Source organism: Anabrus simplex, chromosome 8 (genome assembly GCF_040414725.1).
Source record: "Anabrus simplex isolate iqAnaSimp1 chromosome 8, ASM4041472v1, whole genome shotgun sequence".
Lineage (NCBI taxonomy): Eukaryota > Metazoa > Arthropoda > Insecta > Orthoptera > Tettigoniidae > Anabrus > Anabrus simplex.
In genome coordinates this window covers 142,456,238-142,600,416 of record NC_090272.1, presented here as the reverse complement: position 1 = coordinate 142,600,416, position 144,179 = coordinate 142,456,238, and positions in this window count along the sequence as shown.

Here is a 144,179-nt window from a genome sequence, read left to right as displayed (position 1 = left end):
GGAAATCACCCAGAACAAATCGAGCTGCTTTTCTTCGGAGTTTTTCCAGTTTTTGAAACAAGTAATCCTGGTGAGTGTTCCATACACTGGAAACATCCCCAAAAGGAACTTTCACCCCATCAGCGCAGTAATTAAAACTGAGAGGACTTTTCCTATTTGTGAAACTCACAACCTGACTTTTAACCCAGTTTATCATCATACCATTGCCCACCGTCCATCTCACAACACTATCGAGGTCACCCTGCACAATCTTGTAACTTATTTATTACTCTGTACAGAATAACATCATCTGCAAACAGCATTATCTCTGATTCCACTTCTTTACACATATCGTTGATATATATAAGGAAATATAAAGGTCCAATAATACTGCCTTGAGGAATTCCCCTCTTAATTATTATGGGTCAGATAAAGCTTCACTTACTCTAATTCTCTGAGTTCTATTTTCTAGAAACAGAGCCACCCATTCAGTCACTCTTTTTTCCAATCCAATAGCACTCATTTTTGCCAGTAGTCTTCCATGATCTACCCGATAAGTAATTAGAGAATACGCTGAATGTGCCTATCGATTTATGAGTTGTAATTGTTTTACATGCAATATTGACAAAAGTAGTGAGCTTACATTACAAGAAAGCATCTCAGTTTCTGAAGTTCTGGCTGAAGTGCTTTGTTTACCGCACTAGGAAAGGAAGAACAATGCTGAATGTACATTATTATGTTTAATGAAATTAACTGAGAGAATAAATAATAACTAGAGGACCCGTCCTGCTCCGCAGCATTCGTTATAATTAGGTCAGATAACTCGTCTTGACATACCTGTCGTAATCATATAGTTTTGCCTTCCCTTTCAATGGTTTCTTGAACATTTCATAAGAAGCGCGTTATGTTATGCTATGCCGCAGTTCGTAGTAAGAATTCATCCATTCTGTCGTCATTATGCCGTCTGTTTGGTAAAAATCTATACCCTACAGTTTTTGATATAAAGCTTGGTACTGTGTTGTAGAAGGCAATGGTAGTTTTTATCGCAGTTCTTCTGTATAGCGTTTTTTTATCCAGGCAGAAAACTTTTGTAAGATATATGGCCGTCATTTTTCTAGTGTAGCTAGGTTATCCTTCGATAGATGTTCCCAGATAATGTCGAAGGCATATATCAGGATGGAGTCTGTTTGTACGTAGACTTTTTCTATTAGCATGATCTAAGTTATTAGAAACGCTGTGCCATCTGTTGAATATATCTGGAAGATTGGAAAGTCTATAAAATCAAAGAGTATCTAGCAGAGAATAAATAGTATTCTTCCGAGATCAGAGGAAGTGTATACCCTTTGGCTTGACAGGTAGTAATCAAAAATGGCTGCATGCAATGGCATTCCCAAGGATGAAAATCACACATATCGGAATATTAATGAAAGTGTTAGTCACTTACCAACCTGCTATGTACAGAATGTATTGCGGGTCAGAGTAAGCTTTCGCCTGCAATTATTGGAGTGATCATTTAATGATTTGATTTTATGACTACTCAAGGTTAGCTGAACTTACATATATATCAATGTCTCCTGATTCACTGGCGGGAAATTCTGAAGAGAATAAAATAAAAATGGAGCAAATCGGTCCAGTAGAACGCACGGGCGGATTTGCCAAAGCTAGTTTTAGTAAACTCTTTTAATATATAGATGTTATTGCTTTTACGACCTTCTAACTACTTTTACGCTTTTCGAGTACACCGAGTTGCCGGAATTTTGTCCCGCAGGAGATTTTTAACATGCTGGTAGATCTACCGACACGATGCTGACGTATTTGAGCACCTTCAATTAACATCGGATTGAGCCGGAATTGAACCCACCAACTTAAGCTCAGGAGGCCAACGCTCTGCCGCCTAAGCTACCTTGGCCGGCATGTTAAAGAGATTACCGTACGTTTTTCTATATATCTGATATGATGCATTTATCCAATTGTTTTTTAAGAAAATGACAGGTAAACTATTTTTTAAGCTATATATGAAGTACAAGTGTAAAAAGTTATAACCCACATAGTCGCATAAAGGACGTAAAGAGAGCGGTTATGTTAAAACAATTTCAGTATAGTGATATTATATATGTTATTATGATTTGATAATAATCATGAATACTAACACTAATACTTTTTATTTTATTTCATAGCATGTAAATACGAAGTAGATAAAACCAACATTCAAAACCACATTGTAAACACAGCTACTAGCCATCTGGAAAATGTATCTGTTCACTATTTTCTGATGAACTTCCATCAAGATAAACACACCGGTAATAGACAATGCATTAGTAAATGACACTTTCACACTAAAATATGAAAAATAAGGTTTTTGCGCGAAGTGTACAGTTGAACCGAGCGCGGCAGTGTAGATCGCACTCTCTAGGATCCGAAGTACGAACTAGCGCTGCCGCCAAGCCAAACAGGAAGTCTTAAGGATTTGTTTAAGGAAGTGAGTGTTAATTTAGTCTGTAAATTCTAAGTACTTGTAGTCAATATAACTAAAATCGTAACGATAGTGTGTCTGTACATTGATTATTTTGGCAAAATTTTCATTCAGTTATCCGTTGCAGGTGTAATATTGACCATCTGCATATTTTTTAGCTTCTGTTTGTCTGTTTGTCTGAGTTATTATAACTTGAAAACTACTGGATATATTTCTACCAAACTTCATATTTAGAATCCACATGTCCATGGGTAGGTTTCAGGGCCAATATTGTTTCTAAATCATTGAATTGACTGGGGGTTTATACGAAACAGACACCTTGATTTTGCACTCCCATAAAATATACACAACCAAACTTAATGGAAATCTACGTGCCTTAATGGAAGTCAATTTTTAAAACTTTTTAATGTGTATCATTTAGATACGACGATTAATAAGGGAGATATCATAAACGGACTTTTTAAACTCTAAGTTCGACTGGACTTAACCTAAAAGTGGATGCATGTAAAGCATATTTCTTATAACTGCAAAACTACTAGAAATATTTTTACCAAACTTCATGTTTACCATCCCCCTCTCCAAAGTTAGCTTTTAAGGTCCATCGCATTTCAAATACCCGGAGTGGACTGGGGGTTTATAGGAAACCGGAATTTACTCTCCCACAAAATATACCAGACAAATCAGTGGCGTATACTGAGGGCTACCAAGGCCATCAGCGCAACCTTAACCTCAGATGAGAACGATGAAAATTTAAAGCATATTATTCCATTTACAAAACTTGAACGCAATGAAAAAACGTCGCTCGTATTTCTGAGAGTAAGGCATCGAGGAAAGATCTTGCAGCCCAGGCACCGCGTCCCTCTCCCTTCGCCCTCCCTCCCCGGCTTGCATCTGAATGCCCCATAGGTGCGGAACGGGGGAGCGGGGATAGGTATGCTAGGGTTCGGTCTGTCAGATTGCCACTGCTAAACGAAGGAGAGATAGCTTAAATAATCGAAGTTCTCCGGAAGTTTCCGAATTGACACATGCGTTCCTCATCGTATATACTTCCTCACCTCCTACTTCTGACTTAGTTATACAGATAATAGAGTGCTGGTATTTCACTCCCGTTTACTTCTACTTCACTGTAGAAAGACACTGAAGGGATACTGTTGTAGGAGTAATGTAGTTTTCTTTTCATAGGCAGATCTGCTAAAATTAAATGCAATCTTTCAGTTTAGTGTTCTCTTTGGTTGGAGAGAACTGGACCCGTGATCATGGGTCGGACTCCACCACTAATCTACCGAGGAAGCTAATAAACCAGTGAACAATGGTTACGACTTCTGGTAATGCTGTAAAATTCAAAGTTTTAATTTAATAATAATAATAATAATAATAATAATAATAATAATAATAATAATAATAATAATAATAATAATAATAATAATGGTGCATGGCATCTATGTAGGCTTGGTAGTGACCTAATGAGGATGAAATGAATGGCGAAGACGTAATACACACCCAGTACCCAAGCCAGGGGAATTAAGAGTGCGAGGGGGTTGATTCTGAGAATTGACCAGGCCCATCAGACCAAAGGCAAGCACTCTATCCACTTCGCCACAAATCCCGACTTTTATTTGCCATAAGACCTATCTGTGTCGGTGCGACGTAAAGCCACTAGCAAATAAAAAAACCATCAGTGGTTTTCAGCGACGTAAGATTGGGAATGAACAAGGATTGGTAAGATAGCGTCCGTTGCCATTTGTAGGAAAACCTCTCTGATGGTCTGATTTAATTGTTCTCCAACGGATTTTGCTCATCTGTACGAACATAAAGAGAATAAATTTATCGGTAATTGAAATGCTGTTTTTAATTATGACATATTTCAAAGCAAAGGAATGATAACATTCACGATAGCTTGTCAGCCAAATCTGGATAGCCATTTCGTTTGACAGAGCACGCTACTACGTCGTATCAGCCAAATTCGTGTGAGATGCCTGTTAAGTAGCTTTTCAGTGTTATTGATAACAACGGTGTGTCTTAACTGCCATACATTTCTTCTTAACGATGATAAACGAGGTGTCAGGCCATTACGTACTTGTTCAATGAACTGGTCATTACAACGTGCTGTCTGTCTGAACCAGCGGGGCCACGCCCTGCGTGTCATTTATGGAGTATTATCGGTTAATAACCAACAGCTGTTCCTAGTTTGTGAGCTGACATTTTAAAAACAAGTTGTTATGGAGTGATATCGTTCGCAGCGATCACAACTTGCTTTGTTCTTTCAATCTCAATGTTGTTACCGTCAGAGCCAACCCGAAAAAGGGTTGAACAATGCTTCCGCCCACGCCGCCAAGTTTTTAGGGGCAGCAATATCTTACATCGTGAATAATAAACACATGGTATGCAATGGATAGATTAAATTTGACAATGGTGCTTTTATATCGATGAAGACATGAGGAAATATGACGGGAATTGCAATGAGCCTTGCGGGTGACATGCAATATGGATCTGACAACACTGCCCACCCCTGCATAATGAGTAACGGCTTCTGTTGGCTTATTCATGTTGTACCTGTCGTGTGTACGCGTGTGCTAACGCGTTACGGTTGTGGAGCTGAGCTCTGCATTCGCGAGACTTGCGGGTTCGAAACCCACTGTCAGCTGTCCTGAGAATGGTTTTCTGGGCCTTACCATTTCCACTTCCAGGCAAATGTCGGGACAGTTCCTATTCATAGGCTACCTCCGATTTCTTCCACCTCCTTTACGAATTTTATTCATTATCATTCATTTCATCGTCATTGGCTCCTCAACTAGGTTGGCGTTAGGAAGGGCATCCGACCGTGGAAATATGTCATATAAATTCATTTCACCTCATCCTCGAACTCGTATCAAGGAACGGATCTTCGTGCATACATTCCTCTTTTAGCTGTCCCCGTGGATTGGTGGTAGAGCGTCGGCTATCCAATTCCAAGTTTTTATTTTTATTTTTAGAATTGGCTTTACGTCGCACCGACACAGATAGGTCTTACGGTGACAATGGCATAGGAAAGCTTATAAATGGGAAGGAAGCGGTCGTGGCCTTCATTAAGGTACAGCCCTAGCATTTGTCCGATGTGATAATGGGAAACCACGGAAAACCATATCCAGGGCTGCCGACAGTGGGGCTCGAACCCACCATCTCTCGGATGCAAGCTCACAGCTGCGCGACTCTAACGGCACGGCCAACTCGCCCGGTGATCCTAAGATTGCAGATTGGAACCTGGCAGAGGTATTCGAGTGTTTGAAAGACGAAATCAAGTCTATTCGACACTCCATGTCGTACGGTGTCACCATATTAAAGTTTAACCAATAAAATTAGTTATCTTGAGCCATAATTCGCTCAAAAGATGTCCAATTTACTGTCATTTCACCTCATCCCCGATTCAATTCATCAAGCAGCCTGGGTGGCAACAAATAAAAATATCTGTCCACGTTAGCTGTAACCATTATTATTATTATTATTATTATTATTATTATTATTATTATTATTACATAAGAGGGCATAACGACGAACTACAAACCAACGTGGAGATTACAGATACCATCCGGAAAAGAAGAATGACCGTTTATGGGCATGTGACATGAACGCACGGAAAAGACTGACCAACCGCATTATTACCCTCTTTCAGCAGAAGAAAACCAAGGAGTCTTGGCTCATTGAGATGGATAGAGACCTTGAAGAAATGGGAATCACACGTAATTACATCCAGGAACGTGTCCCACTCAAGAAGAAACTTCAGGCGTTCCAGGATTTCCGAGAAAAGCCAACATTAAAATCGGGATAGGCATGGACACCCCAACCCCATGGCACTACATCCCTTGAATGGCCTTGGCCTACCAAGCAACCGCTGCTCAGCCCGAAGGCCTGAAGATTACTAGGTGTCGTGTGGTCAGCACGACAAATCCCCTCGGCCGTTAGTCTTGGCTTTCTAGACCGGAGCCGCTATCTCACCGTCAGATAGCACATTAATTCTAATCACGTAGGCTGAGTGGACCTCGAACCAGCGCTCAGGTCCAGGTAAAAATCCCTGACCTGGTCGGGAATCGTACCCGGGGCCTCGGTGTAAGAGGCAAGCACGCTACCCCTACACCACGGGGTCCAGGGAATTACGACACCGAGAACGCATGCGGAAGTACTGGGCAGACATCAAAGCCAGAAGTAGTCAGTTGAAATTATGTGGTCCGAAGTTGGCCGATACGACATGAATGTATTATTTGTATTATTCGTATTATTATTATTATTATTATTATTATTATTAGTATTATTATTATTCCTGAGCGTGCACGATCACCTGGCATGTTGATCATGCCGAAATATTTCGCGCCGTTGGCGGGTCCGATCGCGGGTCAGTCCGGTGGTATTTGAAGGTGCTCAAATACGCCAGCTTCGTGACGGAGGATTTACTGGCACGTAAAATAATTCCTGAGGGACAAATGTTTGGTACTTCGATGTCTCTTAAAGCCATAAAATTAGTTAATGGGAAGTAAAAGCCAATAACATTAAACAGCTCATACCAGATATTTCTGGGGTCTGTGAAGCCACCCAGGCTCGTTTTGGTTTTGGCCGAATGCCGCTCCTGCCGCCACTTGAGTTTTGAGACTAAACTCTTAACCCATCATGGGCCGGGATTCGAACCTCAGTCCTCAGGATGGGAAACCAGCAGCTAATCCACTAAGCTAATCACGCTTCCCTGCGCGTCTTTGAAGATGAATACTAATGCTGAAGATGGCACAAATGCCCAGCCACCGAGCCAGCGTAATTAACTAATAAAAGTTAAAATCCCAGACCCAGCCTGGAATAGAACCTCTGAACCTTGGACCACACGCCACCATGCTAACCATCTGGCCATAGAACTGGACCTTCAGAAAGCTGAAAGAGCTTACATTTCTAAGAAGCTTTCCGATCGCTTTGATGTCATAATTACGACCGGGAATTAGGCCACATCGCTAAGAGCTTGCCTTTGGAATATGGTTGGTTTGAATCCCACTGCCGGTAGCCCTGAACATGGTTTTCCGTGGTTTCCCGGCCCATTTTCACACCAGTCAGATGTTAAGGCTGTGCTTTAATAAAGGCCACAGTGGCTACCTTCCCAGTCCTCGCCTTTTCCTGTACCATCTCCGTTTTACGTTTCTCCCCTTATTCCTAGCAAATAATGTTATGGTACTGGACCCCTCATTTACCGCTACAGATGGACAGCGTCGTCTCCCTTTTAATAATATGGATAAGACGCAGTGCTGTGCAAGTTATAGAACGTTTAAAACGCTACTCAATGAGAGAAATACCTCGTGAGCAGGGTGACTTTGAGAACAGCGAAGAAATATGTGAGCAAATCCTCAGTATCAACACAGCTGACCGAGAAACTCAGAGAATTTAATGCTCGCCTTGTAGTTTCTTTCCTAGACTCCAACAAGGCGTTTGATGGTGTTAGATGTAAAGAACTTCGGAATGTGCTGGATGTGGTCCTGCTTACCTGACTGAACACACTAGAAAGCTATATAGGCCTACTGATAGCAAGAGAATTGTTACATCCGTTAACACAACATCAAATACCGAAGGAATTGCTATGGGGTTTGCGTCACGTAGCTGTAAGTTTGGATTTGGGAGACAGTGGCTTCGAACCCCACAGTCGACAACCCCGAAGATGGATTTCTGTGGTTTCCCATTTCCACAACATGTACATTCTGGGTTTGTTCCTTAATGAAGACCACGGTCGCGTCCTTGGCAGTCTAACAGAAGGTCGTTCGAGATCTCTGGGGATGATGTTATGAAAAGCCATGTCTCCACCTACGATCATGCTCAACTGGAAAGCCAGCATTCTCAGCTTTAGCCGGACAACGTAGTTTCCATTGCAGCAGACATTTTCGTAGAGCTAACATGTCTATCTTATCCCGCTCCTCCTGACAGGCTTTCCAAAGGAGGTTGATAGTGCGTGGACATCTATTTCCTACGGCTATTTTTAGGAGTCCAAATGCACAGAAGTCCATGGGTGACCCGTCGGGTGCCTTCACCGGAATGTCAGTAAAAGGAATTGCATTTATTGCAGTTCCCATCTCCATTCTCTCTAAGAACAGACGAGTCAAAGGGAAGTGTGGCTGGATGCTTTATTTTGATTTTTCGCCTTCCCTTACAGTGCTGGGATATCTATGTTGTAAATGGATATTAAAATCTCTTGCTGATAGCATGTACAGTTCACCTTCACATTATTAGCGGCACGGCGAATGGTTAATCATGAAATCCCTTCGGAAACTTTCCTGGTATTCGTTATACAATGTTTGATGTTTTGTTTTGAGTATAGGGCTGTAGTAAATAGAGCGGGGTTTGTCACAGTCACTAAGGTAAACATTTGCTTCGTTTAATGTCATCATATTGTTTCATCTATCCCCTGTCAGATAATCCTCATACAGCTCTCTTGCGTTAGTGCGAAGTTCCGAAATGTGACGAGGCAATAGCTTGTGAATTCGGCGCTTATGCCGCTTTTCTTGTTGCAGGTTCTCGTTGATTATGGTGTTAACTGTTGAAACATACATCCCCAACTTACGTGCGATAGTCCGTTGGTGGGGGGTGGGGGCAGAATTACCACCTGAGACAAGGACCTTCACTTTCATCACCACTTGTGGTGTTCGGCTGGTGTCTGGTCGTGGATTTGCCTGCTTTTTCCCTCCGGAATTAAACCCAGTCAGCCTTTGCCTTTTTTTTATTCAATAGAGCACTAATCCGTTCTTTGAAATAAAGAAATCACGCTTCTCGCACAGTCCTTGGATTGCAGAATAGCTGTATTTAGCAGTAAGGGTCATCGGCATCGTTGCAGCTAATATCACGAATCTCTACACACACGTTCTCAGTACTGACGTGAATCATCACTCCCCGTTTTGACGTGCTCAAGTAGATAACAGAGCCGCCAGCGGCCTTGAGACTTATCACCAGAGATCTCGAACGACCTTCTGTAGTCCTTCATTATCACATCCTTACCTTAAGATCTATTGTGTCTGTACGTCTTAAAAGAAATAGTAAAAAATAAATGAAAGAATGTTCTCTCAGTGTCGGTTTGACGTAAAATTCCAACTACAATGGATGCAGCAAGATGGAGCTACAACCGATACCGCGGTGGAGTCATCCACCTGCAACAACAGTTTGGATATCGCCGAAATTCTCCTGGAACTCCATTCCTGTACCCTTCCTGTTTGCCGGTTCTCATGCCGACATATGAGACGAGTTGAAAGAATCGCCTTCAACACATATGGCCCACGTACAATAATATTGATGAATTACGCGAGCAGAGTGGCTGCGCGTGTTAACACGCTACGGCTAGGAGCCAAGCTCTGTATTTGGGAGACCGTGGGTTTGAACCCCACCGTTGTTTATCCTGAGAATGGTTTCCTATCGTTTCCAATTTTCACTTGCAGGCAAATGCTGGTACAGTTCCTATTCTTAGGACACAGCCGATTTCTTCCCCCTCATTACCTAATTTGATTCACAATAATTCATTTTATCTTCATTAGCTCCTCAACTGAGGTTGGTGTCAGGAAGTACATCCGGACGTTAAAAATATGCCATATACATTCATGTTACTTCATCCCTATCCCCGTATCAAGAAATAGGACTATGGGCCAAACACACAAGAAGATACCATTAGTTTGTGTAATCTTACAGCAAGAAACCTTTGCTCATCAACATGTTCAGAAACGTTATGAACAAAGTGTGGCTTGTGATGGTGATCGTACCAACGACATTACGAAACATTTCAGTGTCATTTGTTTTGCCGCATACGGTACAAGCTTATAGACAAAAATCTGAAGGATTTTTTTACATTTGTAAACAAAATAAATTTGACATCATATAATGAGCAAGCAACAGCCCCGCGGTCTAGGGGTAGCGTGTTTGCCTCTCAGCTGGAAGCACCGGGTTTGATTCCCGGCCAGGTAAGGAATTTTTGCTTGAATCCGAGGTCCACTAGACTCCGGATTTGCAGGCAGTAATAGGTCAGTATGAAAAGTAGTTCGGTTGTTAGGAAGTGTCGTCTACCGCGTTCTTCCGTTGGGTAGCAAGAGTGACACAAATTCTAGGGGTTCTTATGGGCAGCACCCCTAATGTTAATGCAAAGCTCATAACATGACCGTTGTGTAGCAAGAGTAACATAAACTCTAGGGGTTCTGATGGGCAGTACCCCTGAAGTTTATGTAACATGACCGTTGTGTAGGGTAGACTTTAATTGTTACTGACTTCAATAAGTTTGCATACTAATTCATTACTGGCTAAAACTTCGGACTCTAGTGATTACAGTTGAGGAGATGTGTGATAGTGAGGTAGTGACCCCGATCCACAAAACCATGTGTAATGGCCGAGACGATTCGTCGAACCTCGTCCTGCAGGCTTTCGGACTGAATAGCGGTCACTTAAAAGCCCAAGGTCCATAATGTCTGTAGCGTCATGGGGTTCGTTTTATAGTGAACAAACACGACATAATTGGCAGGAAGAAACATGCAATTGATTGTATATAGGATATTAAGTTAGTAATGTCATTATGTATATATAAGTATGTAGTATTGCATTTTTAAAAGGAGCATGCTACAAATAAACGATTAAAATACATATGTAGGTATGTACATAGGTAGGTTCTGTCTCCCGCCTGATGTCTTCAGTTCTGCCCAGAATTTGGCAGCCTTTCACATCTCTTCCTACACGATTCTTCTCCAAGTCTTCCTTGTTCTTCCCCTTCGTCTTGCGTCATGAGGTTTCCATCTGACCGAGCGCCTAGGCCGCGCAGTTAGGGGCGTGCAGCTAGGAGTTGAAGGGCCCTGAAGAGGGTTCTCCGTGGTTTCGGAATTTCACATCAAGCAGTTGCTGCGGCTGTGCCTTAATTGAGATTCTTATGCTCCAGCAGCCAATTTTCTTTAGTATTTTCATGCCAAGAATCGTGTTTTTATCAGGCATGTTTCCGTAATGATGTTTTTTTCGGGGATGGCAGTTATTAGCCCTCAGTCCCCATAGTACAATGGAGGGGCTGCCTCCTCTAGGCGCCTATGCCCATTTTCAGGTTGCTTCACGGTTTGATATTCATTGCTACTCCCTGTGATGAATGGTGGTGCTTCATTTAACGTCCCATTAGGATTCAACCAGACGTAGAAACATATCTTGTATGAGTTCATGTGGTTGTAGTTTTGCGGGAGAATGATATTTCATTTTACTAGGTTATGAGCGTTTCCGTAGCTTTTTAATTCTTTTTCCTCAATTATTTCGTTGAGTGAATTTGTAATTTACTTGGGTTTAATTATCCAGCTTATGCACGGTGAGTGTAGAGATGCCCGACCATGTAATAACAGATAAAACAACTTGGGCCTTCTGTGGAACTATGCTGAACGCTGAAGCGTACAATTGGAATCGAGAATTCATACACCAATAATGAGCTCCGGACAGCACACTGTGAATGTTTATTTAATAACAAATTAGTTCTATGAAGTGCTCTTGTCGAATGATGGAACAAAATTGAATCGTTCGGAGCTAAAAGTCAAAATGTTCAATTGTCAATGTTAAAACAACATATACGACATTAGGTATCAAAGTAAGGTGGAAATTAGGGCCTGGTGATATTTACTGAGGTTATTATTATTATTTCGTATGGCAAAACAAGGATACATTAAAAATACATATAAATACATATTTCTTAAATAAGTATGTAGTTTACAAGTCAGCATTCAAAACATAATGTCCAGATTATTCAGCCAGTCCACTGCTTCTGTACAGGCACTATGCAATTCTTGAACAGATCCATTGAATCTTCTTTTTGGGCAGTCCATAACAACGTGCTGGATGGTCCGAGGTGCATTATCACAGTCGCAGAATGAGTCTTCAGATTTCCCCCACTTATGAAGCCAGAATTTACACCTTCCATGGTTTGTCCTGATTCTGTTTAGAGATGTCCATTCCCTTCTCGGTAAGTTGAAACCAGGAGGAGCTCTACAAGGATGGTGGATTAAAGCCAGGTGGTCAGGATTTGAAGAGGTCCATTCTTCGTGCCAGATCTCATCAGCATCAAAATGTGTTTCCAGGAGCTTCTCGCCTAACTTCCATGATGGGTTTCTGGACTTTAATCTCTTCGGTTTCTGAGGATTGCAGTACTGATGTAAGGGCAGTTGAGGATTACTGCGAAATTTCTGCCATTCTCTTACAAGAGCCAGTTCTCTTTGTATGTGAGGGGGATGGATGTTGGAAAAACGGGTAACCATTTTAGGGGTGTCGATTTGATGGTGCCTGATATTGTCCTCATGGTATCATTCAGTTGTGTATCAACTTTTGAAGTATATACACTGTTAAGCCACACAGGGCAGCAGTATTCTGCAACTGGATAGATCAAGGCAAGAGCTGATGTTCGTAGTACTGTCGCGTTTGCTCCCCATTATTCTTTTACTGAGGTGACTTTTATAAACAGTATATCGTAATTGTCCCTCAAAATACCATTATGTGACAATGTAGAGGGAATAAGCACTTAGAACGAAAATTCGTTGATATAGTTCGTATAGTACTAAACCTTAAATGACAGAACCTTTCTGGTCAGAGTTTTAAGCTGAAATATTATCACTTAGCAGTTACAGTTCCTGGCATTAAACCTGACCGGTTAAAAATTCCGAAGAAAGGAGCATACTATCATATAAATTTCTTGACCACTTAATTAATTGCCAGTAACAGGTTTCACTTGTATCGCTACAAAGTGCACCAAACACTGCTTGTCACTTTCCTAACATAACAGAACTACGCAAGTTTATTAGCAAAGTGCACGTTGGATACATGTACATTAAAGAGAAAATATTTTCTTAAAAAATTCCATGTTGTGGGGCTAGGTATTCAAAACTTTCACAATGATTTTTTTCTTGCTAGAGGAGGCTTAGATTTTGTAACTGTTCATAGGAGAATAGAATTCACAGTTCTTCTCATATGAGTCACAGTACTCGGTAAGTTCGTATAGGTCACTGTTGTCCCACGTTGGTGTAATAACATTAGCCTGCGAGAAATTACGCAACCTGAAGTATACAGAGGAAATAGAAGTGTGGTCTTCCATATATATGCAAGCAAATATATATTGGAGGAATGAATACTTATGTTTCTGCCGGTGGGAAACCACTAATCACATTAGCGGAAAGATGAAAGTCTTTAATACACTAAGCACAAATCACTGGCTGGATATATTGACTGAAATGCAAATTTATTTGGTAATGAAAGACTCCGGTATATAATGAAAGATAGAAGCATGTAACTGTGCGGGTTTTTTTTGTTACTAGTTGCTTTACGCCGCACCGACACAGATAGGTCTTACGGCGACGATGGGACAGGAAAGGTCTAGGAGTGGGAAGGAAGCTGCCGTGGCCTTAATTAAGGTACAGCCCCAGCATTTGCCTGGTGTGAAAATGGGAAATCACGGAAAACCATTTTCAGGGCTGCCGACAGTGGGGTTCGAACATACTATCTCCCGAATACTGGATACTGACGCTTCGAATTGGAATTTTGCTTGTTGTGAGAGGTGACACTTTTTCAGCCCAGTTCCGGAATGTTTATGGTTTAAGATTATCAAGAAATGTTCAGACATAGCCCTCAAGGGCTTCATGTGCGATGGGATTCTTTGCCTTTTTTATGATCTAATACCGGTACTTAACATCAGTGGCGTGTACTGAACCCCATCTACCCAGCGCTGCTGGAGTAAATAACTTTGTATTAACATTTTCTTATTATTCATGAGAACGCTTTCTATAATGTTTAAAAAACTGCGAACATCTAAGCCGAGCCAAGTACAGGTGCCTCGACAATCCGCTCGCACTACTGCAGTTCAGCCTCTCCAGCGAGCTGGGTTTCCTTGCCGGCGCGAAAGAGAACTACCCCAGCGAAATTTAAGTCGCTTGAATGACGCATGCACTTGAAGCTTCCTTGTCCTGGGAGCGGGGTGGGGCTGCGGGCCTTCTCCCGATAGCAATTTACGGCGATAGGCCAGCTAGCTTAGGTAAGGCATGTTAATTTTAATACTTGACACTCGAAGTGTTCAGCGCCACACGCTAGAGGCTACAAGCAAAACATCAAAATGTTAACCGTACAGCCACTTGCTAATAAAAATAGAGCCAGTTTATGAAATCAATTGTAATACAGAAGAATAAATTTTATTGTTTTATTTCGGAATGTATAAAGTTTTTTCGAGCAATTCATTGATGGTACGTGTAGAATAATTTTTCCGATAGCCACAGAAAAATATTTATAGGTTGCCTAGTATGAACATGAGTTAAGCGCGGTGTAAAAGAATTACGTATTTGGTTGTCTGCGGTGGTGGTATATAGTGAACTTTTGCAGTGTTCCTCTCGGATTATAGGTGAAGGTTTCGCGCGTTCTGTGGCATTCTTAATTAATATAACGTGTGTTATACATCGTGACGAATATTTTCCCTCGCTTGTCGTTGATGTGCGTACACTCAGTAAGCGAGTGAAACTATATAACTTCGGCGACGGTAAAATACCAGTTAAATTTTGCTGGTTCAGTATAGCTTAGGCTTTTTAAGTTAAAAAAATAGTCCCAGTGTATTTTTATGAAAACCAAGGCTGTACTAACAGGAAAAGTCACCGCTTGAATGTGTAAGTAGATTGTTCAAAATATGCTATAGATTAAGTTATGATGGTGTCGTCACTGCCGTGAATATCAATTTGGAAATATGTGCGAGGGTGTGGTTGAAACTATTCTTTAAGAGCTTTCTCACTTTCTCAGGTAGACCTTTCCACGAAAAATGCAGCCTTATAAAAACATTTTAGCAGCTGGGGTAACGAATGCGTTCACCGCACGCCACTGCTCAATATTGTATTACTCTCAGCCATTCTGTGTGAAAAATCACGTATTTAACAAGTGATTGGATACCTGTAAAAGTATTACTTAAAACCCCTAGTCTGGCACCTGAAAATGGCTGAAATAAAACTACTGATTAACAAAAATAGAAATGATAACAGGAGGGAGAGATCTAAAATATTGAACACTCCTGAAAGTATCTGATTCGGAACAAAACAATAATCGATTTGGGCCAGGAATGAGAGGATATGGAAGAATTGAAGTCCAATGTATAACTTCCATATTTACAATCTGCTTTATTTCAAACCAACAAAATTGATCTAAAACTTCGTGCTGTATGTGGCAGCAAAGCAGTCACTGTGATTGTTGTGTGTGTCCTCCGCATCACAAGCTATGCGCCTACAAGCTCCGCAACCCGCCGTAGCACCGAAGTTTCTAGCAGCTACGAGGTGTCTTCACTGCGCCTGGCACGCTCACCGATGACGTCAGCCAGCGATATATAAGGAGCTTCGTTCCAAGCCTCTCCAGGACTACCCCAATGTTCGACGACCAGAACACACCGCAAGTCAGACACGGAGGCATTCCTCTTAAAAACGTGTTTTGAACAGGTGGACAAACTGCTGGCCGTGAGGTCTCACCTCTGAACATTGCCTCATTATCCTGATCTCCGTAGCCACGTCGAGCCCCGAGTATAGCATTCTGCAACTCCCTTTAGTCCTCACCAGTGCTCCGACGTCCACCTTAGCCTTCTGCTATTTGAATAAATTAATGCAAGTTCCTTGCAAGTATAAACCTAGTACCAGCATTCTGCCTCTCTCTACAAGTTACGCTTGTAATTTCACAGAAGATAGTTTTCGACTATCAGGACAATTTATTAGTGAAACAGACTATCTCCTCAAGATAGAACTAAGTGTATATAGAACTCTCGTATTGTATAATTGCACATATGCAACAGACATTCAATTTAAGATTAACTGCGTGCATTCAAACAAGTTTCAAGAAGAATTCAGTTTTATTTCTTATATATATATTGTAGTCCGCCTCTGTGGTGTAGTGGTTAGCGTGATTAGCTGCCACCCCCGGAGGTCCGGGTTCAATTCCCGGCTCTGCCACGAAAATTTGAAAAGTGGTACGAGGGCTGGAACGGGGTCCACTCAGCCTCGGGAGGTCAACTGAGTAGAGGTGGGTTCGATTCCCACCTCAGCCATCCTGGAAGTGGTTTTCCGTGGTTTCCCACTTCTCCTCCAGGCGAATGCCGGGATGGTACCTCACATAAGGCCACGGCCGCTTCCTTCCCTCTTCCTTGTCTATCCCTTCCAATCTTCCCATCCCTCCACAAGGCCCCTGTTCAACATAGCAGGTGAGGCCGCCTGGGCGAGGTACTGGTCATTCTCCCCAGTTGTATCCCCCTACCAAGAGTCTGAAGCTCCAGGACACTGCCATTGAGGCGGTAGAGGTGGGATCCCTCGCTGAGTCCGAGGGAAAAGCCGAACCTGGAGGATAAACAGATGATGATGATGATGATGATATATATATTGTATCAAATCACTGAAGCAATAAACTTTATGTTGTGTCACTGTATACCAAGTCTTTGTATACAACAGTGATTTTCCTAAGAGACCCTCAAATTGAAGTTTCTTCCAATGTTCTGGATGGTCTGAAACCCGGTGTCTCAGTCACTCTGGGATGAGGAAGCTTTCCCCTCATTTTCACAAGCTACCAAGGCGGACGCAGTGCCAAGTTTACTTCCTGCTACACACAACATATTAAAAATCTGGAATAATATCACCAGTGATGTTTGAGGATAATTCTGTACATAACCTGGCAAGGCAGACGCACAAACGTCAATGCACTTGAAGAAACACAGACTACCACTATAGGAACCACGGTTTTGTATGTCAGCTACGATGGATAGGGCATGTAATACGCATGCCCTATTATTGCATTCCCAAGCAAGTGTTTTACTCTGAGTTAGCAGTGGGTAAACGTTATTTGTGAGGTCAGAGTAAGAGAATAAAGATGTAATTAAGGCGAATATGAAGATTTGTCACATTGATGTTTACAGCTGGGAGACCTTAGCCTTCAACCGTTCATCCTGGAGATCATTAGTTGATCCCGGCACAGTAATTTTTGAGGAAAACCGTAGGCGAATAGCGAACGATGAGAGGCAACGTAGAAAAGAAAAAGAGTGAAATAGGAGAACAGTGGCTGCTCCACCCGGGACTGTCTTCCATCTCTGGGACAAATTGTTTATCTCTTTTTTTTTTTTTTTTTTTTTTGCTAGTTGTTTTACGTCGCACCGACACAGATAGGTCTTACGGCGACGATGGGACAGGAAAGGGCTAGGAGTGGTAAGGAAGCGGCCGTGGCCTTAATTAAGGTACAACCCCAGAATTTGCCTGGTGTGAAAATGGGAAACCACGGAAAACCATTTTCAGGGCTGCCGACAGCAGGGTTCGAACCTACTATCTCCCGAATACTGGATACTGGCCGCACTTAAGCGACTGCAGCTATCGAGCTCGGTGTGCCTCTTGTATTGAGCTGTACAGTCACCTACGGACTCACAAATGAAGAGGAGTTCTGTTTGGAAGACCAACCTACTCGTTCTCGAGTGTTTTGCTATTGTTGTATTGTAGTCCACGATATTTGGTGTCTAATAATAATAATAATAATAATCGTATGTCCTCAGCTACCGTGTGCAGACATTTCAATTTGACGCCATCTGGCTGTCTGCTCGTCAATTTCGACGTTCCGTTTTACTCTAGGCCCCCACTAGATGGCAGACCGAGTAAACCGAAACTCTCTTGGGCGTCTATGGCTGAGATTTAATTAATTTTGTCGGGTAAACACCAAATGTGCCACCAGAGATCTTTTACATGCCGACATCGTACGACATGGAGTGTCTAATGGACTTTTTTCCGCCCTTCAAAAATCCGACTACCTCTGTCGGGTTTTAACCCGCTATCTTGGGATCCGGAGGCCGACACTCTACCGCTGATCCACAGAGGCAGCTATTTGGTGTCTGAACTGGGTATACAGTTTTCTTATGTGTTTTATAAAACAGTTTCATTTTCCAGATTTAACCAACTTCTATTCGCTTTGAAAGGATTCTGCTACTAAGAGGCTAAAAGTCGGTATTTACACCGATGCAAAATTTACGCATTTAAGGCGAGTTTAATAATATTTTTGAGTCTGTAGTATTGAACATGTCTGAAGAGTATAAAGAAAGTGGCTTATAAATCAAATAGATTTCAAAGTCTACGTACGTAAATGTTCCTTGTTTTGGGAAGCAGATAGGCTTTTGTTTCGAATCAGAGACTCCGCGATATATGTTGAAAGGCTTGAACGTGAAAATATTGAATCGCACACTCTCTGGACATAAAATACGTACGTAAGCTTCAGGATGGAAACAAGCTATCACGGGCTGAATTACTGCACGGGAAAATAATTTCAGAGCTGCTACAGCGAACACAAAAGATCCATTGGGTGAATAGCATAGCTCTTGCAATGATTAGTCCAGATTATTCTCGGAACAAGTTTTCCCAGAAGCAACACCATATAGTGGCGAATGAGTATTAAACAACAGTAGATGAAAATGAAATCCATAACATTTGTACGCACTGTCCAAGATGAAAGTTGGCTTTCTACTATAATAAACTGATTTGTGGAGCATTTTTCTCCGGAGTTAATTCTAAGGGTCCACCTCTGTGGTGTAGTGGTTAGCGTGATTAGCTACCACCCCCGTAGGCCCGCGTCGATTCCCGACTCTGCCACGAAATTTGAAAATTGGTACGAGGGCTGGATCGGGGTCCACTCTGCCTCGGGAGGTCAGCTGAGTAGACGTGGGTTCGATTCCCATCTGAGCCATCCTTAAAATGGTTTTCCGTGGTTTCCCACTTCTCCTCCAGGCAAATGCCGGGATGGTACCTAACATAAGGCCACGGCCGCTTCCTTCCCTCTTCCTTGCCTGCCCCTTCCAATCTTTCCATCCTCCCACAATACCCCTGTTCAGCATAGCAGGTGAGGCCGCCTGGGCGAGGTACTGGTCATTCACCAAAGTTGTATCCCCGAACCCAGAGTCTGAAGCTTCAGAACATTGCCCTTGAGGCGGTAGAGGTGGGATCCCTCGCTGAGTCCGAGGGAAAAACCGAACCTGAAGCGTAAACACACTAAGAAGAAGAAGTAAATTCTAAGGTAAAGGTAAGGGTGTATTCTGCCCGAAGGCGGGTCCGAACCTCCGCAGAGGTGTGTGGAGTTTACGTACGGTAGCCATGCCATTTCCTTTGTGCTACTTCATTCCCTTACCCGCCACCAACAGTGCGTGGCAACCCATCCAAAACTTGACCACGCCCAATGTTGCTTAACTTCGGAGATATCACGGTATCCAGTATTTCAACACGGCTACGGCCTTTGGCAAGTAAATTCTAATTATATAATAATATTATTTTCTCATAACTCATAACACTATAACGCATTACGCAGAATTCAATATTCGCTTTAACGGTGAATGAATGATCTCGATGAAGTGCTAGCAGTTGCTTCTAGACAGTCATCCTCATGAACTAACACGTAATGGCATGTGTGGCCTCCGGAAAGGCCTGGTGTAGGTCTTTCGAGTTGACGCCGTATAGGACGGGGCCCTACCTACGATGAATTCTAATGATGAATACAGCACAAACACCCGCACCCTAAGCCAGAAGAAGTAACTGATGAAAGTTAACATCCCCATCCCAGCCGGGAATCGAACCCGGCCCCTCTTGGACCAAAGGACAGCACACTAACCTTCGAGCCGGACAACTAACACTTGGAAGAGACGCATTGCTGTGGCTCGTACCTGCAATACCGAAAACATGGTGCATTTGTACGACGTGGCCCTATTATGGTAGTTGAGAAGGAAGATTATTTGAGAAACAGGGCGAGATTTTATGTGTATTTCATACTGGTGTTCTTGTACTTCCGTCTTTCTTTCTGTACGAAGGTGGGATTGCGGGTGCGAACTGTGTCTTGCATCTGGACTTGGCTCTGTTTGATGGACGGATGCCCTTCCTGAAACCAACCGTATGTGAAGGGCATATATTCACCATTGCTTTCTTCTGTGGATGTTGGTTGCATGATGTGTTGTGTGTACATGAAGATATGTGTATGAAAAAAGCACTTAATCTCCAAGCAAGAGGAATTCACTAGATTTGGCAAAGAAAAAAAAAAGAAAACCTTCATAAACGGGAGTTGGACATGTAACCCCCTGAATCGAAGGCCACTACAACGAGCCTTCAGATAAGGAGCCGAAGTCTTCCATACCGCTCTAGAACACCAGAGATCTCTCCCCCCCCCCCCGGCACTTAACGCCCTTGAAAGAGCTTTGGCCTGTCCAGCAACCGCTGCTCAGCTCGAAGGCCTGCAGATTACGAGGGGCCGTGTGGTCAGCACGACACATCCTCTTGGCCGTTATTCTGGGATTTCGAGACCGGGGCCGCCATCTCACCGTCAGATAGCTCCTCAATTCTAATCACGTAGGCTGAGTGGACCTCGAACCAGCCCTCAGGTCGAGAGAAAAATCCCTGATCTGACAGGGAATCGAACCCGGAGCCTCCGAGCGAGAGACCAGCACGCTACCCCTACACCATGGGCCGGCCCACAGTTTTCTACATCAGACGAAATTCTTCTACTTCATATTCATATGCGTTCATCGTGTTCGTAGTGTACGAGCGTTAAAGTGTTGGTCGTGCTGAAATATAATATCGACCCTGTTCTGCCAAAACGGCGAATGTTACAATGCTCTTCCTATCCATTATTTCCCTTAAGACTGGTCACGCCTTCCAGCCACATATTGATATTCGGTCCATCAGAACAATTTTCGTTGAGTTTATTTTCCTATGTGCATGTGTAAAGGAAAATGAACCTTACTGTACCATACTGAAGGAATGTATGTTTGCATGACAGTTACCCACTCCTAGAGTGTGATGTATTTAAGGTTCATTTTCCTTTACACATGCGCATAGGAAAATGAACTCAACGAAAACTGTTCTGATGGACCGAATATCAATATGTGGCTGGAAGGCGTGACCAGTCTTAAGGGAAATAATGGATAGGAAGAGCATTGTAACTTTCGCCGTTTTGGCAGAACAGGGACGAATGAAAAGAATAATTGTATATCTCGCGCCATTTTAATTTTACCAGCTGCTGAGTTTACCCAACCAGATTACTTCGCGGGCGAATTCAAATGGGCTTTGAGAGGCGGTGTTACTAAATCTGCACGTGGCCTAAGACCACTGCTCCTCATAAGGTTCGAACCAGAACCAATCCTAATAAGCCTCGAAGCCGTCCTACAATAGCCTTCATGTGCTACAATTGTCTACAGCTGTACCATTCAGCTGCTGAATGTAAAAATGACATCCGCTGCGAGAGATGTGGTAATCACTACCATCACCACCACCACTACCACCACACTGTGTGCACGATGCCAAGGGACTAGGCGAAGTGGGCGAATTGTCTCGGCAGTCACGCAGCTACGTATTCTGGCTACCATCACCGGAAGAGTTGGCCGTGCTGTTAGGGGCGCGGAGCTGGAAGCTTGCATGCGGGAGATAGTGGGTTCGAACCCCACTGTCCCCAGGTTGGCGATGCACTGCACTCTTTTTAGCTTTTCGTCACCTACCGAACACTGGGCCCCCATGCCATTTCTGTTGACCATCTAATAAATTTAGATTTTAATATTTTTTTCATGCTGCAGGAAATGTTAAGGGTGTCTTCCCATCTGCGTCAGAGTCGCTTCAAATTGTTCCTTCGAAAACAGTAAATTAGTTAGTGGGACGTAAAGCAAATAACATTATCATTAATTGTTCCTAGCACTGTAATATCGTCAGCGAATCGTAACATAATTATTTTTTTAATATTACTTCATATTTTTATTTCATACTTTGTCGAACTTCATATGTTTACGTTCTTCAAAATAAGGTGGGAATTGGAACTTTGAGCTGATATAGTTAATTACGGCAATCAACTTCATCCAAATTCATCCAACTTCATCTATTTTGCCTGGCTGAGTGGCTCAGATGGTTGAGGCGCTGGCCTCCTGACCCCAACTTGGCAGGTTCGAACCTGGCTCAGTCCGTTGGTATATGAAGGTGTTAAAATACGTCAGCCTCGTGTCGGTAGATTTACTGGCACGTAAAAAATCCTGCGGGACTAAATTCCGGCACCTCGGCGTCTCCGAAAACCGTACAAGTAGTTAGTGGGACGTAAATCAATTAAAGCTTTTGTGATATCTGAAGCCACCTTTTTTCAGTTTCGACTCAGTTAATTTGTAAATGTTAGGTTCTTAAGTCTGCCGAAACTTATTTTGGATAAATAAATCTATAAACACCTTGTTTCGTTTTCAAAAATAATTCCTTACCACATTTTTTTTTCAGGTAATTTATTCAAAATTAGTTTCGGAAGACTGAAGAAACTGAAAGTTCTCTATTAATGCGGTTACCATCCAAGGTGTCCGACTCGTTGGCTGAACGGTCAGCGTACTGGCCTTCGGTTCAGAGGGTCCCGGGTTCGATTCCCGGCCGGGTCGGGGATTTTAACCTTAATTGGTTAACTCCAATGGCACGGGAGCTGGGTGTATGTGTTGTCTTCATCATCATTTCATCCTCATCACGACGCGCAGGTTGCCTAAGGGAGCCAAATAGAAAGACCTGCACCTGGCGAGCCGAACCCGTCCTGGGATATCCCAGCACTAAAAGCCATATGACATTTCATTTCACCATCCAAGGTTGGTTTTTCCCGCGGACGCAGCGAGGGATACCACATCTACCGCCTGAAGCGCAGTGTCCTGGAGCGTGACACTTTAGGTCGGGCGATACTACTGGGAAAGAGGACCAGTATCTCGCCCAGGCTGCCACACCTGTTATGCTGAACAGGGGCCTTGTGGGGGATGGGAAGATTGGAAGAGATAGAGAAGAGGGAAGGAAGCGGCCGTGGCCTTATGTACCATTCTGGCATTTGCCTGAAAAGATTTATGAACCACGGAAGCCCACTTCCAGGATGGCTGAGGTTGGAATCAAAAACCCCCTCTACTCATTTGAGCTCCTGAGGTTCAGTGGACCCCGTTCCAGCCGTTGTACCACTTTCCATAATTTTGTGGCAGAGCCCGAAATCGAACGGGGCCTCGGGGTGGCAACTAATCACATTAACGACTACACCACAGAGGCGGACGAACCTAACAGTTCCAAAACATACCATCAGGAATATTGTTCAATGCATGCAGAAAATTTAGTTATTTACTTACCAGATGGCCCTACACTGCGTCATGTGGGCGACCCAATACAACTGTCAACTGACTCTTGAATGACATGTTAATATTATTTAATTACAAATAAAGATGTTATTTATAGTATGAAATAATAATCACGTTTCTATGGCTTCAGTATGTTGCTATTTCTTGATGAATTTGTGCATCTGTTTTTTTGGCACACTCCATAGCAAAATGTAGCTTCTACCTAAATCTCACTCTCATTTATAGCTGCGACCGTATGGTATATACCGATGTGTGGATGATGGTGGGTAATGGATGTTACGAAAACTGCTACTGATAGCGCTGAAATAACACTTTCTGGCCCAGTGAGGAAACCAATGTCAAACTACTTCATTCCGCAACTTGCCTAGTACACCTTGTGGTTTCTCTATAACAGCGTAAAATTTATTAGTCCTATTTAAGGATTCAACCAGCAGCAGCGCTGATGACCTAACAGACAGACGTTACAAGGGTTGAAAGTGAAGCTTTACGTATAAAATGAGATACTGCTCGGCCGGAATTTCGATGAAACACTACTGCTCGTGTAACGTTAATATTAGGCATGATAGAAAATATTCCGTTTGAGGGCGCTGCTACAGCGGGCATGCAACGTAGCGCGACTCCGATTCGTGTACATAAGCACGAACAGGTAGGCAAAAGGTTTAGTGTGGCAGTCGTGTATTGCCGAGGTGCGTGCGTCAAATGCGGCCACGTGAACTGGGCGACGGTATTACCAAATGCGTCCAAACAGGACCAACGTACTGTTATTCTGTTCTTGACTGCAGAGGGACAAACATCGGTGGACATCCATCGGTCAATGAAGACTGTGTATAGGGCAGCATGTCTTTCGAAAACCACCATTGTGTAATAGTACACCAAGTTCCGTGTGGGTCGCGTTTCGACAAAAGACGCCGGTCGATCCCGAAGGTCAGCCTCATCCATTACGGACAACAACAAGCGGGCGGTGGATGAGGCCTATAGTCCTGATCTCTCCCCATGCGATTATCACGCCTTTGGTACATTGAAAATGGGCTTGAAGTGTCGACGCTTCCTGTTGGATGAGGATGTGCAACAGGCAGTTACGAACGTGTTTCACCGCACGGGGATCTTCAACCTGGTGCGTCGGTGGGACGAGTACCTCAGTGCTCAGTGTGATTTTGCCTGATTGGCATCCTGATTCAGGACTGTACGGCCGTTGAACGGAAACTTTCTGGTCGCCTCTTATAATTACCGTTCATTAGGGTTCTTGTTGACTCCTCTTGGAAGATTACGTTGTATAGGAACTTGGTTACTGGTTTTAACCTCTTTTCTTGTTGATTTGTCTTTCCATATTTTGATACTGGTTGTCCATTTTGTTAGGAATATTTCTTCCTTTTAAATCCAGGAGATGGTTGGATTAGGTCTGTGTCCTACATGACTACAGTTCCTGAATTACAAGAATATAAAAACAGTACGCAGATTGACATGCTAATGAAGAAGATGCAGATGAAGAAGGAAATAGTCATATAAATCAGTTACTGCTGATACGCAGTTTTATGGAAGTTATACAAATAAAAATGGAATATCTTGGTCTAAAAATCCCCGTATAATCAACCGCCAACTTCATAATAAGTGCTCAGTCCGGTGATATTTGTAGGTGCTCAAATATGTCAGCCTCGTGTCGGTAGATTTACTGGCACGTAAAAGAACTCCTGCAGGACAAAATTCCGGCACCTCGGCGTTTCCGAAAACCGTAAAAGTTGTTAGTGGACGTAAATCAAGTAGCATTATTATTATTATCATAATAAGTGCATAAGTGCATTACTCATAATTCAGATTATACAAATAAAATGTAGACAATGGAATGAATATATTCTGCAGCTTCGATGTGTGAAAATATTTACTAGAAAAGGAAATTATATTACAAGTGATAAGCGTTAACAGCTTCATTTCAAGTAATAATAATACCGTATTGACTATAATCAATTAGTGAATATTCAAGATAAACTTAAATATTATATCTAAGTGGTCCGCCTATTCAATACAATATATAATTTATTATATTTAGTACATGTTTCGTCCCCTAAGCGACATCATCAGCTAATAATAAATTAACATTAATATATCAGAAATACAAAATAGATATTATTAAAATTGGAAAGACACATTAAAATATTGATATATGGTTACGACATTTAAAATAAGATCTTCCAAATTTTGTTAAGATTGTAAGTCATATGATAGATGATATTCTTGGAAAATACCAGTTTTGCTTTATAAAATCTTAAATGATCAATTGTTGTAAATAGCACACTTGATTTATATCTCTTGATGAAAGATTTGTTAAAACTTTAATATGCATTCCTTAGATAGTATAATATATTGAATGCTTCAGAATTTAAAGAATTTATTTCACGACGGCGTTAATATCCCCGAACCAGTAGGCAATCGAACCAGGAAACTTCGGAACTGAAAGTCTCGACACTGACCACACACCCGAAGAGCCAGAATTAAGAAAGGAAATGAAAGTATTTAATTCAGGGTTTTCATGCCCTGTGGGATGAAATGTTCACATCATTGCGAACGATGGATCAAGTTAATAAGAGATATATCTCATTTTATTATGCTTCAGATTTTTGAGATGCATTTTAACGTATGATGTTGAGATCTTAATTTTGCATAAAATTAAATGTCAGAAGGCTGATGCTACCTTCAGTGAGTGTATGCGAAGTAATCAGAAGCAGGGAGCCATCAAAGAAAACACTGCGTACTGAAAGGCACACTGTGAGGAGAAATATCATAACTTCGGGGTTGAATGCAATTAAATTAGACCTCGGGGCGAGTGCGGTTGAATTCTTCCTCCATGGAGAAGAGATGGAGATTTGACTGCGCAGTTAGAAAGAGTTTCCATTATTCCTGGAGTTATGTGGTCATGTATAATTCTTGGCGAATTCATCTTCTTCTAAAAAAAAAATCATCTGAACGTAGGATGGACTAGCATTTAAAATAAATGGCAAGTAACCTTTCTCAAATGAGAGAAACTTACTTTCAGAAATTAAAATAAAAATTCTCTAAATGGTTAAGCTAGTTAGTGTTCCATATCCCAGTGTCACTGTCTTCTCGGACTGGTTTTCCATTTTGTACCCATGTTCGTACACAAATGTACTGCTACAGTGGAAAACATGACTACCACACAGATTATTAGGACTGACTTTCAAAACAAACAAACAAACAAACAAACAAACAAACAAACAAACAAAAACAATCAAACGAAACAGCAAACAAACAAACAGAGTAAATAAGATTAATGGCTATGACTATGACTATGGTGTTGCGCCGTCTTCTGATTATATATGTGATTGTTAGCCACGCGGCAAGGCGATTTTACGCAGCACTACTGCATCACCTGATGACGTCATACTGAGGTCAAAATCTCGTTGTTAGATGCAATGGTATTGAACAGTGTAGTCGCACACGTTGTTTTGAAATTATTTCAATCGGAAAACTTTCATGTAACATCACCGGCCCCAGTACGGTTTGGAAACTATTCCACGCCCACTCATAAACCATTAAAGATATCGAAAATATCTTGTAACTTTTAGTAATGTTACCGAGAGGTTCATTATCGAGTGCAGTCCTTTTCTGCAGTGTCACAGAAATAATACTTTTTACTTTGCTGTTTCAGTGGAGCTGTACTATTTTCTATACTTAGCATTAGATCATCGACATTGTATATTTAGGGGTGTGATTATTTTCCAAAGCAATGCACGTGATCCTCAAATCACACACCTTCTCAGTAGGCACTCTCATGGCATTATTCAAGCTTAAGAGTTGCTACGTACGGTATTCAGGTTATCTCATATAAACTATGACCCAACGCACGGTGTTTGTACTCTGCGCTACGGCAGCTGCCTCAGCCGAACTTATGTCGCGCGCGGCCGCCCTGCTCTAAGCGTGTATAAAATCTTATATGAAGTTTCCAGTTCGCTAGACAAAACATACAAGTTCCATTTAAGAAATATAACTTTGTAACCTTAGCCGTGTTGAAACATCGGATCCCGTGAGATCTCCGAAGTTAAGCAACATTGGGCGTGGTCAAGATTTGGATGGGTTGGCGCGCGCTGTTGGCGAGGGATAAGGGAATGGAGGAGCGGAAAGGAACTGGCCACCCTACCGCACGTAAACTCCGGCTCGGGCACACCTCTGAGGAGGTTCGGACTTGCCTTCGGGCAGAATACACCCTTACCTTACCTTGTATTGAAAATGATAGTTGTTTAATTTTCTGGATTGTGCATTCCTTCCCCTTGTGTGAGCTCTTGACACGAGTCCATTCCTGCGCAACTAGATTTCTCACATTTTGTTTAATTTCGAAAATATCAGAGGTTGCAGAGTTAGTCGGTGCATCCTGCTATAATAGTAAACATCATATAATAATAACTCAATAAGAAAGTGTAAGGAAAAACAAATAGAGGCTGGTTGAATGTTAGAACAACCGAAAGACAAAGCTTAAATAATACCACCGTGATAACAATGTAGGATTTCAAACCTTTAAAATTGCCCTAAACATAGATAGGCGACGGCTTCTAATGGGCAGTATTATTATTCTGACATGTAATATTAACGATTGTCCCCCTTAATACATAACTTTAACCTTGTTTGTCTATTCATGTCATGTCATTTCTGGTACTGTATAAATACAACTTTGGTTTAATTTCTAACATTCAATGTCATTGCGTAATTTTCAAGTTTAAAATCACACACTGTTATCGTGGTGTGTTTACATGCACATTAGAGTTAATGCCTGGCTGTCAGAGGAAGGTGAAGGGTCATTGTATGACAACAGGCTTGGTATTCAAACGTCGCGCGTGTGCCTTCACTGGCTACCTATTGATTTATTCAAATAGGGCAGTCAGACTAGCGCCTGATGCCTGCCAGGTCGAATACGTGCAGGCTGCTTGCAAGGTCAAGAACTATGCGCGCGCCTCCCATACTGCAGCTTAAGTATCGGAGAGTAAAAAGTCCCTTCGACGGTCGTAGTTTATATAAGAGACCCTGTACAGTGACCTTTCACTAAAACCGGGCAACCTGCCTCCCCTTATCGCTTACTCTCGCTAGACTGCCAAGCAGAATCTCGTGGGGAATCTGCGTACTTATCAGGATTAAGTAACCTCACGAGCAAGAACAGGCCATACTCCAATAATTCCGATAGTTCTCCAATCTCAATACTGGATGCCACTCGCTAACCTACAGTAGTTCACTACACGTTACACTGAACCACGCTTTCACCAATGCCCCGCCACAAACACATAGTAAGGGATAATTTACTGGATTCGAGCTACAAATTAGTGGCCAAGATTATAAAGGGGAAAGAAGAAGTAAAATGCGAACATTCTGTGAAAAATTTCTGGTGCACATTGTAAGTAATTTCTAAAATACATAACACTTGTCTATTTTCGAAGGTATGAGATTTAGAAAAGTGAAACCAAGTCTGTTATCACTAATTGTATTGTATCTCTACTGAGTCGACTTGGCATGCTCTCCACTAATTTCCGGATGTAATCGGGAGATATCTTCTGCCAATCTTCTTCAAGTCAATTTTTCAGTTATTCTCTAGATGTAATTGTTGTTTTCCTTATTTCTTTATCCAGTTTGTCCCAAAGATTCTCAATCCCATTCAAGTCTGGTGATTGAGGGGGAGGATGAAGCACCATTGCACAATTAAAAAATAACCACATCCTTACATTCCAGGCCATATGCGTTGGGTCGTTATCTTGATAAAACTTAATATGTTCACCAATACCCATCTTTTCGGCACTCTTTTTCATATTGTCCCTCAGTATTTTAAGGTATTGAAAGTGGTCCATTTTACCCTCAATAAAAACCAATTCACCAACTCCATTCGCCGACATGCACCCCCACACCATTACATGTCCACTACCATGCTTCACAGTTGCTTTCAGATATTTCTCTTGAAGCTCAGTATTAGGACACCGCCAAACTGTTATCCTCCCATCAGATTGAAATATGTTAAATTTGCTCTCATCAGCAAATATAACGTCATTCCACCACTCATTGTCTTCTTTAACATGCTCTTTGGCAATCGGCATTCTCTTTCTTCGATTTACGGCAACTGACTTTTGTCCGAATAATTTTGGTGAAGCACGTTAACGTCCAAGCCCTTCATTAATCAAGTAAATCGAGGTAACTTTCCCGGCCGCCATCTCACCGTCAGTTAGCTCTTCAATTGTAATCACATAGGCTCATTGGACCTCGAACCAGCCCTCAGATCCAGGTAAAAATCCGTGCCCTGGCCGGGAATCAAACCGGGGGCCTCGGGGTAAGAGGTCTGCATGCTACCCGTACACCGCGGGGCCTGCTGTACAAGCGATACTACTGATCGAAAATACATATTGTGGCATGGTTATCGGTCGCAATTAAAATTATATTTCTTATTGCGTAGTTTACTTTCAGGAGTTTTAATAATATTGGTCCACCCGTTTTACCTACAGATTTTCCAGTTCCTCACTGAAAGTGTAAGTACCCTCGGCTTTATGTTCAAAATGTGCCTTTAACACATACGAAAGACAAATGAATCGGCATTTGCAAAATTGTGATAAGTGACATTTTTTCAAAACTGATATTATTACCGCAATAAACAGGGTGCGTTCATAACCTGTGTAAAATCGGGACATGTAACGCGTTTCTTTATGTGTTGAACAGGAGGTAGAGTTAGTATGAGAGGTGAAAAAAAGGTGACATGAGCAGCACGAATCTCGTTTATAAACAGTTTAATTTGGCAGCCGTGTGTTTCACACGGTCAAGATGGCGAGACTGTGTATCCAGCTGTTACTCATGAGTGATAAATGGCCCTGCAGTGATGTCATTATATATATTTTCGTTAATCTATCTTATTATATTTATGTGGATTAGTTATCAACAATGTCTTCTTCTGAGCCTGAATCTATAGTGAGTGGTAAATAACGTAATCATAATAATGCTGAAACGTAGAAAATGTTGATGATGATGATGGTGATGCTTGTTGTTTAAAGGGACCTGACATCTAAGTTCACAGGCCCACGTACACAAGGGACATTATTAAGAAGGGTAAAGTGAATGAACAAGAGCATGTGAACTCGAATTGTAATGTTATACCTGAAAAACCTACTGGTGATGATTGTAAATGTAAGTTCCGTAGTTTTTCTCAATTTTAGGATGTTGATTTCTTGGATATAATCAAGCAGTTTACTAACTATGATAGCAAAGACATGTTACTCACTGATTGTGTCAAGATGTATTGTTTGTAGGAGAACGCAACTAGACAGTAGCAGAGAAGAAGGCATTGCCGCGAAAAGAAAGAATAAATCTTATGCAACCTGCGGCAACAGTGTTTTTCTCTTCACTTTGCCCCATGTATGGGCAACAAATTTAATGCAACCTATTGGTGGCCTCGTAGTCCTAATTCTTACCAAGGTCCAGGTTGGACTGATAAAAATATAGGTATCACCATGGCGCTGTACTTCCTCATACTTCACCTCAAGTTGTAGTACTAATTTAATATGATGTTGCCCGTGCAATATTTCCACTTACATGTTGTTAATTAACTATGCGAAATCGGGGATGGATATACCAATCAAACGCGGTGGTTGCATGTCCATATTAAGTCAATATCTCAGGGTAAAAAACATCTATATATATTCAACAATACTATTTACCTTCGCAAGTTCCGTTGAAGAGGGTGTATAGTTCAATGTGTTACTCATTTACTCCGAAATCCTACCGTAGAATTAATATAAGCCTTTAAATATCATGATTCCGAAATATCAGCCTAAATGTATCCTTACAACTAATCTTCCTATCTCTACCTTTGAAAATAAACGCTAGAATAAACTTAAAACTAATTTATTAGCATGCCAATATTATAATTAACAAAATAATGATCATCTTTGGTAATAGAGGAAAGTAAACTAAAAAAAATCACATATTATTTTTCTTGACAACTAAAGTTGACGAATTGACATAATTAAAATTGGGCAGGTATCTTTAATTCATCTGGGCAATTATTATTTTGTTGCGTGACCACACTTCATCATTTTATTTCAATATGGGGACAACTAGGATTTACTCTTTATTAAAGGAGGGAGTGGTCTTTCTTTCCTTTAGGTCTCTTTGCAGTACTCTTTGGAATTGGTTTGGGAATTTGCGTATTGACTTGTTTATGGCATGAGATAAGTAACTCTTTCCAATGATGGCTTCAAAATGCCATTTTAAGTATCTAAAAGAAATTAATCCTAACCATAAATATAAATTCCAACATCTTATATATATTAAAAATGTGTGCCAAAAAATAAAATTAAATATCTTCATTTACGAATGCCATCGCCATGTTCTTCAACCGTCATGACCTGTCAGAATCGTACCGACCGATTAATTATTATGTGTATATTCAATTAAAATTACTTCTTCTACTGCCTACTAATTTTACCATTTTCAGGTTAACGCGTGCTCCACTGCTATATATTCATTATATGAGACGAATATATTACTAGGCGACTATATCTCTATTCTATATGCACTTCAAATACATGTAAATTACGATCCATCTATCTCCATATTCCATATAAGTTCGACCAATAGACCATTTAATCTCACTGCTACACTTAATATATTCACGTATCTAGGCCTTAATTTCACTGCTTGCCTCATTTTCAATCGCAACATAACTGTAGCTAAGAATAAATTCGCACCTATTTCCATCAATCATTTACTTACACAATACCTATTCAACATCTCAAATCTCCAACAACATATTATCATTTATGCATTTAATTACTGCGATTCCTCCGCATACAACAATATCTCTACTCAGATTCCACGTAATGTCTACCACGTCGCAGTAAAAACATTCCTTTTACTTAAATATCTACTCAAAACACCGCAAGCTGCTACTGTTTATTTCAACTCATCGTAAATGTAGACGATATTGGCCTAGTTATTCAATCTGGTCATTGGGTAGCCTAGGTTTATTGTTATTATACTGCACTTCACTATCTTAGCCTTGCCTAGTTTAATATATGACGTTCTCGTAAGCATATAGGTTCAAAAACATCAATTCTCTTCCCGATACTGCTCACATTAACCTCATATCAAACTTATGAGCACGGCAGTATATTACTACACATGAATAATACGTATCTGTGGTTATTTTCTCCGGCATATGCCTTAGAATTTTCACAATGGCACAAACAGGTCATATCTTTGGCATTTCAGCATTCCTACAATTATACTACACCAAATGAAATACTTTATAGTTAAATTTACTAGAACGTTACTTATCTCTGGCCATGTTATGTCCGACTCTGCTTTCTTCTTCCTCGTCACGGCTTCTCGGAACGCTTAGCCTTGCACTGGATCACGTCATGCTGGATCTCTAGGTCTTCAGGCTTGAGCTTACGATGATCTGGTCAGCCTCCCTCCATCGCTTTAGGCTAGCTCCATTTCGTGTCCAATTTCCATGCAACGAAAAGACAATATTAAATTGATAGAATACATCTTAATTTTCAGTATATAAAGCTTTTCCAAGTACTTTCTCTAATTGTATATATATTTCTTTTCCTCTAAAGATACTGCTCAGATTCAATTTTATTTTCATAAACTGGCTCTTCCTTGGTCTTTTTTATGTTGTCTGAATAATGTTCTTTAAATCTTATCAATGGGCAATACGTATAATTTGATGAAAATTTGGCCGTTTATTAAGTCAGTGTAGGCCTTATTTACGAATGCCGTATCCCAACACCTCTTCTTCCGTACAGTATTTGAAATCTATTATGCGTGTTTCCCTGCCGTTTTTATGTATTTTCCAGTGGTTTGTTTCTGGATTCTTCCTTCGTATGGCTCCTATTATGGTTATATTGATTATGTCAGCTAATCTTCTGGTCAAGTAATCGCAATTCACAGTCCGTTTTACGACGAAAACTCTTCTTGCCAAAGTAGATAATAATAGACCGTTTTTCAATTTTTTTTACGTATAATGATTCATTTCTCATAGAGTTTCCTTTCCATCTCGCCAGGCACTGCCTCCTAATTGCGGTCAACTTGTCACAAAAAGTTATTCCGTGCATTCTTAACGCTTGAAGCTGATCTGCGCCATTTTTCTTCCGATGTATATTCATGTAAACTGACGTCAATCGTAACGTAATGGTACACTTACGTCTATATTCTATATTCAAATTCGTAAAGGATCTAATAAAATAGGATTTATTGGGCTACCTCAACCTTTTGCTGATGCAGTTAAGTTATTTTCTACGGAAGGAACATCCCCAATTGTATCGAATTATTTGATATATTATTTTCCTCCAATTTTTAGCTTGTTTTTAGCTCTGTTGTGAAGGTAAGAGGGCATAGCATGAAAGTATGTAAAAAAAGCATTTGTAGCTATATTTGGAATAACCCGTAAAAGGGTAGACAGAAATTGTTTTCTTTTATCTGAAGGTAAATCATCAAATAACCCGGGGGAAAACAGTCGAGTGTGCTATTGCCGGTTCTTTGAGTAAGAAAATACAAGACTTTGTGGCTGAGCTGGATGTGAAAGAATCTCACTACGCAGGGAAAGAAAAAAATATTTGGATGCTAGATTAAATGTTAAAATACTATTTAGCACATTCAGGTCACAAAATCCTGATATTACGGAGTCATTTGACGTCTTTTCCAAGTATTACAATGAAAACTTTGGATGTGATTTTGGAAGATCACAAGTGTTTGTGTGTGTGTGTGTGACTTGTGAGGAATTAGGCCAAAAATTACGGAACACCTGCGTAAGTGATGCCAGTAAACGACCAATTGCAGCAGACTTAATGATCCATAGGCGTCGGCAAAAGAAATTTACAACGCAATGAAAGCTATCGAAGAAAAATTACCTGTTAAAGAAGCTGATTTCACAAGGAAGCATCTATTTGTATCTTTTGACTACATGCAAAACATGCCTCCCCAAACATACCGTCAGTTGAGGGTGTTCATATTTTTCATCCATAACTTCAACACTAACAAAGCAGAGTTATGTGTGTACTTCCAATTGGATATGCTCTTTCCTCCTGGACTGCATTATAAGACATAGAACTGAAGATACTGAAAAATATTTTCATGTATATTGATGGCTGTGGAGGCCAAATTAAAACCACACAGTGGTGAGATTGCTATTGGCCCTTACTGAACTACAAAGGCTCAAGACCATCACTCAGCATTTCCCTATCCGCGGACATTCCTTTTCTTACCGTGTGATAGAGACTTTGGACAGATTAAGCGATTGGTTAGACGAGTGGACAGGATCTACACAGTAGAATAGTATTGTGAGCTAATGCTCAGACCATCAAATTTTGACCGGTTTTCTGTAGTACGATTTTCTAGGGCGAGTATAACAAATTTTTCATTATGGTGGTCCAAATATTATAAGCGAAATTGTCTGTCAGGTGAAGATATCCCAAGAAGCCAAACAATGCCATTCCAAATAAGTAAATTCAACCAACTGTTTTATGATACCAGTATGAAGGGAAAGGTTATTACACTGTTTTTCATTAATGGCTTGATATCACATATATTTACATTAACATTTCGTGCTATATCCATCATTCTACCTACAGAAGAAGTTTACAGTCAGATAATTCGAATTGAAAAGAAGAAATTGACAGACATTACAAAGGTAATGAAATACTGTCCAGAGATGGGCTTCTATAAGGAACTCTTACAGTGGGCTACAACATTAAAAGAGGACAATGATCAGGATGTTGAAGTAGATGTAAATGGGTAATGCACAAGATCAAAGATGTTTGAAATCAAACGGTGTTTATGCAAATATGTTAAATATGTGTTTCATTAATGTTTTATTCTGATGTAATAGTAATAATGCCACTATTGCTGTTTACTTTGATATTCTTGGTGTATTGCATATACATTTGATTTTTTAAATGTGTTTACAATATTTTAATGAAATGCATAATACATTTATGTTCAGAAAAATGAAAATTTGCGTAAGGGTGATATATATTTTTATGCCAGAATTTCTGCTGAAATGAAAATCTAGTCACATGACATTATAAGGAATGTATATGATAATTAAATAAAGTTGATTCCATTCTTTCTTTCTTTCTTTCTTTCTTTCTTTCTTTCTTTCTTTCTTAATCTGTTTACCCTCAGGGGTTGGTTTTTACCTCGGACTGAGCCAGGAATTCCACCTCTACCGCCTCAAGGGCAGTGTCCTGGAGTTGAGACATTGGGTCGGGGGATACAACTGGGGAGAATGACCAGTACCTCGCCCAGGCGGCCTCACCTGCTATGCTGAACAGGGGCCTTGTGGGGGGATGGGAAGATTGGAAGGGATAGACAGGGAAGAGGGAAGGAAGCGGCCGTGGCCTTAAGTTAGGTACCATCACGGCATTTGCCTGGAGGAGAATTGTGAAACCACGGAAAACCACTTCGAGGATGGCTGAGGTTGGAATCGAACCCACCTCTACTAATTTGACCTCCCGAGGCTGAGTGGACGCCGTTCCAGCCCTCGTACCACCTTTCAAATTTCGTGGCAGAGCCGGGAATCGAACCCGGGCCTCCGGAGATGGCAGCTAATCACACTAACCAATACACCACACAGGCGGACCCATTCTTTATTTGAAACGTCAAAATAGATATTCAGTTTCTTGTGTTTCATGTAATGTGACATGTCATCTTTTTGCATAATGCCGATTCGATTTTCCTCCAGATCGTTAAAATTAGGAAGGAAACCCATGTGAGCATTTATATAGGAAAGGCTGTTTGGGTAATATATTGAAGGTTGCTCTTTACTGAACTCGGGCAAGGCATATACCAGTCGTTAGCCGTTCGTTAAAGAAACGTAACATCCTGTAATGTTTGCTAAGTTTAAATTTGTGTGTAATGATTTTCATGGCATTTTTCTTTTTATTTCTTTCTTGCGAACCGTCAGAAATTAGGTCCACGCCAATACCACTTCACTTCCTTCTTATCATCCCTTCTTCCTTCCTCTTTCTCCACAGTGCCTTCATTCTTTCAGAATGCTGCACTCTTCTCTCTTCAGTCCATCTTCCCCTCTGTGCTCATTCTTTTCTTCCACAAGAACTTTATGTTGGAAAGTCTTTTCCTGAATTGGTCTCTATCACGGCATGGCATTTTTATTGTTCAAATGTAATAATTTTGTTAACAACAAATAGAAATGTTCTAAGTGACGTTTTATTGAGTAGGTGCCTCATACACGCCAGTACGATACAGGATAGTCGGAAACAACGCAAACCGGGTATATGAGCGGTAGAGGATTGGCCATACTAATAAATCATTTTTAAAATTCAATATCTCGTGCCGTTGCCATTTTGTTAGCTTCTGAAGTTAGCCAATCAAACGCTTCGCGGGCAAATTCAAATTCGAAACGATGTTGCCAAATTTGCACTTGGCTTAAAATTGGCTTGAGAGTCATGCGGAGAAATCAGTATCAAACACAGACACACCATGGGTTTCAGGCGGTGTCACCGTAGCGCTCTTGCTATGGCAACTCGGAGGTCCGTCTTTCAATCCTTTCCTGGACGAAGTTTTTTCTTCGATTGGTGCTCGTGGTCGTAAGCCACGTTCATATATTTTTTTTTGCTAGGGGCTTTACGTCGCACCGACACAGATAGGTCTTATGGCGACGATGGGATAGGAAAGGCCTAGGAGTTGGAAGGAAGCGGCCGTGGCCTTAATTAAGGTACAGCCCCAGCATTTGCCTGGTGTGAAAATGGGAAACCACGGAAAACCATTTTCAGGGCTGCCGATAGTGGGATTCGAACCTACTATCTCCCGGATGCAAGCTCACAGCCGCGCGCCTCTACGCTCACGGCCAACTCGCCCGGTACGTTCATATTTAACAACACTGCAAGCCCATTTAAATTCCCGCGCGAAGCGACGTGATTGGGTGATAAAATGTCAACGGCGTGAGATATCGAATTTTTTTTCAAATTATTTATCAGAATGACCAATCCTAATAAAGTCACATACCCGCTTCACGTTGTTTACGGACATTCTGTATATGTTATAAATTGGAAATCTCTTCGGTGCTGTATTAGGACATTTCACACATTTGTTGAGAGACTGGGTCTTTTAGTAAGAATAACCTGCAATCATCAATACAGATAGCAGCAGTTAAAATGTAGTACACAAGATACGAGAGATAAAGGAACAGGTATACAGAAATTTAATATTTGTTTTCACGTGACGGGAAAGAATGTAATTTTCCACTGGTCAAATCTACCTACATCACACTGCTATTAACTATTTCCCTGATGAAGGATTTTCGCTGTGTACCGTACATTCAATTCAGAAACTTGCGGAAGTAATAGTTCCTGACGTTAAAATATTCGTGGCATCTGTATGAACTCTTCAGAAATGCAGCCCACGCCTGTCTGTCTAAGAAGACTTCATCGTGGACTCGCATTATGCACATTTCCAGGCGCTGCTATCAATTTAATGAGGTTTCCAGTGATAACATGCCTGGGGTTAGAATTGATTGAATGAGCCAGTTGATTACGCGATTCGTGTTGTATAGCTATAAGCTTGTTCTCGGGTCATATTGGTTCGAACCCAACCATCTAGCTGTACCGATTTTCCCACATTTTTCCATTAAACAAAATTTAATTCTGCATTTCTAAGTTTATTGAAGCCACGGTGCCCACCTTCCAGCCCTCTTTTATCCCACGGTCTCTAAAAGAAATATATGAATTAAGTGCAATGTTTAAAACATAGTAACAAAATAATTAAGTGAATCGTCGTAATATAAATGAAGTATTATTTTCGTAACTATGAAACCAAAACCAAATACCATCGAGCAAAAGCCGTGAAAGCCCTTGGTCTATTAAGCGGCCCCTGCTCAGCCCGAAGTCTTGTAGGTTACGAGGTGTCGTGTGGTCAGCACGACGCATCCTCTCTGTCGTTATTCTTGGCTTTCTGGACCGGGGCCGCTATCTCACCGTCAGATAGCTCCTCAATTGTAATCACGTAGGCTGAGTGGACCTCAAACCAGTCCTTAGATCAGGGTAAAAATACCTGAATTGACTTGGAATCGAACGCAGGGCCTCCGGGTAACAGACAGGTAAGCTGTCCTTACACCACGGGGCCGGCTTTTTTGTAACTACCACGTTTCACATTATTAATAATAGATTGGGACTGACCAGAAGGAAATATGTACGGTCGATCTGAAAGTCGTGAGCCGCGCTAAGTGGCTCAGATGGTTAAGGCGCTTGCTTTCTGAGCCCAAAGTTGGCAGATTCGATCCTGGTTCAGTCCGGTGGTATTTGAAGGTGCTCAAATACGTCAGCCCCGTGTCGGTAGATTTACTATATAGCACCTAAAGGAACAAAATTCCGGCATCTCCGAAAACCGTAAATTTAGTTAGTGCGACTTAAAACAGTAACATTATTATTATTATTATTATTATTATTATTATTATTATTATTATTATTATTATTATTATTATTATTATTATTATTTTCCCGTGCTGTTGAATTTTGAAAATAATTAAATTTATTAAAGAAGCTTGCTGTGTCTACTTAAGAGATGATCAATGAGGTAGTTGGGTAAACTTATTATTCTATTGTATTCAGAAGCGGATACATTAAACTTTTCTGGTCTTATCTTGGTATTTAAATTGCTTTGTGAAATTTTCGCAGACTTTCAAGTTTATGTCCATTACTAATCAATATATTTGGGTAAATTTATTACCGCAGCTACAATAATTCGAAATTTCAGTAGGTTTGGGAATATAGTTTTTTCATGAAATGTTACATAAACTTCCATAAATTTAACAACAATTTTCTTGCAGTTTGTCTAAAATTATTATTTTTGACATAAATATTTTATATAGAATATCCGGACTCGCACATATAATAACGGAGGTGTTCTAAACATGTTAGAAAGTGTCCAGTTAAATATTTCGGATACTCAGAGATATGTTGTATAATACAGAAACCTGCTTCTTTCAGATGATTCATACTTCCCGGTCCGCTTAATGTGTTCTTGTGGATATCAGTGATGTCGCGTACGTGTGCCATCTGCAAGAAAGCTCCGAGTTTAGGAGACGCCGATGTGTGGGAATTTTGTCCCGGAGGATTTCTTTTACTTGCCAGTAAATTTACCATGGGATTGATGTGTTTGAGCACCATCAAATACCACCGGACTGCGCCAACTTGGTCTCAGAGAGTCAACGCTTTAAGCGCCTGAGCTACTCAGTCCGACGAATTTAGGTTTAAACTTCTCCATCTTTCCATGATTAAGTTCCCTTTGTTTTATGTCATGTCCCCGTTTAGTAGTTTTAACAAATGTTCTAACCCACGAAAACACAACGTTCTTTCTGTTAGTGTTGCCAGGGAGAACAATCACTTTGTAGCTCTTGAAATTTGTTGTAACAAATTACCATGATTCTTTGCTGTTCCTCTTTTCCATATATTGCAAGTGAAGTCCTGTTTTTCTTATGACCTAGTGAATTCTATAGAGATGTTCAAATTCTTGTCACCAATAAATGTAGCGATGGAATTGCCTCGGCGACACAGAGTAACAATGGAGGGAGTAACGTCAGAGCTAAGTTGCAAATAGTTTGCTTTAGAAAGAGGTGATGATCACCCACAAGTTCGAACTCTCGCCCACGGATTACAATTAACATTCTTGTAACAACTGTTGTTTGAGAGTGACATCTCATTTAGCAGCACGCTTAACGATCACGCTGTCACGATTTAGAGCACACTTACCGGTTATGGTATTATATTAAGAATTCCAATGATTATCGGTTCACTGAAGTGTTGCCTGCGCGGTTCGAGGCGTACAGCTGTGAAATAGCATCCGGGAGATAGTGGGTTTAAGCCTCACTGTCGGAATTCCTGAAAATTGTTTACATTGGTTTCTCATTTTCACACCAAGCAGATAGCTATCTATATATTTAAACAGTTTACTAAAAACAGAATTGTCCAGTCCGTCCGTCCGTTCTATTGGACCAAATTCCTTTATTCTTTCTTTATTCTCTCCGAAATTACCTTCTCGTGAATCATGAGACATTGATAGGTCTCTAGGTTCAGTCAATTTTGAGTAATCATAAAATAAAATCACTAAATGACCACTCCACTAATTGCAGGCGAATGCTTACCCTAGCCCACAATACATTATGTACTTACCGGGTTGCTAAATGATTAACACTTTCTTCTTCTTCTTTCGAATAACCAATTTGGTTACTTTTCATTGTGTTCGTTTCCTTTACTTCCAAATTTCCTTCATCCTTCGAGAGTGTCGTTCCTTGTCTTCTTGAGTCCACTTTCTTCTAGTTGTTGGTTTCTTCCGCTCCTGAAACGCTGCCTTTTGAACTGCTTCTCTAAAAAGTGTTCTGTTTTTGATTGTATCTGTTTTAATTACAGCATTTCTCATGTATTTTTCAATTTTAATGAACCATGTGGATTTAGATTTGTAACTATTCAGAAGGTTGAAGATGCTCTGCTCTTGGTTAGTCTGTTGCCATCCGTTCTGTAAATGTGTCCAAAAGAAAGTGGTCTTCTTTTCCTCATTACGTCAGTTAGTTTTTGAATTTTCAAATATAGATCTCTGTTTGGTCTTAACTTTCATTAATATTCTAATATACGGTAAGTGTTTTTCATTTTTAGAAATGTGATTGCATCCAGCCATGTTTGATTACTACCTGTCAAGCCAAGGAGTATACACTTCCTCTGAACATGAAACATACTATTCTCTGCTAGATACTATTTTATTCTCTGATCTTTCCCAGCTTCCAAGTATACTTAACAGATGGCAGCACGTTCCTAATAACTTACGTGTTTCTAAGAGAGAACAGTCTACGTAAGCACTGACGGGAAGGTATCAAGTCGACGTGCCTTCTGTATGACCATTAATGAAGTGCAGGGATAAAGTGAGTGTCTTCTCACCAGAGCCACTATTTAGTCACGGCCAATTATGTTACATTAATTCCGGCAAGATCGTTTGAAAATATCAAGATCCAGGTACGCACAGTGAATATTGAATGGAAAGAAAGGTTATAAATTACACTAGCTGTAGTACCCGGCGTTGCCCGGATAGTTTCTCAATATTTACCTTTAAGATTTGCATTACCAGTTAGTTCTGTGTGATGTGAATTTTTATAGAATTCCTTTTTGACTTGCAGATTGATATGTTATGATCTATTATGTACTTTTAAAATTATTTATATGTGTTTGATTTCAAGTTTTAGATTATTTAATTTTCGACTAAAACTTCGTCCTTATGGAAGCTTGAATCGACTGGGAAGTATTTGATCCTGTCAAAAATTAATAAGTAATAACTATATGTATTTAGCCGTCGCACTATAGATACGATGTACAGGATTTCAACTGTCAATGAGACTGTCCCCCTCCCGCCCTCCACCACTAAGAGATATAAAATCTGGATTGTCACCATTAATCTCAGTGACCCAGAAAACTGTAGATTCGACACTGTTTTCGATTATTTTTATATCTCACCCCCCTCACCCACACCCCAAAGGGGGCTGAACATGAATTTAAAAAAATTCGGAGTGTCACTAATTATTTCAGCTAGCACGAAGACCATGGATTCGATAATATTCTAGATTATTTTTATACCACCCCCCTCGCCCCCTGTCCATAAGGGTGCTAGGGGTGTCTTACCATCACGCTGTTTGTCTCCTGATACTAATTGATAAGTGTACCAAGTTTGGTGAAATTGCTCCAGTGGTTTAGGAGGAGATTTGTCATTTACACACCCACACCCACACACCTACGCACACACATACATCAATTTTTATATATAGTAAGAAGAAGAAGAAAATATTTTATATGTAGTTTTTCGATTAATTTTATATCTAACCCCCTCCGCTCCCCACTTGGACTTGCAAAAATTACGGAGTAATACTATTCACCTCAGAGACCCTAAAATCTATGGATTCGAAACTGTTTTTAATTATTTCTATATCTCACCCCCCGTTTGCTCCCCACCTAAAAGGGGGCTGGACTTTAAAAAATTCTAGAGTATTACTTTTCAACTCAGCGACCCCGAAAACTATGAATTCGACATTATTCTCGATTATTATTGTAACTACCCCCCCCCCAACCCTCTCCCTTAAGGGCGATAGGGATGGCTTACCCCCCACAGTGATCGTCTCCCGATAGTAAGTAATACGTGTACCAAGTTTGGTTGAAATTGCTCCAGTGGTTTAGGAGGAGATGTGTCATTTACACACACACTTCCATGTCTATATATAGAAAGATTTTTATACTCGTACTTCACCCCCTTTCCATTTTCGCCCAAAGGAGTCCTATGAGTGCCTTACACAACAGTATATTTCTTCTAGATATTAAGTCTTATTTGTACCAATTTTGGTTGGCAGCTATGCCCAAACGTACATACATAATCTCACTGCTCTAGAATCCTGGAGCTGACGTTGCCATGATTACGACAGTTGATTTCTTTATCCGATTCCTAGAGCAGGGGTAGTGTGATGCCAATATCTCCGTAACGGTTGGTTTTAGGGCCTTAAAACATGGTTTTCGGGCCCGTAGGGCTTACCGAGTTTTGTTCTTTGCGTCAAGAGGATTAAATTGTGCTTTGTCTCGTCCTTATACGACAAATTCGATATTTTGCCTATAATAGTATAAGAGAAAACGGTTTTCCTATAAAACCCCCGTCTTTTCAAAGATTTTAAAAGAATATGCATATCGAAACCTTACCCGGGATGAGTATACTCTAAATATGAAGTTTGGTTGAGATCTATCCAGCCGTTTCGACGTGGTGGTGGAACAAACAAACAGACAAACAGACACGAACAACTTTGTTTATAAGATTATAAGATTACGAATGAATCAACGATTATGTACCGGTATTAAATGTTCATAACACTATTGAAAAGGGCAGGCAAAACAATACGACTAAAATCAAATCGCTCGGCGCAACAGCCCTGAAGAGCCATGGCCTACCAAGCGAAAGCTGTTCAGCCCGAAGGCTTGCAGATTATGTAGTGTCATGAGGTCAGCACAACGAATCCTCTCTGCCGTTATTCTTGGCCTTATAGACCGGGGCCGCCATCTCATCGTCAAATACTGTAGTTATTCAAATGTAATCACGTAGGCTGAGTGGAGCTCGAACCAGCCCTCAGAACCAAGTAAAAATCCCTGGGCCGTGAATCGAATCCCGGACCTCCAGGTAAGAGGCAGGCATGCTACGACAGGTATATTTATAGCAAATGCTGCGGGGAGGCACGGGTCCACTAGTACTTAATAAAGAACACGGTCGCTTCCTTCCCAACCTTAGCCGTGCCCTATCGCATCGTCGCCGTAAGACCTCTCTAAATCGGCGTGACGTAAACACAAATAGCGTAGAAGTGTAACGGAGCGGAATATTAGAAATAATTTTGAAAGTAATTTTTTTCAGCTGTGTAATTGGTTACTTGCTTGCGATAAATGTTCGGGATAATAGGATCGGGTCCTACCACAGTCCAGTAGTTGAAAACAGATTCATAAGTGTAAATAGTCAGTCATCTTAAGTTACCCCTTAATTTAGACAATCAGGCGACTCATTAATTTGATTCAAAGAAAGAACCATAAATGACACATGGCGTTTCTTCGCAAAAAACTTATGTACGACTTCGCGAGAAGGAAGATATTTCTTACCGAGCGAGTTGCTGCGTGGTTTGCATCACGTAGCTGTCAGCTTGCTGTCGGGATATAGTGATTTCGAACTCCACTGTCGGCAGCCCTGAATATGATTTTCCGCAGTTTCGCACTCTCACACCAGACCGCGGTCGCTTCTTTCATAGCCCAAGCTCAGAACTATTCCATTGTCGTCATAAGGCCTCTCTGTGTTAATGTGATGTAAAAAAAACCCGCATAGACAGTTATTTCTCTATTATTTTATAATCAATTTAGTTGGAAATTGTGATTTATTACTTGTGATGTTACGGTAAAGTCCGCCTCTGTGGCGTAGTCATTACTGTGATTAGCTGCTTCCCCCGGAGGCTCGTGTTCGATTGTCGGCTCTGCCACGAAATTTGAAAATTGGTATGAGGACTGGAACTGGGCTCGCTCAGCCTCGGGAAGTCGACTGAGCAGAGGGGGATTCGATTCTCCCCTCAGCCGTCCTCGAAGTGGTGAGGTACTGGCCCTCCTCCCCAGGTGTATCCCTGAACTTAAGTCTCACGCTTCGGGACACTGCTGCCCTTGAGACGGGAGAGGTGCGATCGCTCGCTTGGTCCGAGGGAGAAAACAACCCTGGAGAGCCAGATTAGAAAGAAAGAAAGGAAGAAAGAAAGAAAGAAAGAAAGAAAGAAAGAAAGAAAGAAAGAAAGAAAGAAAGTTGCAGCAAAGGCTAACCAACCCATTTTACCACAAACCGTATAGGTAAAAGTGATAACTATCGACCACTGACAAACCTACATATTTTTGAATAACGATCGGGCCGTGCATATTCATACCCCAAACACAAAGCCGAATTTGCATGAGACACACCGCACTTCACTGGATCACTGTAACAGACTCTGTACCTAATAGTGTAAATCACCAATCATTTTGCATTCAATTCGCGCTCCTTAATGGCATAATCAGATTGTAAACTGACGTCTCTACGAAGAGTCATATTGAAATGAGGTGAATCAATCACTGGGTGATGATTTGGTTACATATTCAATGTGTCCGAGTGTAATCTGATTTTGCAAATAATAAAGTGAAATGTTAACGTCTACTCTTCTCCGGATCCTGGGCTGAATTCTCAGCGTACTGGCCTTCGGTTCTGATGACCTTGAACTCGACTTCCGGCTGGCTCGAGGTATTCTTTAGTGCGTTTTTTTAATTCATTTGGCTCGGAAACTGGATGACTTTGTTCACCTTGTTACACTTCTCTTTAGCACACTAACGACAAACATAGAAACATGCAGTAGTGAAGACATAATTTCACATAGATTTGACATCAGAAAAGGCATCCGACTGCAAGACTGCACCAAATCCGCATAATTTACTTTGTGTAACATTTGAAGCCCTCTCTTTTACTTTCGGCTTAGTTAATTCATAACTGTTAAAAATCCACATCAAGAGTTGATCCCGATAAACTGATAAATAGGTTGGAAGGTAGAAGTTGGGCCAGATCAGAGTTTCTCTGTCGCTTCTCTTTTGATGCCCTCTTCAGGTAATGGTAGCAGTTTTTCAGCATCCATTATGTCCGATATCCGGTTCCATGGCTAAATGGGTACCGTGCTAGCCTTTGCTCCAGGGAGTCCCTGGTTCGATTCCCGGGAAGTGAGTTTTTTAACCTTCATTGGTTGATTCCGATGGCTCGGGGGCTGGGTGTGTGTGCCGCCATTATCATTATAATTTATCACAGAAGTCCTCACAGACACGCAGGTCATCTGTACGGTCTCAACTCTAAAGACGTGCAGCAGGCCTCTTCGGAAGCAACACCCCATTATTATTAGCATCCATTTTATACTTCTGGAACTTACTACATTCATTGACATACCTAAATATGTCTTACGGCTCATCTGAAAATTTGCGTCAAGAAACTAATGATACAAAATATGTGACGTGATGTTACCTAGCAACCGTGCAGGTTATTATGTGAAATTTTGAAAGATGGCCATGACAGCCTTTTCACACTAGGTCACCGATGATGGCCACCAATGTCGACAACTGGTAGAGGTAGCCTATATTTGTTTAAATTGGTGCTTTTACACCGGGACACGGCAGTGCGTAGTCTAGGCACAGTGACGCCACATGTGGCGGGCAGGGTCACTGTGACGATGACACTCACCGCTTAAGATACCTTTATTTGAATTGGAGTGTTCGCACTGGACTGAGCATTACAAAGCTGCCAAGAGCGCGGTCTTTTGTTCTCGGGACGTACAACACAGCACAGAGATACATCGTTTATTCTAGGCATAAGTTTAGATTTGAATAACACCTAAGGTTTTTTAACTGATTAGAAAGTCGTCTTCCTGTTTCCTTGCTTATAGATAGGGTCAATTACAGCTTTTGCCCAATCTGAAGGTACCTTACCAACACTCCACGCTAATTTTACTACTCTATGAAGCCATTTCATCCCTGCCTTCACACTATACTTCACCATTTCAGGTCTAATTTCATCTACTCATGCTGCCTTATGACAATGGAGTTTATTTACCATCCTTTCCACTTCCTCAAGCATAATTTCACCAACATCATTTTCCTCCTCCCCATGAGCTTGGCTGTTCACAACACCACCAGGATGATTTCCTTTTACATTGAGAAGATGTTCAAAATATTCCCTCCACCTCTCCAGTGATTCCCTGGGATCTATTATGAGTTCACCTGAATTACTCAAAACACTGTTCATTTCCTTTTTCCCTCCCTTCCTAAGATTCTTTATTACTGTCCAGAAAGGTTTCCCTGCTGCTTGACCTAGCCTTTCCAGATTGTTACCAAAATCTTCCCATGACTTCTTTTTTGGATTCAACAACTATTTGTTTAGCTCTGTTTCTTTCATCTACATACACTCCCTGTCTGCCTTGGCCCTTGTTTGAAGCCATTTCTGATAAGCCTTCTTTTTACGTTTACAAGCTGCTCTCACTTCATCATTCCACCAAGATGTTCGCCTTTTCCCATCTTTACACACAGTTGTTCCTAGGCATTCCCTTGCTGTTTCTACTACAGCATCCCTGTATGCCACCCATTCACTTTCTATATCCTGAACCTGCTTACTGTCTACTGTTCGAAACTTCTCACTAATCATATCCATGTACTTCCGTCTAATTTCCTCGTCCTGGAGATTTTATACCCTTATTCGTTTGCACACAGATTTCACTTTCTCTACCTTAGGCCTAGAGATACTTAGTTCACTACAGATCAGATAGTGGTCTATATCATCGAAAAATCCCCGGAAAGCTCGTACATTCCTAACAGATTTCCTGAATTCGAAGTCTGTCAAGATATGTTCTATTATGGATCTGGTACCCCTAGCCTCCCATGTGTAGCGGTGAATAGCCTTATGCTTGAAGAATGTATTCATAACAGCTACACCCGTACTAGCACAGAAGTCCAGCAAACGCTTCCCATTCCCATTAGCTTCTATATCTTCCCCACATTTACCAATCACCCTTTCGTTCTAGTATACCAGGCAAAGTATTCACTGGCATCTTGGAATGGAGGGTGCGATCAGTCGTTGAAAGGAAGTTGGATGAAAACCAGTGTGGTTTCAGACCACAGAGAGGCTGTCACGATCAGATTTTCAGTATGCGCCAGATAATTGAAAAATGCTACGAGAGGAATAGGCAGTTGTGTTTATGTTTCGTAGATCTAGAGAAAGCATATGACAGGGTACCGAGGGAAAAGATGTTCGCCATACTGGGGAAATATGGAATTAAAGGCCGATTATTAAAAGCAATCAAAGGCATTTATGTTGACAATTGGGCTTCAGTGAGAATTGATGGTAGAATGAGTTCTTGGTTCAGGGTACTTACAGGGGTTAGACAAGGCTGTAATCTTTCACCTTTGCTGTTTGTAGTTTACATGGATCATCTGCTGAAAGGTATAAAATGGCAGGGAGGGATTAAATTAGGTGGAAATGTAGTAAGCAGTTTGGCCTATGCTGACGACTTGGTCTTAATGGCAGATTGTGCCGAAAGCCTACAGTCTAATATCGTGGAACTTGAAAATAGGTGCAATGAGTATGGTATGAAAATTAGCCTCCCGAAGACTAAATTGATGTCAGTAGGTAAGAAATTCAACAGAATTGAATGTCAGATTGGTGATACAAAGTTAGATTAGGTCGATAATTTCAAGTATTTAGGTTGTGGGTTCTCCCAGGATGGTAATATAGTAAGTGAGATTGAATCAAGGTGTCGTAAAGCTAATGCAGTGAGCTCGCAGCTGCGATCAACTGTATTCTGTAAGAAGGAAGTCAGCTCCCAGACGAAACTATCTTTACATCGGTCTGTTTTCAGACCAACTTTGCTTTACGGGAGCGAAAGCTGGGTGGACTCAGGATATCTTATTCATAAGTTAGAAGTAACAGACATGAAAGTAGCAAGAATGATTGCTGGTACAAACAGGTGGGAACAATGGCAGGAGGGTACTGGGAATGAGGAGGTAAAGGCCAATTTAGGAATGAACTCGATGGATGAAGCTATACGCATAAACCGGCTTCGGTGGTGGGGTCATGTGAGGCGAATGGAGGAGTATAGGTTACCTAGGAGAATAATGGACTCTGCTATGGAGGGTAAGAGAAGTAGAGGTAGACCAAGAAGACGATGGTTAGACTCGGTTTCTAACGATTTAAAGAGGTATAGAACTAAATGAGGCCACAACACTAGTTGCAAATCGAGGATTGTGGTGACGTTTAGTAAATTCACAGAGGCTTGCAGACTGAACGCTGAAAGGCATAACAGTCTATAATGATAATGTATGTATGTATGTATGTATGTATGTATGTATGTATGTATGTATGTAGAAAGTAGTCCCGTTATTTGGGATGTCAAAAGCGATGACTTACCAACAAAGTGGCAAAAGGAATGGCAATGTTTGTACCTGATTTCAAAGGGATTTACAGGGAATGAATACCATTTACGTTGTTGTAGTTCGTGTCTACAGCAAGCGATGACACGGGCTACTTGATGACACAAATATCTCAAAATCACTAGCGAAGTGACAAGTACCTCTTTTCCATTGGCATCTGAACTTCAAACAGTGTCTCTTGTACTAATTTTAACTACCCAAAGCAGTAAATGCTTATGAATCTTGATAAAGTAATCCTGTAAAGATTAACGTGCATTACTATGACCAAACTCGATGGAAGGTTAATTTGTGTATTGAGGAACTCGAACCTTCAGTATTTCAGATAATATTTTCAGAAGCATCAAAGACGTCATATTCTATCTGGCGTAACATCACTGGATTTATGTTTTACTTCGTCCATGGAAAAAGTTTGATGAACCATTTTATGATGGAATTTCGTACGGAAAATTTAATATCGAACTCCAAAAGCTTTTATGTTATTGCCAACCTTCTTGCGCTGACCCTCCGTCAGTTCAGCGCTTCACTTCTCAATAAAAACAATAAAAATACACATTTCTGCGAGAAGCGTGTAATTTCGGTTGAATGTTATATCACACCAGGCAAATGTTGGGGTTGTACCTTAATTAAGGCCACGGGCGCTTCCTTCCCACTCCTAGCCCTTCCCTGTCCTATCGTCGCCATAAGACTCTGTATCGGTGCGACGTAAAGCAAGTAGCAAAAAAAATAAAAGTTATATCTTTGTTGTTCTAGATAATGTTACTTGGGAGACTGGAAATTCCAGTCACTCTACTTCTAACCTGGAGCTCATGTTTTGATTGCATACAAAATAACTTCCAGAATGGCCGAGAGTGTTATTATAGCGCACTCTCCTGAGTTATATTATTTGAGACTTCATGAAGATCACTGTTTTAAAAGTTTCTTATATACAGAAATGCTATTTTCGGTAGTGCATTATCATAAAGGAAATTATAAAGTAGAAAGCAATTCATGACTTACGTACGTAAATATACAGAGTGTCATTAAAAAGTTCCAATATTTACAGGGGAGGCAGCGCGCAACTAACGACGGAAGAAAGGTACTACATACACAATATCTTCGGTGTTATGGTCCGCTACCACTAGTATCAATGATCGCGATGTTCCAATAAATTTACGCAAGGTCGTATGCAACAAAACACAGAAATACGTTCCTATTTAAACATTGATCGTGAACTACGAACGTGTTGTGTTATCGTCTTATTATAATGGGGCACCGGCCCATTTTCATCGTAGGGTTAGGCGAAAACTAACACGGTCTTCCATGAGCGATGGTTTGGTCGGGGAAAGCCAGTACATTGGCCTGCCCGTTCGCCTGACCTGAACCGTTTAGATTTTTGGCTTTGGGGACATGGTGATCTTTGATGGTGGTGGTAGAGGACAATAACTCCGAAGATATTGGGTTTGCGACCAATGTTTCTAGGACCTTTATTCCTGTCTTTGTTCAGTGCTGCCTCCTCTAGTATTTATTGGAAAATTTCTCAAGGACATTCTGTATATAAGAACATGTATAAGAATGCAACACTAATAACGACAATAACGTGCGCTCGCTGCCATACCGCGCCCTCTGTCTGCGCCACTCAGGAACAAAGCGAGCATTTCCCCAGTCCAATATACGTGGCAGCACCGGCTGAAGTGCCGGTAACTCTTCGGTACCGCTCCCTGTACATCTTCGTTGTAGACCTTTGCGACTTTCAAAGGTCAGTCTGCAAGCCTCTGCCTCCACAGTCCTCATAGATAATTTGTGTACTCATTAATTATTCAAAAGTACAGAACCAAATTGATCACACTATTGAGAACAGCTTTAAATCAAATTTCTAGACAAAAATTGTCTGTGGTCATGATGCTCTGTGACCAAGTAAACCTCTTCGGTAACAAATTATCGTTTTATCTAGGTATTGCTGATGCATTTTTCAGCGTAGAAAACTTCAAAATCAACAATTTGTCATGTAAGTTGTAAATTTAGGGCTATACACATAATTTAAAACTTCTGTAGTTTGTGTGGTTCTAAACCAATCCAGAGCGGATTTATTAACCTAAAAATATGATCCCAAATGCGCCAAACTTCCTGAAGAGTTCTAAATTAATTAATTAATTAATTATTCAAGCCTAATTACCTTCAGAAAAATACAGAAATAAATTATTGATCGCACTGTCTAGAACAACTTCAAATTATAATCTAGAAAAAATCATGTGATCGGTAGTTTCTAAGCTCCCCTTTCTTTCACCGTGCACTCTCGTAAATTAAAAAGGAATGAATGCGGTTTGTTTGAACAGATGGTACACCTGGTACACAGTAATCCGCTTTGCCACATTCCGCGGAACAATGTGTGTCGGTGTGTGTATGCGTGCAGCTCCAGCTCGCAAGCATTTCATTCATTCGTTCAAAAGAAGCTTTCCTTCTTTTAAGGATAAGAGTGCCTTTCATGAGGAAAGCGGATCGAAATTTGTGACATTATCCACAGAGAAATATAACCGTGAAAGCGTTTGGCTTTGTATTATACAGTCGATGAATTCAATAGGAAAGATCAAGGGGAGGGGAACACTCTAAACTTGTTCCATTTAAAGAATAAAGTAAGCGTAAATAAAACCATCTGACTTCAACTGCTCCACCACCCAGTATATAGCAAATTTATAAATTTAAATATACGAATTGTTTCTGAAATTTCAAGCATCGTATGTGTAAATGTTTCATGGACTGAAAGTAATATAATTATTCTAAGCTTCTGGTCAATATCTTAAACATCCGTTATCTGCTCGTGAAAATTCCTATTTATTTGTCCGCTGTGAGGATGGTCACGCGCAATTGCACGACCCTGAGTCAGTACGCTTCACTGGGGGCACTACCTCCATTCATTTTCCTGTGTGTTCATCTTTACATAAAAAGCAGGCAGAGAGATATGTGTATCTCGCGGAGTGATACGTGTGCCTACTTTAGTCTTTTGATGGAAAAAGTTTAGGAATGAACACATTATGATTATTCCCAACAGTAATTATCTGTCAAACGTAGCTTGAAGAAAGGGCATTTTGCCGTGACATTTGGTTTTTAGGTACATGCATTCATCTACTAGGCTTATGCATTTCATGGTTTAGTGTACAAACCTCTTTGAGTTAGCTATGTGCCCTTATTATCCTCTGTTTGCAATTGCCCCGTGGCCTCGTGTTGTTCTAAACTGTTATCTTTAAATAATTACAAACTGAGTCTAACCCTCGTCACCATGGCCTCCCTCTGCTCCTCTTACCCTCCATGGCTGAGTACATTATTTTTCTTCTCCATCGAAGTCACCTCCGTACAGGCCATGAAGGCCATTGGAGGGGTGGAAGGTAAAGGTTCCACTATCCGTAACCTCGGCTCTTGGTTAGCTCTACACCCGGCCGCCTTTGACCCCAGGAACTAACCTGATACTCATTTTTGGTGTAGGCTGAGTGAACCTCAGGGCCATGTGCACCTCCGTGAAAGCGTTTGGCTTTATATTATACAGTCGATGAATTCAATAGGAAAGATCAAGGGGGAGGGGGCAGTTAGTATACACTCTAAACTTGTTCCATTTAAAGAATAAAGTAAGCGTCCTCCGGGCGAGCCGAGCACGCCTTTACCGCCTCGGCCAGGCAGCCCCTTTTCTTCTCTATCAGTTTTACATAAAACCACCATCGAACCTTATTTATGCTTATCCTCCGAATTCAATCTTAACTTTGCCTTTAACTCCTCATGTTTTGCATCCTCTTACCATTAGTATCAACTGTTTCCACCGGCAATTATTCTCAGTTGTTGTGTAAAATGTATTTATAACATATCCTGAGTTCATCTAGCTTTCACTCTCGTATAGCAAAGTCCATCTGAAAACAGACTGATATAAACATAACTTCGTCGGGCTGAGTGGCTCAGACGGCTGAGGCGCTGATCTGCTGACCCCAACTTGGCAGCTTCGATCCTGGCTCAGTCCGGTGGTATTTCAAGGTGTTTAAATACGACAGCCTCGTGTCGGTAGATATGCTGGCACGTCAAATAACTCCTGTGGTACTAAATTCCGGCACTTCGGCGTCTCCAAAAACCGTAAAAGTAGTCAGTGGGACTTTTTTTAAATTGTTTACGTCGCACCGTCACAGATATGTCTTTTTTCTTGCTAGTGGCTTTACGTCGCGCCGACACAGATAGGTTTTATGGCGACGATGGGATAGGAAAGGACTAGGAGTTGGAAGGAATAGGCCGTGGCCTTAATTAAGGTACAGTCCCAGCATTTGCTGATGTGAAAATGGGAAACAACGGAAAACCATCTTCAAGGTTACCGACATTGGGGATCGTTTCTTCAATTGACATTTCTTTGGAACCCTCTCTGACATACTTCCAGTTCTCAAATAAGTCCTCTATCACAGTACAAAATTATCACATGACAAAACCTCATAATTCACATCATCAATAGATCGTTTACAAACCAAACCTTCTGGCCGTGCTGGTCCTACCAAGTCCATATAATATTTTGCACTAAATAAGACAATTTGAGGTGAAGATATAATTACAACGCAACTGAAAATAATGTTACAGGATACTGCAGTAGACAAAAACATCCGTAACATTTTTAGATAATAGAATTTTGTACTTATTTTAATCATTTACTCAACAAAAGAGCATAATACTTCGTATACCTTCTCCTCGTTAGTGTGCCGTTCGTCTGAGTGGTGTATTTGAACTCTATGCCCCTAAATGTCTAAAATTTGGTTATCTGCTGAACTCCATACAAGTAGGCGTGCAGCTGCGTTTTAAATTATCGCGTTTCCGCCTGCATTGTAAGTGGCGTTTTGGAACATTTTACTCAATTTTCCGGTAGAGCATGGTATAGGATACTTTGTTATGCAAGGAAAGAAACTTGATATTTTTCACAGAAATCCTTCAAATTCCAGTTATATCTCCTATTAATATACTCGATTATGAGAATCATCACCATCATCATCTATGTCCCACTACAGTCGTCCGGGTGTGGTTAACATGCCTCCTCCACTCCTTTCTGTACTTACACTTTTCCTGCTCATTCACTTCTGCCACATCCAATCCAGCTTCTCTAATGTCCTTCCAAATCTGAACCATCCACCTTCTTCTCGGCCTTCCAACAGATCTCTTTCCCTTAACTTCTCTTTCCAATTCCCTTCTTGTTACCCGTTCCTTTCCCATTCTGTTTTAAATGTCCGAACCATCTCTGTCTTGCTTTCTGTATGTTCTGTACTAACGATTCTGTATTTCGCTCTTCTCTAATTTCGAATTATATCTCTTCTTGTCTTTTTAACCGATGTTCTTAAACATTTAATTTCTACTGCTTGGATCTTACTATCTTGTCTCTTTAGTTACCAGCGTTTCTAGTCCGTATGTTACAATTGGTATGAAATACTGTTTATATAATGTTAATTTCGTTCCCTTGGGTACTTTGTCATCCCATAAAAGCTCTCTGACTTGATGATAAAATGTTGTACCTTTACTTAGTCTGTTATTAATTTCAGGGTTGATTTCATTACTTCCGGTAATAATGCTACCCAAATACGTAAACTATTCTACGTTCTCTAACTGTTCTCCGTCTATGTTCACTTGGCTTCTCTTTTTATCTTTTCCACAGTGCATGACTACAGTTTTCTGTTTACTAATTACCATTCCAAACTCCTTAAGATTTTCATTCCAAATGTTCAGTCTCCTTTGTATTTCCTTTTCTCCCTTTCCCTAAATCAACATATCATCTGCAAATACCAAAGCATTCACTTCATCACTACTGATATTCTGTTTTACACGTTTTATCATTCCATCCATCAATATAATAAACAATAATGGCGACAGTGCACTTCCTTGCTTGAGACTTTTTTTTGTATAAAATGTTTGAGGGTCACCACTCCCCACTTGTACACTGCTTTTACTCTCTTGATACAACATTTTTATCTTGTTAATTCTCGATTTTGGTACATTCCTTTTCAGAAGGAATTCCCGCACACCTTTTCTCTTAACTATACCATAAGCTTTTTCCAAATCCAAAAATACGAAGATGATTTCTTTTTTCCTTAACAGATGCTTATCCATCATCATTCGCACTGTAAATATCAAGTATATTGTTGATCTATTCGGTCTAAAGCCATATTGTTCTTCCTCTAACTGTATTTCTATTATATCCCTCAGTTTTTTCTATGACTTTATCCATTATTTTTAACCCATGTGATAATAGGGTTATACCTCTATAATTGTCACATTTCTTCCTATTTCTTTTTGAACAGTGGTACAATACTTCCTTGTTGCTAATCTTCAGGTATTCTTTCATCATTCCGTATGGCACTGAGGGCTCGGTATAGCCACTGTAGTCCAATGCTTCCTGCTGCCTTAATCATATCAGCATTGAATTCTTGTCCACTTGCTTTACCTTTGGTCATTGCTTTCACTGCCCTTTCAAGTTCCAGCCACGTTAGGAGAATAATTCTAAATATTTTCGTTAAAATATAACTCTGTATCTAGCGAATAGAAAATTATTGATTAAAGCAAAATCTTAGTAATTTATATCATGCGTGTTTATTCATTCGCGATTCCCCTCCATGTTGTACAAGTTCTACGTCATAGCGGAATTTCGCTTAATTGCCAACAGCATTCGTTAAGGACTCTTATCTTTCGACAGGTTTCATCATACGCACCGTTCTGCACTGTTTTCATTTCGTGCTCAGTCCACAAATTGCAGACCCTTCTGGCAGCCACCCAGCCAATAGACACGCTCCGTGAGTCGCTATTGTTTCCGGCAGCTCATTCATCACTACTGTTGAGCTGGTGGCCAGTGTGGACCACATCCGAGCAAAATGCGTTGACAGTGTTTTGTGTTATTTAAAGGTCTTCTCTGGTGTTTGCTAAATTATTCACGAAGGAAAATGATGTGACCGCTTGGCTACGAGAAGTTACGTCCATGGAGATGATTGATGACTGCATAATTGTGTGTGACCCACGGAAGTTCGGAAGTTGAATGTCAGCTTGGGATCCGCGTAGCACATAAGTGAACGTAAAACAAGGGACATATTCTGTTGTAGGCTACTCAGTGGTAATGTGTCTGATTCTGTTATGATAATTAACAAATTGAGAGATAAGTTCTGGGTTTACTTTAAAAGCAGGTATATCGAAAATAAAGATACGTCGCTGCATATGCTGTTTAATTTTTTAAAACTTAGAAATAGCAGTTTGGAGAGAAGGATATTTGATATTTGATTTGATGTACGCTATAAGTTAGATAATTTAAAGAGAAGCGGCTAACGAATATTTTGTACTGTTTTATGTTAATTAACTTCAGTTTAGTTGCCGAATAATATTACATGAGGATATGTTGATTTAAATCAACTACGAATCGATTTCGGCTGCTTGGGGTATATGAGGAGATCTTGGAATGATTATGGAGAAAGATGGCAAAATGCTAGTACATACAGATGAAAATTCAACAGGCAGAAATGAATCCACGTTCTTTATAAAGTTAATCAGGCACAACTAGACGTAGAGGATGCTACAACAAGGCGAAAGGTCACCATGGAAGAAGAAATTTGTGCAGTAAAACATATTTTTTTAAATGCAAAAATAGTGGGAACGGATATTAAGACATACTTAATTGCGTTTAAGGAAATCAACATCACATCATAGTAGAACTTTTCATCAGGGTTTTAAAATCAGGAATATTGGTTAAAGTCAACTTTTATTCCTATTCCAAAGAAATCCATTGCAAGGAAGTGTGAAGATCCCCGTACGGTCATACTTATAAACTACATGTTATAAATTTTCCTGAAGTTAATTGCTAGACGAATGAATGGAAAGTTGAAAGAGCTTGTGGGAGACAAACAATTTGGATTCAGGGGTTGTTTTTGCACAATGGAATTGGTAGTCAGTTTGAGTTCTCGTTACGCAGTTGTGGTATATGCTGTATTCGCATACTTTGTACACTTTGAAGAAGTTTCAGATAGGAAGTTCATGGCTATCTTAAAATTTAGTGGCATGATAATATATATTACAATTATACCCAAATTTTACCAGGAGTAGAAGCCAGATGTGTGGATTGAAATCCCACTATCAAATGAGCTCAAATTTCCGAAAGGAGTACGGCAAGGATGTGTACCATCTCCTTTGTTATTTAATAATTATTCTGAAGCTATTTTCGAAGAAGCATTTGATAGCATGGATGATGGCGTCGTAGTCAATTAGCATATAATAAACAATCTTAGATAGAATGCACTGTCTTGTTGGTTGACAACGAAAAAGGATTACAGAGGCTAATAAACCTAGTAACTGGAGTAGGTAAAGAATATAACAGGAATATCAATGCAAACAAAACAACAGTAATCTCTAATAGTAAAAATTCTACTTTCAGTCCAAAAATAAGTCTCAACCGACAGTGCTTCAGAAAGTATAACTATCTCAAACTTGGGATGCACACAAAGAATAAAGAGGATCCTGCGAAATAAATTAAGAGTCTGATTGAGAAAGCAGGCGGTCCAGAAAGTCAAGAAGATGTCGTACTATTCAGGCCACGTGGCTGGACAGGAGTCGTTCTGGCAAGCTAAGGACGCAACGTGCTTTTGCACAACGGGTTATTTTGTACAAATTGTTACAACGTAATCACACAGAAAGTTACAAAGTTATTTAAATATTTCTTGTACAATAACCCTACGATTTACAGTAGACTGAGTGGTAGAATGGACCTTTTTCCGCCTTTCAAAAATCCGACTACCCCTGCCAAGTTTGAACCCGCTATCTTGGGATCCGAAGGCCGACACTCGACCACTGATTATTATTATTGTTACGGAGATATCGCGGTGGACAGATATGAAAGAAGATGCGGGCATGAATGTGTCGATAGAAGGTAATCAGAAGATTAATTTAGGTAAGGTAAGGTAAGGGTTATTCTGCCCGAAGGCAGGTCCGAACCTCCGCAGAGTTGTTCCTGAGCCGGAGTTTACGTGCGGTAGGGTGGCCAGTTCCTTTCCGCTCCTCCATTCCCTTACCCCCCGACCAACAGCGCGTGGCAACCCATCCAACTCCTGACCACGCCCAATGTTGCTTAACGTCGGAGATCTCACGGGATCCGGTGTTTCAACACGGCTACGGCCGTTGGCAAGATTAATTTAAAATTTTAAAATTATTTTTATATTTCCTTCTCCTTCTTTGGTTTCTTTTCAAAGTTAGACTTTACAATTTCAGGTACCGAAATTTGCTTACAAGTTAGGTGACAGCGTCTAGAAAATCAGAACAATCAACAAATGACAAATTAGCAAACTTGAGCTTGCAGCTCCCTGATTACTAATGTTGCATGACTACAGCTGCTCCCGTTAACAAACAGTGAAGGAGACGGGTCTCCCAAGTTCTTTTACATCAAAATCATAGCATCTTTACTCTATAAGCTGATCTAGGAGACTAATCCCCGAACCTTATGACATTACCGCCTTCCAAAGGCACCATTCAACAGTTACTTTACTAGAAAGAGCGTCCTTGCTCCATGAAACTTAGGAATCTATTTCCAGAAATTTCCAGGCCTATAAAAGGCACAACCTACATTTTACAATTCAAGCAGTATGCACTGTTTTATGTGCTTAATAGTCTACATATTTACATAAAAGAAATGACACAGTGGTACTGAGTACCCTTTCTACCAGGCCATTGTGAAAAACAGTAGGTTAAGTTACTGGCCCAAAAATCAAAATGGAGAGGATGACATTTGCGTTTGGGTTTATAGCCGGAGGCTAAGCCTATACTACTGAGGTGACTAGATAGAGAGAGTATTTAAATTACAAGGATTACAAACTAAAAACGGTTACAAAATCATAGTCACCTCAAAATCAAGTTGAAAGGGAACCCGAGAGGGTATCACACTCTCTATTCCCTGATTTCGGCTAAGTTCTTTTGACTACTTTGAAATTTGGACTTCAATTTGGAATTTGCATTTCAGAAAATTAAAGTTACATAGTTAAAGATCAGAAACCTTCCCCTCGAGCTAGCTTTCAATGACTATCACTTAGTAAAACCAGGACTGCTATGACCTTGAGCTGATGGACGTCTCGACGATAAACGAGGCACCTCCGCCTCCCTTTGCAATCACACACACTAGACTGGAGCGAAGGATAAGACAACTGGTCGAAAATGTGCCAGCTTTTATACCCGAGAGGAAGGTTCTAGAGAACTCTGGGCTAAGGCCGGTCACACCCCCAATTCTTATTGAGTAATTAAATACATACTAGACATAGTTCGATTGGCTGAAAAATAAATATACGAAATTTTCTATTGGCCAACATCTCAAGTTGGCGGGAAGAGATCGAAGTGTTGCCAAATTTAACATACCAAAAACAAATAATAATCAACCCAGTGTAGTAAACCTTAAAATAAAAGAATTACTTAACAATTTTAATAATTCCTCTTCACACCGGAGGGCATAACATCAGTTCTTAGTAGATACATCTGTAGAGAAAAGTCCAAACTACTTGTATTAGTTGTTGCAAACTTCATATATCAGACGGCATTCTCCAGGGCGCTTCTTTTGAATGAACGGGGCCGTTGTACCTCCCGGCACAATATTATTATTAATATGATTATTATCTGGTTTCTTGTTTTTTTCCTACATCTAGTTAATTTCTGTGACTCGGGGATTGGGAGTTTGTGTTAGTACCAACTGTGAGAAACCAGTAATATGTGTTCTTTGTGTTGTTTACTTCCTTGAACTTGGTTATGTACTCTTTGGAAATGGAGGACTCGGGGAGTGTGTAAAAAGAAAATGGTGTGATTGTTTGTGGTTTATAGATGTCTGGAGAATTAAATCTCGTGTGAAAGTATGTTCTGTGTTTAGAACTGTGTTTACATGTATAGATGACGTTCTGTAGTTTTTTAATGTTGGTGCAAGGATCTGTGACACGGGTAGTGCGCGAGTGTCTAACCCAACATTTAATTTGGTGACCCCGACGTGATAAGTATAACTGTACGTGCCACAATGGAGAATTTGTGTAAGAAACGGAAACCTGTGAGGATATCATTCACGAAAACCTCCCGACTTTTACTAGATGAGCTAAATAAAGACGCGATAAATGACGAAGATGTTAGGTTAATGTCCGTAAAATTGGAACGGTTATTTCGAGAACTTTCTATGTTAGATGAGCAAATACTGGACTTGGTTTTGCAGGAAGAAGGGAGTGATAAGAAATATGAAGATGAGTATGCCAATATTGAAGAATATAGTGATAAAATGGACGCTGTGAGATTCAAAATAGAAGCACACACTCAGAGGTTAGGTGTAACTCAAGAAAATGATAGGTTTGAGATGGCATGTTCTGTTGAGTCACATAAAAAGAAGATGACATTACCAAAAATAGAGTTGGTTAAATTTAGCGGTGACATAAAGGACTGGCTTTCCTTTTGGAGTCAGTTTCGCAGAACTCATGAAGATGAAGACATAGCAGCAGAAGACAAATTCCAGTACCTGATCCAGGCGACAGTTCCAGGAACAAGAGCACGAGAGATCATCGACAGCTATCCACCGACTGCAGAAAACTATCAGAAGGCAGTGGACGGACTGACTAAAAGATTTGGTAAGAAGGAGTTGCTGACAGAGTTCTACAGCAGAGAGCTCCTAGGTTTGGTCATAAAAAATGCCACCAGTGTGAAAGGTAAGGAACATACTTTACAACTGTACGATAAACTTGAGTGTTACTTAAGAGCGCTGGAATCCATTGAAGTGACTTTTGACAAGCATGCGGCAATTTTGTTTCCACTTGTTGAATCAAGCATTCCAGAGGAGCTTTTGAGGATCTGGATGAGGAGTAGTTCAAGTGTGACGCAGGCAAGTGATTACAGTGAAAAATTGAAGATGTTGCTAGAATTTCTAAAGTCTGAGGTGGAAGGAGAGGAGAGGATAATGTTAGCTAAAACTGGGTTTAAATTGACTCATAGATCAGGTAAAACCTCCAATGAAAGAAAAGATTCAGAGGATGAAAGTGTACCTACTGCATATAATCTGTTGACTGGTGAAAAACAGAATACACGATCAAATGTTTGTGTATTTTGTGAGAAGTTTCATGAGAGTAAGGAGTGTTTTAAAGCCCAAAGGATGTCTCTTAGGGAAAAGACAGACATGTTAAAATCTAAACGAGCTTGTTTCACATGTTTAAAACCCGGACACAGGTCTGTAAGGTGTAAATCCTCGCTAAAATGTTTGATCTGTGGGAAAAAAACATTATCCAATAATGTGTTCTGATCTGCCTAGAAATAACGAGAAAACAATTTTGTCAGAAGAAAATAGGGGGGAAAACACGAGTGTCGTTGGTGCAAACCACTGTTGTTCTCCAAACGTCCTGTTGCAGACTCTAATGGTAGTTATCACAGCTAAGGGTGGTCAGCGTGTGGTAAGGGCGATAATAGATACTGGATCCCAGCGTTCCTATATTCTAAAGAAGACTGCCCTGGAAATGGCTTGTTCTTGTGTTGGATCTGAGAATCTCATACAAGTTCTGTTTGGGGGAATCTCGTCGCAAAGACAAGTACACAAGAGATATCGAGTACCACTTCAGAGCATGACAGGAAATTATTCATGTGATATTGAAACCTTAGATCAAGCTTCTATATGTGGTTCAATTCCTCGCATTAATCAAAGTGCTTGCCTGCACGAATTAAAAGAGAAGGGCATTGTAGTCTCTGACACTGGAGCTGGTCATCCTACTATTGAAATTTTGATTGGAGCTGATTATGCAGGAAGCTTATTCACGGGAAATATGGCAGGACTACAGTGTGGCTTAGTGGCACAAGAAACTCGTCTTGGCTGGGTGATAATGGGAACAACCCAAAATACAGGGCACGGTAACACGGCTAACCTGGTAACATCCTTACTAACACATAGTGAAGATCTGGCAAGACTCTGGAGGTTAGATGTGCTCGGGATTACAGATCCAGCAGACAGGAAAAACAGAGAGGAGGTGGAGTTAGCAGTTCTGAATCATTTCAAGAGAACAGTCGCTGTTAACAAAGATGGTAGATATGAAGTCTGCCTATCCTGGTGTGAAAGAAGAGAGGATCTTGAGAATAACAGAATGGTGGCAGAGAAAAGACTTGCATCGATGACTTCAAAACTTGTCTCCGAGAACAGATACGAAGAATATCATTCAGTACTACAAGACTGGCTAAAAGAAAATATAATTGAAGAAGTTGATGATGATATTGGAAACAAGCAGGGATACTTTATGCCTCATCGTGGAGTTTTCAAGAGTGATTCAACTACGACGTGCCGACCCGTGTTTGATGCTTCCAGTAAACAAGGAGGAAAGCTGTCCCTAAATGACTGTTTGGAGAAAGGCCCCAACTTGCTGGAACTCCTACCATCCATCCTGCTGCGATTTCGAGAAAGGGAAATAGGAGTAGTGTCAGATATAAAGAAGGCATTTCTGCAAATCTCTGTGAACGAAATGGACCGTAATTATCTGAAATTCCTTTGGTGGGATGATTATGCGACCAGGAAGATTAATATTTTTTGCCACTGTCGCGTGGTATTTGGTGTAAATTGCAGCCCGTTCATTCTAGGAGCTGTTATAGAGCATCATCTTGATAACTGTCCTGCTGGGTACCGTGAAACTGCAGAAAAACTCAAGCATTCATTTTATGTGGACAACTGTGTTGCTTCCGTCAGTTCGGAAGAAGAATTAAACTGTTTCATACAAGAGGCTTCTTTTTTGATGGCCACGGCAAAGTTTGAGTTAAGAGGTTGGGCGAGTACTGTACTAAATGAAAGCGATGTGATTCAAGAAACCATACCGGTACTCGGATTACTATGGAACAGAACAACTGATAGCCTGTCTTGTGTAGGGAAGATACAAAATATAGAGCTACCTGTAACAAAAATAAAGATTTTGTCTGTCTGTCAGGCAGTATTAAATCCTGTAGGGTATACATGTCCTGTCACTGTTGTACCGAAAAAACTATTGCAGGAAAGTTGGAAAGAGAAGACAAGCTGGGATGCTGAGGTCTCGGAAGATCTGCAAAGAAACTTCGAGAGGTGGTTAGAAGAATTGCATTGTTTGGCTGATGTTGAAATTCCTAGACGATTTACTTCAGCGATCGAACATCATACACTTTACATGTCTTCTGTGATGCTAGTGCTTCAGCCTATGCTGCTGTTGTATTTTTAAGAAGTGAATGTAACTGTGGGATGACAGTGCAGTTGTTACTAGCGAAGTCACGAGTTGCACCGGTGAAGAAAGTAACTATGCCTAGACTAGAATTGTTATCTTGCTGCATTGCTGTCCGACTGCTAGTCACTGTCAAGAACAGTTTAGGTCTCCTGGAGACTCCTCAATATTGTTGGACTGATTCGACTATTGTATTGAGTTGGATTAGGAGGGATGGAAGATGGGGAACCTTCGTAGAGAACAGAATAAAGGAGATACTAAACTTCACACAAAGGAATGAGTGGAACCACGTTCCTGGGAAACAAAATCCTGCTGACTTGCCGTCGCGAGGATGTTTGGCTAAAGAACTCTTCGAATCTGCCTGGTGGGAGGGACCAGCATGGCTAAGGCTACCTGAGGAGGAATGGCCTAGTAATATGGCTGTGGACATAGAGTCCTCTTGTCAGGAAGAGGAGAAAGGGGTAGTGATGACAGTTGGTAGTACTACCTCATGGTTTCTGGAGTACTTTTCGAAGTATACCAAGATAGTGAGGATGGTGGCATGGATATTCAGATTTGTGAAGAATAGTGCAAAACAAACAAATGAAAGGTATAAAGGGAAGTTAACAGTGCAAGAGATAGAAAGGGCTGAAAAGAAGCTTATACAACTGGTACAAGAGGAAACGTTCACCAAAGAAAGGGTTTCTAGTTTGAAATCTCTGTGTGTCTTCAAGGATGCAGAAGGAATCCTGCGGGTGAAGACGAAAATTGTGGAAAGGAAGGATGATGATAACTTCAAATGTCCCGTTGTCTTGCCAAACAAGCATAAACTAGTTCAGCTTTTGATTCAGGAGGAACATGAAAGACTGCTTCATAGTGGAACTCATATACTACTAGCTCACTTGCGCCAGAGATACTGGATACTGATAGGTCGAAGAACTGTTAGAAATGTGATTGCATCGTGCAAGAAATGCAGACGACATGAAGCCAAAGGTATGGTTCCAGAAGTGTAGTGCCCTCTTCCAGAAGATAGAGTGAAGGACGCATCGGTGTTTGAAGTTGTGGGAACAGACCTTGCAGGTCCACTAATCCTCAAGGGAGGACAGAAGTCGTGGATTGTACTATTCACTTGTGCCGTGTATAGGGCAGTTCATCTAGAACTAATAACCACTCTGTCAACAAATGGGTTTATTATGAGTCTTCGTAGGTTCATTGCGCGAAGAGGAAGGCCAAAGATAATTTACAGCGACAACGGAAGCAACTTTGTTGGGAGTAATAACCTGCTCAGATCCATTGACTGGAGCATGATAGAAGAAGATGCCTCGTTGCTACGAATCCAGTGGAAGTTCAACCCTCCAACCGCTGCCTGGTGGGGAGGTTGGTGGGAACGGATCATCCAAACAATCAAAAGAGCCCTTCGTCGTGTGCTGGGAAGAGCGTCTCTAAACTACGAAGAACTACTGAGTATAATATGTGACTGCGAGGCTCTGATAAACTCTCGACCTCTCACTTGCATGTCAGAAAATCCTGAAGATTTGAGTCCAATCACGCCTAGCATGTTTCTACAAGATCTGCCTAATGTGAGTACTCCTGATTTGGACTTGATAGATGAGAAGTGTTTAACAAAAAGAATGAGATATATCCAGCAACTACGTCAGGACTTGAGGAAGCGATTCAGGGATGAATATCTGGGTCAGCTTGTACACTGTCATCAGAAGTCAAGTGGTGAAACTACAAAAATCAAGGAAGGGGGCATTGTGCTCGTTGGTTGCGACCAGAAAAGGCGGATCGAGTGGCCTATTGCCAAGTTGCTTGAGGTATATCCTGGAAGAGATGGTGTGGTTCGAGTGGTACGGTTGAAGACTTCTTCTGGTGAACTTACCCGCCCTTTACAGAGACTCTACTTGTCGGAGGGATCTTCACCCTCTTATGTTAGTCCTGTCATTGATGTTGATGACAGAGTCCGACAACCTTCAATGTCGCCACTGAGGGAGGTACAGGTGACGAGAAGCGGAAGGAGAGTAAAATTTCCTGAGAAACTGAACCTTTGAGCATAGTTGATTGTTGCTTCGTGCAACAATCAAGGGGGAAGGATGTGAGAAACCAGTAATATGTGTTCTTTGTGTTGTTTACTTCCTTGAACTTGGTTATGTACTCTTTGGAAATGGAGGACTCAGGGAGTGTGTAAAAAGAAAATGGTGTGATTGTTTGTGGTTTGTAGATGTCTGCAGAATTAAATCTCGTGTGAAAGTATGTTCTGTGTTTAGAACTGTGTTTACATGTATAGATGACGTTCTGTAGTTTTTTAATGTTGGTGCAAGGATCTGTGACACGGGTAGTGCGCGAGTGTCTAACCCAACACCAACACTCCCCACTTCACATACACACAGCACACAACAAACAACACCAACACAACAGAAACACGCAATAGTGAAAAAATCCCTCAACAGGGATTTTGTATCAAGGCCGTATAACGGAGACAAGTCCACGCTTGTGGCATAATTCGCATCCCCAACCCCACCGGAGTGTGAGAAATCTGACAGAATAATAATAATAATAATAATAATAATAATAATAATAATAATAATAATAATAATAATAATAATAATAAATGTGTATTATGGACACCTCTGGTAAAAGGATAGCAAAAAGTGATGACCATGTCTAGGATTTTGATGACATGTAATCTTTTAATAGGTTCACAAATCCTGATCATAGTTCTCACATTGTAGAAATGCTAATTTATTAGATCATTTTGAAATCATTTTTGCCATTTTGTACTCATAGGTGGTTTTCTGAAATTATATGTCGTTACTTGGTCGTTTTATAGAATTTATTTGATTATATTATACTTTTTGAGTCATGTTCATACATGTATGAGGATTTTAAAGCATTTACGCGTGTGGTACTGAATATTGTCGCAACCTTAAGTGAGAATGAATACGGATACTTGAGAATCTTCACAACACTTTGTCAGTTTGGGGACTAAAGAAACATGGTTCACCGCTTACTTCTTGGAAATGTCCGCACTCCAGGAGTCTCACCTCCAACTGGAGCCTTCCTCGTGAACAGTCGAGATTTTCTTCTGAAGAGCGGAGCGAAGTTCTCTGCGAAACGTCAAGAATTTAACCTTGTTTACTGGACATGCCAAAAGCCCAAAAGCTTATTATGTCTATAAGATAAATATAGGCCTACCAACTTGATTAGTAAATTGATTTTATAATTGCATTTAAAACTTGTGTCATTTTTTAAAGTTTTCGGATCATTTTACTGGATTTTTACGTCATTTTATGGATCATTTTAAACATATTTGTATGTCATCAAAATTCTTACTCTGCTGATGGAACTGCTGTATGTGCTCCACATGGCGCACGCAATGTCTGCGCTGTTTTAGCAATGACTCACCTCACTGAGATGTCGAAAAGCTGTCGAATTGCTGCTCTCAACTGCCGTTCCCCATGGCTTTGCTCCGGAATACCTAATTTCTCGAAGCAATTTCCCGCTATCAACGAACTTATTGTACACAAGTTGACTCTTAGTATAGCTAGGTATTTATTTTCTAGGAACGACAATGCATTTGAAAAATGCTAAAATCTACTATTTTAATTATTTCACTTGAGAATTTTAATCATTCTATATCAGTATCAATATGTTACAAAATACAAAGTTTCAAGTTTCTGTCAACAACAATTTTTGAGACATTAAAAAATTTAACAACATTTTTAAAACTTTTCGGTGTATTTATAAAATTTTCTTCAGGCCAAACGGTTCAACAATTTTGGCTGAAAATTGTATCCCAGTTCTAAAATACTAATATAAAAGTAGTGATTTGTGGCTCTTGACAAATTTTAAATACACTAAAAGGAAAAAGAAATATTTCACATAGCCATACCTCAATTTTTATATTTTATTATGATCATGATGAGAAAAATGTAATTGCTCCTGAACTCTTGTATATAGTGTAAAATTTGCACATAAGTTTATTATTATGTTGGATCTGAAACAATCCTAAGAGTTTCGAATAGATTGCTTGAAAATTGTGGCACGAGGAGCATTTTGAATCTTGAAAAGAGCTGGAAAAAATTTCTGAGGAAAATAAGATTGACATTTTAGAGATGAACAATAGTCCAGTAACTGAATATACTTGACCTAAAACTCCCCAGCACCATATGTTGGACCCTCTGCTGCCTTCCTCCTGGTTTCACTAGCAGTTTTTGAGAGTTTAGTTTACTTCGGCCTGTTTTGAACCCTTGTCATCCAGACACTCCACTATAGTCAAGTCTACGCTTGTTCCTCTGTTCCTCATTACACTGATTTTCTGTCTTGAGTTGCTAACTAAACATCCCAAACACTAGCTTTCAGTTTGTCACTTGCTTCGCAACCCATGAAGAATTCAGTAATTGCCGATGTTACAGCAATCTCCAGTTTTTTCTTTGACACACACACATCCTTTGGACTCTTAGCCCAAATTACACTATGCAATGATTCATTGGAATTCTGTGTTTTACCTATTGTGCAGTGCTCTAAAACCTCATTCGAAGCAATTATTTGATATAAAGGCATTATTTTACATACGACTTTAGAGAGTGTATAGTCCTCATGTTGCTACTGTCATGTTTTCCTAGTGATTCCACGTAAAAAAAACCTAAAGATATTTATGAGAATAGCGATAATGTGAAAAAACTCCCACTGGCACAGGCTCATTTAAATGACCGCTTGTATCCCACTATCCCACTATCGGCAGCCCTGAAGATGGTTTTCCGTGGTTTCCCATTTTCACACCAGGCGAATGCTGGGGCTGTACCTTAATTAAGGCCACGGCCGCTTCCTTCCAACTCCTAGGCCTTTCCTATCCCATCGTCGCCATAAGACCTATCTGTGTCGGTGCGACGTAAAGCCCCTAGCAAAAAAAAAATGAACGCTAAGGGCTTTAAATGGCTGATATTTAAATAAAACGAAGCGCAAAATGAAATTACAAGGTATGAACATTGTAAAACTTAAAAAAAACGAAAAATGGAGTTTTTTTGCATCATTTTCACCAAATTTCACCGATACATTGCCAGCCTTTGACGTAGCCACCAGCGTTGTGTACAAAGTGTTCCGAGAGACGCGGAAGCCTTCAGAAACCGTCGGCACTAGGTAGTGCGAAGAGAGCGATCGATTGCCTGCAAAACGTCTTCAGCTGTTCGGAAGTGAATCCCACGTAGTGGTCCCTTTATCTCAGGGATTAGGTCGAAGTCGCAGGGACTTAAATCCAGAGAGTATGGTGGGTGGTAGAGCTCGTCCAAGCCCCAGCGGTTTAACAAATCAAAAACCATCCTGCTGCATTTGCCCTTGTATTGTCGGACAAGGGAAGGTAATGCAGATACTTTCGTGTATTGGGACATCTAGCACATTCAATTTTTAATCCAGCTCCTCAGCTATTGCTTCGAAAACATTGCGAACTGCTCTGTTCCTGGTATCACTGTGCATGTGCTTGGAGGGGGAAAAGGTGTATTCATTTGCATTTAACCTGCCTAAAGCATTGTTACCTCTAATAAAAATCTACCTTGAGATGCCATACGAGTAACACGCGTGAGTTTAAGCTCGTGGAATTTAAGTGTTTTGGCAGGTGTAAACAATTGCGACAGTGCTGTAATTTGCCACAGTGCATCTATTTGTATCGTGGAATCAAGTACTATCAACAATTAGTTCGTTCTTTGTTCGAGTGCCGTGCAATTAGTGTAATAGTGAAATGGCGCCAGGAACGAAGAAGAATCAACAGCAGGCCGAGTGCAGGAGTGCCAACCCAACAGAAGACACCGTGAGGAAAATAATAGAAGAGACACTTCAGTCTAAGGTATTCGTGGAATTAATTGTGAGTACCATAGTGGACAAAATTACGGAGTGTGTGTTAAAGAGACTAGAGGAATCTGTTCAGTTCAATATAAATGCATGTGAGGACCTAAAGAATCAGATTGCCAAGAGAGACAAGGAACTCGCAGAACTTAAAGCGGAAGTGAAGTCAAATTATGATAATTTGGAACAATATCAGCGTAGAAATAACCTCCGCATATTTGGCATTCCGGAAGAGTCGAATGAGGACACGGACAATTTAGTATTAAATGTTGCACGTGACATTGGTGCCGACATAAAATTGACTGATATCGACAGGAGCCACAGAGTCGGGCTTAAAATCGGTAATAAACCCCGGCCTATTATCGTGAAGATGACAAGTTATCGCAGCAGGAAGGAGATATTCGCAAAGAAAAGGCATTTAAAAGGATCTCGTGTCACGATCCGGGAGGACCTTACGTCTGCCAGACTGACGGTTCTGAAGGCGGCTATCTCCAAGTTCGGCGTCAGAAATGTCTGGACCAGTGATGGAGTTATCCTGTTTAAGACCGCTGATGGCAGCATGCACCGCGCTACGCAGATGAGTGACATTCCATGAGCTTACTCATATCTAACCTGTGTTTAGTTTACTAACTCATAAGTTGGTAACCCTTTGTATTAAGTTTTGTTTCCTCTTCTAGGACACATATCTCTCTCTCTCTCTCTCTCTCTCTCTCTCTCTCTCTCTCCCTCCCTCCCCCCTTCACTGCTCTTGCATTCCACCCTGCTTGGCTGAACGGCTATAGTCTACCTGCTTGACCTTCACTAGCTCGTTAATTACGGTTCTCCACTGGACACTGACCTTGTCCCAACCCTCTGTACAAACTCCGTACTTACAGTAACTTCCTTCTTAGTAATAACTAACAGCTGACTTTAACCTTTTCCTGTAAATAGTCAGAATAGATCTAGAAGATGATTATGTAACATACCAACCTCTTTCAGAGACGAGAAGGGGCATCAAAGATTGCACGAGTAGATTGCAGAAGCATGCGGAAGGGAAAAGTACATTACAAATTTTTCATACTAATATTAGAAGCATAAGGAAAAATAAGAACATTTTAGACGTTGTTTTGAAAGCATATGATCATAGGTTTGATGTCGTAATTTTAACAGAAAGTTGGTCACTGAGTAATGTAAATATAAGCAACCATGCCTTGTATAAATCTTATTACAATGAGGGTTCAGTTAACAAATGTGATGGTGTTGTATTAATGGTAAAAAATGGTTTGGAGCACGAAATGGAAATTATTGAGTACGATGACTTTAAATTTCTCAGAGTAGTAATTAACTATGACAACAAGAAAGTAGCTATTACAGGAGTATATCGGTCACATGAATATCACAAACAGCGGTTTCTCAGTGCGTTAGATCATTATATCCAAGATAGATGCCATGTTGAAACCGAACTGATAATAGGGGACACAAATATAGACCTTTTAAATGAACACGACTGTGACGAATATCTCAACATGGTACAAGAAAGAAATTTTCAGTCCTTAATAAACAATCCTACTAGAGTATCTGGTACAAGTAAATCCTGTATTGATCATGCTTTGATTAAAAGTAGGTTGAGAAATGACGACATTCTGTCTATCATCTCTCAAAGTAAAATTTCAGATCATTATCCTATAATAGTAAGTCTCAACATTCAAAATGCCTCGGTCCCTAGTAATATACCAAATTTTCGACGTAACTGTTTTAAAATAGATCATTTTGAGCTTAAAAATCATTTAAGTAAAATAAATTGGGGAGACATCTTAAACAGCAGTGATTTAGATATCAAACTTGATAAATTCGTGAATACAATTAAAAGCTGCATGAGCCTGTCCACTGTTAAATTGAAATCAAAGGAAGTCAAAAGAACAGAATGGATTTCTTACGGTTTGGTAAAATCTATTCACACAAGAGACCGACTTTATCAACAATATTTAAAAAATAAGGATAACTTGGAAATTAAAGAACAGTACAGGAAATATAAGAACAAACTAAATGATCTAATTATGAAAACGAAAACTGAGTACTATAGGAATCTGATCAATCGCAATTCAAATAACCGGGGTAAGGTCTGGGGCATAGTCAATGAAATAACACAAAGGTCAGTTAGAAAAGAAGAGATCAAGGAAATCAGATATAAAGGTGAAATCTGGAAAGATGACATAAATATTTCTAATAAATTTAACAATTATTTCATTAACGAAACCATTGAGAAAGCAAAGCATCACAGACAGATTTCCGACTCCACATTAAATATCGCTCGCAACCCTCATACTTGCTTCCTTGCACCGGTAACAGAATACGATCTGAAGAGATGTTTGAGTGAAGTACATGAAAACAAAGCTGTAGGAATAGACAATATTTCGGCTCGAATTATTAAAGAAAATATAGAGTCATTAAAGGAACCGTTGCTGAATATTATCAATGATTCCTTCACCTTAGGTTACTTTCCAAAACAGCTTAAAACAACAATAGTAAAACCTCTTCACAAGTCTGGAAATATTTGTGACATTATAAATTACAGACCCATTTCGATAACTACAACAATATCAAAAATATTCGAGAAATGCTTAAAGAACAATATTTACCAATTTTTAGAAAAACACCAAATACTTTCGCCCAGACAGTTTGGATTCATTAAAAATCTCGGAACGACTGATGCTATATCCGCCTTAACAAAGAGAATATACGAAAATCTTAATTCTTCTCTGCTCTCCACAGGGATATTTCTCGACCTTGAAAAGGCATTCGATAGTGTGTCACACCGCTTGCTCCTCCAGAAATTGGAAAAATACGGCTTTAGGGGTAATGTGCTGGATTTGCTTGAGAGTTACTTGACAGATCGAGTACAGTATGTCAAAATTAATCAACATCTAAGCACACCAATGAGGATAATAAAGGGTGTCCCACAAGGCACAGTATTAGGTCCTTTATTGTTTATTATATTTATTAATGATCTAGAGAAAACAATAGCAAATGCCGAACATACGCACGTCGTAACATATGCAGATGATACAGTCATTTATGTTGAGGGTGATAGCTGGAATCTCGTCAGACAGAGAGCAACTCGAGCACTGCTTAAAGTTCAAGCATGGTTAGATAATAATGAATTATTTCTAAACATTAAAAAGACAAAATTTATGAATTTTTCTGTAACAGATACACGAAACGATTTTAATGAATTAATTGTACACAACATCAACTGTAAATTTAATTGTAACTGCTACAAAATTTATAAAGTAAATAATGTTAAGTATTTGGGATTATTAATTGATTCGAACATGAAATGGAAAAGTCACATTACCGATTTAAGAAAGAAAATCAGAAGAACTGTTTATATATTTCATAACTTAAAATACATATCCAGTATAAAATTGTTAAGAGAGGTTTATTACGCTTTAGTTCAGTCTATTCTTAGCTACGGAATTTTGGCATGGGGAGGAGCCTACAAAAATGTAATCAATAAAATACAGGTTGTTCAAAACCTTATATTACGAATAATGTACCAGAAAGGAAGATTATACCCAAGTAGTCAATTATATGCTGAAGCAAATATATTTAATGTAAAACAGCTCTATGCCCTTGAAATATACAAATATATTAACAAAAACAAAAATATAATTGAGAACATTAAACATGAATATTCAACACGCAGTAAGATGAACCACCGTTGTATGTTATACAAACCCAAACTTAGCATAACAAAGCGCAATTTCTTGTACTTCATTCCAAAATTCTTTAATGTCCTTCCCGGTTCTTTACAAACTACTTTATTAGGTCAGAAAATGAGTCTGAAGTGTCTTAAATCCTTTGTCAGGGATAATAAAACTGTTATGGAAGAAATAACTAAATGAGAATATCACGTCACCATATCCAATTTCTATTCAGTGCTCCACCATGTGCTGTTGATCATATCCGTCATTCACTCATACCCATACTCGTATTTCAGGCATCATTTAAAATATATTTCTCACTATGTAATTAATATTCTAAATTACCACACACAAGGTTTCACCTTACGTGGTATTTTACTGATATCTACTCGACTCTGTTGAGGTTGGTGTGATTTTGTATAATAATAATAATAATAATAATAATAATAATAATAATAATAATAATATATTTAATGTGTGCAAGAGATAGTTAGAAGTTCAATTTATTTTAAGTATTAATATGTTGATAATAATAATAATACTACTACTTCTGTAATATATGTGGTTTAGTTATAAGATTAATATTTCTCAAGTAATAATGTTATTAGAAGAGTTATGTATATATAAAACAGAGTCCTGTAAATATGTAAACGACATGATGAATGAATAAATACTACTACTACTACTACTACTACCTATTGCAAATCTAGTGTAGGTTTCGTTGGAAATGAAATTGTGACCTAAATGTTTGGTAACATCACGCAATTTCCCTGATGCTGATTTTAAGAGCCCCGGAAAACCTTAAAATGTTTGAGCGAAGTAATTTTACTTACGTCTCAACATTATTACCATAGGTAGTGTCGTATCCAATGCATTCCGGCCATAAAAGAAAAACGTGCGAAAGCCAGGAATCGAATATAGGACAGCTGAGAACGAACGATGTTGGTGGTGATTATTGTTTTAAATATAAGTACAGTTGAGCGATCAGAACCAACCTCTCTTAACACTAATTTTGGGGAGAAGACACGAATAGTTCCAGTCCTTCGAAGTGTAAGGGTACTGGGCACAGCAAGAGAAAGACACGGAGGCCGTGAAAATGAAATACAGTACTCGCTATGCCTCTCAAACCAAATACCATCAATGTCAGAATAAAACATGATATTATCAAGAGAGCCTGGATAAGAAAGGATGAAAATGAGGAACCGGGAACAAGTAAGTGGAAGCCATGTCGTTCTCAGCTAGGGGACCCGTGATCGCCACCCCATGTTTCTAAATGTAGAGCCCCGTGGTTTACCACTTTTAGTTGTCTTTTATGGGAGGCAGGGCATACCGTGGATGTACGCTAGAACCTTCATTCTTGGACGAAACCGAGAGGGAAGATAGAATATGAACCTGTATCCCCAATATAATATAGTCCAGTGATTCGCAGTTTGACTAGTCGTCAAGTTATTACGACCAACTCAGTGTTGAACTGCCGTGATGTGATCGGATAAAGAAAATCGATTCCCGTGAGTTGACCGTCTGGTATCTCAGTCTCTATTCGGAACATTCTTTCTTGAACAAATCTCATCAAGTCCTACCTATTCAAAAGCTTGACTCAATCTTCTTGTTCCCTTGCTAACTTATATTGTGGAACTTCCTTTAACGTCAGGAGTATTTGCTCTTTATTACATCGAAAGTATTCCAGTGAGGAAATAAGATGCTATCCGTTTGATCAAATTGTGTAATTCTTGATGAGATTCCTCCTCTTGATTAAGACACGTTACATACCGTGAACTGCGTAATTGATATTTTTTAATTCGTGTGGCTATTTCTAGCCGGGTGCAGCCCTTGTAAGGCCTGACCTTCCGATGAGGGTGGGCGGCACCTGCCATTTGTAGGTAAATGCGTGTAATTGTGGTGGAGGATAGTGTTATGTGTGGTGTGCGAGTGGCAGGAATGTTGGGGACGGCACAAACACCCAGTTCCCGAGCCAAGGGAATTAACCATTTAAGGTTAAAATCTCCGACCCGGCCGGGAATCGAACCCGGGGCCCTCTGAATCGAAGAGCACTCCGCTGACCATTCAACCAAGGAGTCGGACAGTAACTGATATATGCGAACCAGATGTTATAACTTATAACCATTCATCTGTAACGTGTTCTTCTCGATGTGGGATAATGGAGAAACCAAGGAATCAAGTTACTGATCCCACTGGTGAGTAACATATTGTATTCATTCATTATATCGGTCGATTGCCCAGGTGGCAGATATCCTATTGGATGTTTACTAAGTATTTTCGTAAATAATTAGGAAAATTACCAAACATCTCTTTTGGTAAATTATTCGAATCCCTAATTCCTCTTCCTTTAAACGAATATTTACCTCAATTTATCCTCTTGAGTTACAACTTTATCTTCACATTGTGACATTTCCTTCACACCGTAATGTTTCTTCGTACTACGACACAATCACATCCTAGTGGTCCCTCTCAATGGTTGTATCATTCATTCTAGATAAAAATACCTCATGAGTCACCGTGGAGACTAAACGTGGACTCCTCTGAGAGGAGAACAGAGACTCACTGTTCTGTGTCCAAACACCACGTTCAGTGCACCTGGTGAGACAGGATCTTCTTTTTATAAGTTTGTTATCTGTTTCTCATAGCACCGACACAGATAAGTTTTATAGCGTTGGTGGGATAGGACAGGGATAGAAAAGGGAAGGAAGCGACCGTAGCATTAATTGAGTTACAGCCCTATCATTTAACTGGTGTGAAAGGGATAAAGCACGCACAACTATCTTCAGTGCTGCCGACAGTGGGCTTCGAACCCACTATCTCTCGAATTCAAGCTGGCAGCTACGTGGCCCAAACCAAGCGGCCATTCGGCCGGTTATTTATAGCTGTGCGGCACGGCGACTTTAGTACAGTACCTCAAGATGGTGGCGTTATACTGAGGTCAGTGTCTTAGTAAAGTGTACATTGGACTTTCCACTGAACACTGATCCCGCACGTGCTGTCAAGAAATAATTTCGGTTTTGAGACTTCCATGTTTTTTGTAATGCTCACCGTCACAAGTACAGTAGCGAAACTATAGACATAACTGCGTCAGAATCATATTCCTTTCGTTGGAATTTCATGTAAAGAGGCTCTATGGCTATGATCATAATAACTACCCTCAAATGATCATAATAACTACCCTCACGTAGAACGATATCGTACTTTTCATCTCGTAAATGTACTTTTTCGTTTGTCTAGGAACAACTGTATTTTGCTTGGGTGTGTGTGTGTGTGTGTGTGTGTGTGGGGGGGGGGGGGGTAGGATATAATACGCATTGGAACTTGCCCTCTGACAGTACCAGGCGAAGTGTACCAACTGCCAAGGCAATTATGTCGCTTTTTTCCCTGGTTGCCCATATATCAAAAGGGCAATAATTAAAGCACATAGCAGACATGTACACCACCTCACTCACACCAACACACAACATTCTCCGCTCTCTCACTCTTAAGCCTCCCAGCCTCATCACGTTCGAACACATGAATCCTCACTACAATCTCCCTACCACCCAACTAAGATGCAGCCACACTACTCCATACACTACACTCCTCCTCGTGACCCAATACAGACCATCACCACCACCACCACCCCTATCAAACCAACAGGCCTAACTAGACATACCATCCACACCGAGACATCACCCCGGAATAAGTTCTCACTTCACACTTACTTAAATCCATCGAAGCACTGGAATCTCAGGGCATAGCCGAGGCGAAACGCCACAAACTGTCAAATTAAAATGCGTTTTTTTTTACAAATTTTATCCACAATAGCTTGTCAAATACACAATGAACAAGGTACGTCACATACTACAGTGCAGTCGTTGCATTTATAAAAGCAACATCAGGCGTCGTCGGTTCTTCGATGGGTCACCGCCCGGTAGTACCACACCGTAACACTAACAACACTAATTTTACTCTGTCAGCCACATCATAACAGAATAGCTAGTTCCCTGGCAATACACACATACTGAAAACATACCACAAACACTGCACAATACATAAACCACTATAACAAACAAGTAACCACAATTAAACTAACAGATAAACTTTAACAGAAAACACACACACACACACACACGCACACACACGCACGCACGCACACACACACACACAAAGACCGGCAGAAGAGAGCCAATGGGGGCACCGGTATCTGTATCACACATACCACCTATCTCTTCGGAGATAGGTGCACATACGGATGATCAGGGCCTCTAACAGTCATCCTTTGCGTTTCTCAAACATTGAGTCGCCTTTTAATGCTACTCCGCATTACATCTATCAACATGGCTGCATTGAGCGTGAAGAAAAACTATCACATCGATTAACTACCAATCTCGGTGATAAAATAAGATTCGTTTTCGCCTTTCTATTCCCGACATAACGAGTTCAATCCCGACTGATGTCGCTGGCATTGTGGGAAGTTCAAATGAGACAGTTTTGTGTCTTCACTCTTTGCACATTAAATGACTCCACCGGGAGAAATTTCTTACACCGAACGGTGGCCGTGCGGTATGGGTCACGCAGCTGTCAGCTAGCACTCGGAAGATAGTAGGTTCGAACTCCATTGTCGGTAGCCCTGATGACTTTCCGTAGTTAACCATTCTCACACCAGGCAAATGTTGCGGCTGTACATGAATTAAGGCCACGGCCGCTTCCTTCCCATTCCTAGCCCTTTCCTATTCCATCGTCGCCATATAAGACCTGTCTGTGTCGGTGCGACGTAAAGCAAATTGTAATAAAACATTCTTATAGGCCGGCTGCATGTAAAATACGAAGAGACTAGTCATTGAAAAGACTTAAACTGGTAACACTTTCAATTATTATTAATTTCCTCCTATTGTAAGTCAAGATTTTCTTGAAGTGATCGTCTAAAATCGTAGTTAAGAATCAACAAATACTGAAAGTATTGAGGCTTCTCTGTTGTAAAGTAATCAGCGTTCCGCGCCATTGTGGCAGCGGATCTGTTGTAATGTCAAAGCTCACCACGACACTGTCTGTCTGAATGACTTCATTCCCCTGGCGGGCTGAGTGGCTCAGACGTTCGAGGCGCTGGCCTTCTGACCCCAACTTGGCAGGTTCGAACCTGACTTAGTCCGATGGAATTTGAAGGTAATCAAATACATCAGCATCGAGTCGGTAGATTTACTGGCATGCAAAAGAACTCGTGCGGGACAAAATTCTGGCTCCTCGGCGTCTCCGAAAGCCGTCCGAAGTACTTAGTGAAACGTGAAATCAATAACATTATTATTATTATTATTATTATTATTATTATTATTATTATTATTATTATTATTACTTCATCACCTGTTCTTGTCGTGCCCTGGTCTTATGGTACTGCTGGGTACCAGAGGAGCTCAGTTTAAGCACTGTGCTGGTGCTGTCGTATTGGGACAAAAACTGGTTAATTTACGACTGAAAGTTCTTGATCTTTTCAAGTTTGTTGAGTCAATGCTCTGATTCGTTGAAATTAAATTATCCTTCTAGGAATTTAATTTTCTATTAACCTAGTTAGGAGTTAGACTTGACAATCATCCCAGCTTTTATTTGAAATTGTTATTATTGGTTATCGGAATTCTCATTCATTGTATACATATGACAAGCCTGGCTGAGTAGCTTGGATGGTAGAGCGCTAGCCTTCTGGCCCACACTTGGCAGGTCCGATCCTACTTCAGTCCGGTGGTATTTGAAGCTGCTCAAATACATCAACCTCATGTCGGTAGGTTTACTGGCACGTAAAAGATCTCCTGCGGAACAAGATTCCGGCACCTCGGCCTTCCCCGAAGACCGTAAAAGTAGTTCACAGCATTGTTACTACCTTCTAAAATCAGCAGGAAGGAAGGAAGGAAGGAAGGAAGGAAGGAAGGAAGGAAGGGCTGACTGACTGACTGACATTTTTAGAAATGTATTCTGGTCAGTACTTCACGTATATGTAACCTAATTTTACGGTCAGGTGCTCTTCCTGACGCCAGCCCTTACGCACAGGAATGTATTTATTATTGTGTATTTTGTGGTGGTTGCTTGTGTGACGTGTTGCGTGTACATGAAGGGATCTGTAGTAACAAGAACACGAACACCCTGTCTCGCAACCAGAGTAACTAAGCCTACTCAGTTAAAATCCCTAACCCGCCTGGGAATCGAATTTATTATCATGTGACCGAAAGACCAATAAACTCACCATTCAACCAAATGGACGGACAAAGTAAAGCAAAGTCACCTCCATAGAGGCCATGAAGGCCCTTGAAGGAGTTGAAGATAAAGGATTCCACCATTGTTAACCTCGGCACGTGATGGGGTAGAGTGGTTAGCTCTACGCCCGGCCGCCTTTGCCCCCAGGAATTAACCTGGTACTCATTTTTGGTGTAGGCTGAGTGAACCTCAGGGTCATATGCACCTCTGGAAGTGGAAATCTCGTTTCTTAAATTTTACGACTTCCTGACGGGGATTCGAACCCACGTCCTTCCGGGCGAACCGAGCACGCCTTTACAGCCTTGGCCAGGCAGCCCCTTCAAATAGACGGACGGTGTGTTGAATTATAAACGACAGGAATACAAAGCATTGGAATATAACTTTCAATTTTATAAGTCTCTCTTGTAATAACTAGACTTCGGAATTTTAGGCACTGATAAGGTAGAATGCAAACGTACTTAAAAGCGAGTAACAAGTGTACACTACCTTGTACAACGGCTATGCTTTGAGATTTGCATAGACATCAGGGTACGACTTACAGAACTTCTAGAATTTATGTTACTCTGCTACATTGTGGAAGAACGGGCTGCACGACACTTCCCACAAACCAAATTAGTTTACATTACAACCTATTACTGCCTAAAAATCGGATGTCTAGTAATAACCTACAAAAGTGTCCGGCTCCATGGCTAAATGGTTAGCGTGCTGGCCTTTGGGTATAGGGGTCCCAGGTTCGATTCCTGGCAGGGTCGGGAATTTTTTCTATTTGTTTTACTTCGCACCGACACAGATGGGTCTTATGGGGACGATGGTAGAGGAAAGGACTGGGAATGGGAAGGAAGCGGCCGTGGGTTTAATTAAGGTACAGCCCCAGCATTTGCCTGGGTGAAAATGGAAGCCACGGAATACCATCTACAGGGCTGCCGACAGTGGGGTTCGTACCCACTATCTCCCGGATGCGAGCTCACAGCTGCGCACTCCTAACCGCATGGCCAACTCGCCCGGTAAAGTCGAGAATTTTAACCATAATTGGTTAATTCCGCTGACGCGGGGGTTGGGTGTATGTATCGTATTCATCATCATTTCATTTTCATCACAACCCGCGGTTCCCTACGGGAGTCAAATCAGAAGACATGCATCCGGCCAGCCGAACTTGTCCTCGGACACTCCCGACACTAAAAGCCATACGCCATTTCATTTTACCTACATAAGCCGTCAAATATAGGAGCAGTAATCGTTCACACGTAGAGAAGTGGTGTGGTGTTCGTAAGCAGGTCTTGGAAACGACAGAGTCAATGGCAGTAAACCGTTCATAATGATAATGTGACCGTCACTGGGACACTGCTTCACTTCCTCCTTTCACCGTCGTAATCATATACGAGAGACAAGTTGACTGTAACAGTCAAAGGGCTTTTAAGGGCCCGCTGCACCGCCCTCCTTCAAACTTCATTAACAACACTAGAGCAGTCGAGCCACACCGCTCCGCTTCTAAGACGAGTAATAACGATCAATGAGCCTATTTCTTGCCTACAGTAATGCTTATTAAATGTATCGAAACATATCCAGATGTATATGTTCAGTTTTTAGTCCTTGGGATCAGTTATCGTAAAATTGGACGCTGTGACACAAGAACTGACCGAACCTTTGTACGACAGAATCAGCGTCAAACTGTACATATTCCATCCCATTCTGTATTCTGACGTATAGGGTCGATGCGTAAGTCCGTGCGGTATTCTTTTGGGTTGGAAATAACTAAGTTTTGAATTTGTGTATTGTGAAACACAGTTTTTCTTGATTGTGAACGTATTATTTGTGTATATTCCAGACAAGCGGATATGGAATATCGAGATGAGAAAAGTGACCTTTTCCGACACATTTTACTCTTTGAGTTTAACCGAGGATCCAGTGCAGCAGCAGCTGCGAGAACTATTTGTGAAGTGTACGGGAATGAAGCAATTGCTAAGAGAACAGCACAAACATGGTTTTTCCGCTTTCGAGCAGGACGGTTTGTCTTGTCTGATGGTCCTCGTTCTGGAAGACCTTCAGATTTTGACAAATATCGCTTGAATAAGTTGCTTCATGATAATCCTCGTCGAACAACGCGAAAATTGGCGCAAGTTTTTGAATGTGATCAGTAAACTATTGTACGCCATTTGCATTCGATGGGCAAGGTACAGAAATTGGGTACCACATGTGCTAAGTAACAGTAACAGAAATCAACGAGTCAACGTCTGTTCGTCATTACTTGCTCGGCACCGGTTGGCTTGTGATAGGCCCGTATCATTCCTTTCGAACATTGTCACCGGTGTCGATAAATGGTGCCTGTAAGTCAACATGAGGAAGAGAAAAGAGTTATTCAACCGATCAAAAAAAAAACCTCCCCGTGCCAAGGATAGTGTCCATCCACAGAAAATCATGTTGTGTGTTTGGTGGAAGAAAGATGGCATTCTTCATCATGATCTTCTTCCGAAAAACGTGACGATTACCTCAGTTGTGTACAGTGACCAGCTAAGACGGCTTGCCGTTGCTATTCACAACAAAAGACAAAGACAACAACCGGTTTTACAGGTATTGCTCCATGATAACGCTCGTCCGCATACAGCGCAATTGACCAAAAGTGTGATTGCTGAACTTGGCTGGGAACCTCTTCCTCATCCTCCGTATCACCCTGACCTTGCCCCCTCAAATTTCCAATTTTCCTGCTCTCTTTCTAACCACATTCAGGGGCAAGTGTTTCCTGAAGAGGCTTCTCTTGACCAATGGCTAACAGTTTTCTTTCAGTCACGACCAAAACAGTTCTACAGGCGAGGCATTCACCTGCTACCTGAACGTTGGAAGAAGGTCGCTGAGAGAGGAAGGTGAATACATCACTGAGTGATTGTCATTTACATTGCGTAACAGTGATGGTAAAATAAAATCTAATATAAAATATAAGAACCGCACGAACTTATGCATCGAACCTAGTTCTTGTCTCACTCTGTAATATAAAGTTGTCCAAAATACTCATTGCTAATAAACTTGTCATTCAGTAATGTTGCGAAAAAGACTAGCAGCGTTTCTTCTTCTCCTTCTTCCTCCCCCTCTTCTTCTTCTTCTTCTTCTTTTTCTTCTTCAAGTGCCATATCCGGTAGCCCAGACGTCGGCGTTTACTCTGGAGAAAGTTTTTCTCTCTTCTGCCAGTCGGAAGAGTCTCTGTTGTCTCAATACCGGTCCACTGCTTGATGTTGTGTAACCATGTTATCTCTGGTCTGCCAACTCGCCGTTTGCCCTCTATTTTACCCTGGAGAATGAGTTTTATGAGGCCATGTTTGTTTCCTCTTAATATGTGGCGTAGATAAGCTATTTTGCGAACTTTTATAGTTGTTATTAGTTCTTGCTTCGTCCTAGCTCTCCTTAGGAGTTCATCGTTTGTTATCATATCTGTCCAGGGTATTCTAAGCATTTTTCTGTGCAGCCACATTTCAAAGGCGGCAAGTCGTTTGATACTTGTGGCTTTTAAGGTCCATGTTTAAAACCAATTATTGTTTGTCCAACCCTTGTTCCGTTTCTCTATGGGGTCGGATATGAGATGATTCTGTCGTGGCGGGTTTTCATGACCGGATGCCCTTCCTGACATCAGCCTCATCACAGGAGTTAATGAGATGAAATGGACGATATTATATATGATAATAATAAGGGAGAGGGTAAAACCCAGTGCCGGCACATAGCCCACTCCTGTCGAATAGCACCAAGAGTTCTGCTGAAGCCTTAACATCCCCATCCGAGAGGAAAATCACTACCAACAGCGTCATATGCCCTCACTCTAAATTAGCACTGTGGACAGGTTTGGAATTAAATATAAGATTTTGGCACGCAATCTAATGATTAGAAATGGTATACAACCTCCCCTACCCTGCCGGCCAACATTATGATGGCGACAATTTTTTCAACGAACGGGACTCGAACCGGCTAACCACGGTCTCAGACCGTTTAGACTTCAACCCCTTAAGGATCATCGCCATCAGGCGGGCTTCATCGCTTAAAACCAACATTATTATTATTATTATTATTATTATTATTATTATGTATAAACATGCCTTTTCTGGCAAGACCTAGTGTTTACAGTGCACTATGTCTTCTGGTGCAGGCTAGAACAAATTTCTTACGTTCATTGTCCAGTCTCATTCTCGTCCTTGGCTTTGAGAACATGAAAGTGGCCGAAGTATGAGTGAAGCTATTAATGTCGCATTTCAGTGGTGTTATCACACTGAGATGTAATAGCAACTTCTGGCGCAGTGAGGAAGGCAACGGGAAACTACATCATTCCTCATTTCCCTAGTATTCCTCTTCAGTGACACCTGGGTCACATATTATGTCGGCTGATGGCGGAATTGTTGAAGTCCAAATTAGCCTCCGGATTGACGACTCAACATATACGTAAATAATTATCACAAATGTGAAAGCAAATCCCACCCTGAGGCTTAATATCAGATGTATATCTTTCCCTTAACAGTTCTTTGAAGAATCATGTTGAAATCGTTATTAAAATTCCAGTGTTAGTCTAGTTTCACGCAACAAAATTCACGCTAAAATCGAATTTATTTGTCGTTGATACACAACAGTGTTTATTACAGATCCCAATTGTAGCTTATTAAACTACTTATTGGTAATGTGCCTGTAGTATATAACAAAATCTGTCCAATGGATACATATTACGTGCATTACCTATATGATATGCATATTATGTATAGTGTAATTAACTGGAAATAACCGTGGATAACGTTACTAGTACTGAATAGAATGACGCCAATGTACATTACATTTTGTTCGTTATATCTTACAAATTAACTTACTAAGTAAGTGACTAAAATACTATCAATGCACACGGTGCTAAAGAAATATAATGCAATACTATTGAAGAATAATGCAGCTCTAAAGAAGAGGAATTATGCTTTTAAGACTCTCCTAGGTCCGATGTGTATGTAGCATCCATCCTCCTAAGAAAAGAATTCCATATTAAAATCAAGACATGAGACATAAGTTGTTTTCGACGTATTGTTTACTTTTATTATGGACAGCATATATTTCAATTGTGCTGACCCCAAGAAGTAAATGGAAGGGATTACAAAAGTGCTGATATCATACTAGAAATTATTTCGATACAATGCAATAAGGAGTTCGATCTTAGACAGACTTGATCTTTCTGAACGTCAATATATCAGACATAAGTCGATGGAGATTGCTTATTTTGACAGAAGCTCTACAGATTATGGAGCAACTTTATGCTGGAAGACAGGAATGTTTATTACTCTTCTGCCAGAATGTACCATCCATCCCCGATATTGCTCTCGCTGATATAAGAGTTAGTGGCGTACAGAAAATTCTATCCCCACAGCAAGGAATGGCTCGTTAAATTACTAGGGAAACTTCTCATATTGAAGGGTTAGGTTTTACCCTGAAGAAACCATTCCTATGACGTGAAAGAACATATGGTCTTTGTGTAAGCCCTTGACACAATCTAATGTGGAAAATACATTCATAATGGAGATGATAATAATAATAATAATAATAATAATAATAATAATAAAATTAATTATAACTCAGCGTAAATATTGGCCGAATTTTGTAAAAACTGACAAAAACGCAATTAGATCCCTTCAATGTGTTTTCAATAAAATCCGGAAAGAAGAAGAAATAACCATAGAATGGAAAATAGCTATCAACCACCTTATTCAAAAAGAAGGCTTGAAAATAGACCCAAATAATTATAGACGAATATCATTGCTGGATGCAACATACACGATTCTTTTAAAAGTCCTTTTAAACAGGGCAGAGCCATAATTGGACTTACAAATTGGGGAATACCAGGGAGGTTTTTGAAAGGGTAGTTCATGCTCTGAACAAATACTAAACCTCAAAAACATTATGACATCCCAAAAATCAAGGATAAAGGCGTACATAATCTCCTTCATTGATTTCAAACATGTAAGATTCGATTGAGAAAGTAGGATATGGGTTAGGATCAGAAAACAACTAATATCATAAAACCGACTATCACAAATACATTTTCGAAGTTAAATTCATGGGTGAACTATCAGATTCCTTTGAAATAAGAACGGGATTACGGCAGGGGTATGGGCTCTCACCGTTGTTGTTCAACTGTGTGCTTGAGAAAGGAGTTACATAATGGAACAAAAACACAGAGAGTGAAATTAGATTGAGTTGCAAAACCAAGAACCTTAAAATCAATTGTATTGCTTTCGCAGATGGTATGGCCTTGTTTTCTGACACAATGGAGGACCCAAGGGAGCAAACTTTGGAACTAGAGAAACAAGCAGCTAAAATAGGTCTTCGCGTCTCCTACGACAAAAAAAATATCATGACAAACAACAAACACCTACATAAATACCTCAAAGTCAAAGAACAATAGATTGAAAGAGAAAAATAATTCAAATATCTTGGAGAATGGATTCGTTGGAATGCTGTGTAATGCGAAGCATTGGAATCCAGGAAAAATAAACTTTAACTGGCCTTTCAACTAACAAAAGATGCATATAACACGAAATCCCTTTCATGGGGTTCCAAAATTAAACATTAAACATTAAACGAACACTAAACATGAATTTCACAGGCCAGGTGGAGAAACTCGAGCTAAAAGAAAGGAAAACTTTAAGAAAGTTCTTTTCAGGATAAATCAAACTCGTATCCTCATCCCGAGGTGGTGCAGCTCTTTTCAGGCACATCCCCAATGGAGATGAGCTGCGTGTGCCATTTCCATCACATACCAGCCTTCGTGCCATTCTCAAATTTATGGCAGTACCGGTCTTGGGTAAGGAGTACAAGATGAAAATAAATAAGTCCAAAACAAATGTAATGGAGTGCAGTCGAACGAAGGCAGATAATGTAGGAAATATTAGATTAGGAAATGAAGTATTAAAGGAAGTAGATGAATATTGTTACTTGGGTAGTAAAATAACTAACGATGGCAGAAGTAAGGAGGACATAAAATGCAGACTAGCACAAGCAAGGAAGGACTTTCTTAAGAAAAGAAATTTGCTCACTTCAAACATTGATATTGGAATTAGAAAGATGTTTTTGAAGACTTTCGTGTGGAGCGTGACATTGTATGGAAGTGAAACATGGATGATAACTAGCTCAGAAAGAAAGAGAATAGAAGCTTTTGAAATGTGGTGTTACAGAAGAATGCCTGAAGGTGAGATGGATAGATCGAATCACGAATGAAGAGATACTGAATCGAATTGGTGAGAGGAGATCGATTTGGCTAAATTTGACGAGAAGAAGAGATAGAATGATAGGACACATCTTAAGACACCCAGGACTTGTTCAGTTGGTTTTTGAAGGAAGTGTAGGTGGTAAGAACGGTAGGGGTAGACCAAGGTATGAATATGACAAGCAGATTAGAGCAGATGTAGGATGCAATAGTTACGTAGAAATGAAAAGGTCAGCACAGGATAGGGTGGCACGGAGAGGTGCATCAAACCAGTGTATGGACTGATGACTCAAACAACAACAACAACAATAACAACCGGGAATCGAATTCGGGCCCCGCAAGACGGCAGCAACTAACACTAACCGTTACGATAGGCAGGCGGACAATTTTAGAATAATAAGATATCACACATCAAGAATGAAACGCTCTACAAGAAAATTGAAAATCTCCTCAGATACTATGCGAAAAAGAAGGATGAATGTTCTCATAATGAACTCTAATATATTAACCATACAAATCTTTGACTTCTTCCGTAACCGAAAAACGAATTTGATATTAATTTAAAATTATAGTCCTATAAAATTTATACATTTTGATACAAAGCAAGAATTATAGAAAAAAATGATATTAGTGAGAAAATAGAGACATATGATAATTGAAAATTTGAAACTAAATACCGTGATAACCCGTGATAACAGTTTCATCCCGTCAAGACATAGTTAAAGCAAACTTCTTTCCAAAAATATTCGAAGTAGACTGGCATAGTCCCTCGTGCACTCATTAGCAACTCAAATACATTTATGCTAGTTAAAGGATATTATGCTCTTTAAAATATTTGACAGTGGGTTCATAAATAATATAATATCGACTGTTTCGGATTTTCGCTAAATGAGAGATGGGATCGGTATCAATAAATAGAAATTCACATTGAAAAAGCACTAGTGGCATTCTATCGCATGAAGAAAATATTATGCAATCTTAACTTAAACCTTCATTTTAGAACCCCAGTCCTTCGTATACTACCGGGCGAGTTGGCCATGCGGTCAGGGGCGCGCGGATGTGAGCTTGCATCCGGGAGATAGTGGGCTGGAATCCCACTGTCGGCAGCCCTGAAAATAGTTTTACGTTGTTTCCCATTTTCACACCAGGCAAATGCTGGGGCTGTACCTTCATTAAGGCAACGGCCGCTACCTCCCAACTCCTAGGCATTTCCTAGCCCATCGTTGCCATAAGACTTAACTGTGTCAGTGCGCCGTAAAGCAACTAGCAAAAAAAAAAAATCATGCTGCAATAAAATATAAAAAAGAACAAAAGACCCTAGTCTGCGGCGCATTTCCAGATTAAGAAACCTATGCCAGTAGTCCAATGTATCAACTGATTTATTCAGAGCAGCTGTTAGCAGGCAGACCTGGCCCTTCCCAACGCCAACCCTATATGGAGGGATGTAATCACTATTGCGTGTTTCTATGGTGGTTGGTAGTGTAATATGTTGTCTGAATATGAAGAGGAAAGTGTTGGGACAAACACAAACACCCAGTTCCCGGGTCAGAAGAATTAATCAGACGCGATTAAAATCCCTGACGGGCCGGAAATCGAACTCGGGACCCTCTGAACGGAAGGCCTCAACGCTGACCATTCAGCCAATTAGTCGGGGTTGTATAACCAGTAAGATTATTATCATAATAAGGAAGCAAGTTTGTACACTTATGTGCCAATTGATTGTGACCATAATCATGGGTCCACCAGTTTTATGTCGATTTTGAACCACAGAGACATACATTTTCACTTCAAAATCGCAGGAGTTCGAACCGCTACCACCTTTCTGAGAAGTCAGCAACAATACCATTCGGCTATCATGCCCCCTACATTATTATTACAGCGCGTATGCCCGTCCGAACGCAGGTACGTATAGCACTTATGTTGAAAGTCCCAATCAGCAGTATCTTATCGGTACTGGTGACCGAGACGTAAAATCGGGGATACAGAGCATGAATTCCATCCCCTTGACAGCTCAATACAGGCTGACCTCGCCGTTTGTAAGCTGCTTTAGGTATTCAAATTTGTGAACGCGCACTGTATACTAATGTAAGTCCTGAGCCACCTGTTGGTAGCACTGCGGGGCATCTCCTGATGTGTTGGAGATGAGGTCGTCTCTAATGGGCCTTGGTGTAACAAACCACGTTAATATTAGTTCCAGGTTCCCACAAAGAAAGTATGTTTTCTCTATAATAATTTTTACAATTTGTTTTACGTCGCACCGACACAGATGCGTCTTATGGCGATGATGAGTTAGGAAAGGACTAGGAGTGGGTAGAAAGCGGACTTAGCCTGAGTTAAGTAGTTTCATATTTGGAGGCAACTCTGAATGCTCATATTCGGACACTGGAAAGAAGAAGAAATGAAGCGTAAATGCATCAAAACATGAACCGCAGAGATAATCTTAAGAGCGTTAACTGGTACTCTTTCTGAAAATGATTGAGAAACACTGGACTGTAGACGCTTTCTGACGCTATGAACATTGCCAGTTGGCAGAAGAGACGATGTGAGGGGAACAGAATTAGAGGTTTACGAGTACCTTGTGGACAGTTTATGAACACTGACCTCCATGGCCATATCTGCCAAGGAGGACGAGTACCGATTAGAATTGAAATCTTCTCCAAAAATTGAACAAGTTATTCATGAGTTTTAGAAAAATTCTTTTGATTCTTTACTCATGTTGTTGAATATTTTATAATTACTTTATTAATCTGTTTGGAATTACGGGTGACCACATGGATCGAGAATACTACAGAAAGTTTTGAATAAAGTAAATCAAAATATAAATATGAATTGATGATTAGCTTACAGCACTTCAAGAATCTTCAACACTGTATCTAGAGGGAAAGCAACAAATGCCAAAATGGACGAATTTAGTGCGGAAAGACTTACAATACCTAAACATTGATCACGTTGACATTTACAACCGAGATAAATTCAGAAAGTTAGTCAAGACATCTGACTCTCTCCAGTCACTAACAACTAAATCACTGCGTCCAGGAGTAGGAATGAAATGGACTCAAGAAAGAAAAGACATCCATAGCGCTAGAATGAAGGAATACTGGGCTAAGAGGAAGAAAAGGGCTCACCAGAGTTAAGAACCACGTGGTCCATCGTAGGCCTAAACGGAGAAGAAGAAGAAGAAGAAGAAGAAGAAGAAGATAAGCTTACAGCGGATATGAATAAAGAAATACATTTAAATGTCAAAAAAGAGTAATTATTTGCGACACACGTGAGTGCGTAGACATGAGGATGCATGTAGATGATGTTTTAATATCCTGATTGATATTTTCGATGCTGAGAGGGCATCGACAAGGATGACACCTTTGTTGAGCCTGAGTCTGTTGCAGAAGTTTCAAATGAGTAAAATACATATTACAGTTTAAGTGAATATCCCATAATGTAATCAAGATAATTTAGTCGTACATTTCTTTGACACTTCATATTAACTTTTACCTTTCGAATTCCACCAGCCCGCTTGAACTCAGTGGGGAATAGGAATGAACCCCGAACAGTTAGAAGGCTTAGACTCTGATACAACAGCAGGAAGCAATTTTGAGGTGCTCAAAACACCTCACAACAAACAGGTATCGAATACTAGTTTCAACAAGCTCCGAGTTACAAGAAATATTGAAGACTTTGATTAGATGTAAAATTGTCTTAGGTTCTTCATTTTTGGTTTGTAGTTAAATATTAGAAAACTGTTCGAATCATCAGCGTACGAACTTTTGGTTCACTCCCTGTGGGTGGGGGGTTGGTCGCAGACGAAGAATACACCCACGGTATCCCCTGCCTGTCGTAAGAGGTGACTAAAAGGGGCGATCAAGGGATGATTGAATTAGAACGATGAGACTACTTGTAATTAGTACCATCACGCGAGGAACATCATGGGTCGCCTTTACTTGTGAATAGTACCACTGTGTTAGGTACGCAATAGGTTTGTGATTAGTAACAGCAGAGGGTGAATTAGTATGGGTTTTAGAGTACCCGCGATTAGTACCACTATATGCGGATCACCAAGGTCTTACGTTGCCTGTGATTAGTAGCACTATATGAGCGACACCGTGGGTCTGCGTGGCATGTGATTTGTACCCACTATGTGTGGAACACCACGGGATAGTACGGGTTCCTGTGATTAGTTCACCTATGTGAGGAACACCGTGGGTTTACGTTGCCTGTGAGTGGTGCCGTAATGTGAGAAACACCATAGGTCTGCGTTAGATGTGCATATTACATTACCTGTGAGTGTTACCACAATATGTGGAACACCGTAAGTCTACGTTACTCATGATTGGTACCGCTGGATGAGAAATACCATAGTTCGTACCTTCCTAGCGATACGTACGAGGGTCCGTTGACCTAGATTTTTGACCCCTTTGGACAACAAGCATCATCGATTTAAGATTGTGCTTTGGAAGCAGTCCCTTGGTCTGTACATTGTATACTATTGTTTTAATATAGTTTCCCCGGCCCCGTGGTGTAGGAGTAGCGTGCCTGTCTCTTACCCGTAGGCCCCGGATTCGACTCCCAGCCAGAGCAGGGATTTTCACCTGCATCTGAGGGCTGGTCGAGGTGCACTCAGCTTACGTGATTACAACTGAGGAGCTATCTGACGGTGAGATGGCGGCTCCGTCCTATAAATCCAAGAATAACAGCCAAGAGTATCCGTCGTGCTGACCACACGACAACTCGTAACCTGCAGGCCTTCGGGTTGAGCGGCGGTCGCTTTGTAGGCCATGGCCCTTCGGGCTGTTGCGCCATAGTGTTTGCCTTGTTTGGTGTTTTAAGATAATTTCTGGTAAGGTGGGGCATTGCGGGTCGAATTCACTGATTGTTTTAAGTTCATAATAATTGTTCTTCGTCTCTTTTTTGAACACTAGTCAGTGGACTAATTTTGGAATTATTTTTAACTTTTAATATTGCGAGTTGGATCCGTTGATTATTTTAAATTCATATTCATCCATTCATTCTTCATCATCGCGTTTTGAATTCTTGTCAGTGGATGAGCTTTGGACTTTTAAATTGTCATTACTTTTCGTCTCATTTCGTACCATTAATGGCCGATTACCTAGATATTGGGCAACGAGTTCTGAAGGCCACGAGTTCAATTCCTGGTCCTATTAGCGATTTTAAGTGCGAATGGTAAATTTCACTGGCTTGGGGATTGGGTATTTGTTTTCGATTTAATACCCTTCACGTCATCTACACACAACACGCCAAACTATCAACCACTTACAAATACTTACATTTCATTAGTTTAAAAATCTTCATAATTATATTAATCTAAATGGGTCTGAGCCTTTTTCTAGGAAAAATCTTACTTAAGATTGATAATTTTAATGTGCTTCTGTTTCAAAACACGATAAGTCATATTCACACCACTGTGTTTACAGTTTGTATTCTACAAGTATATTTTCCTCCATTTTATTTTCCTCGGTTGATTTAGGTGTTAAAATAATGATTTTGTATATGGAATTACTTATTATACAGTACTTAATATATCAAGATAAAGCTTGACTTCAATGGCATTTTCTCACTTACGTGGGGTCTAAACAATACAGTACATCGCATCACGGAATTGAAATGTAATGTTATATTCTGTATACTGCACCAGTAAAGTCATGCTTTTAAAATTTTAGGAAGAGTATACTATTGTTCATGAGTAATATTCTACCTAGAGTATACATACTGTACTGTAAGTGAGATAGAAATGTGAATATTCCAGTATTGTTGTAATCACATTTCAATAAGCAATAAAATATACATAACGAATGCGAGACTCAATTATCAAAATTAGAAGATGACTTAGGTGATTATGGTCCAATCAATAAATCAACAATATTCCATGCGAATTTACAGACCACTTTGGAAACGAAATATATACACTCGCAGATCATTGACTTCAATTAGTAAACATATTATAAAACAGTACTCTGCAAACAGAATTCGCTATAAATGAAATTGGTCCAAATCGTACACTGGTTTGTGAATATTCCGCCTGTATTGATCACAAACATTGTAACCAAATCTAGCTCAGATTCACGTCGTACTGACAGCTTCAATCCATTATTAAAACATTGTTTGGATAAAATAGAAGGGAAGAGAAAATATTTTTCGTCGTTATTATTTGGGTTTAACGGGCGAGTGACTGATTCGTCCCTCTCTTAATCTACGTTTACATTCATGATACTGTGTTTTATTCAAATCAAACTCACGGTGTTACATTTCCATGTTATCATCATTTATTTTCTTTTGATCGAAATAATTTACCATGTATTTATGCGATAATCTACGGGATTTGAATTAAATAGAGGGATGACTGCTCAGCTTTCTTTAAATCAGCACTCACCTGCTGTACTAAAGGTACTGTGATGCAACGTCCAAAGTCGGTGGGTTCGGGACGCACCGATTCCCGGTTGGCCACTTTTACTCAGTACTTAACATTTCTTTGGCATGTACGGTGTATATATAGGATCTCTCATATAAGTTAAGACCGAACGCACGGTGTTTGTACTCTGCGCTACGGCAGTTGCCTCAGTCGAACTTAAGCCGTGCGCGGCCACCCTGCTGTAAGCGCAAATGCAATCTTATATGAAATCTTGCCATATAAAATATGCTTGAAGTGTCGTCCTTCCTGGATTATACAGGCATTGTATTTGGTAACCGCATTCTGACGGACTCGAGTCAGTTATGCCACTGTAATGTTTCTGATTTCATTCGTAATGAATTCTTTCAGTTCGTTCAATGTGTGACGATTTGTTCGATACATTTTTTATTTCAGTTTACAAGTAAAAATCACCCACTGTAAGATCTAAAGAACGAGGGGAAAATAGACCAGCACTGATCACTCTGTTTGCAAACACTTCCGAGATTGTAAGATGGGAATCTCCTGCTGTATGAACAAGGCTGAATCGTGTTGAAACCACCCACGTGATTTTCCTTCTTCCGTTAACTGATGGAAGAAACCTGTCAAAATGTCATCGTAGTACCTGTCTGCAATTACTGTCGTCTCGACAAATTAGGCCCAATTATTCGTCCTGCACTAACAGCACACCAAGCATCATTCTTCCTACCATAATAAGGAACTTCATAAACAAAACAAACCAAACTCCATGGTGCAACAGCCCCGAAGGGCCATGGCCTACCAAGGGACCGCTGCTCAGGCCGAAGTCCTGCAGACTACGAGGTGTTGTGTGGTCAGCACGACGAATCCTCTCGGCAGTTAATCTTGACTATCCAGACCGGGACTTCATAAACACCTTTATGATGTTGTGCACACCAATAACGAGAGTCATGACTGTTCACACGACCATTAAGATTAAACCAGAACTTTTACGTACGGAAATACGGTGTTGCAATGATAACTGTCTCACCATGTTAACAGCTAAGATTCAGGCTGGCCACCGATGCTTGCCAGTTCGAACACGTGCAGGCTGCGTGCGCGCCTTCCATACTGCAGCTTACGGATCGGAGAGTAAATCGCCGTTTCTACGGTCTTATTTTATGTGAGAGACCCTGTATTTGGCACGTCCCAGTGCGTTGAAAATCTATTTGATATAAATATTTTTCTTCATCTTCTTCGTCTTCTACCACCACTTTTCCCTCATTTTTGAAGCCGTGAGTGCGAACTTTGCCGCACATGTGATGTCGCCCGTGATATTCATTTCTTGCAGGTCCGCCTTAGTAACTTCTAGCCGGTGTATTTTGTCTTTCTTTGACTCGATTACTTGAAATATATTTTGGTAAATCTGTCGCTGTCCATTCTACTGATACAGGCATATAATTTCAGGCATCTCCTGCGTAAGGCATCAGTGAACCTTTGAGTTAAATGAGTAGAGGTCTGCTGATCTCATCTTAATCCACATTTCTCTCGTGGGACCATAAATTTTGCGTAGAATATTCCTTTCTTGCTTTTCAGTTGCTATAATTTTAGAGTGACCTCCAAGGGATATAGTTTCTGAGACGTACAAAGCTTCCGGAAAAGAACAACTGCCTTGTAATGTCGTAATTTTGTATTACGCGATATGACTGTTTTGTTGTAGTAATTCCACGTTAGTCTGTATGCCTTATGGAGTTTGGTGGGTGATTATTATTATTATTATTATTATAATTATTATTATTAACATTGTTAATGTTATTTATTTATTTATTTATTTATTTATTTATTTATTTATTTATTTATTTATTTATTTATTTACTTATTTACTTATTTTTTATTTAACACAAAAAGGGCAAACACCATATACAGTACATTCGCTACTTCACAGAGCCAGTTATAACCTATAATATTTTTAAGAATAATCTGATTTATTATTTAAAAAAATAATCACCTGTCATTAAAAATGTATGTGTATTATTCTGTGTCATTTGGCACACCTAGAATGTCCTTGGTTTGATTAAATAAATAAATAAATAAATAAATAAATAAATAAATAAATAAATAAATAAATAAATAAATAAATAAATAAATAAATAAATAAATAAATAAATAAATAAATAAATAAAAAATCAATCAATCAATCAATCAATCAATCAATCCTAGGGTCAGGGGAGGGACTGCCCGGTTGGTTTTTCGTGAGAACGCCGCTCGGCACAAGTCTGACTTAAGTGAAATGAAAGACACGTTAGTCAGTCCAGTACATGTATGTTTACGAGTGGATGGTAATAAGCACAAAAAAGACAGACAAGAGGTATCACAGTAGGACAGTTGTCAGGTCAATAAAATAATAAAATGATGGGATACATTGTGTATCCTCTAAAGATTCTTTCAGGAGAGCTGATATTATCGCAGTAAACCGGTGCACCGGAAAAAGCTGTTGTATTATATCCTACAACTCGTCCTAAAAGAGATCAACGTCAGGCATCTGAAGTCAACCAGTAGAAGAAGTCCACTGCGAACCCTGTCTACTATACCACTCTGATCACTACCATGTTCCACTGAGAAACTGGTGAGAAACTGTTAACCTGGAAACATATGAAAAGCCTCGGATTGTCTTTAACTTATCTAAATGTCATCGCTTTAAACATGATTAAGGATTCACTAAAAATTCTCAATCACCATCTGTATTTCATATGATAGGGAATCAGTCCTATACTAAACTATGCTTGCTGATATTCAGCAACACACCGAGGGAGTTGGCTGTGTGGTCTGAGTCCCGGATCTGTGAGCTTGCATTCGGCAGATAGTTGGTTCGAACCACACTCTCGGCAGCCTTAAAGATGTTCTTCCATGGTTTCCCCATACTGGGGTAGCTGTACCTTAATTAAGGCCATGGCTGCTTCCTTCCCACCGGGCGAGTTGGCCGTGCGCGTAGAGGCGCGCGGCTGTGAGCTTGCATCCGGGAGATAGTAGGTTCGAATCCCATTATCGGCAGCCCTGAAAATGGTTTTCCGTGGTTTCCCACTTTCCCACCAGGCAAATGCTGGGGCCGCTTCCTTCCAACTCCTAGGCCTTTCCTATCCCATCGTCGCCATAAGACCTATCTGTGTCCGTGCGACGTAAAGCCCCTAGCAAAGAAAAAGCTTCCTTCCCATTCCTATCCCACTGTATCCATAAGATCTATCTCTGGCGGTGCGACGTAATGCAAATTGTAAAAAATAAAGAACAATTCAACAAAACAAGAAACTGTGTTCTTGTTTCTGGACCGCCGTGGTCACCATTTAACCGATTTAATTCCCTCTGGGTGTGGGCAATAGAATAACACCTGCGGTATCCCCTGTCTGTCGTAAGAAGTGAATAAAAGGGGCCCCAGGGGCTCTTAACTTGGGAGAGTGATTTGTGACTATGTGGACCTTAGCTGAGTCCTTAAATTGTTTCCAATTACTCGTACTTGTGCCAGGATTCTCACTTTCATTTACACTATTCGACCTCCTTTGGTCAAATCTTGTTCTTTGCCGACCACGACTGTGTTAGCTTTGCGAATCGTTGGGAGTCTTTCATTTCCACCCCTTCTGGCCCTTGTCTTTCTTTGGCCGATACTTTATTTTTCGAAGTGCCGGACCCTTCCATTTTTCCCTCCGATTCGCCTACAGTAGTTGTACATCCTCTTAAAATAAACATCACCACAATCAGCTGACTTAATCTTTACCACTGTTGTGTTCTTTATAACTTAACGGGCTTCGCTGATGTTATTTATCGTGAACTTACTTATCTGGCTGGTTGTCTAGCAACGCGGATGGCTAATTATTAAATGCCCCCAGCGTAATTTGAGGCACTGAGAACCAAAAGGGCCTAAAGCATACCATACTCGATTTATAGATGTTGACTTGAATGCATACGCCTAAGGACCTTATGGTGGAGCATCTGTAGGTGTGCTTTAGACCCACGTTGATAAATGCGAAAATCATGTTTAAAAAAATTTGTCCCGCCGGGCTGAGTGGCTCAATCCGGTTGAGGCGCTGGCCTTCTGACCCCAACTTGGCAGGTTCGTTCCTGGCTCACTACGCTGGTATTTGAAGGGGCTCAAATACGTCAGCCTCGTGTCAGTATATTTACCGGCACGTAAAAGAGTTCTTGCGGGACTACATTCCGGCACCTTGGCACCTCCAAAAACCGTAAAAGTAGTGTGGTGGGACGGAATGTCAATATCATTATTTATTTTAAAATGTGTCTCGCCAGTTTCTCTGCTATTTATGTCCATATGGGCTCAAAGCTTAAAGGGTTATTTTGTTGCTCTGCGCTGCCCAATTGTTACCTTGTGTTGCCAACTTAATAAGTGTGTACATGACGTAGGCAGAAACGCGAAGCGGAAAGACAGTTTTTTCGAACTTCAGGCCACAGAATGATAATAATAATGTTATTTGCTTTACATCCCACTAACTACTTTTTAAGGTCTTCGGAGACGCCGGCCACAGAATGTGCCCAATGAAAGTGATGATAACGAAGACCATGAAGTTTTGGAATAGATCATAATTATATTGTGTTTGTGGTTTTCCGTGGATTCCCATTTTCACACCAGGCAAATGCTGGAGCTGTACCTTAATTAAGGCCACGGTCACATCCTTCCAACTCCTAGCCATTTCCTAGCACATAGACAGCAAATGACCTGGCTCAGTCAGTGTGACGTAAAGACAATAGTTGGTGGCTAATCGCCGCCTTGCGAGAATATCAGTTTTAAAATGACATCCGTACTGACAGCACTTCCCTTTAATATCTTAAACATATTGTCCTTTTTTTGGTATTTCCCAATTTTAATGCTTTAGATTGTAATAAAATTATTAATGTTTGAAATTTAATTTTGTTATTTTTGATGTAGTTAAACTTTGTTTTTGTGTCAATCCAGAATGTGTGGAAAATAGTTGAGTTTCTCAATATATATGTATTACGAATAATGGAAGTTTTTGCCTTCCAGTCTTCAAGGGCCTTCATGGTCTTTCCGGAGATTACTTTAATAGTAAGTTAATTGAAAAAATGGTAATATTTCCCTTATGGACTAACGTTAGGCTATACAAACTATAGCTCAGGAAGTAGGTCTTAAAGGGAGATGTTGTTCATAGGTCGGCTGGAAAACATATCTGTAGCAGATATTGCCTGATAGCGATGAAGGAAGAAGTTTCCGGAAGTGAGACAGAAAGACCTGGCAGTAGCTGAATGACGAGCTTCCAGCTAAGAGGATTAGCTCTCCTCAGATATTTCATTAGTTCTGTTTCATTTAATTTGCTTCTTCTTCTTCCAGTATTGATCCAAGATTACATCAGCCGGATATTGTCTCGTACCCCGGAACGAAAACCGTCTGTAGGACGTGGCACAGTAGCTACAGTGCTAGCCATCTCCTTGTGTCACTGCAGTGGACGATTTCGTTCTCATGGTATTCTACAAGTAGACCTCACCACTTCACCACTGCGATAGGATGCTTTTTGCAATTGGATTTACGTCGCACCGACACTGATAGGTCTTATGGCGACGATGGGATAGGATAGGACTAGGTGTGGGAAGGAAGCGGCCGTCGCCTTAATTAACGTACAGCCCCAGCATTTACCTCGTGTGAAAATGGGAAACCACGGAAAACTATCTTCAGGACTGCCGACAGTGGGGTTCGAACCCACTATCTTCCGAATGCAAGCTCACAGCTGCGCGCCCCTAACCGCACGACCAACTCGCTCGGTGCGATAGGATGACGTAAATATCATGTGCGCTATGCCATAACAGCATAAGTACTGTGCACGATTTTACTGATGTCACGGAGATTGTTTGGGAAGGGGGGATTGTTTTGAAATATGCTGTGTGAAAATCAGTAGGCTAAGTGTGAACCAGTAGATTGCTAATGATTTGAGAAACTACTTTCTAATAAAGAAATGCAAGAAATCCATAGGGAACTACTATGAGGGTTTACCGTACTCTCCGAGAATAATCATTATGGAGCACAATGATTTCCTGGTTTCCTCGCTTTATACACTACACCTTGTAAACCTACTCGGCATTATTAATACATTCCACAGCACCTTACGCTTCCCTCCCCCATCCGTATACTTCCATTTTTATGGTAGGTCCCGAGTTCTTGCGAAAAATCGAGTTGCCATGAATTATACCCCAGAGTATAGAACATCTGTCATGATACGGGACTCGAACCAACTAACCACGGTGTCAGACCATTATAGACTTCACGCCTGTCTAATAACACCAATAGGTTTGCTCAAAGCTTTACGTCCTCATCCGATGAACGCATCACCATCAACAGTGTCATATGACGTCAATCAATATGAACACTGCGGAGAGGTTTGGAATTAAATTCAGGCTTTTGGCTCGCAAACTAGTGAATAGAAATTGCATACCAACATCTCTCCTACACTGCCGGCTAATCTATCCTGATGTATCTTCACTCTTCCAACAGCGAAAAATCAGTAGTTTTGTTTTGTTCATGTATAGAGCAGAATTTCCTTTTAGGGTTATCATTTCCATATCTTAGAAGTCAAGAATGATAACGCCATTTTGGTGATTTTGAGATTCTAGTATCGTAAGAATTCTTGAAAGGAAATCTATTTTGAATGCATACGATAGCACTTTCCAGCTTTATTCGCATCTATTATAGGTCGTAAGAAGGAAGCTGTATCTTCCATATCACACAGTGGTATACAGTCACTTCCGTCAGATAGAGGAGGTGCCGGAACTGTCAGGAAGGAAACAAGAGGAAGTGTAAGGTTGTCGTCAACAACATACATAATTTTCAAGCAGTACAACTGATAAATATTTAAAGCAGCTTCCAGATTTAGACATGTTACTATCCTCCTTGGCTTGTTTTCGGGTTTTGCTTTTGGTGTCTATTAGTAGAATTAAGTAGTCATGTTTAACATGCGTGGTTGGATCAAACACAGTTTGGGGACGACCAATAATTATTTTTAATGAACAGTGAGATTGATGTTTTCAATGAAACAGAAGACTTTCCTCGATTTGCGATGAGGTTCATCTTTAAAGAATGTTTTTCACACTCAATAATAATAATAATAATAATAATAATAATAATAATAATAATAATGGCTTTACGTCCCAGTAAGTACTCTTACCGGTTTTGAAGACGCGAAGGTGCCAGAATTCAGCCCCGAAGGAATTCTCTTACGTGGCACTAAATCTATCGACACGAGACTGACGTATTTGAGCACCTTCAAATACCACCGGGCTGAGACAGGATTGAACCTTCCAAGTTGGGGTCAGAAAGCCAGCGCCTCAACCGTCTTACCACTCAGAAGAAGTAGATACTGTATTCAGAAATTACATATTTTCTTCGGTATTCCTTCTCTAAATTTCAAATGATCTCAGAAGGCTGGAATGACTTCCTTTTCATTGAGATGAAATCTTCTGGCAAGTGTGCGTATTTCTTCTTCTCACAAGGCACGCAGACGAATGCAGACGCCAGGTGGAAGAATATTCTGTTTCAAATATTCTAACAATAAAGCCGATACATGACATCTCGCACGATTAGATACTTTCTACCACTTTGTCCAATTTCAAAACCTCAAATGAAATATTCTTTAGCGGTGAACCTACAATATATTTTCATTTTATTAACCTGAGAAGTTCTTTTATGGATCTCTTTTCACTTATGTTTGAACTTAAGAGTTTCTGAAACACTCTGACAGTCTAGAATATTATGACCAGGGGTAGGATTTTGATGACATGCCATCTTTTAATTGAATCACAACAGACATTGCTAACTTGTACAGAAATCCTGATTATAGTTCCCACATCGTAGAAGTCCTAATTAGTTAGGTAATTTTTTGTCATTTTCTGCTATTTTGTATTATTTGTAAATTTTCTAAAATTAGACGTCTTGATTTGGTCATTTCATGGAATTAATTAGACCATTTTTACGTTTAGTGTCATTTTCTTACATGTTTGAGGATTTTGAAGCATTTACTCGTGTGGTATTGGATAATATCGCAACTTTATGTAAGGATGAATACGGAGACTAGAGAACGCTTTGTTAATTTGGGAATTAAAGGAAATTTGTTCACCACATACTTCTTGGAAATGTCCGCACTCCAGTAGAGATACGTCCAGTTGGAGTCTTCCTCGTGAAGAGTGGATATTTTCTTATGAATTCGCGGAGAAAAGTTCTCTGCGAAACATAAAGAATTGCACCTTGTTTTCTTGACATGCCAAAAGCCCAAAAGCTTTATATAATGACTAGCCTATAACATAAACATAGGCTATACCAACTCGATTAGTAAATTGATTGTCAAATTTTATTTAAAATTTGTCATTTTTAAGTGTTAGGATCATTTTACTGGATTTTAGCCGTCATTTCATAGATAATTTTTTAAACATGTTTAGGTCATCAAAATCATGGGCCTGATCATGACAGTTATACCAATAGTGAGTGAATAAAGTAAGTAAAATAATAAAGGAGTTAGTAGATAAATGTATGTCCGGCTACTTGGCTGAATTTTCAGCGTTCTTGCCCTCGGCTCAGAGGGTTCAAAATTTGATTCCCGGACGGGTCGAGAGTTTCTATGCTTATGGTTTATCAGTCTAGCTCGGGAATGGGTGATGTTCTTGTCTTAAGGCTCTTCTCTGCATCTAGACACAACACACCACACTACCAACTGCCACGCAATTACGTAATAGTGAATACATCCCCAGACATAGGATTGGTATCAGAAGCCGGGAAGTATAAGAATAATAAGAAGAAATAACTAAATTCAAATATATTCCTAACTCTGTGCCGGTGATATGTGCGCAGTGGTGTGACTTCCTCCTCTCCTGAGAAGTATGAGAATCGTGAATTACGAATCTTGACCTTGACAATTGCTTCACAATGCGCACAGACTCAGTCCTTTCTTTTTTCTAATTGATCATATTTTACGAACGTACTGGATCGTGCCACCAAATATAAATGAAAGTTTCTTAGACATTTTTTGTTTAATAAAATTTGATGTGGTTGGTGTGTTTAGCTGCCAACCGCGGAGGCCAAGGTTCAATTCCCGGCTCTCCCACGAAATTTCAAAAGTGGTCCGATTCCCATCTCAGCTATCCTCGAAGTGGTTTTCCGTGGTTTCCCACTTCTCCTCCAGGCAAATGCCCGTATGATACCCAACTTAAGCCTACGGCCGCTCTTTCGCTCCTCCTTATTTTTCCCTTCCGATCTTCTCATCGCCCCCACAATGCCCTTGTTCAGCATAGCAGGCGAGGCCGCCTTCGCAAGGTAGTGGTTCTCCCCTCCAAGTTGTATCGCACCGACACAAAGTCTCACCCTCCAGGACACTGCCCTCGAGGCGGTAGAGATGGGATCCCTCACTGAGTCCGAGGGAAAAACCAAACCTGGAGGCTAAACGGATTAAGAAGGAAAGAAAAAAAAAAAAGATAAAATACACACTGCTACACTTGAGGTTTAGTTCCCTGCTTTAAATGGGCACGTATCATTTTCCTAAGTACATAATTATGCACAATTGTTTATATTTTATTCTTTATTTTCATACTGATAACTTTCCCTGAATATTAAATTCATTATCATCATCAGGTTGCTGCTACCATAGTTCCCTGTCACCAGCCAGCTCTTTCAGCTCTACAAATGAACTGTAACTCATAGATTCTCGCAGCCGCTTCATGCAAAAATGTTTTGGGCTCCTACTCCTTTTCTCCTTCTGGAACCATCCCTTCCAAAGGGACGAATTTATTATGTCTTATTATGTGCCTATCAATTTGCCCTGTCCCTTCTCTATTTCACTGATCAGTAATTAATGTTGATGGTTTTACGTCCCGCTAATGTCTTTGACGCCGATATACCGGGATGTTATCACACAGGAGTACTTTTATTTGCCGTTAGATTTACCGAAACGCAGTTGGGGTATTTAAGCTCCTTCAAATACCTTCGGACTGAGTCAGTATCGAACTTCCGTCTTGTGAGCAGAACTCCAGCGGTTTAAGTTCTGAGGCACTCAGTCCAAAATTTCACTGGTCAGACATCTTTTCTTATTTGTCTCTTTCAGCACCTCCTTACTCCTCTTATTATCAGTGCAACTTGTTTTAGTCACCCTTCTTCAGAAACTTACTTTTGCTGTTTCCAGCACGTTCTTTTCTTGTACACCTAGGCTCCATGTATAACATCCAAATATAAGAACGCTCCAAACGTAAGATTTTACTAACTTCTCCCTTACGTTTATACTCAGACTTTTGTTCACTAGTTGTAACTTCTTGGATTAGAAGGCTTTGTCTGCCAAAGTAATTCTGCTTTTGACTTCCTTCATACATCATTGATAATGATACTTTCAAGGTAGCAGAATTCGTTTGCTTCCTTCAGATGTGTATTTCTTCTTTTTATTTGGAATTTAATGTGTTAATAACTCGCCAAGACATCTCAGAGCTTCGCTCGCATTTGATATTTCAGGCCAGACAGATCTCGACCCGCCACCCTACGTGCTAATCTGTTTCTCTGCAGCCTCTCCTGGAGACTCATGTTTATTTGATGACATCTCAGGGATAATGCAAGAAGACTGATCTCCTGGCAGCCTCTGTGGCCGCTTTCTACTTTGATAAGTACCTAGCTGTGCCTGACAAAGTGACGACGTAGGCTTCTTTACACACGCCAGTGATCGTTGAGTGTTTCATGGAAGATTATAAATTCTGGATCGTAATAGAAACTAAAGTTATTGTCAAAGTATAGGCTAACTGGATACGAAACCACTTAGGCCTGATGTCTTCAACCCCGTGTTATATTTTACTTAACAAATATTAACTAACAGTGAACACTTCGGTAAAGAAGTCCCCCGTTTCAGGAACTCATTTCCAACGTTTCTTACGAAGCAATTGTTAAAAACAAATTAACACGTTTCCGTGAGATTTCTGAACGCGTTTGGTAGGGAGCATCTTTTGTTTCTTTACATAGAGTGGCCAGAGCGGTATATTGGAGTTGTATTTTCTCACACATGGTTGACATTATTACAGGTTATGGTCAGCAGAGACTTTGAAGACGTAAACATGTGCAGTAAGAGGTAACATGAGCGTGTGCCAGTGCTTCGCTACGGTATTATACCTTGTATACGGAGTTCTACGTAAGTTACTGCACACGCAGTGAGTAAGATTATATTAAATTGCACGTCTCATAGCGATATCCGAGAAACAAAATGGGCAAGACCCCATACGTTGTTTCCCATGTAAGGTGCAAGTTGGGGAAATTTAGATGGTAATGAGAGGTCACATTTCCTCCTGTCATTCACAATCGAGTTCGGGAGTTTCTATAATAACGGCAGGCTCACTTACCAGTTGCCATTCGCAACAGAGGTGGGTAGTTTTCATTATAATGTCAGGCCTCCTTTCCTGACGATAGTCCCACTCGAGTTGGAAAGATTAGACTGTAACCGAGACATGCTGCGCTATCCTAAATATAAAGAACCGAGATACGACAATAAGGCATAGCACTAAAGTTGACGATCTCTCCAAACTGAGCAGCGATTATCTAATCTGCTTTGTAAAATGGCTTATAATTTAGAAAGCCATTACCACGAAACGAAGGTCTGAACTGTCGAAAAAATTGCCTCCATATTTCGATATTTTTCGGGGACTAATAGTAATACATTTGAACAGCCTGGAATACTTACTCATAGGAAAGAGTGTGCAGTGACCAAGCGAAATAATGCATATAAAAAAGTGACGTGACGTATAAGGGACGTTTCGCATGTTGTCCACGGATTTTACAAAAAAATCAGTAGTATAAGAGAAAATGGAAGGAAACTGTTGTTGTTTCCCTACAAACCACATTCTATTCAGTGATTTTAAACCATATGCATATCTAAACCTTCCCCTGGATCAGTACCCTCTATATGTGAATTTTGGCCGAGATCTATCCAGCCGTTTCGCTGTGATGGTGGAACAGACGGACAAACAGACACGAAAGCTAAAAACCACTGATGCGGAATTGAGCTGACCAAAATCGGATAAATATCTAAAAAATTGGCAATTGAAACGAAGTTACAGACAGCGGACCCCTAGAATTTTATTTATATACATAAGCATGAGCACGTTTGTAAGTGCAGACCTTCATTTTGAGATTTACTGCTTTTAAACGTTAGGTCATATCAACGAACGGATTTCGTCATCAGACGCCCCTTTTAGTTTTCTACGTGGTTGGTCCTATGGCATTTATTTATGAGTTAGATTGAATTAGAAGCAATAAATAGAGTGAAATCTGGGTACAGTTTTCACACATTACTTTCTTTTTCGGATACTTATGCACCAGCTGGAATCATAAAATTGCCGGTGTGCGTGGCTCAGACGGTTGAGGCGCTGGCCTTCTGACCCCAAGTTGGCAGGTTCGATCCTGGCTCAGTCCGGTGGTATTTGAAGGTACTCAAAATACGTCAGGCTCGTGTTAGTAGATTTACTGGCACGTAAAAGAACTTCTGTGGGAGTAAATTCTGGCACCTCGGCGTCTCCGAAAACTTTGATAGTAGTTAGAGGGACATAAAGCTAGTAACATTATTAAATCATAAAATTTGGCTAACATATGATCACTGGTCGTGTCAATGTCATACCGCATTTGATGATTCTATCTTTCCTATAAGTATGCCAAATGATAAGATATATGTGTGAAAGTACAAAATTAACTTAAAATTGAGAAATATAGCCCTATCTAACGTGTACGGGATCGAGATACGACAATATGTCATAGGACCAAAGTTGTAGATCTCTCGAAATTGAAACGCGATTTTGCATTCTGTTTTGTGATACGACTTACCGTTTAGCCACCAATTATCCCAAAAACAAAGGTCTACACCGTCATTGAAATTGCCTCCATATTTCGATATGTTCCGGGGCCAAAAAGTCATACATTTGAACACATTGCAATTTTTCCTCAAAGGAAAGAGTATCCAGGTTTCCGGATTACCACTCACATACATACAGAGTAAATAACGAAGAACATATTACAGTTAACAAAGTTGAAATTAATAGAAAATAGGATTATAACTGAGGACAGTCGGATGGGACAAATAGCCCTAAGTAAATACCAAGTGGATGTATTGTAAAACGAAATGCCCCTCTCTAAATTGTGATGATGTGAGTTAGGATATCAGAAGGCAGAAACAGAGGAGAAATTTAGGCGCAGGGATTCTTAGGTAAACAGATAAGAGGATGACTTGTGGTGTTACTACTTAAATCTAAAGAGGCAAGAGAGAGGCTAAAAATTAAAGCTGAAAACAGAAGTAGAAGAGAAATGCAGTCAAATTTATAGCAAATGCCTCCGCTGTACTATTCAAAATGTTAACAGCCCCTTCATAGCTATTCGACGACGATTGTAACATCCAACAGGATTCCGTAAATATTCCGCAGAATGGCAGCATGACGCCTCTCTCGTCTCCTACGCAAGGAACAACCACGAGTTTACAGGAATTTTGAAGAAAGTGACATTAACCTATGTTACCTCACTGCTGGTAAGTAGCCAGAGACGTTGCCATGGTAACCTGTAGGTCCGTTGTCGCTCTGCCGGCCACTCAATGTAGAGCATGAAATCCGCACAAAGTAGTAATTTCCTCCGTCATTCGAAGAGTAAGCGAAATTATACTCAAACAAAAGTTGTTTAAAATGAAGGGAAGTTTCACATGTAGTCCACCGACTTTACAGATAATCAATAGTATAAGGGAAAATTGAAGAAAACTGTTGAGGTTTCCCTATAAACCCTCATTCTATTATTTCCATATCATATGCATACTTAAACTTTCCCCTGGATCAGTATACTCTATATATGAAGTTTGGTCGAGTTCGATCTAGCCGTTTCGCCGTGATGGTGGAACAAACAAACAAACAAACAAACAGACAAACAGACACGAAAGCTAAAAACCACTGATACGGTCTTGAGTTGACCTAAATTGAATAAATATCTGAAAAATGTGCAAAACAAACGTAATTACAGACAGCGGATCCCCTACAACTTTATTTATATAGATGAGTACAATCTAAGGCTCCTGCAACACCTGTAAAATGTGATAGTTGATATACATCTAGAATGATTTTCGGGCATTCTCTTACTGCGGAGAAAGTAATGTAATACTGTATCTTGCCAATGCGGGAATGGCAGCGGAAACTCCTTGCATAACTCCAAACACTCTTGTCTTGAACTCTTGAGCATAGTCGCCCATAATTACATACCTCGAAAGCTCTTCGGGGGCCGCACGACATTATTATTGTTATTACTATCTTAAAGCATGTTATTTCCTAAAATAATTTCAATTCATATTCTTATGCTTGTTTTCTTCTTTTACAGGTAAGTGAATGAGATTCGTCAAAAGTCGGTCTGTCGGGGGTTACAGTATATGTAGTAGGTAAGTAAAACAGTCTGGCATTCTGTGCTATTAGCAACATACGAGTGTACTGAGTTAACAAATATTCCGTTTGGTGAAACATTTGGCTGATTAAGTGCTAAGATGTCCGGCTTCAATAACTGGTTAGCGTGCTGGACCTTGGTACAGAAATCCTCGGGTTCGTTCGATTACCGGCTAAGTCGGGGATTTTAACCTTAATTGGTTAATTTCAACAGCTCCGGGGCTGGGTTTGAGTGCTACCTTCAGCATTAGGATTCATCATAGGTAGGGCCCCATCTTCACAGATGTGTAGGTCGCCTATACGGCGTCAAATTGGAAGACCTGCACCAGGCCTCCCCGGAGGCCAGACGCCATTATAAATAGTGCTAAGATCTACTAGGAGTGTGATACGTTTGGGATTTCCTGCCTTGGCTTTCAGTCGAATATTTTAACATGTAAATATTGACAATAATTCGAGACTATATAAATGCGAATAATTGGCGCCTCGCATTCATCTGTACCAACACGGATAAGTTTTATGGCGACATTGTGATAGGTAAGGGAAGGAAGCGGCCGTGGGCTTAAGGTCCAGCCTCAGCATTTGTCTGGTGTGAAAATGGGAAAACCACGGAGAACCACCTTCAGGGCTGCCGACAGAAGGGTTCGAACCCACTATCTCCCGAACTGGTAAATGCTCATTCCTGTTGAATTTAAACTAATATACCCCATAGCGCTTCAAACTTAATGGGTCTTGGCCTACCAAGCGATCACTGCTCTGCCCGAAGATTTGCGGATTACGCTGTGGGGCGTGCTCAGTATGATGATTTCTATCAGCTGTTCTTGGCATCCCTCTCACCGTCATGTCAGATAGATCCTCAGTTATTCTCACGTAAGCTTAGCGGACCACGAATCAGTCCTCGGATCCAGGAAAAAATCCCCGACCTAGTCTGAAAACCGGGAACTTGGGGTCTGGAGTTAGGAGGCAGATTCACTAGCACCAGACTAGAAGCCTGCTGGTGACACAGTCATGACAAGTTGTTTCTGGAGAAAGCTACTGAAATAATTTATTTATTTATTTATTTATCAGTCTGGTGGTTATTATCGTTAAGGCGTCAAGTCTACATGTCCTCATACCGTGGTTAGCCAGTTCGATTCACGTTAATCGAAAACAATTTCACCGTCAGAATGTTGGCCGGCTGGGTAAGAGAGGTGGTGACATACAATTTCTAATCACTAGATTGCATGCCGAAAGCCAGGATTCAATTCCAAATCTTTCCGCAGTGCTCATTTGGAGTGAGGGCATATTTATTTATTTATTTATTTATTTATTTATTTATTTATTTATTTATTTATTTATTTATTTATTTATTTATTTATTTATTTATTTATTTATTTATTTATTTATTTATTTATTTATTTATTTATTTATTTGACTTTAGCAGTGGCGAATTTAGGGCTCGTGGCTCTCACTTACACTAACCACGTAAATTACAATTTAAAACATATATAAAAGAGATGTAGGCTACTATTTATTATAAAATCAAGGATAACTAATCTAAATTACACATATGGAGAACATATAAAGAATAATGAAAGCAAAGCTGATGGTGATTCTCTCGTCGGATAGGGACGAAACGCCTTGAGCAGATCCCTTGGTGCTATTCGTCGGGAGTAGGCTATGTGCCGGCACCGGGTTTCACCCTCTCCCTTCCTAGTATCAAATATCACCCCATTCACCTCATTAACTCCTCTGATAAGGTTGACGTCAAGTAGGGCATCCGGTCCTAAAAACTCACTACGAAGTTTCATCTCGTATGTATGTATGTATGTATGTATGTATGTATGTATGTATGTATGTATGTATGTATGTATGTATGTATGTATCTATCTATCTATCTATCTATCACTCTTGCCGGACTGAGTAGCTCGGAGAGTAGAGCGCTGACATTCTGAGCCCACCTTAGCAGGCTCGATCCTAGCTCAGTCTGGTGTTATTTGAAGCTGCTGAAATTCGTCGGCGTCGTGTCGATAGATTTACTGGCACGTAAAAGAACTCGTGCGGGAAAAGAATTCCGGCACCTCGGCGTCTCAGAAAACCGAAAATGTAGTTAGTGGGAAGTAAAAAAAAAACATTATCTGTCTCTCTATTGTTAGAAGTCACAGGGCAGACAAAGCGAACTGAGAAAGAGTTCAAATATTTTAGTCTGTCTCCTTAACAAAATGATTGCTAACTTCCTTCCTTTAAGTAACTGTACTTTTGTATATGCAAGAGTATTCTTGTAACATAAAATGTGACTCATTTCTTACAATTCGAACCACAGATTCCTTTCATATCTATTGGAAAATATAGATTTTAGAGATTCCTTCAATAACAGCTCAATTTGATCCGTTCATGCGATGGCAGGGTTCCAAGACAATTTCCCAGTTCAGGCTTTATTGTTTTACGATCTCCATAACGATGCAAATTTGGGTAAGCATTCAGAGAATATTGTTCCTCATTTGATATTAAGGGCGGTAATGTTAGCGCATAAACCGCCTCCCAATCGAGAGGGATACTTCCACAATCGTCTTCAATGTTAAATGCGAACGATATAAAGTGGTTTGTACTGAGAGGAGAATTCCTGCGCCCAAGCACGTCGTGCTACCATCGCAATAGACTACATAGCTGTGTAAGAAATTTGCGTTTATAAGAAATTGTTTACATGCAAAGTGTGATGGTGTTGCGCCCCACTTCTGTTAGTAGGAGGATAAGATTACTTCCGCGAAATTTACTGCATAACCTAAGAATATTATCCAACAGTGCACAAGAGAGCGTACTAGTATATAATGGAAAATACCGTACCCTGAAAAGTGAATCAATCATATCATGCTTTCATGGGGTATAATGAAGCGTAGATAATCTATGCCGTCTAAGGGATGGTATTATAATGAGGGTTTAAACTGAAGATTGAGTTAAACTGTAACTGGAGTTTAAACTGATGTTGAGTCTTATAATTACCGGCCTAAAGTTAAACTGAGGTGAAGAAGGAAATATACGATCTTGGTAGCAGTGACTTGCAAGAAAAGATGACTATCGATAATGTCTTGTTACTTCTTGTAGGTAAAATGGCGGATAAACGCAATAAACGTTGTCCTAATTTTACTTGTAAGGAGATAGAATTGCTTGTGCAATTAGTACAGAAATATTTATATAGTCCGTGAAACAGTGGCCTTAAGAATTCCTCCGAAATATCCCATTGTAATAAACATACCGCAATGCTATTAGTAGCTGACCGAGGGGCTCTACAGCATGATTTCTGAAAAAGAAGGATGTTACTTTATTTTCTAAAATTTACACTTTTGACATTCAAACTGTTCAGGAAGTCATTTTTATATTCTTACCTTTTCGTTGCATGTTTTATTCTAGTACCAATTTGCTGAAATACGTATATGGTTATGGTAGTCTGTTTTGTAAGCCTAAACCTATTTAAAAACTATTTTTATTCCACATACGAAAGTGACGTCCCCTTGCTCGGAAAACTCGTAGTGATTGTGGTCGTTCAATAATTTGAACCACGTCTTCCTCATCGCTTAGTATTTCTTCAATCACCTCAAAAATATATTCGAGATCCATTCGTTCTGCCATGTTGTAAGATTATGTATTCTTAAAGTACAGTTTAAACGGTAGATGAGTGGCAGTAAAATTAATCTGTAGTTAAACTTAAGATTAAGTTTTATAATACACGACTAACAGATAAACCGACGTTTAAACTGAACCAACAGTTTAAACCTATATTATAATACCGGCCCTAAGCCAATGGTTACTAAACGTTCGAATTACCTTAAACACAGTTTATTGTTGAGTTATGTGCACTATGTCTGCTAGATATTTAAATATGAACGTGTCCTGCTTTCACAATGCAATCTGCTACGGATGTTCTGATTTTATCAAACAATTGTAAAGCAATTAGTCAAGCAAATTTTTAGTTTTACATGACAGTCGATGTCATAAAAGTAGCTGCGCCGGGCTCAGTGGCTCAGACGGTTGAGGCGCTGGCCTTCTGTTCCCAACTTGGCAGGTTTGATCCTGGTTCATTTCAGTGGTATTTGAAGGTGCTCAAATACATCTCCCCACGTAGGTAGATTTAATGGCATGTAAAAGAACTCCTGCGGGACTAAATTCCGGCATCTCGGCGTCTCCAAAACCATAAAAGTAGTTAGTGGGACTTAAAGTACATAAATAGCATTATTAAAAGTAGCTACAATCCAGACCAAAACACACATTTCCATTACAATAATCCCACATACATTGGCCGTGATTCGTTCCATTAGAAGTCAGTGATAAAGTTAGCCGTCTATAAAATGTATCAGATGTAGGATTTTCCAAGTATTATTTAAGCGTTGCATTCCGATTGAGATATTTAGGGATAGTTTCCTGCCAATAACAGTCACTAATGTTTGAAAGATAAATAACTTGAGATCAGTTATGTTTTAGCCTGAAAGTAAGAAATGAATAATTACTTGTGCTTTTGACTACTGTCACAGTGTACATGAAATATAGAAGTCCTTGCTCTAATTTCAAATCACCCGTCTTTATTCAAATTCAGGATTGATTTTGTTCAGATACAATGCTGTTGTCAATACTGGAGATAACGGGTCAGTTCGTCGCTTCAGTCATTTCTCTTATTCCATTTAGTGTACGGAACATCGTCTCTAAATTATTTCTACCACTAGTGAACAGGAATCAACGCAACGTTTCATTCTCGTTTCACTTAAACACGTATTTCTGTCTATGCTGCTTCGGGCTGTTGTGCCGTGTCCTGCGTTACTGAGTAACCGACGATTCACCGTCGCTGCAGACGTTTTGTCAATGCACAACAGCCTGAAGTAGAGAAGGTCGTTCGGAATCGCTGGGGACGAGGTTTGAAGGCTAATTATCTTGTGAAAACCATGTCTCCTCCAACGATCATGTTCATTTGGAAAGCCGGCATTTCTGACTATAGCCCAAAATCCTATATCATGTCTATAGCGTTATTTCCATTGCAGCAGACTTTTCGCAGCCATACTGTATATCTTATTCCATTCCTTCTGACAGTCTTGCCAGAGGACATTAATAGTACGTGGACGTCTATTTCCCATTGCCCTTTTTAGGAGTCCAAATGCACAGAAATCTATAGCTGATCCATCGGGTGCCTTCATCGGAATGTCAGTAAAAGGAATTGCACGGATTCCAGTTTCCATCTCCATTCCCTCTAAGAAAATAGTCGAACGAGAGGTGTAGCTGGATGCTTTATTTTGATGTACCCATACCTGATTTTTCGCCTTCCCATATAGTGCTGGGATATCTGTGTTGTAAATGGATGTTAAAACTCGTTGCCCTCGGGCTATAGTCGTAATGAACATACGATGCTGAGATAATATAATATTAGAATTAGTTAATATATAGCTTAAGCATACGAGTGGTAGAAGAAGAAGAAGCACACATAACAATAATAATAGTAATAATAGTAATAATAATAATAATAATAATAATAATAATAATAATAATAATAATAATAATTTAACTATGGAAACGTGCAGTGAGAATGAACTAGGCCAAGAGAAAAATATAGGGACAAGAGGAAACCAAAGGTTAACAATATAAATAAGATATATTTAACAATAAATAAATAATAATTAAATATTTCTCAACAAGATAGTAAATCGCAGACAAGAGTTTGGTAGACAGTGAATTATATAGAGGAAACCTCAGAAGACAAGGAAAAGGTGCCACATTTACAATATAGATTATTAGAAATACATCAAAAACCGTATGAATACGTATTAAAGAAGAGTAATGAAAGCCGAATAAAAGGAAGCAACCTGAAAGAAGATGCGAAAAGAAGGGAGTGGCGAATGGAAGTAGGGATCGAACTGGGGAAAGGATTCTCTTCGCCGGGTGTAGTTACGCTGCAGGATCTGTTATTATTGTTCCAAGGTATCTGTGGAAAGGCAGAGGTGAAAGAAGGTGCGGGCTGGAATAGGTCTCAACTACAAAATTAAAGTTAATTTAAAATTTAACAAAGGTTATATTTTCTTTTCAAAATCAACAAATAACAACAACAGAGTAACAGGTACCAAGTAGCAGGAAAACAAGTTAAGAAATTACATTTGCTGGGGTTCAAGCCCCGGGTGAATAATTAATGAGCTCCAAGCTCCACTTTACCAATATGCAACCAGACTACCTGGGGGAGAATTCCCCTGAAATCAAAGAGCACTTGCTCTCACCTAACACATTCCGGCCTTCTAGAGGCACTCAAAACCTAATTCGAAACGAGCGAACCGGCTCTCAGTTACTCGCGCCTATTTAAGGCATCCTCGACTTTTGCCATCACTTGCCTGCAGGCGCAACTTACAAATTTACACAGGGGTATCATGTACCCAACCTACTGGGCCTACTCAGAAAAGGAACAGGTTAATTACATGGCCCAAAATACCAAATTGACTGGAGGCGTAGCTTGCACTCCTAATACACTTTTAAAACTTACTTGGCACTAGGCCGCATACACAAGGGCTAATCCCATACTAAGGAGGTGACTCGTATAAGAAAACTTTATTACATTAAGAAAAGAAGAAAATCGGTTATGAAAACGTAGTCACCTCAAAACAATATGAGTGGTAGCTCGAGAGTGTTTGGCACTCTCTATCCCAATTTGTACTTAAAGAGACGGAATTTTTACCAAATGTCTTTTACATTTTAAAGGTAGGTTACATGAGAAAAGCTTCGAACCTGCCCCGTGGGTTAAACTGCTGAGCTAGCAAGAAATAAAGTTATTAAACGGCCATTACCTTGTTGATGAACTGCTGCCCGAAGAAAGAAGCGCTTCCCGCCCCCTGCTACATATTCACACACTAAGCAAGATGTCGATGGAGTGGCGCCGAGACAAGAAAATCAGCAGTTTTTATACCCTCGGGGAAAATTCGAGACCTTTCATGAATGATAACAACCCGCCCACAAACTTTTATTGGCTAACAGCAAAAACTAATACACAAGACGAGGAAGAAACACCTTATTGGTGGAAAATTAATCACAGAAATTCATGATTGGCTACATTCAAAACAGGCAGAAAGAAACGATTTATATTGCCAACCCTCAAACCACAGAACAAAATTTAATAAAAACAAAACTTAGGAATACAATATTTCTTCAGGAGAATACATTCCTTTACCCCAGTGTGTGTTATTATAGTTTTGGTAGAGACATCTGTTAGTGAATGTCCAAACTTCTTGATACGGAGCGAACAAACACAAATCGAAATAGACACAGTTCAGAACACTTCAAAATTACCAAATTTACAGTAGTGACATCTTTCGAGAAACCGTTCAGTTAATACAGTTTGTTAAAGTTCAGGCTTTCTCCTGTAGAGGAGTTTCAACTGGCGCAATATTTGAACAAGCGGCGTGGAGGTGTACCGCCCGGTACAGACCCCCCCCCAAAAAGTCCTTCTAAGGGGTGACACCGAAGAAAACAAAAAAAAATTGTTTTAAAACAAAGTGCAATTTTTTTTTTTTTTTTTGCTGATGAGTTGAAGAATTTAGAAGAGAAAAATATAACTTTTCAGTAGTTGGAGGTCTCAGAATTTGTTTGATATAGGAGGGTGCGACACGGTTAAGTGCAGTTTTAAACCATTTGTAGTAGATTTTGATGAAAGGTCTTTATGTTGTAGTAGTTGAATTCAGAAGAAAATAAAACTTTAATTCTTGATTTAAAAAAATTTCTAAGTCCACCACATGTTGATTTGAAGGAGTATTTAATTGCCGAATGGAGAGTCCATGTAGCAGAATGAATACATTAATTGCCGATTACTTTTGACGGCAAGACTTGCCGCCGCGGTCTATGTCCAGAGGAGGCCGCTCGGACCCCTCAAGTACCCTGAGATACACCTCTCCCGCTACTATGAGAGGGGTAGTCGTGGTGAAGCACGCCGCAGACGCGACGATTGTTTACAGTCCTCGAGCAATTTGCAGGTGGTGCGCCGCACATCAGCCTTGGCCGGAAGGAGGACTCTGGCTCGCCGTACACTGGTTGACCTCACTGGAGTGGAGTGGACCCGTACCCCACCTCAGTGGCGGTACGGCGCCGCACGGCTGCGGGGACACTGAAACAGTAAGATCTCGGCGGCAGAATTTTTGTAGCAATATGATGTTTCAGGGTACAGTCTTTGTGGTGAGGCCGAGGGGCCAGCGGCGTGGAAACTTTTATTTCATTACTTTTATTTTAATGCCACTGGTGTGGTTTAGCAGGAGACGGGAGCTTGGTAATGGCCTTACGGAGAGGACAGCAGGGTAACCTCAGGGAAGGTTTCACAAAAAATATACAGAGCAGATAGCAAAAAAAAAAAAGAAATGTAACACTATAAAGGGCAGAAGGCCTAGGATTTAGAGAAAAATATAACCTTTTGGGGTTCATACTAGATGTTAAAGGTTCAATGAGCTATTAATTTACACTGGTTTCACCTGAGACAGGTGAACCCTAAATATTCTCTCGGTGGCTGGGTTGATCACTAACAATGTCACCGGCGTTAAAAAATCCAAGACGGTACATGAATTCTGGGGGAAGCTTGCCCGCGGGAACAAAATTCTTGACCATAACTTGGTCTCTTACTTTTAAGTTGGTGGGCCACCGTCCACGATCATATCTTTCTCTAACCTTTTCATGAGAAATTTTAAGAATGGCCTTGGCCTTCTTCCAAAGATCTCTAATATTATCTGGATCTATTGTCTCAGGTAGAATATCACTAAGAGACCAAAGGTTAGCGAGCGGCGTGTTGGATACGAACTTGAACATTAAAGAAGCTGTAGTAAACTTATGAGATTCATGAACCGCTGAATTCAAGGCAAAAGCTAACCAATGCAGGGACGTGTCCCCCCTAAAATGATCGTCGTGATGATAGGCAATAAGAGCCGACCTCAGATTACGATTGACCCGTTCAGCTAGAGATGGTTGAGGATAATAAGCAGAAGTAGTCACATGAGAGATGGACAAATCAAAACAGAATTTACGAAAGAGATTGGATGTGAAAGCTTTAGCATTATCAGACACAATATATTGACACGGACCAAAAGAAGCAAAAATAGAATTTAAACAAGAAATATTGGACTGAGCGGTAGCCAGCTTAGTCGGAAATAAGCAAGAAAATCTTGTAAAACCGTCTACACACACAAGGATGAATTTATTTGCATTCCCCTTTGACTGGGGGAAGGGTCCGACGTAGTCGATGTAGAGTCGTTCCATCGGGCGCGACGCTTGATGAGTGGACATGGTGGGTTTACTAAGCCAACAAGATTTACAAGCTTTTACTAATTCACGGATTTCTCCGTCCATACCCTTCCAAATGAACATTTTTAGGATCTTTTCTCTAGTTTTGAAGATACCTAAATGCACCCTAGTGGGGTCTCATGGTAGTACTTGAAGATCATAGGTACAAGAACAGCTGGAACTACAACGTTCATCATCTTATCATGCCTCGAAGGGCAACATAAAACACCATTCCTCAGTACATAAGGGACGACGTGTTCCCCAGAAGGAAGGGTTTCCATTATCGGAGCCAGCGTCGGAACTTCACGTTGATATTTTTCAATATCCCTAAAGAGAATGGGAGCCTCTGTTAGAATGGCATTAACCTCAGGTAGGATGGACTCGGGAGGTGAAGAACTATTAACCTGTTCAGGGGTCTCTACCTCATTAGAAAACATACGGCTTAGTCCGTTTGCCACAACATTTTCAGTACCTCTTATATGCCTAATATCAAATTGGAAGGCCGAAATTCTTATGGCCCAGCGGGCTATGCGACCAGTACGACGCGGCCTACCTAATACCCAACTTAAGGCTTGGTTATCAGTCTCAAAATCGAACTTGACATATTCCAGATAAAGGCGGAACTTTTCTAGCGCAAACAAGACAGCCAAACCCTCAAGTTCATAGATGGAATACTTGGCTTCTGGAGCCGGAAGGGTCCTAGATGCATAGGCGATGGGTCGCCTCCCTAGTTCGGTCTCTTGAAGAAGGACCGCAGCCACTGCCGACGACGACGCGTCGGTTTGGACGATGAATTTCTTCGAGAAATCAGGCATGACAAGAACAGGGGCATTACACAGAGCTAATTTGATATCTTCAAAAGCGACTTGTTGAGAAGACCCCCACTCAAATTTGACGCCTTTCCTACGAAGAAGGTTCAAGGGCGCCGCTCTATTGGCGAAATTTGGAATAAATTTCCTGAAGAAATTCACCATACCAATGAACCTGGCAATACCTTTGCTGTCTTTGGGAGGTTTGAAATCGCGGATGGCCTGTGTTCTAGAATGATCGACTGCGACACCATCGGGCGACACAATATGCCCTAGAAATTACATGGAGGGCATAGCGAATGCGACCTTGGACAACTTCGCCGTTAACCCTGCCTTACGAAGGCGACTTAGGACCCCTTTCAGACGATCAAGATGTTCTTCAAAGGTCTCAGAAAAAACGACGACGTCATCCAGGTAATGATACAAGTTCTCAAATTTGATGTCGGAGAAGACCCTGTCTAGCAGTCTCGTAAGCACGGCTGCCCCCGTGGGGAGCCCGAAAGGCACGCGGTTGTACTCATACAAATTCCAATCTGTGGCGAAAGCTGTCAGGTGTTTAGATTCCTTTGCTAACGGTATCTGATTATAAGCCTGATTAAGATTTAAGATGGTGAAGAATTTAGCCTTTCGAAACCATGAAAAACAAGAATGAAGGTCTGGAAGGGGCACGGATTGTAACACCACCTTCAGATTGGGAGCCCTATAATCAATCACAGGCCTGAAGCCACCTTGGTGTTTCGGGACTAGAAAAGTAGGCGAAGAATACGCCGACTTAGAGGGCCGAATAATACCATCCTTTAACATCTGATCAATGATCTCCTTCAGGGCCTTCATTTTAGGTGGAGACAGCCTATAAGGCGGAAACCAGACTGGAATTGAATCCGTAACCTCAATCTTGTATTCAATAAGGTCAGTAACACCAAGAGTATCAGAGAAAACCTCTGGAAACGACTGACACAACTTACGAATACTATCAGCCTGCTCCTCAGGTAGATGTTTAAGGTCTAACATCATCTCATCCTGGGTAGGCGAAACAGATGAACATGACACAGAACTACATTTTAATAAAGGGATTTTACAATTAGAAGCAAATTTGAATGTGCACGACCTGCTCTGAATGTCGAGCACTAGATCCGTAAAAGACATGAAATCCGCTCCCAATATAATGGGGCAAGACAAGTTCCTAGCCACAAATAGTTCAACTTTCCAAGTGAATTTGGCAATTTTAATTTTGGCATACAGGAAACCCAAAATTTATAATGGAGAAAGGTTGGCCGAAATACATTGAACCGAAGACGAAGAATAATTGGCAAGTTTACAGGCAGACTTTAATTTCGAATACCATTCATCCGCAATAATGGAACACACGCTACCAGAGTCTAATAGAGCCGTAACAGGTTCATTATTTAATTCAATTTTGTGAAAAGGAACCGGTGCGGGGGTATCCGCCGCAATCCTCCGACATTCTCTGGGATATTCCAATGGGAATGTAGAATAGTTCTGACTTTTCCCTGAATTTTTATCGGGTTTAACCTGGGCTGAGCCTTGGAAAGATGAATTTACCGACTCAGCTGAAGCCACTAGTCACTTTTGGTTCTTGGTGGGAGTTGCACCAGAAGTTGAGCAGGAGGGGGTGCTATTAGCATTAGGGCAATTCTTGGCGATATGAGAAAATGCGCCACATTTAAAACAGCCTTGGGATGACCCTGCTCCATTGTTTGTCCTACTAGCTTTAATCAAAGGACACTTGTTTCGGAGATGATCTGCCGACCCACAGGCATAACATTTTCGGGTAGTGACGGTTCGGCGAGGTGGAGGCCGAAAGTTACTCGATAACGGAGGGGGCTCCCTCGCGACACGTAGTGTGTCCGCATACCTAACCACTTCGGCTAACACAGCCAATGCTTCTAGCTGGGAAAAGGTTTTCGGGCGAGCCGCAAAACACAAATATGACCTGTAGGATGGTGATATTCCTTCCGCAATAGCATGAACAATTTGATCTTCTGGAAAATGAAGAGCAAACACCCTGGTATAGAATTTGATGTCTTGTATGAAATCAGCAAGATTTTCATCCAGTCTCTGTACTCGATAATAGTACTTCTGAATCAGAGATGACCTCGCACGAACAGGAATGAAATTTGCGAGAAGGTGTGCATGAAAGTCTTCAATCGATGACTGTTCAGCAATTGCCCTAACAATCTTGTCCGAGAGGACACCTATGTCATACGTATACATAATTCGACGAATTTGCGAAGCAGAGAGGGAAAACACAAGAGTATGATCCTGGAACTCGACCAAAAATCTCAAAAATGAAATTACATCACTGGTAGAGTTGACCGAAAACTTATAAAAACCCCTAAGTAACATGTCTAATGGATGAGGCAGACTACTGAACCCAGGTGACATAGTAAGTAACTGCCTAGGGGGTGGAGGAGGCTCGGACGGAGCGTTATTCAAAAAGAAGGGCGGAATTGAGGGCTGATGATCAGGCTCGGTGTCTAGTGGGGCAGTGGTTTTTTGAGTAACCGCTGATGTTCCATTTTCTTCCGCTTTGGAAGAAGTTTCCTCGCTAACAATGTTTACCCCTAGGGGCGGATCGGTTTTGGGAGTCGTTACCCCAGTTAGCAACTGGCTAACTTTACTGGACAATTTAGAAATGTTTTCAATAAGAGCACTAGCCTCCTTTCTCTGAATGTCACTCAACTTAAGAGACAATAGATCATTAAGTCTATTATAAAAATGGAATAGTCGAGCTTGCACACGTTTAAGTTGGTTAGGGGATGGATTCCCCTCCTCAAAAAAACTAACTACAGATGCTAGCTCAGTTATATTTTCAGTGATCGTGGAGAGAGCGTCATCGATCTCTGTCTCTCCCAAAGTTGGGGTGGTAATAGGCAAATCAAGGGAATCTTTAAGTTTATTGGAATCCACCGAAACCGTGCCTCCAGATTGAACGTTTCTAATAGATAGTTCATAAATTAATTCCTCCTTACGCAAATAGAAGGGATGGAGGACATCGCGAGGGCCGGACATGATGACGAACGATTTACAAATTTAGAAAAGAAAAATTTCCAGCAACGGAGAAAATTGTTAGAGTTCGAATCGAAAACAATGTTTAGCCATCAAAAGGGGCTAAATTGAGACCCATTCAACCACGCTCTGCTACCACTTGTTCCGAGGTATCTGTGGAACGGCAGAGGTGAAAGAAGGTGCGGGCTGGAATAGGTCTCAACTACAAAATTAAAGTTAATTTAAAATTTAACAAAGGTTATATTTTCTTTTCAAAATCAACAAATAACAACAACAGAGTAACAGGTACCAAGTAGCAGGAAAACAAGTTAAGAAATTACATTTGTTGGGGTTCAAGCCCCGGGTGAATAATTAATGACCTCCAAGCTCCACTTTACCAATATGCAACCAGAATACCTGGGGGAGAATTCCCCTGAAATCAAAGAGCACTTGCTCTCACCTAACACATTGCGGCCTTAAAGAGGCACTCAAAACCTAATTCGAAACGAGCAAACCGGCTCTCAGTTACTCGCGCCTATTTAAGGCATCCTCGACTTTTGCCATCACTTGCCTGCAGGCGCAACTTACAAATTTACACAGTGGTATCATGTACCCAACCTACTGGGCCTACTCAGAAAAGGAACAGGTTAATTACATGGCCCAAAATACCAAATTGACTGGAGGCGTAGCTTGCACTCCTAATACACTTTTAAAACTTACTTGGCACTAGGCCGCATACACAAGGGCTAATCTCATACTAAGGAGGTGACTCGTATAAGAAAACTTTATTACATTAAGAAAAGAAGAAAATCGGTTATGAAAACGTAGTCACCTCAAAACAATATGAGTGGTAGCTCGAGAGTGTTTAGCACTCTCTATCCCAATTTGTACTTAAAGAGACGGAATTTTTACCAAATGTCTTTTACATTTTAAAGGTAGGTTACATGAGAAAAGCTTCGAACCTGCCCCGTGGGTTAAACTGCTGAGCTAGCAAGAAATAAAGTTATTAAACGGCCATTACCTTGTTGATGAACTGCTGCCCGAAGAAAGAAGCGCTTCCCGCCCCCTGCTACATATTCACACACTAAGCAAGATGTCGATGGAGTGGCACCGAGACAAGAAAATCAGCAGTTTTTATACCCTCGGGGAAAATTCGAGACATTTCATGAATGATAACAACCCGCCCACAAACTTTTATTGGCTAACAGCAAAAACTAATACACAAGACGAGGAAGAAACACCTTATTGGTGGAAAATTAATCACAGAAATTCATGATTGGCTACATTCAAAACAGGCAGAAAGAAACGATTTATATTGCCAACCCTCAAACCACAGAACAAAATTTAATAAAAACAAAACTTAGGAATACAATATTTCTTCAGGAGAATACATTCCTTTACCCCAGAGTGCGTTATTATAGTTTTGGTAGAGACATCTGTTAGAGAATGTCCAAACTTCTTGATACGGAGCAAACAAACACAAATCGAAATAGACACAGTTCAGAACACTTCAAAATTACCAAATTTACAGTAGTGACATCTTTCGAGAAACCGTTGAGTTAATTCAGTTTGTTAAAGTTCAGGCTTTCTCCTGTAGAGGAGTTTCAACTGGCGCAATATTTGAACAAACGGCGTGGAGGTGTACCGCCCGGTACAGTTATTATTATTATTATTATTATTATTATTATTATTATTATTATTATTATTATTATTATTATTATTATTTCAGAAAGTAGCATTGGTCCTATGAAGCAGAAAATGTGATTTCAAAATTCCATTGTCCGTAGTAGAGTTCGTGGTTGTAAAGTTTTAGCTTGCATATGTAATTTTGATGCCGGAATAAGCTGGCGAAAGCAAAGTTCAACTGGGGCAGATGGCCCAATGAAGAATTTAATGTCAAAATAACATTATGATAAGTCTTGCTCACCAAATAACCTGAAGAAATAACAGTCCAGATGGTGATGGCAATATAGAAAGTAGCACAGTTGTTTCGGTGCTCCACCACTCCGAGGTGAAGGCAGACTCAATTTTTAGAGCGGCGGAGCGAGAATATATAGCAGTACAGAAACGTCGAGAAGAGTAGAGAAGCTGAAAGCCAGCATGTTCCAGAAACGTCATAATCACGTGTCCAATAGAGGTAAGCACAAGCGCACATACAAGCGGAGAAGGCGATGCGTGGAGAAGATGACGTCAGACTCACGTGATGAACAGAGTAGGCAGACGACAGGTGAGCAGAGCAGTAGAAGGAGTGAAGCAGCGGCGGCGTGATCGGAGAAAAAGCAGCATACGAAGGTAGGAAATATACGTAGCATTAGCGGAGATCGTAACAAACTCCTTGCTGATAGTATGTAAGGTTCACCTTCACATTATTAGCGACACGGCGAATGGTTAACTTGCCATTGTAGCAGTATCCAGCGATGATCATGAAACCTCTTGAAAAACTTTCCTGGCATTCTTTATACAATGTCCGGTAATTTTGTTCGTCCCTAGCGCGGTAGCAAATCGAGTGGGGTTGGTTGCAGTCACTAAGGTACACATATGCTTCGTCTAATGTCACCACATTTTTCCATCTGTCCCCTGCCAGATAACCCTCATACAGCGTTATAGCGTTAGTGTGATGTTCCGAAATGTGACGAGGCAACAGCTTGTGAACTCGGCGCTTATGCTGCTTTTCTAATTGCAGGTCCTTGTTGATTATGGTATTAACTGAAGGCCCCCCGGAAGAAGGGTCTAAGCCACATTTTTCAGCAAGTTGAGGTTGTTTTTTTTGCGGTATAAGGGTCTGTATCTTCTCAGGTTATTGCATGAGAACTATGATAGTCATACCTCTAACAGAAATAGGTCATTTGTCTGTTAAAAAACTTCTTTGCCTAGAAGAAGGGTCTATGCCACTCATTCAAGATGGCTGCCAGTGTGTTGAATCTTTCATCCAACGAGTTAAAAAACTTGAATAAAACCAGAAAACTAAAATAAATATGGATAACTGGAAGGATAATGAACGTGAAAGGAAACGAAATAGGGGTGAGGCTTATGCAGCAACGAAAGGCGTTATAAAAGAAGCAAAAACGAGGCCACAACAGGCGAGTGGAATAAGGGTCTATAATAAATGGGTTATGTTGTGCTAAGGAAGGTCCTTAGAATAAAGTTGGACATTGTTACATAATGCATTATACAAACCATTCATTTAATTATCATTACGGTAAAATGGTATAGTGTATAACATTATAATAATTTTCTGCTTCGTCGTTGTTTCGGGGCCGTCTGTATGATCCAGAGTTCTGTAACAAGAATGGGTGCATTCAGCTCACTGACTGTGAAAAGGAGGAGTAGTGTACAGAATACTATACCATGGACCTTAATGAGCAGTCTTTGTTTCTTGTGAATAAGTGCCTCAAAATCTCTGAACCGAAAAGGAGGTGTAATCAGAGAACAGACGCCACTTCACGTCGGAAACATTCTTTTGAATACCACGTTCCAGCAAAAGGTAGTGACAGTAGTTCACTGCAGGTTTGTAAAATAACTTTTTCAGACATGTTTAGTCTGTCTGTCCAGAGTTCTGACTTCAAAGACGCGAAATGTTGTTCAAAGACCCTAAATTCAAGGTTACTGAAGCAATGTGACTAAAGTTTTCTGAAGATGACCCCACATCTGTGTTTATGGGAAGATGCCACAATTTGATTGTTCCTCGAGAAAGATATGCCTTAGTTAAAGGTGTCAAGAACAGACTGAATCAGCCACTATTACTGCCACAAAAATTGCCACAACTCTACGGCTCAACGCTCCCCATTAAGAAAGAAAAAATAATGACCTACTGAAGATGTGTGACTATATGTCTCAAGAATTCAGAGGATTCTATAGTGATTTGAAGTGATTCATCTCCAAATAAGTAACACTGTATTAAACTGTGAAAATGTGGTTTAGACCCTTATTCCATGATTTCAAAATGAGAAATGGCTTTTTTACTACATTAATAAGGTTAATTTGTGATCAATCGGTTTTCAAGTGGTCTTTAATCATTATTGCAAAAAAAAAAAAAAAAAGCAAAAAAAGCATTATTTCAAAATATATATTTTTCATTTTCTCATTATTCTTACGTTTTTTCTGTTTCCTGAACATTTTAGTTTTGTGGCATAGACCATTATTCCGGGGGGACCTTCAACTGTTGAAGCAGATATCCCCAACTTACGTGCGATAGTCCTTTGGGGGTCAGAATTACCACCTGAGATAAGAGCCTTCACTTCCTTCACCCCTCCTGGTGTACGGCTGGTGGCTGGTCGTGGATTTGCCTGGTTTATCCCCCTCTGGAATTAAGCCAAGTCGGCCTTTGCATTTTTTTATTCAATATAGCACTGAGCCCGTCCTTTGATTTCAAGAAATCACGCTTCTTTCACATTACTGGGATTGAAGAATAGCTATATTTATCGTCGGAAAGGGATGTTTTATAGCCCTTCCAGTAAGGGCCAATCCGCTTCGGCATCGTTGCAGCTAATGTCACGAAACTCTACACACACGTTCTCAGTACTGACGTGAGTCATCACTCCCCGTTTTGACGTGCTCAAGTAGATAACAGCATCGACAGTGACATTCTAACTCGTCGCCAGAGTTCGCAAACGACCTTTTGTACTACAAAAAACAGCAGTGGACGCAAATCTAGCACCCACTTTGAAATTGCAGACCAACGGTCTTGTCGCTCGCCAGACCTAACCTATGCATACCAGCGGTCTAACCAAACCAGACCAACGGTCTAAACACACCAATCTATCATCAATGATCTGCATTTAGAGCTGGATGATTTACGACACTAGATTAGTGTTACGAAAACGTTGCATTCCTAGGGCTGGGAAGACTTGGGAGTAATGAGACGAGCTGATCGACTAAGCGGTATGTTGCCAGCTTTCAGTGGAGAGTTTGCGTAGATTGACATTAAAAGGCGAATAGGTCTGAACGGAAATTTTCAGAGTGGGAAGTATTACAATATAAGGACATATTAGGGAAAATATTCGTTTATAGAAAGGTAAATTAGGGAATCGAATAGTCTACCAAGAGAGATCTTCAATATAGTTCCAACTTCTTTCAAATAGTTTAAGAACTAATAGGGAATCTGCCAGCTGTGCGGCGGTCCTAAATGCAGATCGTATCCAGTATTTGGGAGATAGTGAGTTCGAACCCCACTGTCGGTAGCCCTGAATATGGTTTTCCGTGGTTTCCCGTTTCCCATCAGGCAAATGCTGAGGCTGTACCGTATTAAGGCCACGTCCGTTTCCTTCCCACTCCTACCCATTTCCTGTCCTATAGTCGCCACAAGACCCATCTGTGTCGGTGCGACGCAAAACAACTTGTAAAAAAAATGCATATCAGTGATGACTGACAGAATACCCTTCATGTCACACGAAAGTGTTATAGGAAGTGATTCTGATTACTATTATTTCTCGCAGTTAAGGAACATCAATTGGACTACTCCGTCTCGCACTTTCATTTCACGACATTATTTTGGCAAATATCAACGAAAGTAACCTTTAGTATTAATCATTTTAACAGTGTTAACCTATATAACTTTCTCCATACCTCTAAACTTCCAAAAAATCGGCAATCAAAGTCAATGTCTTTTCCATAGAGGAGTATCCATTTTTACAGCAAAAACTTAGGCCGCCAGCGCCCCGTGTCGAGCTATGAAACTACTCCGATTACAGTGCATGGACCCGATTTTCAAGGCGGGTAAGGAGCTAGCTAGCTAGTCGGCCCTGCTTAAGCCCTTATAACTACATTCGGTGTGGACATTTTTCAAAAATCAAAAATGCCTGAGGGTATTGAACCAAGGAGCACATTACAGAAGTAATTATTTACATAATTTAATTTGGCTATGATTTGAATAAAAAGAAAACATGTAAGGAAACAAGCGATTTTAGACTGTTTTTACGGAACTGAATTTATGCCGGAAGTGATTTACGATATTTTTGTTTAATAGAGCTATCCAAGACTCACAATTTGAAACCTTTCTGGGCTCTTCAGCCCTTCAACTTTCAGCACAATTGAGAAAATTGCTTAATTTTACGTTTTTCGTAGTATGGGGGTCCCTACTTTGTCTGCCAAGAATTGTTTTCAACATTAAAAGGCAACACAGAAAGGAACTTTGGTACGGGCGGAGAAGACATTTCTCGATGCGCAACCTCTGGCACAGGTTCAGCTTCCACTATTCGGCATCCCTAATTCGGGAAGCACATACTAGGAATAATTACTCCATGACGACTGTCAACCTTCTGTGTTGAGTAGGTACTGGAAGGGGAAGAAACAGATGAAAGTTATATTCTTAAAGAAGTCCACGATGTTTCAAAGTATTTTAATAAATTAATGATTAAATTTCCATAGAGCCTCCGTGGCTAAGACGGCAGCGCGTCGGCCTCTCACCGCTGGATACCGTGGTTCAAATCCCGGCCACTCCATGTGAGATTTGTGCTGGACAAAGCGGAGGCGGGTCAGGTTTTTCTCCGGGTACTCCGGTTTTCCCTGTCATCTTTCATTCCAGCAACACTCTCCATTCTCATTTCATAGCATCTATCAGTCATTAATACATCACTTTGGGAGTGGCGACCCCATCGTACTAATAGCCTATATCTGCTTCATTCATTTCATCCCTGACCCGGTCAATGACTGGAAAAACAGGTTGTAGGTTTTCATTCAATGATTAAATTTCCATACTGGACTATGGACCAGTTTGAAAATATTGATAAAAATTATCGGAATAAATGAATATGGCTCTATTGGTTAGATTGCGGCACATTCAATAATGCTCATGGCAGTCGTTCGTCATATGAATGGATGAATTGATTTCTGAAAATGGATGCCATTTCAGAATTGAAAATAACAATTACCATCTTCTCCTTCTTCATCTGAGAGATTTACTCGTACCAGTTACTTGGGCTCAGCAGTATACGTAGATTAAGCCCAGTGTTACAGCTGCTGGCTGCCTTTCCTCAGGCTATGGAGAGTTGACTTCACTATTGCGTGTTTCTGTGTGTTTGTTGTAGTGTGGTGCATTGTGTGTAAACGAACAACAGATTTGTATTGTGACAAACACAACAACAGCTTCCGGAATGAGAGTAGTTAACCAGATCTGGCTAAAATCCCGGTCCGGAATAAAATCCAGGGCCCTTCTGAACCAAAGTTTACTCTGAAAAACCAAGCAGACAAAAAACCTGACAACAACTACCTTCTGATCTGAAATTCTGGGTTGAGCCTCCAGTATTTTCTTCTTTAAGAGTAACCATGTAAACATTGAAGCTTCAGAAATCTCATAGCCAGGGAAGGATCTGAGACTCATTCGATTTGTATTCATCTTATAATATCTTATGAAGTTCCGTCGCATCGTAAGTGTGCGTGGGCAAAACTTTTATGGAGGAACTTGCCTACAAAAGCTAGTTATTTGTAAGGTAACGTCCAAGAAACATGTCCAGAAAATCAAATGCTACTAAAGTAGATTGGCCAAAACTTGATTTCCGATATTCAAGTAACCAATGTGATAGCATAAGTTAGGAATTGATGCAATAAACGATTTAACAACCGTCAAGACGTTATAATACTTTATTTGGGAATATTAGGTCGCGTAATGTTTATAATCTGGTGACGCGTTTCGATCCTGCGACCAGGATCGTCTTCAGAGCAATAACAATTAATGTATTGCCAGCTGTCACTCCATGGTAATCATACTCAAGATAGAGAGACCTTGTTAGAAATATAGTTCATTCCAGAGCCTACAGAGTCATGGAAAAAAGATGTTGACGAGTTAACTGTGGAATATAGCCATGATCTACACAGCATGTAGCCGTCACCTTTAATAAATGATTCGGGTGTTCAGCAATTTCTATCGTCTCACGAATGATTCTAGTTATAAAATGTTTCTCTTTTTAAATGAGATGTAAAGATGAACTGTGTAAGTGGATAATTTCATACTCTGCAGAGTGTGACTGTGGAGTTGCCAAACGGACTGTGAATCCGATCGTTGCAGTGCGTTCCCGCACGACTTTCAGTGGAGACTGGAAAAAAAATAGTGTATGCCACCCGAACGACAATAAAAAAGATTAAATAACCTCTCTGTAACCCTTTCAGACCGAGTACGCACAATTGTGCGGGTTCGTATTTTAGTTATCCCTGACCCTATTTGATGTTTTTTCGGCGCTACACCGGACTGCAGTGATTGTGCAGGACACGTGGCATGTATTTCAATTGATTTTAGTATGCGCTTGACCGCCAGGGCGAAGGAAGAAGAGTTTAAAAAGCACAGTTGATCGGCGAGATGGCAGGAAGCGCCGAAAGTAAGTATTTATTTACTGCGTTTATATTAATCTAGAAGCTTTAGTGAATACCGGAATATATTCAATGAAGTGTGTACATTGGTTAGTGAACGTAAATTTTGAAGCTACACCATCGTACGTGATACAACGAGGTTTTGAATTTTGATACGCAGAATTGTGTGGGTCCTGTTTTTAGGATGTTAGTTTTTATTTTGTAAAATAAACTATTAATATGTGTATTGAGCAGCATTTTAGTCAGTTCTTGACGTACAAACAAAAATTCACACCTCCAGTTTTCTTTCAGGTCTGAAAGGGGTAAACCTCTAATCGTGTTGAGTGTGCTAAAATACACTTTACCTCTAAATATGTAGTCTTTATGTAGTTATGTTTTTGGTGTCCTCTTTAGAGTATTGTATTGTCCTGTAGTTATTTTTCATATGTTTTTGGCATTTTCTACCCGGATCTTTGGCTGAATGGTCAGCGTAGTGGCTTTCAGTTCATAAGGCCCCGGATTCGATTCCCAGTCGGATCGAGGATTTCAGCTGTGTGTAGTTAATTTCTACAGCTCGGGCACTGGCTGTTTGTTTCCATCTTAACACATGTCTTCATTTTTATACAAGATATCACACTGCAAATCACCGCAGAAACACGCAATAGTGAATACATCCCTCCATATTGGATTGGTGTCATGGAGCGTATCTGATAGTAAAACTGGGTCAAATTAACATCCTGTGCTGACTACAAGTATTGCATCAGGAAAGGCATCCGGCCATAAAATCTGGGCTGTATCCACGTGAATCACTTCGTGCAGATATGGCATCAGTTCTTTTTTTTATTATTTAACGAAAATGAGATTTTCATACCAGCGTGTTGTTCACTCCAAAATGTATGTATTAATGCTGAAAATGCTTCAGTCCCGCTTCATGATATGGTCTGTACTGCATAAAACCTAAGTGTTGATATCAATCGGTAAAATGAAATGGTGTATGGCTTTTAGTGCCGGGATGTGTCCGAGGACTTCGGCTCGCCAAGTGCAGGTCTTTTTATTTGACACCCGTAGGCGACCTGCGCGTCGTGATGGGGTTAAAATGACGATGAAGACGATATATACACCCAGTCCCCGTGTCAGGGGAATTAAACAATTATGGTTAAAATTCCCGATCCTGCCAGGAATCTAACCCGGGTCCCCTGTGACCAAAGGCCAGCATGCTAACCATTTAGCCATGGAGCCTGACTTATCCATCGGTGATTTGTTCTGAAGGCTCGCAGTCCAGTGACTCAGAAAAGGTAAGAGCTTACAATAACTGTGAAACGTGTTTGTTGTACACTAGTAGGTCTACGTAAGTCTGCCTTCGACAATCAAAATTACTATCTATAAAGTCATTGGAAATTCTAAATGGACTATTAATATATCTTATGAATACAGTTTAGACTTTCCAGGTTTTATGCCGCATTCGAATGGAATCAAAACAGCTATTGTAGTATTTCCTTAAAGCCATATTGCGTGCAGTTGTAGCTCGGAGTTGTACTTTGGCATCTATGGATCTGCGTACTCTTGCGAAAGCTGCATACGACTGTCCAAAACACTGGAGTGGGGAGATATATCTATGCTGGAGAATTATTCATTGTGTCACAGAAGGCTAAATTTAGAGGAAATTGCCTCATTTAAGGAGGAATAGTATACACAGGTGCTAATTCTTGGATTAAAGCACTTTCTTCCTGAAACTGAGTCCGTCAGATATTTTTTTCTGCATGAACGAAACTGATGAACACATATAACTGAGAAAAGTTCAGGAAACAAAGTGTTTTAGCGTCTTGGTGGTGTTTATATTTTAATTCTATTTCTACTTCAGTATTGGTTACTTTGCACTTACAAGGCAAACAATTCTGTATGCCATCCCATTGCCGATTAATTTTTTTTTTCTATTTCAATATAGGCACCTGAGCCAAGGCTCTTCTTGGTGCAATACAAATAAATTACAATGGCAGCTATATTCACAATGTAATTACAAAATAAAATACAGTAAGTATATAATTTAACATGATGTAATAGATAAGATAGGACGAAGCTTCCTAACCAAAATTACCATACTACTTCAAGTATTTAGTTACATTACTCTTGAAGATAGATAAAGTTGGTAACATTTTTATACTTTTTGGAAGCGAGTTATACATAGTTATAGAAAAATGCCAAAGAGAATTTTGACCATAACTAGTGGAATGAATCTGATTGTAGTGAATATTATGAATAATTCTTGTTTCGTAATTATGAATCTGTGAATTAGTAATTACTGATGTGTTTGAGCGGACCAATTTGTTTTGAATTTTATATATCATAATTATAGAAGCCTTTATGTGGAGGTTTGGAAGTGATAATATATTACAATGTTTATACAGATCTTTAGTCGGTGTCAGAATGGGCAGTTTGAAAATTATTTTTAGTGCTCTCTTCCTAAGGACCTCTACCTTTTCAAATAATTCTTTATTACAGCATGCCCAGACATGTATCATATAAGAGATGTGGCTTTCAATAAGAGCATAGTAAATACCCTTCAACAACCCTCGAGAGAACTTATATCGCAATCTACTGAGGATACCAATCACAGGGATAATTTTATTACAAATGGTCTCCACGTGATTACTCCATGACAGATTTTCATCTATAATCAGTCCTAAGAATTTAGTACTGTGTACTTTCATTACTCTGTGATTGAAGAAAAGCAGATTTTTATCCAAATTTAATAAATATAAAGGTTTGTGAAAATTTATGTAGTTTGTTTTTGTTAGATTTATCGTTAATCGGTTGGAATTAAGCCATGTTTCAAGTAATCGAATATCCTGCTGCATATTGTATTCAAGTTCCTGATTGCTAGAGCCTGTATAAAAAATATTGGTGTCATCAGCAAAGATGGATAGTCTCCAATTTAATTTAAGGTGACCAATATCATTAATGAAGATAAGAAACAATAAAGGCCCCAGCACAGAACCTTGAGGCACACCAATGGATATCACATTTACATTACTCTGAGTATTATTACATGTAACAAACTGCTCCCTATTAGAGAGGTAATCAACAAACCAATCCAATGCAATACCTCTAATGCCTGCTACTTCTAATTTATGTAATAGAATTTTATGATCAACTGTGTCAAAAGCCTTTTCTGGATCTATAAATAAGCCAGCTGCTAACATACCTGAGTCTAAAGCTTGTTGTAGTTTAATAATAATATCCTCAATAGCATTACTGGTACTCGAGTAAGGTAGGAAACCATACTGAAATTGATAAAAATATTTATTATTTAACAAAAAATCTAATAATCTTTTTTTAACCACTTGTTCTAAAATCTTAGATAAAGGAGGTAGTACCGAGATTGGTCTGTAATTACTTAAATTAAATTTATCCATGCCTTTATAGATTGGTACAACTCTGGCGATTTTAAGTTTGGCTGGTACTTTACCCTCTGATAGAGATTTGTTAACTAATTTTGTGATGTGAGGTATAATAAATTTAGAGAGTCTCTTTATAAGAATATTACTAATACCAAAACAGTCAACACTACAACTGTTTTTAAGATTATTAATTATTTGTTCAATTTCATTTTCATTGGTAGGGGTTAAAAACAAGGAATTAGATGGGCCAGGTTCAAGGTGAGGGTATTTACACTGAGGAATGTTCTTAGCTAAAGACAGACCCATATCAGTGAAATAGTCATTAAATATAGTTGAAATTTGACTAGAGTCAGTCACCAACTTATCATTTACTTTCAATCGTATTTCTTCATTGTTACAGTTATTAGTTGTTAAAATATTATTAATAACTTTCCACTGATTATTTGTGCTGTTTAGCCTATTGATATAATAATTATTTTCTAGATCTCTTTTCTAGTAACCCTGTTGCGTATGTCTTTATAGTCTTGTATTAACTGCTGTGAAATATAGCCACATCCCATACTAAATCTCATCTGCTGTCTTTTAATTTTATAATATAAATTATTTTTTGTTTGATTAAATTTAACAGCTCTGAAGTAAACCATGGGCAAAAGGGCCTAACTTTCTTATTTAGATTAGGACTTTCATTTTTAACTAAAGCAGTACTTTCTTTAAAATATGTCATTAATTTATCTGTTATGATATCCGAGCCATCCTCTTCATTTATAGTTAATGACGTTTGAGACATGTATTTTTCCATAGATGGGACATGGTATTTTGTAGGTTGCATTACATAATTTCTTTGTGTATTCATTTTGGGTGTAATATTAATATCCAAGATTAATTAATTGTGATCACTCAGATCATTTATTATGTTATATATTTTGTATTTGCAGACTCCGTTTACGTTAAAATGGTCTATAAGTGTACTAGTTGTCAATGAAATTCTAGTAGGAAAGAGAATGTTACATGAACTCTGATTATAACACCCACACAGATTCTGAAGCTCAGCAGATATATGAATGTGTTCTAATTTATTTACATTAAAGTCACCAACAGTAATACAAAATGTTTTACCACCTTTATTCCAAATATCTTCTAAACATTTTAGAAAATCTTTCGAAAATTTAGTATGAGGTTTATATACTGCTACTAAGTGAATGTCATTCACAAAACCCTTTATCTCAATTAATAATATACTATATGAACTAGCATTACTGTTAATAGATAATAATGCACTAGCCTTATACGGTTCCTTTATATAAATGGCAATTCCACCACCCCTGTTATGTGATCTAGAGCAAAAGAGACCATCATATCCATTGAGATTGAAATATTTTTCTTCCTCAGCAGAAACCCATGTTTCAACAATTACAATGATTTCAGGATTTTGTGCTTCATGTACTGAATAAAGTAAATTACTCCACTTATTACGAATACTTTGGGAGTTGATATATAGAATTCTAGTTCCATCTTTGCTAGTAAGCTCCTGTAGTTCACTTAGTTGGAATTCAGAACCTTCCATAAAAATAACATGGATTATTCATCTACCTACAAGTAAATAGCCTATCTAAGTCCTAAGGCGAAGAGAGAGCTAAGACATCATCTATGTTTCTGATATGTATAATGCTTCCCTTGACCACACATACTTGAAGCCTTTTGCTCTAAGGTCTTTAGCTCTCTTAAGAAGACCTTTAGATTTAGCTGTTAGGTGGTCATTGATGTAAATAGTATGGCTAGTGGCATTAATATTAAGTGCAGTGGATGAAAGTTGCCTAACATTTTTCTTTGCAACCATAAGTTCATGCTTCTTCCATCTATTCACGAACTTAACCACAATAGGTCTAGGCAGAGATTTATTGGATGTTGGAGTTCTATGAGCAATGTCAATGTCTGTTTTATTGATCACACAACCAACTGCTGACCCAATATCCGTGACTACTTTGTATAAATCTTCACTTTGTAGTTCTGGTATACCGTGAATTTCCACGTTATTACGTCGCGAGTATTGACTGAGTTGATCAATCTCGTCACAAGATCTGGATTTCATAGTTTCCAGTTCTAATTGCAGTTCTTTTATTTTCGTATCTTTTTCATTCACTACCTTTCTAAGATCTTCAATAATCTTCGTATTTGAAGTCGATGCTGTCCTTAAGCCTATCAATTACTTTATCGATTAGTCGCTCAAGGATACGATCGAAGAACGTAGAAGAACTCAGTATTTCACGATCAGTTGATTCAAGATTGTCAAGTCCACTTTCAGCAACTCGGATGTTAGTTTCGTCCACTTCGAGACACTTTAACTGACCCTGGGTATCCATCATGCTGTTGTTCTTATTCTTTTGCTTTTGCTTATTCCGTGACATAACCTACAATTACACTATCACCAAGTGAGAATACGAAATTATATAATTACACAGCACTTTAAGGTTAGCCAGCAGTACGTGATTTTTCCTTTCAATAGTCACTCGGAAATGAACATTACTATACGTAGGAAAACTTCAAATTCCTTTAATAACCCGCCACAAACACTATTATAAGAGACAAACATACATCACACAATATTAGAACCGCCATAATGCATGTCTCTAACTACTTCACTATAGATCCTTAATCATGCTGAGTGTGCAGAAATACTTTACTTGTAAATACGTAGCCTTCATGCCATTATGTGTTTAAACGTGCCTTTTAGAGTATATAATCTATTGTAGTGTATGTTTTAACGTCTGAGTTGGACCAGACATATTTTAATAGGACTTGGATGATGTGATATATGGTGAATGATCAATCCGCATATCCTAAATTTAATGGAATTAACTATTTTGCCGTAAATATATAATGGCAGAGTTATAATTAATTCCTGAAAATAGCAGAGTGGATCGCTGTAAGTAGTTGATGACGCGCGTGCTGCAGTAATATATCGATAATTATGTTTTAATGTTTACGTAAAACACTTAATACCGAAAATGATGTATGTGGTTATGGCAAAACGAACAAACTTTCATACTCTAAAAGTCTATATTAAGTACATGCTCAGTATATCGTCGTTGTGCCTGCAATAAAAAAATCATTGTGTGAGATATGTTAGCTTAGAACTTTGACCGGTAAGGTTCTGTCATCTTTCTTTGTTTCTTTTCTTAATCTCTTTACCTTCCAGGGTTGGTTTTTCCCTCGAACTCAGCGAGGGATCCCACCTCTACCTCCTCAAGGGCAGTGTCCCGGAGCGTGAGACATTGGGTCAGGGGATACAACTGGGCAGAATGACCAGTACCTCGCCCTAGCGGCCTACCTGCTATGCTGAACAGGGGCCTTGTGGAGGGATGGGAAGATTGGAAGGGAGAGATAAGGAAGCGGCCGTGGCCTTAAGTTAGGTACCACCCCGGCATTTATCTGGAGGAGAAGTGGGAAACCACGCAAATCCACTTCCAGGATATCTGAGGGGGGAATCGAACCAACCTCTACTCAGTTGACCTCCCGAGGCTGAGTGGACCCCGTTTAAGCCCTCGTACCACTTTTCAAATTTCGTGGCAGAGCGGGAATCGAACCCGGGCCTCCAGGAATGGTAGCTAATCACACTAACCACTACACCACAGAGGCGGACAAGGTTCTGTCATCTAAGGTTCAATATTGTGCGAAATGATCAAGCAATTCCCGCTCTTCGCAACATATGTGCTACGGGCCAGTATTTCTCTAGGAACATTATCACATAGCGGTTTATCTCAGGCGCAACAACGATATGAAACATAAGGATTTTAAACCATTGTATCTTTTGTAATAGAAACTAAAATATTTGTAGTGTATAATCGTGGTCATTTTTATATACACTTATATGTTATTTAAATAATAATTTGTAGGCACAAAGAAGGAACCTGCCGAATTCCTGCCCAGAAATAGTAATTTTATCATGCTGTGCACAGTCTATATAACAATGGCAGGTGTGCATTGAAGTTCTGTATGTCTTAATTGGTCATCTTACCATGTTTCATTGTAATCAGAGCAAGTAGTTATCTTGAATAGCTATAAAAATATTTTGCTTGATGGTGTAATTGCCGTACGATAAATAAATAAATAAATAAATAAATAAATAAATAAATAAATAAATAAATAAATAAATAAATAAATAAATAAATAAATAAATAAATAAATAAATAAATGCAATTTTACAATTGGCTTTACGTCGCATCGACACAGATAAGTCTTGTGGTAAAAAAAAAAAAAAAATGAAATGGCGTACGGCTTTTAGTGCCGGGAGTGTCCGAGGGCAAGTTCGGCTCGCCAGATGCAGATCTCTTGATTTGACTCCCGTAGGTGACGTGCGCGTCGTGATGAGGATGAAATGATGATGAAGACGACACATACACACAGGCCCAGTGTCAGTGGAATTAACCTATTATGGTTAAAATTCTGGACCCTACCGGAAATCGAACCCGGGACCCCTGTGACCAAAGGCCAGCACGCTAACCATTTACCCATGGAGCCGGACAGTCTTATGGTGATGATGGGCTAGGAGTGGGAAGGAATCGGCCTTGACGTTCATTAACGTACAGCTCCAGTATTTGCCTGGTGTGAAAATTGAAACTGGACACCACGGAAAACCATCTTCAGGGCTGCCGAGAGTGGGATTCGAAGTCACTTATTTCCCGAATGCAAATTCACCGCTGCGCGCCCCTGACCGCACAGACAACTCGCTCGGCAAATATATAATTAAGTAAATAAATAAGACACTTATTTTCATATATACTGAAGAAACATTATTCCGTCTATTTGACAAGTAATTATGGACAGGGCCGTTCGACCATATTCCAATACTTAATGGAGGTAACGTGATGTAATGGTGACTTGCGACCACGACCCGTCAACAACCTTGTTCGCTCAGACCGTTCGATGGAGTCGCTCCTGTTCATGCATATACAATGAATAGCGGAAATATCGATTCTCGAGATGCAGCTTGACCCCAAGATGTGACTGCATCATGGATAGAGAACCCGACGAATATGAGATTGAACTTCGGTGACAGCGTTCAGACTTGTTTCTTTCTTTTTCAACTTACGCTCATCCCACTTTCCTTTCAACGAAAAACAATCTATTTTGTCCTCCACGCCTCTAAAGCGTAGATATTTACAGAAATAAAAATATGGGGCAGTTACCGAAAGGGGGATGGCCCACGAAGCTGTGAGCTTGACTCCGGGAGATGATGGGTTGGAAATTACTGCGGACAGCCCTGAAGATTCTTTTCCGTGCTTTCCCTTTCTAACGCCAGTCAAATGCTTAGTCTAAACCTAAACAAAGGCCACGGCCACTCTTTCCCAGCTCTTACGCTTCCCTGCCTCACTGTCACCGTCAACCCAATCTGAATTAGTGCGACATTAAACCACTATCGAAGAAAATAATCCACAGTTCATATTTGGTTCTGGATGCACTCCTGATAATTTCACAGCTACATTATCGTGATTGAAAAAATAATTAATGGCTTTCCATCAAACTACAGCATCCTAAAGAAACGTTACTCGGTACATTTTGTTTTTCGAGATTTTGTGCAAATATGCCCTAACACACATTTCTTGTTATAATTCGTGTAACTTGGATTATTTCCTGCCTCTTAAAGTGCCGGTGAACTTCATAATCGTACAGTTGTACCCCGATGCCTACATCATACGCGAATTATGGAACTCGCTCTACCCTGAATTTTTCTTCAATCAATCAATCAATCCTGATCTGCATTTAGGGCAGTCACCCAGGTGAAAAAATGAAATGTCGTATGGCTTTTAGTGCCGGGATATCCCAGGACGGGTTCGGCTCGCCAGGTGCAGGTCTTTCTATTCGACACCCGTAGGTGACCTGCGCGTCGTGATGAGGATGAAATGATGATGAAGACAACACATACACCCAGCCCCCGTGCCATTGGAATTAACCAATTAAGATTAAAATCCCCGACCCGACCGGGAATCGAACCCGGGACCCTCTAAACCGAAGGCCAGTACGCTGACCGTTCAGCCAACGAGTCGGACACCCAGGTGACAGATTCCCTATCTGTTGTTTCATAGCCTTTCCTAAAATGATTTCTAAGAAATTGGAAATTTATTGAACATCTCCCTTGGTAAGTTATTCCAATCCTTTACTCCCCCTACCTATAAACGAATGTTTGCCCCAATTTGTCCTCTTGAATTCCAACTTTATCTTCACATTTAAAGACACCACTCAAACTTATTCGTCTACTAATGTCTTCTACGCCATCTCTCCGCTGACAGCTCGGAACATACCACTTAGTCGAGCAGCTCGTCTTCTTTCTCCAAATTCTTCCCAACCCAAACTTTGCAACATTTTAGTAACGCTACTCCTTTGTCGGAAATCAGTCAGAACAAATAGAGCTGCTTTTCTTTCTATTTTTCCAGTTCATGAATCAGGTAATCCTGGTGAGGGTCCCAAACACTGGAACCATACTCTAGTTGGGTTCTTACTAGAGACTTATATGCCCTCTCCTTTACACCCTTACTATAACTCCTAAACACCCTCATAACCAGGTTCAGAGATCTGTACTCTTTATTTACAATCCCATTCATGTGATTACCCCAATGAAAATCGTTCCTTATACTGTATTAACACCTAGATACTTACAATGATCCCCACCGAGCTCGATAGCTGCAGTCGCTTAAGTGCGGCCAGTATCCAGTAATCGGGAGATAGTAGGTTCGAACTCCACTGTTGGCAGCCCTGAAGATGGTTTTCCGTGGTTTCGCATTTTTACAACAGGAACATGCTGGGGCTGTACATTAATTAAGGCCACCGCCCCTTCCTTCCCATTCCTAGGCCTTTCCTATCCCATCGTTGCCGTAAGACCTATCTGCGTCCGTGCGACGTAAAGCGAATAGCAAAAAAAATCCCCAAGAGGAACTTTCACCCCATCAACGCAGTAATTAAAACAGAGGACTTTTCCTATTTGTGAAACTCTCAACCTGACTTTTAAACCCGTTTATAATCATACCATTGCCTCCTGTTCATCTCACAACGTTATCGAGGTCATTTTGCAGTTGCTCACAATCTTGTAACTTATTTATTACTCTATTGAGAACAACATCATCCACAAAACGCCTTATCTCTGATTCCACTTCTTTACTCATATCATTTGTATATAAAGAAAACTTAAAGGTCTAATAATACTGCCTTGAAGAATTCCCCTCTTAATTAACGGTCGGATAAAGTCTCGCCTACTCTAATTCTCTGAGATGTATTTTCTAGAAATATGGCAGGCCATTCAGTCACTCTTTTGTCTAGTCCAATTACTCACTTTTGCCAGTAGTCTCCCATGATCCACCCTATCAAATGCTTTAGACAGATGAATCGCGATTCAAGAAGATTTCTCTGATGTGGTAAGGAAAACTTAGTAGCTCATTATTCTGCTTCAATCTGACATATTAGTAATTGTGTACTTTTCACCATGTCTTCTCTGGCTGGAGACCCTGATTGGCCGTGCTGTAGAATGGGTATTTGCTTATTGAAAGCATAATAGGCAAATTCGATGTGATTTTGTCGGTCCTTTAGGCAATTGGACTCCTACATTTTCTACTCACGCCAGGGCGAAGGGAAATATGGGGCAGTTTGAAGATAACAGTTCTATGAAAACTCAGTCTAGGGTTCCTCCAATGTTATAAATTATTTATGTATGTAATGTAATGCTCTAATTTTAAGTCAGTTTCATTCTTATGCAGATTTTACTTTTTCTTTGTCTACCCGGCTTCTAAAAATATGTAGCACTGAAGTGACCGATGATTAATGGACTTTTGTTAATTGATTTTGAAAATAATCAGACAGCATGGGTCTAAACCCTGATTAACAGAGCGTTTACGTAACCATACTGTAATTTATGCAACTTCTAATTGTTTCTGATGTAAATTTTGGTTCTCAATATATTTAACTTAAAATTAATAATTATTTACTTGCATCATTATTATTATTATTATTATTATTATTATTATTATTATTATTATTATTATTATTATTAATTGCTATTTTGCTTTATGTCGCACCGACACTGATAAGTCTTATGGCGACGATGGGACAGGAAAGGCCTAGGAGTGGGGGAAGTAAGCGGTCGTGGCCTTAATTAAGGTACAGCCCCAGCATCTGCTTGCTGTGAAAATGGGAAACCACGGAACACCATCTTCAGGGCTGCCGACAGTGGGATTCGAACCCACTATTTCCCGGATGCGAGCTCACAGCTCCGCGCTCCTAACCGCACGGCCAACTCGCCCGGTATTCTTCTTCTTCTTCTTATTATTATTATTATTATTATTATTATTATTATTATTGCATTAGGGCGTACTAGGGACCACGTTCCAATATCAATTCATCCTTTGTTGTTGTTCCTTCCTTTTCATCCAATTTTCCTTCTTTGTTTAATTTTCGTTTTTTCTTTCTTCAGACCACGTTGTGCCGGTTTTCTTTGCCTCCCTCCATTTTAATACTTTCATCTTTAAAACTTTCTTCCTGAAAATTTCTCTTTCCCATACTTCTTCTTCTGAGATGTTGTTTCTTTCCAAGTCTTTTTTGATCTCTTGAATCTTGAGAATTCTCACTGAGATTTTTCCTACGTTCTTCTATCCAGGTGTTGGAAGTGGTTCTGGTGTTGGCTTCGTCTGCAAATTGGTGATTATCGGGTAGTGCTCGGAATTTATACCACTCCCATATAATTCCCTCGGTGACGTTGAATTTCTGGAGGTCTGTTTCAATTTCACTAAGCCAGTTGTACATGGTATTTAATGAAAGGGCAAAGTTTAAAATTATTTTAGTCATTATTATTATTACTATTATTATTATTATTACCTCAACAAATTATAAATCACCCAGTTACAGTTTTCACCAAACCAAAGCAAACTAAAACCTATGGCGCAACAGCCCAGAAGGGCCTTGTCCTACCAAGCGACCTCTGCTCAGCCCGAAGGCTTACAGATTATGAGGTATCGTTTTATTAGCACGACGAATTTTCTCAGCCGTTACTTTTGGCTCCTTATACTGGGGCCACCATATCCCCGCCAGATAGCTCCTCAATTACAATCACTTAGGCTGAGTGGACCTCGAACTAGTCCTCAGATCCAGTTAAAAATCCCTGACCTGACAAGGAATCGAAGCCGGTACAGCCGGGTAAGACCAGGCACGTTATCCGTACACCGCGGGAGCGGCTACAGTTAGCACATCGGGATAAAAGTAAAAGTCCGGAATATTACTGACTTTTACCCATACCTCAGCATAGAGGATCTGGGCTTTTGTCTTTAAAACTCTTATCTTACAGTCGATTGATTATATCGTGATTTCGTGTACAGCTCTAATTTCTCCTTTCGACCTAGATCACTGAGGAAGGGATCATCTGTGAAGTGTACTCACGAAGCACTGTGTTGTCCAACTGTCTCTCAGTGGCGAGCCGCAAGATTGATGGCCGATTCATCAGCTCTCGTCATCCCCAGGGTGATTACAGCCCCCACCCCTCACTCTGTAAATATAACAACGTTATGAGCGCTTCAACTCAGTGCAGGGCGTTTAAAATTTCAGAGCAGTCCGCAGATGATGAGAGAAGGGAGTGAACACTGCCCGTTATCTCTTCGCATGCTCATGTTTTTGCAGGGCTTCGCACAGGTGAGCTAGTACTTATATTAGGAAGACGAACAAGGAAATCCAAAAAAATCCCTGTGTATTTGTTTTATATCTGCATAAAAATTGGAAAATTAACATAACAAAGTCATCAATATCTTCGAGACATTCTCAGCCGTTATAATGTAGTAGTTTTGGCTGATAATAATATTAATAATAATAATAATAATAATAATAATACATACATACATACATACATACATACATACATACATACATACATACATACATACATACATACATTATCATTATAGACTGTTATGCCTTTCAGCGTTCAGTCTGCAAGCCTCTGCGAATTTACTAAACGTCGCCAAAATCATCGATTTGCAATTAGTGTTGTGGGCTCATTTAGTTCTATACCTCTTATCTTTAAATCGTTAGAAACCGAGTCTAACCATCGTCGTCTTGGTCTACCTCTACTTCTCTTACCCTCCATAGCAGAGTCCATTATTCTCCTAGGTAACCTATCCTCCTCCATTCGCCTCACATGACCCGACCACCGAAGCCGGTTTATGCGTACAGCTTCATCCATCGAGTTCATTCCTAAATTAGCCTTCATCTCCTCATTCCGAGTACCCTCCTGCCATTGTTCCCACCTGCTTGTACCAGCAATCATTCTTGCTACTTTCATGTCTGTTACTTCTAACTTATGAATAAGATATCCTGAGTCCACCCAGCTTTCGCTCCCGTAAAGCAAAGTTGGTGTGAAAACAGACCGATGTAAAGATAGTTGCGTCTGGGAGCTGACTTCCTTCTTACAGAATACTGTTGATCGCAGCTGCGAGCTCACTGCATTAGCTTTACGACACCTTGATTCAATCTCACTTACTATATTATCATCCTGGGAGAACACGCAACCTAAATACTTGAAATTATCGACCTGTTCTAGCTTTGTATCACCCACTTGACATTCAATTCTGTTGAATTTCTTACCTACTGACATCAATTTAGTCTTCGAGAGGCTAATTTTCATACCATACTCATTGCACCTATTTTCTAGTTCCCAGATATTAGACTGTAGGCTTTCGGCACAATCTGCCATTAGGACCAAATCGTCAGCATAGGCCAAACTGCTTTCTACATTTCCACCTAATTGAATCCCTCCCTGCCATTTTATACCTTTCAGCAGATGATCCATGTAAACTACGAACAGCAAAGGTGAAAGATTACAGCCTTGTCTAACCCCTGTAAGTACCCTGAACCAAGAACTCATTCTACCATCAATTCTCACTGAAGCCCAATTGTCAACATAAATGCCTTCGATTGCTTTTAATAATCTGCCTTTAATTCCATAGTCCCCCAGTATGGCGAACATCTTTTCCCTTGGTACCCTGTCATAAGCTTTCTCTAGATCTACAAAACATAAACACAACTGCCTATTCCTCTCGTAGCATTTTTCAATTACCTGGCGCATACTGAAAATCTGATCCTGACAGCCTCCAGCCAAAGACAACGGCGAGTTTAGGAGACGGCACAACCAAGAGTTGTACACGCATGTGGAGAAAATAACCGACGTGATGCGGAAAAGGAGGATTACTTTTTATGGACACATGGCCCGAATGAAGTCAACACGGTTAACCAACCGCATTTTCACTTTCCTCCAAGAGAAAAAGGCAAAGGGGGCACTGATAAGTGAGGTACAGAAAGATCTGCAGGAGATTGGGATCTCATTTGAAGATATCCAGGAGCGTGTCCCACTTAAGAAAAAACTCCAAGAACATCAGAGTTTCCAACCAAAGCCGAAGATGAAAACTGGAAAGGCATGGACGGAAGAGCGAAAGGAGCAACACCGTATACGAATGAAGGAATACTGGACCAACATTACAGCTCAAGGGAAACAGTTGAAATGACGTGGTCCTTAGTTGGCCGAAACGAAACAATAATAATAATAATAATAATAATAATAATAATAATAATAATAATAATAATAATAATAATAATAATAATAATAATAAAAATAAACCAAACCAAACCCCATGGACTACAGCCCTTGAGGGGCCTTGGCCTACCAAGCGACCTCTGCTCAGCCCGAAGGCGTGCAGATTACGAGGTGTCATGTGGTCAGCACGACGAATCCTCTCGGCCGTTATTCTTGGCTTTCTAGACCGGGGCCGCTATCTCACCGTCAGATAGCTCCTCAATTCTAATCACGTAGGCTGAGTGGACCTCGAACCAGCCCTCAGGTCCAGGTAAAAGTCCCTGACCTGGACGGGAATCGAACCCGGGTGCTCCGGGTAAGGGGCAGACACGCTACCCCTACACCACGAGGGCTGGCAATAATATTAATATTAATAATAATAATAATAATAATAATAATAATAATATATAAAATGCTCCTTTAACCATATACATAACGCTATACATACAGCCTAGAAGAATGCAATAACATAGCCATTTGTCGTCATCATTCATTCATTCATTCATTCAGTCAGTCATTCATTCATTCTCTGACTAATTCCTTTATCGAATTCTCGTATTCCTGTAAACACAAATAAGGCTATGATTAATATTGGTATCCTGGCAGGCTTACGAATTTGGGCTGATAGATGGATGGCTCTTTAAGTTTTAAGTGTATTTAGCAGGCAAAAGAAACGAAATTGATATTTTTTCATTTCGCCTTCTTCTTTTTATTTTTCAATTCTTCGGTTATGTGGTTATGTATATATAATCATTGTTGCATTAAAAAATTAGACCAAGCGAGTTGGGTTTCCGTAGCTGTGAGTTTGCTTTCGGGAGATAGTGGGTTCGAATACCACT